The 116,779-nt window shown below is 46.7% G+C and overlaps 4 protein-coding genes and 1 long non-coding RNA gene across 14 annotated transcripts; 1 reads left to right on the top strand and 4 right to left on the bottom strand.

Annotated features, from left to right (window-relative positions):
* Positions 1 to 32,612: 32,612 nt before the first annotated feature.
* Positions 32,613 to 39,037, bottom strand: LOC137217513 (G antigen 10-like). The gene is made up of 4 exons (XM_067724446.1): positions 38,950 to 39,037; positions 38,301 to 38,409; positions 35,483 to 35,608; positions 32,613 to 32,823 (listed from the first exon to the last, which is right to left on the bottom strand). The coding sequence occupies exons 1-4, from the start codon at positions 39,031 to 39,033 to the stop codon at positions 32,801 to 32,803; spliced, it is 342 nt and encodes a 113-aa protein (XP_067580547.1). The 5' UTR covers positions 39,034 to 39,037; the 3' UTR covers positions 32,613 to 32,800.
* Positions 39,038 to 40,531: 1,494 nt separating this feature from the next.
* LOC137216347 (uncharacterized) lies at positions 40,532 to 43,378 on the bottom strand. The gene is made up of 5 exons (XR_010939709.1): positions 43,213 to 43,378; positions 42,900 to 42,991; positions 42,250 to 42,358; positions 41,167 to 41,258; positions 40,532 to 40,627 (listed from the first exon to the last, which is right to left on the bottom strand). It is a non-coding gene; the product is annotated as an uncharacterized lncRNA (long non-coding RNA).
* Positions 43,379 to 65,254: 21,876 nt separating this feature from the next.
* PPP1R3F (protein phosphatase 1 regulatory subunit 3F) lies at positions 65,255 to 80,814 on the bottom strand. 6 transcript variants are annotated; one of them, XM_067723663.1, is made up of 4 exons: positions 79,778 to 80,814; positions 70,215 to 70,270; positions 69,914 to 69,993; positions 65,255 to 67,022 (listed from the first exon to the last, which is right to left on the bottom strand). In XM_067723663.1, exons 1-4 carry the CDS (start codon positions 80,776 to 80,778, stop codon positions 65,727 to 65,729), a joined length of 2,433 nt encoding a protein of 810 aa, XP_067579764.1. In that variant the 5' UTR covers positions 80,779 to 80,814; the 3' UTR covers positions 65,255 to 65,726. The 6 variants fall into 6 exon arrangements, with proteins under 6 accessions (XP_067579764.1, XP_067579763.1, XP_067579766.1 ...); XM_067723662.1 differs by having other exon boundaries at positions 69,914 to 69,996; XM_067723665.1 differs by lacking the exon at positions 79,778 to 80,814 and adding an exon at positions 71,036 to 79,755.
* Positions 80,307 to 99,725, top strand: FOXP3 (forkhead box P3). 4 transcript variants are annotated; one of them, XM_067723674.1, is made up of 13 exons: positions 80,307 to 80,439; positions 84,260 to 85,879; positions 92,430 to 92,661; positions 93,183 to 93,287; positions 93,375 to 93,513; positions 93,906 to 93,993; positions 94,063 to 94,167; positions 95,082 to 95,169; positions 95,369 to 95,449; positions 96,226 to 96,376; positions 97,063 to 97,139; positions 98,329 to 98,430; positions 98,651 to 99,725. In XM_067723674.1, exons 3-13 carry the CDS (start codon positions 92,452 to 92,454, stop codon positions 98,798 to 98,800), a joined length of 1,296 nt encoding a protein of 431 aa, XP_067579775.1. In that variant the 5' UTR covers positions 80,307 to 80,439; positions 84,260 to 85,879; positions 92,430 to 92,451; the 3' UTR covers positions 98,801 to 99,725. The 4 variants fall into 4 exon arrangements, with proteins under 4 accessions (XP_067579775.1, XP_067579774.1, XP_067579772.1 ...); XM_067723673.1 differs by having other exon boundaries at positions 93,906 to 94,167; XM_067723671.1 differs by having other exon boundaries at positions 93,906 to 94,167; positions 98,329 to 99,725.
* CCDC22 (coiled-coil domain containing 22) lies at positions 99,644 to 113,040 on the bottom strand. Of its 2 annotated transcripts, none has more exons than XM_067723668.1 (17): positions 112,806 to 113,040; positions 111,592 to 111,769; positions 106,757 to 106,889; positions 105,897 to 106,003; positions 105,686 to 105,752; positions 105,407 to 105,585; positions 103,299 to 103,493; positions 102,705 to 102,767; positions 102,491 to 102,610; positions 101,829 to 101,948; positions 101,623 to 101,739; positions 101,416 to 101,517; positions 101,227 to 101,334; positions 100,873 to 100,968; positions 100,591 to 100,650; positions 100,436 to 100,510; positions 99,644 to 100,020 (listed from the first exon to the last, which is right to left on the bottom strand). In XM_067723668.1, the coding sequence occupies exons 1-17, from the start codon at positions 112,853 to 112,855 to the stop codon at positions 99,907 to 99,909; spliced, it is 1,884 nt and encodes a 627-aa protein (XP_067579769.1). In that variant the 5' UTR covers positions 112,856 to 113,040; the 3' UTR covers positions 99,644 to 99,906. The 2 variants fall into 2 exon arrangements, with proteins under 2 accessions (XP_067579769.1, XP_067579771.1); XM_067723670.1 differs by lacking the exon at positions 112,806 to 113,040 and adding an exon at positions 112,153 to 112,791.
* Positions 113,041 to 116,779: the final 3,739 nt, after the last annotated feature.

The following is a 116,779-nucleotide window of genomic DNA, read 5'->3' on the forward strand; positions in this document are numbered from 1 at the left end:
GCAAATATGCAATACAGCCCCTTTACTCACCTGATCCCTAAAATGGATATCTGACTGTGATTGTTCTAGCTCAGACTCTCTTTGTCCTGCTCTGGTATGGGAACACCTTTATTCTGCAGAGAACCCATCATCCTTGCAGTTTGGTTGGAGCTGAAACCATCTGCCCCTCCTGACCACAGGGCTGGGCCTCCTGTGACCTAAACTGGCCAACCGGCATCCACCTCCCTCTTAGGCATAGTGCTTGAATGAAGGGAGGGCACAACAGAGAGCAAGACTTCGGGTACTAAACTAGCTACAGAAGCCAAAACTTGACCTCATGGGCAATCAGATTGGGAAAAGATGTTAGGACATACTGGAAAGAGACAAACACAGAGTTCTAATCTGAGAGCATCCAGGGGAGAAGACATATCGTCATGGTAGATATTCAGGCTGAAGAAGCGAGACAAAAGTCTAGTTCTGTGAAATGGACTAGAAAGATCCAGAACCAATTTAGAAGCAAGCAGAGCCCAACGCTGAGTCCAGAATAATAAAGTGGGGCTCCAGAAGTTTTCACTGTGAACAGACAGTGTTTGTTATAGAGAATGAGGCAAGATTTAGCCTTAAGGTGGGAATTGAGGGGTCCTTTTAGGAGAAAATGATAATAGTGACTAGAAAGCCAGCTGGAAATGTCACTGCAACCATCCTGACACCTCCTTCAGTTCTATGTATGCCACTATTAGAACTGGATTTTGTTTTTAGCAAAGGGTTATTTCATTCCTTATAAGAAAAATTCCTATTAGTATATGGGCCATCATTTAAATGGTTATCAGCCATTTATACCTTAGTATGAATTTGCTTACATATTTCCTTCTTGAGAGTGGATTTTGATGGAGGCTGGAAGAAATTATTCATATAGCAGAGTCTTACTGAGACGCTAAGGGCCAGGCACTGTGCTATACCCTAGGGGTACGAAGATGAAGCAAAGCACATGTGCTTCATCCCTGAAGAATTTTACAGCCTTGTAGATTGAAGGTGGAAAGGAAGCCACTAAAAAGAAAAAGATGTGCAACAGGGAACCTGGATATAGTATAGAGAAATGTTTTATTTTCTAGTGTTTCCAAAGGACTCATTTCTCCATGGAAATCCCACAGATGATCCTCACCATCTTCCCACAGCCGTTAGCCTCAACTCTTCAAGTAGCATCAGGGCTTCTTGGTCCATGCTTACTGTCAGAAGTAGAGATGCCGGGAAGATCATTTTGTCCAATAGCCTTTGACTTATTAACAAGGAAAACCAGGACCAAAGAGATAAAGGAACTGTAAGAAATTATGATGGGAGTTCATGACAAAAGTTCATGGGTTCCTCCAAACTTCTCGTCAACACCCTCTCACTGAACCTGCTGTATAAAAATAAATAAATAAATTAAATTTTTTAAAAAAGAGGGTGGTGATGGTGGGATGAATTGGGAGATTGGGATTGACATACATACACTGATATGTATAGAGTAGATAACTGATAAGAACCTGTTGTATAAAATAAATAAATAAATAAAATTTAAGATTGGAACCAAGATGGCGGAGTAGAAGGACGTGCTCTCACTCCCTCTGGCAAGAACACCAGAATCACAACTAGCTGCTGGATAGTCATTGACAGGAAGACACTGGAACTCACCAAAAAGATACCCACATCCAAAGACAAAGGAGAAGTCACAATGAGACGGTAGGAGGGGTGCAATCACAGTAAAATCAAATCCCATAACTGCTGGGTAGGTGACTCACAGACTGGAGAACACTTATACCACAGAAGTCCACCCACTGGAGTGAAGGTTCTGAGCCCCACGTCAGGCTTCCCAACCTGGGGGTCCGGCAATGGGAGGAGGAATTCCTAGAGAATCAGACTTTGAAGGCTACTGGGATTTCATTGCAGGACTTCGACAGAACTGGGAAAAACAGCCTCCACTCTTGGATGGCACACACAAAGTAGTGTGCACGTCAGGACCCACAGGAAGGAGCAGTGACCCCAGGGGAGACTGAACCAGACCTACCTGCTAGTGCTGGGGGGGTTCCTACAGAGGCAGGGTGTGGCTATCGCTCACCGTGGTGACAAGGACACTGACAGCAGAAGTTCTGGGAAGTACTCCTTGGCGTGAGCTCTCCCAGAGTCCTCCATTAGCCCCACCAAAGAGCCCAGGTAGGCTCCAGTGTTGGGTTGCCTCAGGCCAAACAACCAACAGGGATGGAAGCCAGCCTCACCCATCAGCAGTCAAGGGGATTAAAGCTTTACTGAGCTCTGCCCACCAGAGCAACAGTCAGCTCTACCCATCACCAGTCCTTCCCATCAGGAAACTTGTATAAGCCTCTTAGATAGCCTCATCCACCAGAGGGTAGACAGCAGAAGCAAGAAGAACTACAGTCCTGCAGCCTGTGGAACAAAAACCACATTCACAGAAAGAGAGACAAGATGAAAAGGCAGAGGGCTATATACCAGATGAAGGAACAAGATAAAACCCCAGAAAAACAACTAAATGAAGTGCAGATTGGCAACCTTCCAGAAAAAGAATTCAGAATAATGATAGTGAAGATGATCCAGGACCTCGGAAAAAGAATGCAGGCAAAGATAGAGAAGATGCAACAAATGTTTAACAAAGACCAAGAAGGATTAAAGAACAAACAAACAAACAGAGATGAACAATATAATAACTGAAATGAAAACTACACTACAAGGAATCAATAGCAGAATAACTGAGGCAGAAGAATGGATAAATGACCTGGAAGACAGAATGGTAGAATTCACTGCTGCGGAACAGAATAAAGAAAAAAGAATGAAAAGAAATGAAGACAGCCTAAGAGACCTCTGGGACAACATTAAATGCAACAACATGTGCATTATAGGGATCCCAGAAGGAGGAGAGAGAGAGAAAGGACCCGAGAAAATATTTGAAGAGATTATAGTCGAAAACTTCCCTAACATGAGAAAGGAAATAGCCACCCAAGTCCAGGAAGCGCAGAGAGTCCCATAGGATAACCCAAGGAGAAACACGCTGAGACATATAGTAATCAAACTGGCAAAAATTAAAGACAAAGAAAAGTTATTAAAAGCAGCAAGGGAAAAATGAGAAATAACATACAAGGGAACTCCCATAAGGTTAACAGCTGATTTCTCAGCAGAAACTCTACAAGCCAGAAGGGAGTGGCAGGATATACTTAAAGTGATGAAAGGGAAGAACCTACAACCAAGATTACTCTACCTGGAAAGGATCTCATTCAGATTCGATGGAGAAAGCAAAAGCTTTACAGACAAGCAAAAGCTGAGAGAATTCGGCACCACCAAACCAGCTCTGCAACAAATGCTAAAGGAACTTCCCTAAGTGGGAAACACAAGGGAAGAAAAGGACCTACAAAAACAAACCCAAAACAGTAAGAAAATGGTCATAGGAACATACATATCGATAATTACCTTAAACGTGAATGGGTTAAATGCTCCAACCAAAAGACACAGGCTTGCTGAATGGATACAAAAACAAGACCCATATATATGCTGTCTACAAAAGACACACCTCAGATCTAGGGACACATTCAGACTGAAAGTGAGGGGATGGAAAAAGATATTCCATGCAAATGGAAATCAAAAGAAAGCTGGAGTAGCAATACTCATATCAGATAAAATAGACTTTAAAATAAAGAATGTTACAAGAGACAAGGAAGGAAACTACATAATGATTAAGGGGTCAATCCAAGAAGAAGATATAACAATTATAAATATATATACATTCAACATAGGAGCACCTCAATACATAAGGCAATTGCTAACAGCTACAAAAGAGGAAATCAACAGTAACACAATATTAGTGGGGGACTTTTAACACCTCACTTACACCAATGAACAGATCATCCAAAATGAAACTAAATAAGGAAACAGAAGCTTTAAATGACACAAAAGACCAGACAGATTTAATTGATATTTATAGGACATTCCATCCAAAAACAGTAGATTACACTTTCTTCTCAAGTGCACATAGAACATTTTCCAGGATAGATCACATCTTGAGTCACAAATCAAGCCTCAGTAAATTTAAGAAAATTGAAATCATATCAAGCATCTTTTCTGACCACAAGGCTATGAGATTACAAATCAACTACATGGAAAAAAACATAAAAAACACAAACACATGGAGGCTACATAATAGTTTACCAAATAACCAAAAGATCACTGAAGAAATCAAAGAGGAAATCAAAAAATACCTAGAGACAAATGACAATGAAAACACGACGATCCAAAACCTATGGGACACAGCAAAAGCAGTTCTAAGAGGGAAGTTTATAGCTATACAAGCCTACCTCAAGAAACAAGAAAAATCTCAAATAAACAGTCTAACTTTATGCCTAAAGGAACTAGAGAAAGAAGAACAAACAAAACCCAAAGTTAGCAGAAGGAAAGAAATCATAAAGATCAGAGCAGAAATAAATGAAATAGAAACAAAGAAAACAATAGCAAAGATCAATAAAACTAAAAGCTGGTTCTTTAACAAGATAAGCAAAATTGATAAACCATTAGCCAGACTCATCAAGAAAAAGAGGGAGAGGACTCCAAACAATAAAATTAGAAATGAAAAAGAAGTTACAACAGACAATGCAGAAATACAAAGCATCCTAAGAGACTACTACAAGCAACTCTATGCCAATAAAATGGACAACCTGGAAGAAATGGAAAAATTCTTAGAAAGGTATAATCTTCTAAGACTGAACCAGGAAGAAATAGAAAATATGAACAGACCAATCACAAGTAATGAAATTGAAACTGTGATTAAAATCTTCCAACCAACAAAAGTCCAGGACCCGTTGGCTTCACAGGCGAATTCTATCAAACATTTAGAGAAGATCTAACACCCATCCTTCTCAAACTCTTCCAAAAAATTGCAGAGGAAGGAACACTCCCAAACTCATTCTATGAGGCCACCATCACCCTGATACCAAAACCAGACAAAGATACTACAAAAAAAGAAAATTACAGACCAATATCACTGATGAATACAGATGCAAAAATCGTGAACAAAATACTAGCAAACAGAATCCAACAACACATTAAAAGGATCATACACCATAATCAAGTGGGATTTATCCCAAGGATGCAAGGATTCTTCAATGTACGCAAATCAATCAAGGTGATATACTGTATTAACAAACTGAAGAATAAAAACCATAGAATCATCTCAAGAGAGGCCAAAAAAGCTTCTGGAAAATTTCAACACCCATTTATGAACAACTCTCCAGAAAGCGGGCATAGAGGGAACCTACCTCAACATAATAAAGGCCATATACAACAAACCCACAGCAAACATCATTCTCAATGGTGAAAAATGGAAAGCATTTCCTCTACGATCAGGAAAAAGACAAGGATATCCACTGTCGCCACTACTATTCAACATAGTCTTGGAAGTCCTAGTCATGGCAATCAGAGAAGAAAAAGAAATAAAAGGAATACAAATTGGAAAATAAGAAGTAAAACTGTCACTGTTTGCAGATGACATGATAGTATACATACAGAACGCGATAGAGGCCACCAGCAAACTACTAGAGCTAATCAATGAATTTGGTAAAGTTGCAGGATACAAAATTAATGCACAGAAATCTCTTGCATTCCTATACACTAATGATGAACAATCTGAAAGAGAAATTAAGGAAAAACTCCCATTTACCATTGCAACAAAAAGAATAAAATACCTAGGAATAAACCTACCTAGGGAGACAAAAGACCTGTATGCAGAAAACTATAAGACACTGATGAAAAAAATTAAAGATGATACTAACAGATGGAGAGATATACCACATTCTTGGATTGGAAGAATCAATATTGTGAAAATGACTATATTACCAAAAGCAATCTACAGATTCAATGTAATCCCTATCAAATTACCAATGGCATTTTTTATTCAACTAGAACAAAATATCTTAAAATTTGTATGGAGACACAAAAGACCCCGAATAGCCAAAGCAGTCTTGAGGGAAAAAAACAGAGCTGGAGGAATCAGACTCCCTGACTTCAGACTATACTATAAAGTTACAGTAATCAAGACAAATGGTATTGGCACAAAAACAGAAACATAGATCAATGGAACAAGACAGAAAGCCCAGAGATAAACCCACGCACCTATGGTCAACTAATCTATGACAAAGGAGACAAGGATATACAATGGAGAAAAGACAGTCTCTTCAATAAGTGGTGCTGGGAAAACTGGACAGCTACATGTAAAAGAATGAAATTAGAACACTCCTTAACACCATACACAAAAATAAACTCAAAATGGATTAGAGACCTAAATGGAAGACCAGACACTATAAAACTCTTAGAGGAAAACATAGGAAGAACACTCTGACATAAATCACAGCAAGGTCTTTTTTGATCCACCTCCTAGAGTAATGGAAATAAAAACAAAAATCAACAAATGGGACCTAATGAAACTTCAAAGCTTTGCACAGCAAAGGAAACTATAAACTAGATGAAAAGACAACCCTCAGAATGGGAGAAAATATTTGCAAACAAATCAATGGACAAAGGATTAATCTCCAAAATATATAAACAGCTCATGCAGCTCAATATTAAAAAAACAAACAACCCAATCCAAAATTGGGCAGAAGACCTAAATAGACATTTCTCCAAAGAAGACATACAGATGGCCAAGGAGCACATGAAAAGCTGTCAACATCACTAATTATTAGAGAAATGCAAATCAAAACTACCATGAGGTATCACCTCACACCAGTTAGAATGGGCATCAACAGAAAATCTACAAACAACAAATGCTGGAGAGGGTGTGGAGAAAAGGGAACCCTCTTGCACTGTTGGTCGGAATGTAACTTGATACAGCCACTATGGAGAACAGTATGGAAGTTTTTTAAAAAACTAAAAATAGAATTACCATATGATCCAGCAATCCCACTACTGGGCATATACCCAGAGAAAACCATAATTCAAAAAGACACATGCCCCCCAATGTTCATTGCAGCACTATTTACAATAGCCAGGTTATGGAAGCAACCTAAATGTCCATCGACAGACGAATGGATAAAGAAGAAGTGGTACATATATAAAATGGAATATTACTCAGCCATAAAAAGGGATGAAATTGGGTCATTTGTTGAGACATGGATGGATCTAGAGACTGTCATACAGAGTGAAGTAAATCAGAAAGAGAAAAACAAATATCATGTATTAAAGCATATATGTGGAACCTAGAAAAATGGTACAGATGAACCAGTTTGCAGTGCAGAAATTGAGACACAGATATGGAGAAGAAACGTATGGACACCAAGGGGGGAAAGCGGCGGGGTGGTGGTTGTGGTGGTGTGATGAATTGGGCGATTGTGATTGACATATATACAGTGATGTGTATAAAATTGATGACTAATAAGAACCTGCTATATAAAAAATAAATAAATGAAATTAAATTTTAAAAAAAAAGATTCTCTTACTAGGTGCCAAGGCCATACTGATTAGTTATGTATGTGCTGGTATGTTTGTTTTTTTGAAACCTTGAAGAAATGTGTCCCTGACTTGTTTAATGTTCTTTCTTCTGACAAGATATAAAACTGTGCTGAAAACCATGCTTCTTCAGAGCAGTTTCTCAAGGTAATCTGGAAGCTGGCTTCTGGGCTACAGTCCTCTGTTTGGCTCAAATAAAACTTTTTCCTACTCTTAAAAAATAAAAAAATAAAATTTAATTTAAAAAAAGAAAAGAAAAGAAAAAACCCTTTCACTGCATCACAGCATCTCCTAACAATAGGCTTGGGGGTGGGGCTATAATAACGGAGAAACCCCAGGTCACTTGTTCTCCAGTGTCCACTACATAAAATTCAAACCCCTCAGCCTGGCTTTCAAAGCCTTCCATTCTCTTTGTTCTACATAACTGTACTACTTGATCTTTCATTACTCATCTACTTTAATTATCTGACTCATGATTCCCAGAATAGAATCTGTGCTTTCCTATTTCTATGCCCTTGCTCATGCCATCCTCTCCACCAGATGTCCCACTGCTACCATTTCTATATAAAGAATTTCTACCAATTCTTCAGTGCCTTCCTAGTCACTAAATCATCCCCAATCTCACCCACCAGAAAAGATCGCTAACTATATTTGTGCTTGTACCATTCCAATGGCTATTACCACGTACCACCTCAGATGGGTATTTTTTAACTGTCTTATCTATCCTACTGAAAGACAGGGACTCTAATGCATATCCAGAACTCCTCTAGCACTCCTAGCACAGTAAATTCTGGGCATCATAAATATCTGATGAATGAATGAATTGAATTGAATTCATGTCATTGGCAGAAAGGTAAAGACCAAATCAAAGCAATGTTGTTCCAAAGCTTAGCCTGGCTGAGGCAGGCAAATGGGCCAGAGAAGGGGAAACCAGGGGAGCCAAACAAGGGACCTGTGATTATCACAGAGTGAGGAGACAAAGGTAGAGATCCAGACAGTAGAACTGGGCCTGGACAGGAAAGAGCAAACTGGAAAGGCATTTCAAGCCAAGACTTGTGGCCTGTAGGAGATGAAGGGTAAGGTTTCATCTTGGGTAACTAAACATGGAGGTGCCCTAGACACAAATAAGCAGAGAGCAATTGCCAAACTGTTTTGTGCTTTTGTTCCTTCTTGATTCAAGGTCTGAGCTTAGTTGATAATCACTCATTTTAAAAAAAATTTTGTTGAGGGTTTCCCTGGTGGCGCAGTGGTTAAGAATCCACCTGCCAATGCAGGGGACACAGGTTCGAGCCCTGGTCCAGGAAGATCCCACGTGCCGTGCAGCAACTAGGCCCGTGTGCCACAACTACTGAGCCTGCGCTCTAGAGTACATGAGCCACAACTGCTGAGCCTGTGTGCCACAACTACTGAAGCCCGTGTGCCCTAGAGCCCGTGCTCTGCAACAACAGAAGCCACCATGATGAGAAGCCAGCACACCACAGTGAAGAGTGGCCCCCGCTCGCCACAACTAGAGAAAGCCTGCACAGCAACAAAGACCCAATGCAGCCAAAAATTAATTAATTAATTAAAAAATATTTTGTTGAAAGGTCTTGGAAGTCTTTAAGGCGCAGATGTGGAGGTTGTGTTCCTGGGAACCCTGTCCCCCACCTCCTCTCTCCCCATTCATGCTCTGGGTAGACATCTCAAGGCCACCAGGGCTGTCAAGTGGCAGTACAGGCAGGGTTCTGGAACTCCAACTAACCTCACTTCAAGTACTCGACTTCAATTTATCTTGTATTTTGGGGTTTCCCATAAAATGTATCTTGAAAAGAAGATTTTGCTGTTTGAAAAGTGTTTTAGATGACACATCAATTCCATTTCTTTTATTCAAGAGAAATGAAAATATATGTCCATGCAAAAACTTGTACATGAATGTTCATAGCAGCACTATTAATAATAGCCAAAATGTAGATGCAAGCCCAATGTCCATCAAATGATGAAGAGTTAAATGTGGTTTATCCATAAAATGGAATATTATTCAGCCTTAAAAAGGAATGAAATACTAGGTATTCCCTGGCGGTCCAGTGGTTAGGACTCGGCACTTTCACTGCGGTGGCCAGGGGTTCAATCACTGGTTGGGGAACTAAGATCCGGAAAGCTGTGTGGTGCGGCCAAAAAAAAAAAAAAACAAAAAGAAAGGAATGAACAACTGATACATTGTAAAAGTGAGTGAACCTTGAAAACATTATGCTATGTGAGAGAAGTCAGTCACAAAAGGTACACATTGCATGATTCCATTCATATGAAATGTCCAGAATAGGCAAATCCATAGAAATAGTTGATTAGTGGTTACCTTGGGGAGGGGGGGAATAGAGACTGACTTCTAACGGGCATGAAGTTTCTTTGAGGGGGAGGACAAAATTGTTCTAAACTTAGATTGTGATTATGGTTGCTTGACCTTATAAATACATTTTTAAAACCACTTTTTTTTTTTTTTTTTTTTTTGCGGTACGCGGGCCTCTCACTGTCGTGGCCTCTCCCGTTGCGGAGCACAGGCTCCGGACGCACAGGCTCAGCGGCCATGGCTCACGGGCCCAGCCGCTCCGTGGCATGTGGGATCTTCCCGGACCGGGGCATGAACCCGTGTCCCCTGTATCGGCAGGCGGACTCTCAACCACTGTGCCACCAGGGAAGCCCTAAAACCACTTTTAAATGGTGAACTGTAAAAGACAGTCTCTTCAATAAGTGGTGCTGAGAAAACTGGACAGCCACATGTAAAAGAATGAAATTAGAACACTCCCTAACACCATACACAAAAGTAAACTCAAAATGGATTAAAGACCTAAATGTGGGCTTCCCTGGTGGCGCAGTGGTTGAGAGTCCGCCTGCCGATGCAGGGGACACGGGTTCGTGCCCCGGTCCGGGAAGATCCCACATGCCACGGAGCGGCTGGGCCCGTAAGCCATGGCCGCTGGGCCTGTGCGTCCAGAACCTGTGCTCTGCAACGGGAAGAGGCCACAACAGTGAGAGGCCCGCGTACCGCAAAAAAAAAAAAAAAAAAAAAAAGACCTAAATGTAAGACCAGACACTATAAAACTCTTAGAGGAAAACATAGGAAGAACACTCTTTGACATAAATCACAGTAAGATCTTTCCTGACCCACCTCCTAGAGTAATGGAAATAAAAAAATAAACAAATGGGACCTAATGAAACTTCAAAGCTTTTGCACAGCAAAGGAAACTATAAACTAGATGAAAAGACAACCCTCAGAATGGGAGAAAATATTTGCAAACAAATCAATGGACAAAGGATTAATCTCCAAAATATATAAACAGCTCATGCAGCTCAATATTAAAAAAACAAACAACCCAATCCAAAATTGGGCAGAAGACCTAAATAGACATTTCTCCAAAGAAGACATACACATGGCCAAGAAGCACATGAAAAGCTGCTCAACATCACTAATTATTAGAGAAATGCAAATCAGAACTACAATGAAGTATCACCCCACACCAGTTAGAATGGGCATCATCAGAAAATCTACAAACAACAAATGCTGGAGAGGGTGTGGAGAAAAGGAAACCCTCTTGCACTGTTGGTGGGAATGTAACTTGATACAGCCACTATGGCGAACAGTATGGAGGTTCCTTAAAAAACTAAAAATAGAATTACCATATGACCCAGCAATACCACTACTGGGCATATACCCAGAGAAAACCATAATTCAAAAAGACACATGCACCCCAATGTTCATTGCAGCACTATTTACACTAGCCAGGTCATGGAAGCAACCTAAATGCCCATCGACAGACGAATGGATAAAGAAGAAGTGGTACATATATACAATGGAATATTACTCAGCCATAAAAAGGAACGAAATTGGGCCATTTGTAGAGACATGGATGGACCTAGAGACTGTCATACAGAGTGAAGTAAGTCAGAAAGAGAAAAACAAATATCGTAGATTAACGCATATACATGGAATCTAGAAAAATGGTACAGATGAACTGGTTTGCAAGGCAGAAATAGAGACACAGATGCAGAGAACAAACATATGGACACCAAGGGGGGAAACTGGGGTGGGGGGGTGGGGAGGGATGAATTGGGAGATTGGGATTGACATATATGCACTAATATGTATAAAATAACTAGTAAGAACCAGCTATATAAAAAACTAATAAAATTAAATTAAAAAAGTAAGTGAATTGTATAGTATGTGAATTGTATCTCAATAAAGCATTTTTTTAAAAATTTAAACATTTTAGAACATTTTACTCTAGGGCACTGGTTCTCAATGGGCAACAAGGAGGTGATTTTGTCCCCCAGGAGACATTTGGCAATATCTAGAGACAAGTTTGATTGTCATAAGCAGGTAAGTGCCACTGGTGTCTAGTGTGTAGAGGCCAGGCATGCTGCTAAACATCCTACAATGCATAGGACAACCCCCACAACAAAGAATTATCTGGCCCAAAATGTCAGTAGAGCTGAGGCTGAGAGACCCTGATCTAGGGTGTGAGGTGCTTTAGAGGGGTGGGATAGGGAGGGTGGGAGGGAGGGAGACGCAAGAGGGAGGAGATATGAGGACATATGCATATGTATAGCTGATTCACTTTGTTATACAGAAGCAACTAACACACCATTGTAAAGCAATTATACTCCAGTAAAGATGTTAAAAAACAAAACAAAAAAAAAACTAAATAAATAAATAAAAATAATAAAGATGATTGTTCCTAATACTCTTATCAGAGTTTGTTGTTGCTGCTTTTTCATGACATTTGCACCTGCACCCCCTATACAGCCGTTGGACTCTGGAGTTGTTTTGCAACTTTTGCAACCAGCCTCTCAGGCTAAAGTAGCCACTAGGATGCATGAATTCCTGTGTTTATAGCAGTGATCAGCTCCTCTCCTGTCACAATGGTTAGAAACCACTTTAGGATTACAGTCAGAGTTATTGAAAATATTTATGCAACAAACAATTTTTCAAGATAGTTACGGCTCTATAAAATGGGCACAGGATATCTTAAAATTCTAAATAAAGTATTGTATTTTAGAAAGTAAAGAAACATCCATATTTTATAGTCTATAACATGTAAATCTATGCTTTAAAAAGAGACCTTCCGGGCTTCCCTGGTGGCGCAGTTGTTGGGAATCTGCCTGCCAATGCAAGGGACACAGGTTCAATCCCTGGTCCGAGAAGATCCCACATGCCGTGGAGCAACTAAGCTTGTGCACCCCAACTGCTGAGCCTGCTCTCTGGAGCCCGTGAGCCACAACTACTGAGCCTGCGTGCCACAACTACTGAAGCCCACACGACTAGAGCCTGTGCTCCTCAACAAGAGAAGCCACTGCAATGGGAAGCCCGCACACTGCAACAAAGAGTAGCCCCCACTTGCTGCAACTAGAGAAAGCCCGCGCACAGCAAAGACCCAATGCAGCCAAAAATAAATTAATTAATTAATTAAAAAAATAATAAAAGAGAGACTTTACATGAGAGACTTTACATGAAACGCATACACAAGTCAGCAAGTTTATCAATATACAGTTTGACAGGGACTTCCCTGGTGGCACAGTGGTTAAGAATCCAGCTGCCAGTGCAGGGGACACGGGTTCGAGCCCTGATCCAGGAAGATGCCACATGCCACGGAGCAACTAAGCCCGTGTGCCACAACTACTGAGCCTGTGCTCTAGAGTCCATGAGCCACAACTACTGAAGCCCACAAGCCACAACTACTGAAGCCCGCGAGCCACAACTACTGAAGCCCGCGCACCTAGAGCCGGTGCTCCTCAACAAGAGAAGCCACCACAATGAGAAGCCCACGCACCACAACAGAGTAGTCCCTGCTTGCTGCAACTACAGAAAGCCCATGCGCAGCAATGAAGACCCAATGCCGCCAAAAATAAATAATAAAATAAATAAATAAATTTTTAAAAAATGAAAAAATATATACAGTTGACCCTTGAAGAACGTGGAGGGTTAGAGGCTCTGACCACCCCAAGCACACTTGAAAATCTGCATAGTCCCGCATCCGCGGCCCCTGTAGTAGTGTAATACTTATTTGTCCAAAAAATTGCATTTAGATGGACTCAAGCAGTTCAAACTCCTGTTGTTCAAGGGTCAACTGACTATACAGAAGGTGCATTATGAAGCTAGTGAATCTGGTGAGACTGGGTATCTATAGACCAGATCCCAATGAGGGCAAATGCCTATGGAAAAATTTTGTGACAGGCAAGTTGAAGTTCAAGGAGATAAACTCTGTATAGGGGCAACTCTACAACGTTGGAAAACCAGAAACGTGTGTCTTTATGTGTCAGAGCCTCCCTTGCCTGCTTTATTGGTTTCCCTCAGGAACACCTCTCAGACGTTAGAAGCCATATTCTTTCCACCTTACCCCCATCACACTTCTAACAAAACCAATTCTCAGAAAAAAATTCTGCCAAGGTCTTCACCTGGAAATGTACATCCTATTGTGAGTATGGGCTTGGGGATGCAGATTTCAGTGGGATTTGTTAGCAACAGCAACACTTGGACAGGAGTCTGCAACACTGTAGGTCCTGTTCTACGTAATATACGCAGAATCATGCAGTATTTGTCTTTTTGTGACTCTCTTATTTCACTTAGCATAATGTCCTCAAGGTTCATCCATGTTGTAGCATGTGTCAGGATTTCCAGGGCCATATTTTTAATGTATAAGTCTCCACTGAAGATGTCACGGACTTGCTCCAGATCCCCAGGAGTCTGAGTTGGGATTCTCCCACTGAGGCTTGCTATAAATTCTCCGCCATCTTTTCCCACCACTGATATTTTCAACAGCCTAATGTCTGCCAAATCATACGTCCCAAGCACTAGAGCTGCTTGAACTGCACCTTGAACCTGATACAGGGCCCTTTCCTGCTCTGGGTTCCAATCAAATGCAGCAGCCTTCTATGTCACCTGGCATGTGGGCCAAAGCAATAACCCAGGTGTCAAATACCCTGCCTGCAAAATCTGAAGAGGCCCACCAGGCACTATCCTTCCTCTGTGGCGGGAGATGCAAGATGCAATAATTCATCTTTTATTTCGGAAGGGATGTTCTGGAACTGAACTCTGGACCACTGAACTCCTAACATTTTTAAGCATGTGACAGATTCCAGAATTTTCACAGTGTTCATCTCCCACCCTCTGGAGCACATGTTTTCCGGTTGTCCAGTGTGCTGGCCGTCTCTTACATGATAACTGATGTAATGAATCAATATGATGTTCTGTGAAGTGGCCAGACAGTCCTGATTATTTTGTACTAATTACGACAGAAGGCAGGAGAGTTAAAAGAGTTTGGGGACAAAACTGTAAATTAATATTATTGCCCATTCTATGTGATTGTAAACTGTTTTTTATCTTATTTTCTGATAGGGATAGAAAAGGATGCATTCAACAAATCGAGGGCCATGTACCTGAGGCCATGTTAATCTTCTCTAGCAATGATATCGTATCTGGCTGCCACTGGAACTGCTGTTATTAGGTTGAGCTTGGAGCAGTCCACTGTCAACCTTCAGAATCCAGTCAGTTTCTGCAGGAGCCAGACTGGCATATTAGATGGATAAACAATGAGGATCACCATTCCTACATCCTTTAGATCCTTAAAGGTGGCACTAATCTCAGCCATACCCGCAAGGATGTAATATTGCTTTGGATTTACTACCTTTGATGAGTGAAGGGTAGTGTTATGGGTTGAACTGTGTCCACCTAAAATTCATATGTTGAGGTCCTAACCCCCAGTACCTCAGAATGTGGCCTTATGTGGAAATAGGATTGTTGCAGATGTAATTAGTTAAGATGAGGTCATACCAGAGCAGGGTGGGCCCCTAATCCAATATGACCTGTGACCTTATGAAAAGGGGAAATTTAGACACACACACACACACACACACACAAAGGGAGAATGCCATGTGAAGATGAAAGAAGAGATCAGGGTGATGCAGCAGAAGCCAAAGGATGCCAAAGAGGGCTTCCCTGGTGGCGCAGTGGTTGAGAGTCCACCTGCCAATGCAGGGGACACGGGTTCGTGCCCCGGTCCGGGAAGATCCCACATGCCTCAAAGCAGCTGGCCCGTGAGCCATGGCCACTGAGCCTGCGCGTCCGGAGCCTGTGCCCTGCAACGGGAGAGGTCACAACAGCGAGAGGCCCGCGTATCGCAAAAAAAAAAAACAAAAACAAAAACAAACAAACAAAAATAGAATGCCAAAGATTTCCAGCAAACCACCAGAAGCTAGGAAGATGCACAAAGAGATTCTCTCTCAGCCTCAGAAGGAACCTGTCCTGCCAACACCTTGATTTCGGACTTCTAGATTTCAGAACCGTGAGATGATAAATTCCTATTATTTAAGCCACGCAGTTTGTGGTACTTTGTTACAGCAGCCCCAGGAAATGAATAAAGGCCGTTCCAGAGGTTTCCACTTAGCCTTCCCCACTATCATAGCTCTTATCCTACAGGCCAAGGAACCAATATAGGAGTTGCACAAACTGCCCATCATGTCAATCCCGATCATACGTTCAAAGTCTGGCAAAATGACCACGGGTTGGGACCATGGACTCAGTGCCCCCACCGTAAACTAAAGCAAGTGTCACTGTGACCTGGTCTTGGGACAGGACTCCATTTATTACCTGGTCCTTAAACACCCCCACTCTAACAGTGAGGCCATGATGACACAAAGTTTCCAGATATCAATGTCAACTCAGACCCTATGTCCAACAGTCCTTAAGACATCTGGATATTTCCCTTCCTAGTATAGTTGTCCACGACCAGCTGCAATGGCAGGGGCTATGGTTCATCCCACTAATCTCCCTCTTCTAAGTTACCCCTCAGGAAAAGAGGCCCACCAGAACTTTGGAAGAGGAGCACCTGATCATATGTGGAGAAGTAGATCCATGTGATACAGGGGGTGGGCTGTGCAGACACAAACGTGAGCCCCCCAGGCCCGCTTCAAGCTCCTTTGGCATCTGCCTCAGCTTCAGAGAACCACCTGGGTTATAGCCTCCCCAAGACAGCACACAAGCAGTGACTGAGGGAGACAGGAGGCATGAAGCCCCAGCCAGCTCCACCCAACACAAGACACTCTGATGAGCATTACTTACTGCAATGGATTGAATGTTTGTGTCCCCCCACCCATATTCATGTATTGAAACCCTAATCTCAATGTGATGGTATTTGGAAGTGAGCCTGTGGGAGGTAAATGGGTCATGAAAGTGGAACCCTCAAGTGGAATTAGTGCTCTTGTAAAAGAGGCCAGACACCTAGCTGGTTCTCTTTCTGCCAGGTGAGGATACAATGAGAAGTCGCCAGCCTGCGACCCAGAAGAAGGCTTTCACCAGAACCCAGTCGTTCTGGCACCCTGATCTCAGACTTCCAGCCTCCAGAACTGTGAGAAATAAATATTGTTGCTGAAGCCCCCTGGTCTATGGTAATTTGTTGTAGCAGTCCAAGCAGACTAAGACACTCCAGGGTTCCCTCCTGGATTGGCTGGCCGAGGCTTTGTCAGGCTCTCAATCACAGTTTGACTTCTCCCTCTGCCCACTTCCACTTCTGTATCCTTCTGTCACAGGTGTTGGTCCTTAATAAATGTCTTGCCCCCAACTGTCTTGGGAGAATACAACATGTGACATATGTGTTCATTCTATACTTGTATCAGCGTCATGTTTGAAAATTGTACTTTAATAGAGATTTCACAGACAGTATAGGAGTGTTACAAGCACAAACTCCTGGATGGAATAAAGAATCAGCTCTTTATTAAGAGCTGTGTGAGGTCAATTGATGTTCTTACTTATTTCATCTCAAGCAAAACTGTTATTTTCTGAGTTCCTTTCCTTGGAAACACATGGAGGCCCATGTAGAGAGGGAGCTACACTAAAGAATATAAATGGAAGGGAACACTTCTCAGTAACGTTGTAAAACATGTTATGTTCCTTCGAGGTCTTCACCTTTCCCTTTGGGCATCCTCCTTCTCCTCCATTTACCATGTGAACTCTCACTGTGACCTGGGTCCCCAGCAAACCTCCAGGACCTTCTCCCCCATTAAACTCCCCTGCCCACCAAAAGTGACCCATTCTTCATTATCCCTGTGGGTCACATCCCCATAGACAAGTGCTAAATGACTCATTAATCTGGATCAGCCAGACTATTCATAGCTGCTAATAGCAAAGTAAACAGTCCTATTTCTATGCTTTTTCCAGAAGAGAAGTATAATGCAGGGATTTCAGAGCTATGTTGGGGCCAGCGGGGCAGACTGTCATAAGTAGAGGCAGCCACAAATCGTGGCTTCTCAGCAGCCACTTTGACATGGAAAGGCAGAGAAAGATCAGAGTAGTATTCTAAGAAAGGGTTAATGACAAGCACCACACTGGGTTATGGCCCTCAGCAGCTGGAGTGATCTGGGCTACTCCAGGGGCTGGAGAAATGGTGAAGGGACCTGGGAGGATAGTGAGACTACTCCAGCCACCTGCTTACCCAGTTCTGAATCCTGTATTTTGAGGAAATTCCAGACCAGTAACTGATTTAAACAGGCTGTTTATCCAGTCTGCCTTTGTCTTGGAGAAATTGGCTTCAGATAAATGACAGCATCCTGATTAAAACAAACAGGAACCATTCAGGAATCCTGACAAAAAGAAAAGAAGATCAAATTGAATACTGAAGACTGTATTGAATTGAATACTGGAGCCCTACTGACACAGCCAGAGACAGTTATCTGGAAGAACACTTTTCTCTGTGGGTTTTCAATTTGATCAAGGGTGAGGTTCATTTACCCTCCTTCAGTGTTGGTGGGAATGTAAATTGGTGCAGCCACTATGGAAAACAGTATGGAGGTTCCTCAGAAAACTAAAAATAGAATTATCCTATGATCTAGCAATCCCACTCTTGGGCATATATCCAGACAAAACTATAATTCGAAAAGATACATGCACCCCTATGTTCATAGCAGCACCATTCACAATAGCCAAGACATGGAAACAACATAAATGTCCATCAACAGATGAATGGATAAAGAAGATGTGGTATATATATACACAATGGAATACTACTCAGCCATAAAAGAGAACAAAATAATGCCATTTGCAGCAACATGGATGCAGCTAGAGATTATCATAGTAAGTGAAGTAAGTCGGAAAGAGAAAGACAAATACCATATGGTATCACTTATATGTGGAATCTAAAATATGACACAAATGAACCTATCTACAAAACAGAAACAGACTCACGGACATAGAGAACACACTTGTGGTTGCCAAGAGGGAGGAGGTTGGGGGAGGGATGGAATGGGAGGTTGGGGTTAGCAGATGTAAGCTATTATATATAGAATAGATCAACAACAAGGTCCTACTGCATAGCACAGGGAACCATATTCAGTACCCTATGATAAACCATAATGGAAAAGAATATTTTTAAAAAGAATGTATATATATGTATAACTGAATCACTTTCTTGTACAGCAGAAATTCACACAACATTGTAAACCAACTATACTTCAATTTAAAAAAAAAAGAGGTTCATTTGTGTATGCTTGTATTCACTTTTAGGGTTTGCTTTTCCTCCCATACTTTCACATTTTTACTTTTTGACTACGTAGCTTTCCCCACTTTTCTATGCATCACAAGAGAAAATGTTGGAAATATATGCTGCAAACACAGGTGTTTGTTGTTGCCTTTAGATAAACATTTCTGCTGTGTTTTAAAACTAGATTGCAGTACAGTTTCAAGATAAACCTGGTTCCAGGCTTAAAGTATTTCTGGAATTAACAGCAAAAAGAAAACCCACATGGGAAAATATTTCATCACAAAAGCACCAACTTCTGGAAACTGGGTTTGTCTAAGGAGCCCTGCTCTGTGGTCCAGGGATCATGGGCATTCCACCAGGGCAGGATTTCTGCTTAATAAAGTAACTTTTGTGAAATTTCCCTAAATCTCAAATCTGACGATGCAATTTTAGCAATGGAGAGAATGAATGAATGAATGAATGCAAGGAGGTAGAAGCGCTTGCTGGGCCTGTGACTGAGTTTAGGGGCAAATGGGGAACAAGAGACTACAGCTGCTCACGCAAGGTCGGCCCCCATCACCACTGCACTAAGAGGTATAGTTTTCAATTCTGCTACAGGAGAATCTTCAGCACCTTTGACAAGTGAACCAACTGAGTCACGGACACAGGATTCGAACGGATTCTCCATCCCAAAAGCCCTGCCTCCACATCCCGAAACTCTGGCCAAGCTGCCATCGCGCCTGCGCCAAATTACCGGCCAATTGGAGTTCGGCACGCGCCTGGGGGCGGGGCTAATGCCCCTGTGCGCACAGAAAAAGCTCAGGATTGGTAAAAACTCGTGTTGACCAATCAGATCCCAAAACGCACCTTGAGACCCGCTCACCTCTGCGTGGATCCAATCGCTTGCTCCTGCATGCTCAAGCCACCGATTCAAAGGTAAAGAAATTGTAGGGTGGAGGCCGAGAAGCTGCGAAGGAAGCCTGGGCAATGTGGAGGCCTCAGTCCAATAAAAGGTGCCTGCCTGGGACTCGGATAGGAATCAGGAGGATGCAAACGGTCAAGGTTCTGACATTCTTGCTTCCATCGGGAGCTTGTGCGGAAACACTTAAGCGGCCCTTAGTGTCCCCTCCAACCCACGCAGTGGTTTGTTCCAAAAAAGATGCCACCTACCCAGTGGTACCTCCCAGAACGGACTGTTCCATCTGTGCCTCACGCAGGGGTATAACCTGAGAGGACGGTTCTATTACCGACTCCTTATCCCTACCTCCCGTAGGCCCCCTAGTGGTGTGATCAAGGAGGCTTCTATGCAAATGCCCTGTGAACCGTTCCTTCCTCAGCCTCCTGCCACTCCCTGGACCCTTCCATCCCTGTCTCCCCCCACTCCACACCCACGTCTGCAAATGGACCATCCCAGGCCCTGACCCGGAAGGTCTTGCAGAGAGCAAAGGCAAAAGAGTACACCCACCTGCCTTAAAGTTCCCGCCCCAGAAGTAGGCCGAGGATGTCAGTAATTGGACAAGTGTGGCAGCATCTATCAAAATAAAAACTAGAACTATCCTCCACTGGAATGTCAGCTCCACCAAAGCAGGAACATGTGGCTTTCTAGTTCCTTGAGTCTCCCCAACGCCTGGAGCAGTGTCTGGCACAGAGTAGGCACTCAGGTTGTTGACTGACCCCTTTGACTCAGCAGTTCCACTTCTAAGATTGTGTGCTAAAGAAACACTCACACATGTGCACATAGCTGTGTGCACAAGGATGATACGAGCAAACTATTGGAGAGGGCGGGGGGGTGGTCTAAATGACCATTTATAGCCAGTAGCTTGCAGAGTAAAATTAATGACTGGGATTCATGTTATACACACAGCATCCACTGGATATGATACAAAATGAGTGGGACCTGTGTGTACCTGCAGGGGCAAGGGGGAGTGCTTTCTACAGGACATGCTATTAACAGAGAACAGCAGGTGGAACAAGTGTGTTGCAGAGAAAAGTGTCCGACCCCAAGAGGCTAGTGCCCGATTCCTGCGGAAGGAATGGGGACTGGGTTTTGTTCACCGCAGGTCTGTCTCCACATCACTCACAGGGCAATCTCAGAGGAGGGGCTTGGGGAGGGCTGGCTCAGGAGCCTGGGAGGGGGTGAGCCATTCCTTTGAGTGTCATTCATTTATTCACAAATGCAGTGGGCTGCCAGTTACCTTTAGGACTTGGATGAAGATACAATGAGAAGCTTATCCAGACTGACAGTGGGAGGACAGGAATCCCCAGATCCTAACTGTCTCCAGGAAGTCAGGCCTCCTGGAGTGACCTTCATGGGGCCCAGAATGAGGCACTGACACCCAGCTAGGCCCTTTCATGGCAGGGAAAGGGGGTCCCATGTCACTTTAGGAAGGTACCCTTGGGAGCCACAGGGAAATCTTGGAGGCGCAATAACAGGAGTGCCATCCAGAGTGGAGGAGACAGGCCCCCTGCTAAGGGATGGAGGCTTAGCCCTAGGACTAAGGCTAGGGCTTTCTCGAAGTGAACACATTAAGAAAGTTGTAACAAAATAGGCACAATAAACTTTGGAGGGTAGTGCTGATATCACCTCCACTTTACATGTGAGGTGACCTTTATGTCTTCTTCCCCTGTGTCCCTTCTTGAACTTCTGTGGGCTGCACTCCTAATTCAATGCTTTAAAATTGTTTCATTAGCAAGCACTTATTAAATGTTTATTATATTCCAGGAACTGTTCAAAATTCTTTACAAATATTAACTTACGTAATACTCTCACAACAACCTATTGAGTTAGGTAGTTTTGTTTTCTCCATTTTACAAATGAGGCACCTGGGAAACAGAGAGGTTTAGAAACCTACCAGAGGTCACACAGCTGGGAAATCATGGAGCCAGGATTTGAACCAAGGCCATGTGGATCCAGAGTTCCATCCTCATAACCACATACTGCAGTGCCTTATTGTTTTCTTTTAGTGCTTTTGTGTGTGTGTGTGTGTGTGTGTACACTAGATCCCCAGGGCTTATTTACATTATGACTGGAATTTTGTACCTTTTGAGCCCCTTCACCCATTCCCCAACCCCCACCCTCTGCCCTGCCTCTGGCAACCACCAATCTGTGCTCTGTTTCTATGAGTTTCGTTTTTTAGATTCCACCTATAAGTGAGATTATTCAGTCTTTGCCTTTCCCTGACTTATTTCATTTAGCATAATGCACTCCAGGGCCATCCATTTTGTTGCAAATGGCAGGATTTCCTTCTTTTTGTTTTTTTGTTTTTTTGCGATACTTGGGCCTCTCACTGCTGTGGCCTCTCCTGTTGTGGAGCACAGGCTCCGGACGTGCAGGCTCAGTGGCCATGGCTCACGGGCCCAGCCGCTCCACGGCATGTGGGATCTTCCCAGACCGGGGCACGAACCCGTGTCCCCTGCATCGGCAGGTGGACTCTCAACCACTGTGCCACCAGGGAAGCCCAGGATTTCCTTCTCTTTTATGGCTGATCCCAAGCACCTCTTAAGTGCCATCCTACTTAATCCTCACTAAGCCCCTTGGAAGAAAACACTGTCACCCCTGTCAGCGATGAGGACACTCAGGCCCAGAGAAGGCACTTAACTGGCTCTGTCATCCAGCTAGGGCAGGTGCCAAAGCCCACGAGGACAGCAGCTGGGGCAGTCCTGGCACTTATGCTGCCCCAGCCCCTCCCAGGGTCCCTTCCCTGTCCTCACAGACCCAGCCCTGCACTCTGTCATCCTACCTCCTGCGGGACACCCAGCCCACTCCTGCTCTCAGAGACCCTCTCCCTTTCCACCCAGCCCTGCGGGAACTGCCCTGGACTCCTGGTCTGGGTCTGGATTTCATCTGGATCCTGGAGAGATTTTCAGTTCCGCCCTCACAGGGACTTTTTGAGAGACCCCTGTTTGTGGGCAGGAGCGAGGTGTCCTGAAGACACCTCTGCCCTTGCAGGGAGCTGGCAGGGTCCTGAAGGGATCCTCTGAGGCAGCACTGGGTGCTGGGTGAGAGGACACAAATGGGGTGAGGGTGTAACTGAGGCCCTGTGAATAGGGCTGGGGGAGGGGGCTAAAGAGGCCCCTGGGTGGAAGGGGAGGCCTGGTGGCAGGCGAGGGGAGGTTTGGGAACACACGTGTTGGGGTGTCCAGAAGTCCTTGTCCAGACACCTGCACCATTCATGGTCTGCTGCCCACCTCCCCCCAGATGCCCACAGGAGACTTTCACTCTCCCGGGCTGCCTCCCGCTCGCTCTCAACAACTAGGCCACTTTAATGGCCTAGAATCTTGAGCTGAGGAGATTATCCTGGACAGGAATGTGGAGCTTTGGGTAAGGCATGCCCCACGTGTACTGAGGGTCATCATCCCCTGAGTTATGTAGATACATAACCCCTAAATTATGTAGATTAAGCCACAAGTATAAGATACCATGCTCTGTGTGTATGTGTAAGAGAGAGACAGAGAAAGAGAGGGAGGGAAGGAGAAGAGACAGAATCAGAGAGTCAGACACAGAGAGAGGTGGAGTCAAACAGCCTCTCTGTAGGTTCATAAAAGGTAGTGATCTGGCCACTAGCAAACCCTAAAATCCATCCTACAATTCTAGGTCCATAAACGATCCATTCTAAGGAGGTCTCCCCTGACCTCTGGGGGTCATGGTCATAACTGGAGGCAGTGGCTTAGGGGCACAGGCTGTGGAGAAAGCTGGAGTTCTAACCCTAGCTCCTCCACTACTTCCCATCTGCGTGACACTGCACAAATCATAGAATCTTGCTGGGCCTCAGACTCTCACTTGTAAAATGGAGACAGTGGCAAGTATAACTCATGCAAAGCACTGGCACATGGCAAGCCCAGTGCAAACAGTACCTGTTATGATCAACATTGTCGCTATTATTATTCTTTTTTTTTTAGGTAAGAAGTAGATTTATTTAGAGAGAAACACACTCCACAGACAGAGTGTGGGCCATCTCAGAAGGTGACAAAGGCCACTATTATTCTTAAGGCCATCGACTGTTGCTGGATTTTTCTCCCTTGTGGGATGGGGACCTTGCTACTCTTAGAGGTAAGCCCCATCTGTCCACCTCTATGGACCCATCTGGGGACAGTGACAGTCACAAGGGCTTGCGGGCGGGAAAGGAGGTGTGATACACAGAATAATGACCCCCGCAAAGATGTCCACATTCTAATCCCCAGAACCTATGAATGTGTCACCTTACATGGCAAAAGGGACTTGGAGGACGTGATTAAGTTAAGAACCTTGAGCTGGGGAGATTATCCTGGATTATCTGGATGGCCCCTGTGTAATCACAAAGATCCTTATAAGTGGAAGAAGGAAAACCAATGTCCATATGACCAAATTCTGAGTCATAGCAAAATCTTAACAAATTTAAAAGAATTGAAATAATGCACAGTATGTTCTCTGGCTGTAATGCAACTAAACTAGAAATCAATGACAGAAAAATACCTGGAAAATTTCCAAACATCTGAAAATGAAAGACACTTGTAAATAACCCATGGGTGCATCAAAGAGTAAGTCACAAAGCAAATTAGAAAATATTTTTAATTAAATGACACTGAAAACACAATGTAACAGAGTGTGTGGTATGCACCTAAAGCAGTGCTTAGAGGAAAAATTATGACATTAAATACTTATGTTAGAAAAGAAGGTTATAGGAAAGGAAAAATTTTCCCTTGACCCTCTTAGGGTCCTTGGTTGGGTCTGAAAAGTAAAATGACAGATTAACAGGAGAAAAGTATGCAAATTCATTTAATATAAATTTTACATGACACGGGAACCTTCATAAGGAAATGAAGACCTGAGGAAACAGACCTGAGTAGTTTTATTCTAGGTTTGATGAAGCCTAGACAGTCATAGAGAAATATGATAGGGTCAGAGAGCATGTGGTAAGTGTAGTAAACTGGGGGAAAGTTAGCAAGGCCTGTTTGTTCAGATTCTTATTAGGGTTCCTTTGTCTTCAGAGATAAGAATGCTCCTTTCCTCTGGGTATGCGGAGGGCACCTCTCACATGAGGGTGTATGAACTGTTTCAGGGGAGAGGGCAGGAGGAAGGTCAGAGTGACCTCCCTGCTTCTGCTGTTTTCTCCACTTCCTTCAGCTTAAAGTTTTCAATATGCCAAGGTGCCATATTTGGGAGAAGCATGTCCTGAACTCCATCAAGTCCTCCTATCAATGATCTAAGCTTCCACCTCATGAAATTAGAAAAAGACAAACAAAATTAAGCCAAGCTGAAGGAAGGAAATAATACAGAAAAGAAATCAAGAAAACAGAATAACAAGAGGGAAAAAAAATCAATGAAACTAAAAACTAGTTCCTTGGAAAGATCAATGAAACTGATAAAACTCTAGCCAGACGGACCAAAAACACAAACAAACAAAAATCAAAGAGGAGACAAATTACCAATATCAGGAGTGAAAGAGAGACAGAGGGGGAAATGGGGAGGTCATGTGTAATGCGTACAGGGTTTCAGTTTTGCAAAATGAAGAGTTTTGGAGATGGATGATAGTGATCATTCACAGAAATGTAAATGTACTTAATGCCACAGAACTGTACACTTAAAAATGGTTTAAAAGGTAAAATTTGTGTTATGTATCTTTAACCGCAATTTTAAAGTAAATAAATAATTGTTTAAATGAAGCAGTGGTTGTTACCAGGACCCCAGAGCAAAATGTTTCGTGCAGGAGGGGGAGGCTGCTTACCCGCAACTGCTGCAAATGCTTGTCCTGCAATTCCAGGTGCCCAAGACCCTGACCGACCTGAGCTGAGCAGCCTGGAGGGGCTGGTGCCTCTTTGGGGAATTCATCACCGGATTCTCAGCCTCATGATTCCCAGCAGACACATCTGGTGGTCTCTGGTCATCCTGAGGCCTTTGTCCCTATGACATAGACCAATTTGTGCAACTATAAGCCTTACCTGGGGCCTAGATAAGTATCTTTTCTCTAAGGAGCCCTGGCTGAGGGGGGCTGACACCAGTCTTCAGCATGACTTCTGACCCAGCCACACAGTTCCTGACAAAGGTCTATGATCCAAAGCCTGAGCAATAAAAAGATTTCCAAACACCTTTAATGCGTAAACTTGAGTGTAAACTGACCAGATGTCAGGGATTTATCTTCTTCCATAAGAAAACAAAAACCAAAAAACAACTCCCTACATTCCCTCATTCCCTGCATTTTCTGTCATCCTTTGAGTGCCTCTTCACCTATATTTCTGAATCAAAGACAGTCATCAGGTGACTTGGGGGAAAGAGCAAACATCAGCCAGTTTTCCCTGGCTTTCAACTCACTGAAAACACTCCAAAGTTGATACAACCTAAGAACTTCTGCTCCCATGGGCCATCTTTTGTCCTTTACAAAAGGTTATTGTCAAGGCTAGGGGACTCCAGGGTTTGTAAGTCTATGGGCAACACACAACTTCAGTGCTCTGTAAACTCTTCCATTGGGAAGGGAAAAAAATGAATTTCCAAGATTTTGTTGGAATTTGCCATAATATTGGTTTCAGAACTCAATAAAGAGACCTTAATTGGATTAAGTGTATGTTTATATTTTAATCATCCATTAATTAAGAAAAAGTAGAAAAGTACACTTTTTTTTGGCCGCACTGTGAGGCTTGCAGGATCTTAGTTCCCCAACCAGGGATAGAACCTATGCCCCCTGCAGCGGAAGCGTGGAGTCCTAACCACTGTACCAGCAGGGAATTCCCAAAAAGTAGATGTTTTTTGTTTTTTAATTTTTTATTGAAGTGAAAAAATACAGATTTCCAAAAAACTTCCTGGAAATCAGGTAGCTAATATGAAACGTTCAATGGAAGGCTTGAAAAAAAAAGTTGAGCAAATCTTCCAGAAAGTTGAATAAACAGACAAAAGGAGTGAAACAATTTTTTTAAGTCTTAATAAAGGTGATCTAGAATTAGAGTTTAAAACTTTCCAGATACTGAGAACAGAGGAAAAGGCAGAGAAAATTATCGAAGAAATAATCCAAGAATGTGCCTTAGAAATGAAGGCCATGTGTATCCAACACAAATGAATAACGACTTAGACAAAGGGATATTACTGTAAAATTTCAGAATACCAAGTAAAAATAAAAATAAATAGTAGATCCTAAAAAAAAAAAGAAGACAACCCAGGGACTTCCCTGGTAGCACAGTGGTTAAGAATCCACCTGCTTTGTGACAGCCTGGAGGGGTGGGATAGGGAGGGTGGGAGGGAGGAAGACGCAAGAGGGAAGAGATATGGGAACATATGTATATGTATAACTGATTCACTTTGTTATAAAGCAGAAACTAACACACCATTGTAAAGCAATTATACCCCAATAAAGATGTTAAAAAAAAAAAAAAAGAATCCACCTGCCAATGCAGGGGACACGGGTTTGATCCCTGGTTCAGGAAGATCCCACGTGCTGCAGAGCAACTAAGCCCGTGTGCCCACAACTACTGAGCCTGAGCTCTAGAGCCCATGTGCCACAACTATTGAAGCCCGTGCACCTAAACTACTGAGCTCACATGCTGCAACTACTGAAGCCCACGCACCTAGAACCCATGCTCCGTGATAAGAGAAGCCACCACAATGAGAAGCCCACGCACCGCAACGAAGAGTAGCCCCCGCTTACCGCAACTAGAGAAAGCCTGCACACAGCAACGAAGACCAATGCAGCCAAAAAAAAGACAACCCAATAAAACAAGAAATGTGAACAGACAAGAATAAATGTGAATGAAAAATTAGCACATGAAAATAGGCTCAACATGTTGAAATGCAAATTCAAACCCCAAGAAGATGCCACACACTCCTTTTAGAATAGCTAAAATTAAAAAGACTGACCATCCCAAGAGTTAATGAGGATGTGAAGCAACCCTCATACACCGCTGGTGACAATGCAAAATTGTACAGCCAGTTTGAAAAATATTTTGGTGGTTTGGCACTAAAGCTGTAAAAATAAATAAATAAACAAACTCCTGATGAATTAAAGAGAAAGAATTTATGGGACAAGCAGAGCAAAGAAACATATGTATGGTGAATGTGAATTAAGACAGAAGACAATATTAAAAGCAAATAGATGGTTATAATGAGAAGTACATAGGGGTTCTAAGAGTCCTGGGTTGAAAACTAGCTGCACTGGGGACTAGTGATTTGACCTTGAACAAGATACTTATCTTCTCTTATCTTCCATTACTTGACCTATAAAATGAGGATAATAGAACAGTGAGTTTTTTTTTTAATAAGGGTAGTAACAGAGAGATTGAAATGTACTTACAGTGAAGCAGTACCTAGAGCACTCACATCATCCCCTGGGAGAAGCCATTCCTGACCACCTGGGTTACAGGGCTCTCCTCTGTATTCTGATCATCCCCTGGCTCTCCCCTGCCATGGCTCTCATCATAGTTGTTCTATCATTATGTTCTGGATGGTTCTCTACTCATTAACTCTGAGCTCTTTGAGAACTTATATCCTGCCTGAATCAATCATTCCTATGTCCTCAGAGCCTGCCTAGCCCAGAGCAAGGAGCTTGATTCCCGGCAGGGGCTCAGACAAGATTGTTTTTTGTCTTTGGTTTTGGGTTTGGTTTGGTTTGGCTTGGTTGATTGGGGGGTTTTGTCTGAGTGATGATGACACTAGATAATCAAGTTTAGAGGATGATGAAGTTCAGGAAGCACTACTCCAAAATATGGCACCTTGACATGTTGAATACTTCCAGCTGAAGGAATTTAAGAAACGGCAAGTACAGGCAGGATTTTCTGACCTTTCTCTGAAACAGGTCATAAGACCCTCATGTGAGAGGTGCCCTCCCTCTACCCAGAGGAAAGGAGCATCCTTATCTCCAAAGACACAGGGACACTGACAAGAATCTGAACAGACAGGCCTTGATGTTTCCCCTAGTTTATTACACTCGGCTCACATTCTTTTTTATCTTATCACATTTTTCCAGGACTTCCCACTCTTCATCAAATCTAGCATAAAACGCTCAGGTTTAACCACTTCTTCGGGTCTTGTAAAACTTATATTAAACAAATTAATATGCTTTTCTCTTGTTATCTTTCTTTTGTTACAGCAGCCCCAGCCAAGAACTTCAAAGGATAGAGAAAAAAGATATTTTTCCTCCCTACACCATTATGAAACTAGCATTTGGTTATTGGAAATAATACATTATAAACAAGAGATCATAGGAAATCTCTCTTTGCAAACTTCTGTTCTCTTAGAGGGGGATGTGCAGGAAAGGGTTACCTCAGTGGGCCTGGGTTGCTCAAATCCTGCACATACCAAAGAAAAGCCTGCCTCCGGGATTGGCCCTTGGATGGCTCCTGAGAGATAACTTCTGAGCCCTTCGAATATTTTGCCTGATAAGAGTTTTTGCATGTTTGAGACCTTGGGCCATGCTGTACCAGCAGGATCAAATAAGTTTATCCTAACAATGTGATTTATGATGACTGTCTGGTTTTGCTCTGGGGAGATATGGTCTGAGTAACTGAGATCAGTCACATGAACTCTGCATGCCTATGTGACTGACTCCCCCAAAAAAAAACATGGACACCAAGGCTCAGATGACCGTCCCTGGTTGGCAACATTTCACATGTATTGTCCCACACCATTGCTGGGAGAATATACAAACATGTCCCCATGCAACTCTACTGGGAAGGGACCCCTGGGAAAGGAATCTTGCACCTGGTTTCTCCTGGACTCCATCCCATACACCTTTTCCCTTTACTGATTCTAATCTGTATCCTTTCACTGTAATAAACCAAACCATGAGTATAACAGCTTCTGAGTCCTGTGAGTCCTTCTAACAGATCATCAAGCCTGAGGGTGATCTTGGGAATCTCTGGCACAGGGAGCTTGTGCCCTTTACCCACACTCTTGCCAGAATCATCTAGTACCAGTGTACTGCCCACATTTATATTTATAATGAACCTTAGTCACTGCTGCTTTCTCAGATCAGCCTCCAGGGGCTGCATTGGCTAATTCGCTAAAGCCTTCCCATATACAAAGGGGCTAAGGAACAGACTAGGCTCTCAATAAATACTTCTTGAATAAACACAACACTGCCAATCTGGTTATTTTAGTTTTAAGTGTAAGGCATAGATGTCACTCAGCCTTATATCAACAGAACCAAGTATGTGAACCCAGAGATCAGTGGGTGTGGGAAGTCCAGTTGGCCTCTTTCACCCTCACGAGTCTCCTCTCCTTGTTTTCCTCCTGCTTTGTGGCCACCCCACTCATCACTTTTTTTCTAGGTTCCATCCCTGTGTTCCTCCTTTGCACTTCAACTGCTCTTTTGTTTATGTGTCTTCTCTGCCCCACCAGTGTAATATCCCCCATGACAAACACCATATGTATCCATATGCTACCTCACTTATTTCACCACAGCAATCCTTTAGTGTAAATATTTTAATCCCTATTTTGGAAATGGAGAAACACAACCAAAGGATATAGATACCTTTCCCACCATCACACAGTGCGTGTCAGAGGCAGGATCGAAACCAATGGCTATTTCATGCCATGGCCTATAAGCAGACAGAATAGGTAGGACCCAAGTCGTTTGGCCTCAGCCAATTTCCCTGCTCCCTTTCCCTCTTCTACCTACATTCTAATCCTTTCATCCAACTCTACAGCCTAGGAACTTCTCACATATTTTGTAGCAAACTGGGATACCCTACGTTTAGTCTTTTTATTTGAACCATAGATTTTCAGTCCTTTTGGGTGAGGAAATATCTTTAAACCTGTATTAAGAGGGAGAAATAATTGCATTTATTATTCCTTAAGCAGGATGGATTCGGAGCAAGGTCTTTTCTTCAGAACCTTTTTTTGGAGTGTTAAAATAAAAATGGGAGCTCAGAGATGTAGCTTGCTCTCATTGTATACAGTAATAGGGGTATAAGGCTGGAATCAGGCAGTTGGGGGCTTCTGAGTGTGATCTGTGACTGTCAGGCCAGTGGAGGATTTTGCAGAGGAAAGAGAGATTTGTGGCTGCTCCCTCCCCACCTCTGAATAACTTGGAAGGATAGGGGTGTTTGCAGGGGATGTTGTGGCATTTTGCCATGAGGCCTGTGGCATAAGTTTTTTTCTCTGTCTCTCCACAAACTGTCCCCAAAAGGTTTAGTGTTCTAGTTATATTTTTCTGTAGCACTATAAGATAAGCATGTTATTATTTTTAAATGTTTGTTTTTAATATCAATGATTTCGTCTGGAATACCATCTGGGGCAACGCTTCATCTGCAGTATGTGGTCTGTGTTTCACATATTGGGAAACCCTTCCTTCAAGAGAAGAACAAAGCCTTTTAAGTCAAACAATTTTATATATTTTTAAAATTTAAATTAAATCTTATAAAAACATCACATTATAACTGAAGTCATCATATACAGCATCAGTTCTGTACTCAACACTTCAGGAGCTTTTACTCTGAGAAAAGAGCAAGGGTTTTGAACTTCGAACTCGAACCCCCAATCTGCTTTTTACTGGGGTCAGAGATTCTCAATTTTGTGAAAACTCTGACTTTCTTTGTGAGGATCTGATGAGGTCATACATGTACAGAATCTAGCACACAAAAATGGCTAACAGTACATACTCTATAAATGTGAGTTTTTATAGTAAATCAACTATAGATTGATTTATAGATCTATAGAACTATAGAACTATAGATCTATAGATCTATAGAACTCAATAGATGAAGCTATGGTCATAACTGTACACAGCTCCAGGGTTGGTCAGCCATTCGTGACCATACAGGACAGATCAAAATCATCTAGGCAAGTTAACAGAGCCGTGACTTTTAACTTTCTGTGTACAGGAGATTGGTATCAGCATAGAAACAGGAGCAGGTAGCTTTCAGAGTGACAGCATCATTAGAGGTATCTTGCAGGGAAGATGGGCACCTCACAAAGTTTGAAGGGATGGCAACCTGGAGCTGCCCCTTCTGTCTCTACCTTTTAAGTAAAGTCCAATCTTCAAAGAGAAAGGCAATTCAGAAACAGCTGATCACAGGAAAGCCTGGCCCCACATTACTCACAGCCTTGAAGCTCTAGAGAATAGAAGAGGTTTTACATCCCAGCTCATTGTATGAAGCTAGCATAACCTTGATACCAAAGTCAAAGAGAGTACATGAAATAAAAGTATAGGCTAGTGTCACTCATGGGGACACACATAATCCTAAACAAATTATTAGGACATAGATTACTCATGACCAAACTGTTTATTTTAGGAATATAAAGTTGGCTTAAACATAGAAACTTATCCATTTAATTCAACCCATTAACATATTAATAGAGGGGAAAATCTTATGATCATCTCAATAAATGCACTTTAAGTGTTTGGTGAAATTCAACATGTAATCAACACGAATACTCTAAGCAAATTAATAATAAAATAGAATGACTTTGATAAAGTGTATCTACCAAAAGAAAAGCACAGTAAACACCATGGTGAAATATTGAAAATTTTCCATTTCTCATCAGGGAAAAACAAGGATATCCACTATCTACTATCTACTTTAAAATGAGAAAAGGAAATAAAAGCTGTAATGTTTAAAATGGCAGGAACAAAACATTATTATTCAAAGATGATATGATTATGTATGTTGAACACTGAAAAGGATCTAAAGATAAACTTTAGGACTTAATAAGCATATTTTAGCAAGGTTGCTGGGTAGAAAAAACAACACATAAAAATTAGGTCTCTATATACCAGATCAAACAAAATATAAAGTTTCCAAAAAAAGGTACAATTTTCAATAGCATCAAATACCTAGGAATAAATTTAACAGAAGACATGCAAGACTTCTTTGGACAAAACTGCAAAACTTTACTGAGTGAATTTTACAGTCACATTTGCAACACAAGAACAGCCTGCATGGTTACAGTTTGTCTTCATTTAAACCTGTGGTTGCCCTTCACCTGTAAGATAACATAACATTTGGGAATATTAGTTAGAACTTTATTCAGATGACGCTAAAGGGATACAGAGGACACTACAGTCTTAATTTTATAAAATGGACTAAAACCAGAACCCTAAGGGTGACCCTTGGCTTATATACAGTTAAACTTCTGTAGAGACTTTGAAGGTAGACTTTCAGGCACTTCAACAATATTTGCTAAACACATCACTCTTTCTAGTGGTACAGAGAAACAAAGAGACTGTTCAAGTTCAGAACTGATTAAGCCCAATGCTTCCATTCAGAAGTAGTTTTAAGTAGAAAGCAACATTTTTTTATACTTTTAGTAAAAATCCAACCAAACAACAAATAAAAAACCTAAGAAACAAAAGAAACTTTTAAAAAGTTCATTTAAATGTTTTGACTTGAAAAAAAATTCTTAATATAGGATATCTAAAACAGTAATGTCACACTTAGAATTGCTTAAATGGAAAACAGAAAGGCTAGTATTGCATTTGTTTTGGCTCTACTGTGGAAAAGTACAAAACTTTCTATGAGCCAGTTTAGCCCTTACATAGTAGTAGGTTAACCATTTGTCCCTGTTTTCATCCATACTCCTATGAGTAGTGACTCTCTACACACCTAAAAGCATTCCAGTTTGTATAATAAATTATATGGTTACACTAGTTTTAAGTCATTACCATCAAAAGTAACATCACATTGTGAAGGAAAATAGTACCATGTCTCACAGTCCGGAAGAAAAAAAAGGACAGAAGTGGGGTGGAGAGAAAGGAAAAAAACCTGGAGAGCCAAATATCTAGATAGACAGAAAGATAATATAGTCAATATCTGTTAGTGTCTTTTTCATAATCCTTATTGTGTACACTTAGCCTTTTGTCTGTTTTCTGCAAGATTATTTAAACTAGTGGATCTTCTATTCACAAATATTTTCTAAAAGAGCAATCTCATTGATTTATTAGTTGTATTATTTTTCCTTTTCCTAATGATTCATACCTGTCTTTTATTAAGAATCCCCTTCCTCTTCCCCTTAGATTTATTTTGTTGCCTTGTTATTATTTTCTTATATTGGATGCTCATGTAATTTTATTATCTTTTTTAACAGCCTATGTATTTAAGGCTATGATCTTCCTATGAGTACATTTTAGCCATGTTCAGTAGGTTCCTGAAAGTAGCCTGAAAACTATCTTTTAACGTAAAGAGTCTGGAATGGACCAGGAATGTAAAGTGAAAATATTTAGAAGACTAATGCAGGGTAATTTCTTCTCTAAACATCAAGTGCTTCCTTTAAATTCAGAAGCTGTGTGATTAATGGTCAGTAATTTGGAAAACACACATGTAAAACACACTTAAATTGATTACTCAGGAAGTACTTCAGTTACGGTCTTTGAAATTCAATCTTAACAATTTGATGCCTCAAGGAGCAAAATTTTCACACATTTGACATGGTTAGAGGTGATTATATCATACTATCCACATTTTATTAGGAACAGTAGCTCATTAAGACTGACAGTGGGGACAGGGAGCGTGCTCAGCACAGGTATCTTACTAACAGTCACCTTGACCATCACTGACTACATGCACTCTCTACTTGATCACCCACAGAGACCAGAGACTAGACTGTCTCTTGATATTTTATTATTCAGTCATCTGAGGCTTCATTCCGGGAAGGATTTAAAATGCAATTGTTGGGCTTCCCTGGTGGCGCAGTGGTTGAGAGTCTGCCTGCCGATGCAGGGGACACGGGTTCGTGTCCCGGTCCGGGAAAATCCCACATGCCGCGGAGCGGCTGGGCCCGTGAGCCATGGCTGCTGAGCCTGCGCGTCCAGAGCCTGTGCTCCGCAACAGGAAAGGCCACAACAGTGAGAGGCCCGCGTATCGCAAAAAAATAAAATAAAACGCAACTGTTCACATTTTTGTCAATTATACATCAATAAAACTGGAAGAAAAAATAAAATGCAATTGTTCTTTAAAAGCCAGATAATTCAGAATTCAACAGAATCCGAGGACAGGCATTCAGAACTCCAACAGAATAACAAATATCAAGCAAAGTGTTAGTTCATTTTCTTAGTAGTGATGAAACCTCAATTCAAATGTAATTTGACTCAGGTCAGGATTTGATGATTTATGATAAACAAAATCACATAAAGCAGCTTATCTTTGTATTCTATGCAACAGAACCAGAGTAAGTAAAAATGAGAATTGAAAATAATTTTTAAATATCTGATTTGAAGTCACTATTTTTATAAGAGCAAAGATGGGTTTAGAAATTAAGGGATTTGCCCAGAGTCACACAAATTATGTTGGAGCTGGTACTGGAACCTACTTCAGCGCTTCAGCATATTTCATACAAACTGATGTGTGTTACAAATGCATTACACGTTTGTTAAATGCAGATCTCTATAAAAGCATCTGAAAATTATTAACTGTTGGTTAAAGGGCTTATACTTAAAAGTAAGAAAATGCTTTCATTTTATAATTCAATATGGCTTTGACCCAATTTGTTTCTATACCTGATAGTTAAGGTCTGAACTACATTTCAAATCAGCTTTATATGTGAACTCTGCTATTAAACCAACAGTAATGTTATCTTTATATTATTAAAAATATAATATTGTGGAAAACAGACACCCTATAATTTGCATGCATAATAGATAACATACCTGCTTCTGGCTCTTTAATGGGCTCTGGATTTGGCAGTCTCTTCCTCTTGACATCAGAACCATCTCCACACCCACACCCAGTCTTTGGCTGAGCCAGTTCCTGCTGATTAGCTTCCAGGGCAGGACCTTGCAAATAAAAAGTTTATCAATTTAAGAAGTAAAACTTGAGATATAAATAAGGGAATGATAATATTCACTCCTTCAGTGTTATGAAGTAAAAGCCTTAGGCTAGTGTGGTAATAAATGTGATGCATGAGAATCCCAAGAGCATTATTTCAGGAGTCTGTTACAAGAAACAGGGTTTTATTACCCTCTTCCTTTCCCAAGACTGCCCTCAGACAAATTAGGTGCTCCCTTTGTACTTATCCATATTGTACCTGTGACTGTACTTATCAGTGATTCGTTTGGGTCTCTCCGACTAAATTGTGAGCTCAAGGTTGAAACCATGTCTCCTATTAGTACTTAGCATATTACATGGCATGAGCAGACAACGATAAATGTTGAGTGGGGGAAAAATTCTTAAAAAATACCTCAAACTGATTAACATTTTGCAAACCAACTGGTATGTCCTCTTCAAAAATGTCAAGTGTCATGAATGCCAGAAAACTAAACAGACATGACAACTAAATGCAATGCATGATCCTGGACTGAACTCTGGATAAAAAAAAATTCTATAAAGGAAGTTATTGGGACAACTGGGGAAATTTGAATATACACTGTGTATTTAATGATTGCATATTCTCATTGTCAAATTTCCTGATTCTGATAATTGTACAGTGATTAGAGCCAAGAGAATTACTTTTTCTTTGTTCTCAGGCTATACATACACTAATGTACTTAGGGTAAAGGGTCATGATAGTTGAACCTTTATCTAAATGACTCAGTAGTAATAAGAGCAAACATATCAGTAAGTGTGTATGTGTGTGTGTATACATATAGAGGGGAAGGGAAGCGGATATGAAACCAATGTGGTAAAAACTATTAACAATCGGTGAATCTAGGTGAAAAGTTTATGAGTTAATTGTACTATTCTTGCAAATTTTCTGTAAATTTTATGTTTTTAGAAATATAAAGTAAAAATTAAAGAGAATACATGACAACTACATTGTACTTCAGGAAGACAAGAGTGATCTTATTTTTAATTGTGGTTTAAAAACACATAACAGCGAATTCCCTGGTGGTCCAGTAGTTAGGACTCTGTGCTTTCACTGCTGAGAGCCCAGGTTCAATCCCTGGTCAGAGAACTAAGATCCCACAAGCCACATGGCCAAAAGAACAAAAAAATTTTTTTAAAAAGCACGTAACATAAAACTTACCATCTTAACCATTTTTAAGTGTACAGTTCAGTAAGGGGTTATTTTTGCATCATTAGCAGAAACTAGAAATGGACTTTACATATTTGTTTTCCTGTATTATGAAACCTTTATTTTAAATGGTCTAAGAATAAACCATAATAAACGTATAATTTCTGTATTTTGCTAAAGTGTACTAAAAGCAGTGAGCATCAGCTATTTACAAAGCCTGAAGTCTATACCACGTATAGGATTTCAATTACAATTAAAAGGTAATCATCTGAAGAGTTAGCTCAGTGCATTTGCAGGCCCATGACAAATCTTATAGTTGTGACAGCCACGCTCTACTGGGGTAGCCAGAAACTTACTTCGTTAAAATAAACAAAAGTTATATTTAGGTCCAAAGGTCCTATATGTAACTTTCCATAAATAAATCCCATGTAGAACAAAGTAAAATTATTTAACTTTTAAATTTAAAAAATAACCAAAATAGGGGTTTCCTGGTGGCACAGTGGTTGGGAGTCCGCCTGCCAATGCAGGGGACATGGGTTCATGCCCCGGTCTGGGAAGATCCCACATGCTGCGGAGCGGCTGAGCCCAGGAGCCATGGCCACTGGGCCTGCGCGTCCGGAGCCTGTGCTCCGAACAAGAGAGGCCACAACAGTGAGAGGCCTGCGTAAAGCAAAAAAAAAAAAAAAAAAAAAAAGTAAAATTATTTAAGAATAACAGTCAAATATACAATGAGAATAAAGGAAATGGGGTAGAAAGAAATGAAAGGGCATTGTTGCCAGTCATATTCTACAAACCTTTAACCGTGGCCTGAGTTATGTAAATGTTTTGCTTCAAAATACTATGCATATCCGGGGAAATAATGTCTGTCTCATGTTAATCTTAGAATAATTAATCTTTTGATTTTCCTAAGCATAGAAGGATTTAACCATCTTTTAAAAACCACTTTAAAACAATCATACTAAACCAGCTACCTGTATGACAGTATCCTGAACTATCCAGCTTTTATCAAACTTACCATGTAAAAATATCAATTACAGAAACAATGGCCATCATGCACGACTCATTTCTGGAGCCTCTATCCTACTACATTGAACTGGGGCAATACTGAGCTACATTACAGTACAGACATTTGAGTTTTGAGCAAAATCATTCACCTTTTTTACAGCAACATTCATGGTAGGAAGACACAAACTCTGGAGTGAAATACAGATTTTGTATTGAAAAGCCAAGTGCTCTTTGATAAACCCAATCCTTTAGCCTCAATTTTCTCATTCATAAATTGGGGAAAATTTATTATAGCGAGGGATTGCCCTAAGCTGCAAATTATACTCTCTTCACTTCTCCAGCCAATTTTCAGGCCATGTTTGAGATCCCTTTCTATTGTTTTCTTTCCTTCTCTGACCGGTATATCATAATGCATGAGACACCACATACATACACACACACACACACACACACACACACACACACACACACACACACCCAACAGGCATTCTTCTTCCCCTTCCCTTCACCTTGAACTGAAGATGCTCCTTCATCCTTTTCCTCTTGACCAAGTATAATGTCCTGACTTTTAGTTAGTGGCTTCTCTTGTTGAGGTTGCTTATCACCAGGCTGCTGGAACTATGGGTGTGTGTGTGTGCAAATGAAAAGTTTTGTTACTAATACGTTTCAACAATATAAATATACAAAATACAAAGATACATTTGATCATAAATAAATCTAAAGACATTTTTCAAATACTATTCAGTACACTTTTTTTTTTGGAGCAGAGAAAGTTGTATTACAAGTCCATGCTAGGAGACGAGGTGGCTCATGCCCTAAAAAGCCTCGAGCTCCCAGCATACTTATTCTTAACAAAGTTACTCTTCCCACAGAGAGGCTACTCCAAGAAAACAGTTACCCACAAGGACTTTGGAAGCTATTTTAATCTATGTCAGGATGGCTGTGTGCAATCTGTTAATAAGCATGAGAAGGAAGTCATCAGTCAAATTCCCCAGGAACGTAACAGCATTCATCCAGGCAACACCAGAGTGTAATCCTCCTGGATCAATGTTCCTTATCACATGGAAGACCTTTATCACTGTATCTATATTAGTTCAACAACATTTGCACACAAATTAATTTCTACTAATAAAAATCATCAAATGTTAAAACACTTACAAACACAGGCCAAACTGCCCTGGGATATCTTTGATCATCACGTCTTTCTTTAGGTCTGTATGTTGACTTTATTCTCCGACTCATATTTCCCACTGAAAACAGAACATTGTCATTTGGAAAATGCACTTAAGAGGATAAATATATTTGAACACTTCCGTGGCCAAATGATGATGTATACTATTTTTGTAATATTGAACACATTTTCAAAATAAGTCTCAAGGTAATTTAAATGTGTGTGCTTTCCAATCACACCAAATCTGGCAACTTGCAAAAGCAATTGTTATGTCATGGCCAAGCTGACAGAAAAATCACCTTAAAACACATAGTAGGGCTTCCCTAGTGGCGCAGTGGTTGAGGGTCCGCCTGCCGATGCAGGGGATGCGGGTTCGTGCCCCGGTCCGGGAGGATCCCACGTGCTGCGGAGCAGCTGGGCCCGTGAGCCATGGCCGCTGGGCCTGCGCGTCCAGAGCCTGTGCTCCGCAGCGGGTGAGGCCATGGAGGTAAGAGGCCCGCGTACCAAAAAAAAAAAAAAAAATAACCAAAATAACAGTAAAATTATTTATGAATAACAGTCAAATATACAATGAGAATAAAGAAAATGGGGTAGAAAGAAATGAAAGGGCATTGTTGCCAGTCATATTCTACAAACCTTTAATAGTGGCCTAAGTTATGTAAATGTTTTGCTTCAAAATACTATATATATCCAGGAGAAATAATGTCTGTCTCATGTTAGTCTTAGAATAATTAATCTTTTGATTTTCCTAACCATAGAAGGATTTAACCACCTTTTAAAAACCACTTTAGGGCTTCCCTGGTGGCGCAGTGGCTGAGAGTCCACCTGCTGATGCAGGGGACACGGATTTGTGCCCCAGTCCGAGAAGATCCCACATGCCGCGGAGCGGCTGGGCCCGTGAGCCATGGCCGCTGAGCCTGCGCATCCGGAGCCTGTGCTCCACAACAGGAGAGGCCACAACAGTGAGAGGCCCGTGTACCGCCAAAAAAAAAAAAAAAAAAAAAAAAAAAAACACTTATAAAAAGTCATACTAAACCAGTTGCCTGTATGCCAGTATCCTGAACTATCCAGCTTTTATCAAACTTACCATGTAAAAATATCAATTACAGAAACAATGGCCATCATGCATGATTCATTTCTGGAGCCTCTATCCTACTACATTGAACTGGGGCAATACCGAGCTACATTACAGTACAGACATTTGAGTTTTGAGCAAAATCATTCACCATTTTTACAGCAACATTCGTGGTAGGAAGACATAAACTCTGGAGTGAAATACAGATTCTGTATTCAAAAGCCAAGTGCTCTTTGATAAGCCCAATCCTTTAGCCTCAATTTTCTCATTCATAAATTGGGGAAAATTTATTATAGCGAGGGATTGCCCTAAGCTGCAAATTATACTCTCTTCACTTCTCCAGCCAATTTTCAGGCCATGTCTGAGATCCCTTTCTATTGTTTTCTTTCTTTCTCTGACCGGTATATCATAATGCATGAGACACCACATACACACACACACACACACCCCCAACAGGCATTCTTCTTCCCCTTCCCTTCACCTTGAACTGAAGATGCTCCTTCATCCTTTTTCTCTTGACCAAGTATAATGTCCTGACTTTTAGTTAGTGGCTTCTCTTGTTGAGGTTGCTTATCACCAGGCTGCTGGAACTATGGGTGTGTGTGTGCAAATGAAGAGTTTCGTTACTAATACACATCAACAATATAAATATACAAAATACAAAGATACATTTGATCATAAATAAATCTAAAGACATTTTTCAAATACTATTCAGTACACTTTTTTTTTTTGGAGCAGAGAAAGTTGTATTACAAGTCCATGCTAGGAGACGAGGTGGCTCATGCCCTAAAAAGCCTCGAGCTCCCAGCATACTTATTCTTAACAAAGTTACTCTTCCCACAGAGAGGCTACTCCAAGAAAACTGTTACCCACAAGGACTTTGGAAGCTATTTTAATCTATGTCAGGATGGCTGTGTGCAATCTGTTAATAAGCATGAGAAGGAAGTCACCAGTCAAATTCCCCAGGAACGTAACAGCATTCATCCAGGCAACACCAGAGTGTAATCCTCCTGGATCAATGTTCCTTATCACGTGGAAGACCTTTATCACTGTATCTATATTAGTTCAACAACATTTGCACACAAATTAATTTCTACTAATAAAAATCATCAAATGTTAAAACACTTACAAACACAGGCCAAACTGCCCTGGGATAGCCTTGATCATCACCTCTTTCTTTAGGTCTGTATGTTGACCTTATTCTCCGACACATATATCCCACTGAAAACAGAACACTGTCATTTGGAAAATGCACTTAAGAGGATAATTATATTTGAACACTTCTGTGGCCAAATAATGATGTATACTATTTTTGTAATATTGAACACATTTTCAAAATAAGTCTCAAGGTAATTTAAATGTGTGTGCTTTCCAATCACACCAAATCTGGCAACTTGCAAAAGCAATTGTTTATGTCATGGCCACGCTGACAGAAAAATCACTTTAAACCACATAGTAGGGCTTCCCTAGTGGCACAGTGTTTGAGGGTCCGCCTCCCGATGCAGGGTACGCGGGTTCGTGCCCCGGTCCGGGAAGATCCCACATGCCGTGGAGCGGCTGGGCTCGTGAGCCATGGCCGCTGAGCCTGCGCGTCCGGAGCCTGTGCTCCACAACAGGAGAGGCCACAACAGTGAGAGGCCCGTGTACCGCAAAAAAAAAAAAAAAACACTTATAAAAAATCATACTAAACCAGCTACTTGTATGCCAGTCTCCTGAACTATCCAGCTTTTATCAAACTTACCATGTAAAAATATCAATTACAGAAACAATGGCCATCATGCACGACTCATTTCTGGAGCCTCTATCCTACTACATTGAACTGGGGCAATACCGAGCTACATTACAGTACAGACATTTGAGTTTTGAGCAAAATCATTCACCTTTTTTACAGCAACACTCATGGTAGGAAAACACAAACTCTGGAGTGAAATACAGATTCTGTATTCAAAAGCCAAGTGCTCTTTGATAAGCCCAATCCTTTAGCCTCAATTTTCTCATTCATAAATTGGGGAAAATTTATTATAGCGAGGGATTGCCCTAAGCTGCAACTTATACTCTCTTCACTTCTCCAGCCAATTTTCAGGCCATGTTTGAGATCCCTTTCTATTGTTTTCTTTCCTTCTCTGACCGGTATATCATAATGCATGAGACACCACATACACACACACACACACACACACCCAACAAGCATTCTTCTTCCCTTTCCCTTCACCTTGAAGTGAAGATGCTCCTTCATCCTTTTTCTCTTGACCAAGTATAATGTCCTGACTTTTAGTTAGTGGCTTCTCTTGTTGAGGCTGCTTATCACCGGGCTGCTGGAACTATGGGTGTGTGTGTGTGCAAATGAAAAGTTTTGTTACTAATACACGACAACAGTATAAATATACAAAATACAAAGATACATTTGATCATAAATAAATCTAAAGACATTTTTCAAATACTATTCAGTACACTTTTTTTTTTTGGAGCAGAGAAAGTTGTATTACAAGTCCATGCTAGGAGACGAGGTGGCTCATGCCCTAAAAAGCCTCGAGCTCCCAGCATACTTATTTTTAACAAAGTTCCTCTTCCCACAGAGAGGCTACTCCAAGAAAACTGTTACCCACAAGGACTTTGGAAGCTATTTTAATCTATGTCAGGATGGCTGTGTGCAATCTGTTAATAAGCATGAGAAGGAAGTCATCAGTCAAATTCCCCAGGAACGTAACAGCATTCATCCAGGCAACACCAGAGTGTAATCCTCCTGGATCAATGTTCCTTATCACATGGAAGACCTTTATCACTGTATCTATATTAGTTCAACAACATTTGCACACAAATTAATTTCTACTAGTAAAAATCATCAAATGTTAAAACACTTACATATACAGGCCCAACTGCCCTGGGATAGCCTTGATCATCACGTCTTTCTTTAGGTCTGTATGTTGACTTTATTCTCCGACTCATATTTCCCACTGAAAACAGAACATTGTCATTTGGAAAATGCACTTAAGAGAATAATTATATCTGAACACTTCTGTGGCCAAATGATGATGTATACTATTTTTGTAATATTGAACACATTTTCAAAATAAGTCTCAAGGTAATTTAAATGTGTGTGCTTTCCAATCACACCAAATCTGGCAACTTGCAAAAGCAATTGTTTATGTCATGGCCAAGCTGACAGAAGAATCACCTTAAAACACATGGTAGGGCTTCCCTGGTGGCGCAGTGGTTGAGGGTCCGCCTGCTGATGCAAGGGACGCGGGTTCGTGCCCCGGTCCGGGAGGATCCCACCTGCCGTGGAGCGGCTGGGCCCGTGAGCCATGGCCGGGGCCTGTGCTCCGCAGAGGGAGACACCACGGCAGTGAGAGGCCCACGTACAGCAAAAAAAAAAACAAAAAAAAAACATAGTAAAAGACAAGAACACATTTCTGATGAGTTTTGGATTCACAACTTCATACACCATTGTGGAGACATTTAGTAAAATACTACTGGAAATTTAAAACTTCAGGGACTATTGCTTTCGTCACACTCTTGTTTACCAAGCCCTTGCCCCCACCCTAATTAAATTCTTTTGGAACACAAAGCCACACTCACTCGTTCGCATATTGCCTACGGCTATTTTTGCACTTGCAGAGTTGAGCGGCTGCAGTAAAGACTCCTATGAGGCACTCTCCTTCCTTGGCACCCTGTTCGGGGCACTACAAATCTCAGGATGCCGTTACAACCCCACATTGGTCTAGTGTCTAGGCCTTTCCTTTACCTCCCGCCCCGCCCCCATGCCCCGGGCCCCACTGCTGACTCCGGATTCTGTGCTCTGTCTGCAGTTCCAGGGCCTCCAGGACCCAGATACTGCAAATAACGCCGCCATGACTCGCTCTACCTTCATCTGACCTCCCTAACCTCCACCGCCCACCGCCCACCGCCCTCCCTTTCCAGCCACCAGGACGAGAGCTATGGTGGCCATGACACCTGTGGTGAGAAGGACAACGACCTCGAGGGCTTTCCTCCTCAGAGGCCATAGATCGCACCGCCTGACCCGCCCGAAGCCCGCTGGCTCCCCCTCACACACACGCACACTTAAACTCCAAGCAGGACAGATCTGTGGACCTACCTGGTGAGTCTCAGCCAGGCAGAAAGAACGGAGAGGCTAAGACGCGATGCGCGCAGCTCCGCACCCAGACGACGTTGCACACGCCACACAAGGGCCGACGGGAAGGCGTGCAGCCCTGAGCATGCGCACTGCGTCTCGCACGTGCTGCGTGGGCTGGTTTCCCCGCCCCTCCACGGGACCCCACAGAGAACTCCCGGATCTGTACTCGTCTGCACTTCCGGTCCCTCCAGGGTTCAGATACCTCAAGTAACGCCCCCAAGCCCCTCCCAACTTTCAACTTCCCCCTCCCCTTTGTGGCCCGTTTTCCATTATCCCAGCCCCCACTATGACAAGGGCTGTGGTAGTTGCCTGTGAAATGAGTAGAATGCCTGCTAAAACCGAAATGACAATATACTCCATAGGATTTGCATAAGCCCAGGCCTCAGAACCTAATATTCAAAACGTCCAGCATATGATTCAAAATTACTCAGGGAAGATGGCAGAAGACTAAGACGCGGAGATCACCTTGCTCCCCACAGATACACCAGAAATACATCTACACGTGGAACAACTCGTACAGAACACCTACTGAATGCTCGCAGAAGACCTCAGACCTTCCAAAAGGTAAGAAACTCCCCACGTACCTGGGTAGGGCAAAAGAAAAAACAGAGACAAAAGAATAGGGACGGGACCTGCACCAGTGGGAGGGATCTGTGAAGGAGGAAAGGTTTCCACACACTAGGAAGCCCCTTCGCGGGCGGAGACTGCAGGTGGCGGAGGGGGAAAGCTTCAGAGCCGGGGAGGAGAGCGCAGCCACAGGGGTGCGGAGGGCAAAGCGGGGAGATTCCCGCACAGAGGATCGGTGCCGACCGGCACTCACCAGCCCGAGAGGCTTGTCTGCTCACCCACCGGGGCGGGTGGGGTTGCGAGCTGAGGCTAGGGCTTTGGTCTGAGCGCAGGGAGAGGACTGGGGTTGGCGGCGTGAACACAGCCTGAGGGGTTAGTGCACCACGGCTAGCCGGGAGGGAGTCCGGGAAAAGGTCTGGAGCTGCCGAAGAGGCAAGAGACGTTTTCTCGCCTCTGTTTCCTGGTGCACGAGGAGAGGGGATTAAGAGCGCTGCTCAAAGGAGCTCCAGAGACGGGCGCGAGCCGCGGCTAAAAGCGCGGACCCCAGAGACGGGCGGGAGACGCTAAGGCTGCTGCTGCCGCCGCCAAGAAGCCTGTGTGCGAGCACAGGTCACTCTCCACACCTCCCTTCTGGGGAGCCGGTGCAGCCGGTCACTGCCGGGTTCCCGGGATCCAGGGACAACTTTCCCGGGAGAACGCACGGCAGGCCTCAGGCTGGTGCAACGTTACAGTGGCCTCTGCCGCTGCAGGCTGGCCCCGCACTCCGCGCCCTTCCCTCCTCCCGGCCTGAGTGAGCCAGAGCCCCCGAATCAGCGGCTCCTTTAACCCCGTCATGTCTGAGCAAAAAACAGATGCCCTCCGGCGACCTACACGCAGAGGCGGGGCCGAATCCAAAGCTGAGCCCCGGGAGCTGTGGTAACAAAGAAGAGAAAGGGAAATCTCTCCCAGCAGCCTCAGAAGCAGCAGATTAAAGCTCCACAATCAACTTGATGTACCCTGAATCTGTGGAATACATGAATAGAAAACGAATCATCGCAAATGGAGGAGGTGGACTATGAGAGCAAGATTTATGATTTTTTCCCCTTTTCCTCTTTTTGTCAGTGTATATGTGTATGCTTCTGTGTGAGATTTTGTCTGTATAGCTTTGCTTCCACCATTTGTCCTAAGGTTCTATCCGTCCGTTTTTTTTTTTTTCATTTTTTTCTTAATAATTATTTTCTAATTTAATAACTTTATTATTTTTTACTTTATTTTCTTTCTTTTTTCTTTTTTCTTTCCTTCCCTCCTTCCTTCCTTCCTTCCTCCCTCCCACCGTCCCTCCCTCCCTCCCTCCCTCCTTCCTCTCTTTCTTTCCTTTTTTCCTTCTTTTCTTCTTTCTTTCTTTCTTTCTTCCTGCTTCTCCTAATTCTTTGTCTCTACTTTTTCTCCCTTTTATTCTGAGCCGTGTGGATGAATGCCTCTTGGTTCTACAGCCAGAAGTCAATGCTGTGCCTCTGAGGTGGGAGAGCCAACTTCAGGACACTGGCCAACAAGAGACCTCCCAACTCCACATAATATCAAATGGCGAAAGTCTCCCAGAGATCTCCAACTCAATGCCAGCACCCAGCTCCACTCAACGACTAGCAAGCTACAGTGCTGTACATGCCAAACAACTAGCAAGACAGGAACACAACCCCACCCATTAGCAGAGAGGCTGCCTAAAATCATAATAAGTCCACAGACACCCCAAAACACACCACCAGACGTGGACCTGCCCACCAGAGAGACAAGATCCATCCTCATCCACCAGAACACAGGCACTAGTCCCCTCCACCAGGAAGCCTACACAATCCACTGAACCAACCTTAGCCACTGGGGACAGACACCAAAAACAACGGGAACTACAAACCTGCAGCCTGCAAAAAGGAGACCCCAAACACAGTCAGATAAGCAAAATGAGAAGACAGAAAAACACACCACAGATGAAGGAGCAAGATAAAAACCCACCAGACCTAACAAATGAAGAGGAAATAGGCAGCCTACCTGAAAAAGAATTCAGAATAATGATAGTAAAGATGATCCAAACTCTTGGAAATAGAATAGAGGAAATGCAACAAACATTTAACAAGGACCTAGAAGAACTAAAGATGAAACAAACAAAGATGAACAACACAATAAATGAAATGAAAAATACTCTAGATGGGATCAATAGCAGAATAACTGAGGCAGAAGAATGGATAAGTGACCTGGAAGATAAAATAGTGGAAATAACTAATGCAGAGCAGAATAAAGAAAAAAGAATGAAAAGAACTGAGGACAGTCTCAGAGACCTCTGGGACAACATTAAACACACCAACATTCGAATTATAGGGGTACCAAAGAAGAAGAGAAAAAGAAAGGAACTCAGAAAATATTTGAAGAGATTATAGTTGAAAACTTCCCTAATATGGGAAAGGAAATAGTTAATCAAGTCCAGGAAGCACAGAGAGTCCCATACAGGATAAATCCAAGGAGAAATACGCCAAGACACATATTAATCAAACTGTCAAAAATTAAATAAAAAGAAAGCATATTAAAAGCAGCAAGGGAAAAACAACAAATAACACACAAGGGAATCCCCATAAGGTTTAACAGCTGATCTTTCAGCAGAAAATCTGCAAGCCAGAAGGGACTGGCAGGACATATTTAAAGTGATGAAGGAGAAAAACATGCAACCAAGATTACTCTACCCAGCAACGATCTCATTCAGATTTGATGGAGAAATTAAAACCTTTACAGACAAGCAAAAGCTGAGAGAGTTCAGCACCACCAAACCAGCTTTCCAACAAATGCTAAAGGGACTTCTCTAGGCAAGAAACACAAGAGAAGGAAAAGACCTACAATAACGAACCCAAAACAATTAAGAAAATGGGAATAGGAACATACATATCGATAATTACCTTAAATGTAAATGGACTAAATGCTCCCACCAAAAGACACAGATTGGCTGAATGGATACAAAAACAAGACCCATATATATGCTGTCAACAAGAGACCCACTTCAGACCTAGAGACACATACAGACTGAAAGTAAGGGGATGGGAAAAGATATTCCATGCAAATGGAAACCAAAAGAAAGCTGGCGTAGCAATTCTCATATCAGACAAAATAGACTTTAAAATAAGGACTATTAGAAGAGACAAAGAAGGATACTACATAATGATCAAGGGATCGATCCAAGAAGAAGATATAACAATTGTAAATATTTATGCACCCAACATAGGAGCACCTCAATACATAAGGCAAATACTAACAGCTGTAAAAGGGAAAATCGACAGTAACACATTCACAGCAGGGGACTTTACCACCCCACTTTCACCAATGGACAGATCATCCAGAATGAAAATAAATAAGGAAACAAGCTTTAAGTGATACATTAAACAAGATGGACTTAATTGATATTTATAGGACACTCCATCCATAAACAACAGAATACACATTTTTCTCAAGTGCTCATGGAACATTCTCCAGGATAGATCATATCTTGGGTCACAAATCAAGTCTTGGTAAATTTAAGAAAATTGAAATTGTATCAAGTGTCTTTTCCGACCACAACGCCATGAGACTAGATATCAATTACAGGAAAAGATCTGTAAAGAATACAAACACATGGAGGCTAAACAATACACTACTTAATAACGAAGTGATCACTGAAGAAATCAAAGAGGAAATTTAAAAATACCTAGAAACAAATGACAATGGAGACATGACAACCCAAAACCTATGGGATGCAGCAAAAGCAATTCTAAGAGGGAAGTTTATAGCAATACAAGCCCACCTTAAGAAACAGGAAACATCTCGAATAAATAACCTAACCTTGCACATAAAGCAATTAGAGAAAGAAGAACAAAAAAACCCCAAAGTTAGCAGAAGGAAAGAAATCATAAAAATCAGATCAGAGATAAATGAAAAAGAAATGAAGGAAACAATAGCAAAGATCAATAAAACTAAAAGCTGGTTCTTTGAGAAGATAAACAAAATAGATAAACCATTAGCCAGACTCATCAGGAAAAAAGGGAGAAGACTCAAATCAATAGAATTAGAAATGAAAAAGGAGAAGTGACAACTGACACTGCAGAAATACAAAAGATCATGAGAGATTACTACAAGCAACTCTATGCCAATAAAATGGACAACCTGGAAGAAATGGACAAATTCTTAGAAATGCACAACCTGCCAAGACTGAATCAGGAAGAAATAGAAAATGTGAACAGACCAACCACAAGCACTGAAATTGAAACTGTGATTAAAAATCTTCCAACAAAGAAAAGCCCAGGACCAGATGGCTTCACAGGAGAATTCTATCAAACATTTAGAGAAGAACTAACACCTATCCTTATCAAACTCTTCCAAAATATAGCAGAGGGAGGAACACTCCCAAATTCATTCTACAAGGCCACCATCACCTTGATACCAAAACCAGACAAGGATGTCACAAAGAAAGAAAACTACAGGCCAATATCCCTGATGAACAGAGATGCAAAAATCCTCAACAAAATACCAGGAAACAGAATCCAACAGCACATTTAAAGGATCCTACACCATGATCAAGTGGGGTTTATTCCAGGAATGCAAGGATTCTTCAATATACGCAAATCAAACAACGTGATTCACCATATTAACAAATTGAAGGAGAAAAACCATATGATCATCTCAGTAGATGCAGAGAAAGCTTTTGACAAAATTCAACACCCATTTATGATAGAAACCCTGCAGAAAGTAGGCATAGAGGGAACTTTCCTCAACATAATAAAAGCCTTATATGACAAACCCACAGCCAACATCATCCTCAATGGTGAAAAACGGAAAGCATTTCCACTAAGATCAGGAACAAGACAAGGTTGCCCACTCTCACCACTCTTATTCAACATAGTTTTGGAAGTTTTAGCCACAGCAATCAGAGAAGAAAAGGAAATAAAAGGAATCCAAATTGGAAAAGAAGAAGTAAAGCTGTCACTGTTTGCAGATGACATGATACTATACATAGAGAATCCTAAACATGCTACCAGAAAACTACTAGAGCTAATCAATGAATTTGGTAAAGTTGCAGGATACAAAATTAATGCACAGAAATCTCTGGCATTCCTATACACTAATGATGAAAAATCTGAAAGTGAAATCAAGAAAACACTCCCATTTACCATTGCAACAAAAAGAATAAAATATCTAGGAATAAACCTACCTAAGGAGACAAAAGACCTGTATGCAGAAAATTATAAGACACTGTGAAAGAAATTAAAGACGATACAAATAGATGGAGAGATATACCATGTTCTTGGATTGGAAGAATCGACATTGTGAAAATGACTCTACCACCCAAAGCAATCTACAGATTCAATGCAATCCCTATCAAACTACCACTGGCATTTTTCACAGAACTAGAACAAAAAATTTCACAATTTGTATGGAAACACAAAAGACCCCGAATAGCCAAAGCAATCTTGAGAACGAAAACGGAGCTGGAGAAATCAGGCTCCCTGACTTCAGACTATACTACAAAGCTACAGTAATCAAGAAAGTATGGTACTGGCACAAAAACAGAAAGATAGATCAATGGAACAGGATAGAAAGCCCAGAGATAAACCCATGCACATATGGTCCCCTTATCTTTGATAAAGGAGGCAGGAATGTACAGTGGAGAAAGGACAGCCTCTTCAATAAGTGGTGCTGGGAAAACTGGACAGGTACATTTAAAAGTATGAGATTAGATCACTCCCTAATACCACACACAAAAATAAGCTCAAAATGGATTAAAGACCTAAATATAAGGCCAGAAACTATCTAACTCTTAGAGGAAAACATAGGCAGAACACTCTATGACATAAATCACAGCAAGATCCTTTTTGACCCACCTCCTAGAGAAATGGAAATAAAAACAAAAATGGGGCCTAATGAAACTTCAAAGCTTTTGCACAGCAAAGGAAACCATAAACAAGACCAAAAGACAACCCTCAGAATGGGAGAAAATATTTGCAAATGAAGCAACTGACAAAGGATTAATCTCCAAAATTTACAAGCAGCTCCTGCAGCTCAATATCAAAAAAACAAACAACCCAATCCAAAACTGGGCAGAAGACCTAAATAGATATTTCTCCAAAGAAGATATCCAGATTGCCAACAAACACATGAAAGAATGCTCAACATCACAAATCATTAGAGAAATGCAAATCAAAACTACAATGAGATATCATCTCACACCAGTCAGAATGGCCATCATCAAAAAATCTAGAAACAATAAATGCTGAAGAGGGTGTGGAGAAAAGGCAACACTCTTGCACTGCTGGTGGGAATGTGAATTGGTACAGCCACTATGGAGAACAGTATGGAGGTTTGTTAAAAAACTACAAATAGAACTACCATATGACCCAGCAATCCCACTACTGGGCATATACCCTGAGAAAACCATAATTCAAAAAGAGTCATGTACCAAAACGTTCATTGCAGCTCTATTTACAATAGCGCAGAGATGGAAGCAACCTAAGTGCCCATCATTGGATGAATGGATAAAGAAGATGTGGCACATATATACGATGGAATATTACTCAGCCATAAAAAGAAACGAAATTGATCTATTTGTAATGAGGTGGAGAGACCTAGAGTCTGTCATACAGAGTGAAGTAAGTCAGAAAGAGAAAGACAAATACCGTATGCTAACACATATATATGGAATTTAAGGGAAAAAATGTCATGAAGAACCTAGGGGTAAGACAGGAATAAAGACACAGACCTACTAGAGAACGGACTTGAGGATATGGGGAGGGGGAAGGGTGAGCTGTGACAAAGCGAGAGAGAGGCATGGACATATATACACTACCAAATGTAAGGTAGATAGCTAGTGGGAAGCAGCTGCATAGCACAGGGAGATCAGCTCAGTGCTTTGTGACTGCCTGGAGGGGTCGGATATGGAGGGTGGGAGGGTGGGAGGGAGGGAGATGCAAGAGGAAAGAGATATGGGAACATATGTATATGTATAACTGATTCATTTTGTTATAAAGCAGAAACTAACACCATTGTAAAGCAATTATACCCCAATAAAGATGTTAAAAAAGATACGCAGAATACTCAAAACACTAAAAATAGAACTACTGTATGACCCAGCAATTCCACTCCTGGGTATATATCCAAAAGAAACAAAAACACTATTTGGAAAATATACATGCACACCAGTGTTCATAGCAGCATTGTGTGCAATTGCCAAGACATGGAAGCAACCAAAGTGTCCCCCAGTAGATGAATGGATAAAGAAGATGTGATCCATATATACAGTGGAATACTGCTTAGCCATAAAAAAGAATGCAGCAACATGGACGGACTTGGAGGGCATCATGCTAAGTGAAATAAGTCAGACAGAAAAATACTGTATGATATTGCTCATATGTGGAATCTAAAAATTGCAACGAACTAGTGAATACAACAAAAGAGCAGACTCACAGATACAGAGAACCAACTAGTGGTTACCAGTGGGGGGAGGGGGCAATATAAGGGTGGAGGGGTGGGAGGTACAAACTATAGGGTGCAAGATAGTCTCAAGAATGTATTGTAGGGGCTTCCCTGGTGGCGCAGTGGTTGAGAGTCCTCCTGCCAATGCAGGGGACACAGGTTCGTGCCCCGGTCCAGGAAGATCCCACATGCCGCGGAGCAGCTGGGCCCGTGAGCCATGGCCGCTGAGCCTGCGTGTCGGGAGCCTGTGCTCTGCAACGGGCGAGGCCACAACAGTGAGAGGCCCGCGTACCACACAAAAAAAAAAAAAGGAATGTATTGTATAGCACAGGGAATATGACCAATATTTTGTAATAACTGTAAATGGAAAATAACCTTTAAAATTGTATTAAAATTTTTAAGTGAAAAAATTGCTCAAAATATGAAAAAACAGGAAAATCTGAGCTCACATGGGAAAGACAACCAATAGACACCAATGCAGAAAAGACTAAGATGCCAGGATTATCTGACAATGTCTTTCAAGCAGCTATTGTTAAAAAAAAATACTTAAGCAAATGAGTCATGAACACTTCTGAAATAAACGTAAAGACAGGAAGTCTTGGCAAAGAGAGAGAGAGAGAGAGGGAATATTTCAAGAAACAAATGGAAATTTTAGAAGTGAAAAATATGATAACCAAATAAAAATCTCACTGCATGGATTCAGTAGCAGAATGGGGATGAGAAAATAGTGAACTTGAAGATAGATCAATAGAAATTAGTCAATCTGAACAACCCAGAAAAAAAGAGATCGAAAGAAACAAACAGACCTGTGGGAAAATACTAAAACATCTATAATTTTTATACAAAACATATATAATTTTTCCTTCAGAAAACCAGAAGTGAAAGAGTTATAGAGATTAAAAATAAGAAGAAGAGGGCTTCCCTGGTGGCACAATGGTTAAGAATCCTCCTGCCAATGCAGGGGACACGGGTTCGAGCCCTGGCCCAGGAAGATCCCACATGCCGCAGAGCAACTAAGCCTGTGCGCCACAACTATTGAGCCTGCACGCCTAGAGCCCGTGAGCCACAACTACTGAAGCCGGTGACCCCAGAGCCCGTGCTCTGCAACAAGAGAAGCCACCGCAATCAGAGGCCTGCACACCGCAACGAAGAGTAGCCCCCACTCGGTGCAACTAGAGAAAGCCCGCACGCAGCAACAAAGACCCAACGCAGCCAACAATAAATTAATTAATTAATTAAAAATAAGAAGATGGTTCAAGTGACTCTATTAATATCTGGCAAAGTAAACCACAGAACAAAGAAAATTACCAGGGATAATGAGATGTTACAAACTGATAAAAATTAACCAAAAATACTTAATGATCTATAACGTATATGCAATTGTGTTGGGAGCCCCCAAGACCACCCCAGGTTTATTATTCGCAAAGAGGATCCATAGAATTCAGCATATAGGTGTGCTCATCGCTAAGATTTGTTACAACTTAAGGGTACTAAGCAAAATCAGCAAAGGGAAAATGCATAGGGTGACGTCCAGAGGAAAGCAGCAGAAGCTTCTAAGAGTCCTTTCCCAGTGGAGTCACACAATTCATTCCTCCAGCAACGAATTGTGACAACATGTGTGCAGTGTTGTCTACCAGGGCATCTCGTTAGATACTCAATGCTTTCTCCCTAAGATAGGGAATGAGGCAAGAATGTCCATTCTCCCGCTTGTTATTTAACATTGTATTGTAAGTCCTAGCCAGTTCAGTAAAGCAGGAAAAGGATATAAATGGCTTACAGTTTGGGAAGGAAGAACTAAAACCATCCCAATTCTCAGGTGACATGATTATCTGCATAGAAAATCCCATGGAATTTAATTTTTAAATATTAGAGCTAGGACTTCCCTGGTGACACAGTGGTTAAGAATCCACCTGCCAATTCAGGGGACACGGGTTCGAGCCCTGGTCCGGGAAGATCCTACATGCTGAGAAGCAACTAAGCCCATGCACCACAACTACCGAGCCTGCGCTCTAGAGCCCACATGCCACAACTACTGAGCCCATGGGCCACAACTACTGAAGCCCGCGCACCTAGAGCCCGTGCTCCGCAACAAGAGAAGCCACCGCAGTGAGAAACCTGCGCACCGCAATGAAGAGTAGCCCCCGCTCGCCACAACTAGAGAAAGCTCGCATGCAGCAACAAAGACCCAACGCAGCCATAAATAAATAAATTTAAAACATATTAGAGCTAATAAGTAAATTTAGCAACATTGTAGAATATAAGTTCAGCACACAAAAATCAGGCTTATTTCTTTACACTAGCAATGGACAATCAAAACCAAAATTTAAAAACACACATGCAATACTATTTTACAACAGCTCCTCAAAAAATCTAACAAAACATGTACAGGATCTGTGGATGTTGAAAACTACAAGAAGCTGATGAAAGAAATAAAAGAAGACCTAAATAAATGAATATAGTGTTCATGGGTTGACAGATTCAATGTAGTTAAGACATCAATTGTCTCCTAATTGATCTTTAGATTTAATGCAATTCCAATCAAAATCCCAGTAGGAATTTTTTTGTAAATACAGAATAATTGATTCTAAAATGTATGTGGAGGACATTCCCTGGCGGTCCAGTGGTTAGGGTTCTGCTCTTTCACTGCTGAGGGCCCAGGTTCAATCCTTGATTGGGGAACTAAGATACTGCAAGCCGAGCAGGGCAGCCAAAAACATTTTTTTTAATTGAAAAAAATTAAAAATAAAGAATAAAATGTATGTGAAAGAACAAAGGAACTACAACTGTCAAAATAATTTTGAAAGGAGGAACAAAATTGGAGGACTAACATGGATTTTAAGAATTACTATAAAGCTACGATAATCAAGACAGTGTAGTATTGGCAAAGGGATAGATACACCTTTGTAAAATATCAATTGGTCATATTTGTGTGCGAAGGTGTGACTATGAAGGGATGGCACAAGGGAGTTCTGTAGGGTGATGGGACAGTCATGTATCCTTAGTGTGGTGGTGGTTACATGAATACACACATGGGTTAAAACTCACAGAATCCCCAAGGTCAATTTTACTGTATGAGTGATTGATTGATGGCTGCGTTGGGTCTTCATTGCTGTGCGCAGGCTTTCTCTAGTTGCCGCAAGCGGGGGCTACTCTTTGTTGCAGTGTGCGGGCTTCTCACTGCAGTGGCTCCTCTTTTTGTGGAGCATGGGCTCTAGAGCGCAGGCTCAGCAGTTGTGGCGCACAGGCTTAGTTGCTCCGTGGCATGTGGGATCTTCCTGGACCAGGGCTCGAACCCATGTCCCCTGCGTTGGCAGGCGGATTCTTAACCACTGTGCCACCAGGGAAGTCCCTGTATGATTATTTTTTAAATAAATTTTTAAATCTTTGTCAATCGAACAGGTGAGAATCTTTGCTTTCTGTAAGACTGTTTTAACACAGGTGTACGTATGCCTAAACAGTAGTTCTGTTTTCTTTTGCTCTACATATAAAGGGAATCCTAAGTTACGTCCTCTCGTATCTGACTTCTTTCACTTAACATTTTGTCTGTGTGATTTAGTTCATTCCATCTCATAATTGTGTAGTATTCCATGGTATCCATATAACACAATTTATTTATGCACTTCCTATTGATGTATAATTGGCTTGTTTCCGGGTTTTTTACTATTAAAAATAGTTTTACTACATGAACATTCCTGTATCTCTCCCAGGTTTACATGTATGCGTGAGAACGCGCACCACAGCTAGTATAAGATGGCAGAAAGGTAAATCGAACACTACCTAACCACCCAATAGAGAATGACTGAATACACCCTGGCTATGATAGATGATGGCACATCATCAGAATCACTTCAAAACCTGTGAGCCACTGTTTGGATGAGTTACACAAGTGCTCACCAGGGGCTGTTGTGGTGATGACTCATGTCCCTGTAGACTGCAGATGGGTCCCAGTAACGTTTGGGGCAGGGAGCTCACTGAGCTCATCTTGGGGCTCCCGAGGGCAGAGATGAGGACAAACAGGAAGGAGCCTGTGACACAGGCTGCTGGCCGCCCCAGAGCACTCCGGAGAGGGCCTCAATGGGTCCTGGCCCAGGGTTCTGATCTCAGAGCTTCTGCACCTGCCTGCCTGCCGTGAGCACTTCCAGGAAGGCATCCCTGGGCCAGGCCTGAGGCGGCCACTTCAGTCCTGCCCCACCAGCTCTGACCCCCTCCTCCTCCTCCTCTTGGGCAAATCTTCTCTCTCATCTCTACAGGTCACCCTCCATTCATGAGCACCCCCTGCATTAAACTGGGAATGTAATAGTACCTGCTGTGTAGGTGAGGAAACAGGCCCAGAGAGGGCAGGGGCTGGGCCTGCAGCCCCACAGCAGGTCAGCAGGCAGGTTGTGGGTTGTGGTCCTCGTCCTGCAGCAGCGCATCCCCTCAAGCCAAATGGAGCTTTTCTGCTGCTTCTCCCTCCAGGCCTGTGTCTCCCCAGACAAGCAGCCCTGGTGCTCCACTCACCCCAGCCAGGGGTTCTAGACCAGCATTCAGTCTCAGGGAGGGGACTGGGTGGAAGCAGAGCTGGCAGCTGGCCAGGATCTGAATGGGGACTTGGGGGGGGTCTTTTCCTAAACCCCAGGCTCTGTTGGGGCTTCCCCCAGTGCCTTCAGCATCTGTGGCTGTGCCTTCCGGCTATAGCCAAACCTGCCCCAGGATCCAGGCTGCAGACTTCTGAACTCCAGGCTTGGTGGAAAGAAGCATATGATGCAACCTTTCAGTGAGAAAAAGAAGATTAAAACTATGACAACAACTTCCCTTTAACCCTGGAAATGAGCTTCTGGTAGGAGGCAGTAGAGCAGGAGGGAGAGGAAGGCATCTACAGAAGACCCTGAACTTAGACCAGGGTTCTCCAGGAGGAACAGGCAGAGCTGACCCTAGGTACCCCCAGCTGTCCACAGACAGAGAGGGAGCCTCCGAGGGACACCCAGGCCTGGGGCTCACACACCCAGAGGCCTGTGACCCTCTCAGGTGTGAATGTTAAAGCCTCTGTCGTTCCTCTGTCTTTTTTGAAGCCTTCCCAGACTTGGAGATGAGACATCCCTGCTGGCGAAGGCAGGTATAGCTGTGATGTGGACAGTGCGTGGCTGAGCTGTGCCTGGTGACACCAAGACCTCCCATGGGGCCAAGGCTTCAGTCAGGCTTCCATGAATGAAAGGAAAAGGCTGCTTTAACTTAGCAGGCTGCTCAGGTTTGGACCTGGGCTCACCCTGCACCACAGACATCCAGAACGGGAAGTGGGGAGGTTGTAGGATGTGGTCCAGTAACAGCCAGGCTGAGAGCTCAGGACAGAGAGCAGAGGCCACTGTGAGATCAAGATACTGGGCCTAGTAATGAGGAGGAGGGAGAGGAAGATCAGGAAGGCCTCTGCAAAGGACTGGGCTCAGGGCTGATGAAAACATGGACACTCAGGGCCTCAGTTTGCCCACTTGTACACTGGTGATAAAAGTTGAATTTACATGGTGCAGTTGGTGTGAGAAAAGCACGGTTCATGTAAAATGATCAGCCAGTGTCTGGCACAGAGTAACTGCGAGGTTAATGCTGATGGTATTGTTATTTTTATTATTACAAGAATCACTCAGTCTTAATTGTTGACATGCTCTTCTCCCCCGTGGGGTGGGCACCTTGCTCCCTTCAAAGGTAAGCCCCATCTGTCCACCTCTGTGGCTCCAGTGTGGGGACACTGGCAGTCACCATAGAGGCCTGGTGAAGGAGGGAGTGTTTGATAGGGAGAATAATGGCCCCCGAATGATAGCCATGTCCTAAACCACAGGACCTGGAATATGCCACCTTACATGGTAACAGGGACTTTGCAAATATGATTAAATTTAAGCATTTTGAGATGGGGAGATTGTCCTGGATTGGGCCCAGTGTAATCACGAGGGTCCTTGTAAGTGAAAGACGAAGGCAGGAAAGAAAGAGAGTGATTCGATGTGAGAAAAGACTCCACTGGCTATTGCTGGGCTTTAAAGATGGAAAAAAGGGGCCAAGGACTGCAGGCCACCTCTAGACACTGGAAAAGGCAAGGGAATGATTTCTCCCCGAGAGCCTCCAGAAGGCCCAGAAGGAACACAGCCCTGAGGACACCTTGTGAGACTTCTGAACTCCAGAACTGAAAGATAATACATTTGTGTTGTTTTAAGCCACTGAGTTTGGTGTAAATTTGTTACATCATTAATAGGAAACTACTAGATAGGGAAACACATGTCCTCCCCACTCCCTTCCTTCCTTCTCAGGCGCCCATTTCCGTCAGAAATGCCCAGTCCTGTGGCCCCTACGAGGTGGTGGCCCTGTCCCCTCTGTCAACCTCAGAAACAGGGGGAGACTGAGGAGGGTACAGGTCCCCTGGGGAGGGTATATTAGGACCCAGTGCTTCTCAAGGGGGCAGGCAGGGAAGGGGCCTGGGGTACAAAGGAGGCCCCCACATTGCCCATTATTCCACCTACTACAATAATACACATACTTGAGGGTGGGGACAAGGTGACGTGAGTGACAGTAATTGTGAGATCTAGAGGGGGGCTGATAACAACTGATGTTTACTTGCTGTACCAAGCACTTCCCTAGGTGAATGATGTATTATCTCATTTAACCTTCACCATGACCCTGTGAGGAGGGAAAGTTATTACCCCTGATGACAGAAAAGCAAAGGGAGGCACAGAGAGCTTGAGTAACTTGCCCATCACGTGACATCATGGAAATTTAGTCCTGGACTGTGTCATTCCAGAGCCCCTCCTCTTGCTCACCCTACTCCACTGACTGGATTACTAGATTAATCAAATGTTGTCATGGGGAATTCCCTGGCCATCCAGTGGTTAGGAGTCGGCTCTTTCACTGCTGTGGCCCAGGTTCAATCCCTGGTCAGGGAACTAAGATCTCACAAGCGTGGTGCAGCCTGAAAAAAAAAATGTGGTCATGAGTGAGGGCCATTACACATGTTTTCTCCAAAGCCCAGTGGGCATTAGCCCCCTTTTATGAATGAGGAACTGAAGCTAGGAGAGAATAGATGACTTGCCTAAGGTCACACAACCAGGACTTGGGGTTCTGGCCTTTAAATGAGATTTGCCAGGCTCTGAAACCACATTTCCTCAGTTATTATGAGTGTGAATGAGGTCCAAGGGGAGATGGACTCCAACATCTGAGGACAAAATGGGCAGACCCTCTCCATCCCCTCAGAGACAGCTGTCTCCACACCACGGCTGATGTCAGGAGATAAAGAATAAACAATTCCCCCAAATATGACTTCCACAGACAGGGCTGAGGGAACCTCAGTAACTTCCAGGGCTGAAGGCAAGAGGACCCTGATCCCAGAGGAGGTTCTTTTTGGTTTTTTTTATGTTTTAATTTTACACATTTATTATTTTTTAACATCTTTATTGGAGTATAATTACTTTACAATGTTGTGTTAATTTCTGCTGTATAACAAAGTGAATCAGCTGTATGTATGCATATATCCCCATATCCTCTCCCTCTTGAGCCTCCCTCCCACCCTCCCTATCCCACCCCTCTAGGTGGTCACAAAGCACGGAGCTGATCTCCCTGTGCTATGCGGCTGCTTCCCACTAGCTAGCTATTTCACAGTTGGTAGTATATATAAGTCCATGCCACTCTCTCACTTCGTCCCAGCTTACCCTGCCCCCTCCCCGTGTCCTCAAGTGCATTCTTTACACCAGAGGAGGTTCTGAAGGAAGTAGTCTACACTTTGTGGTCTAGACAAGGAAATTGGGGTGGCTCAGACCCTGTGTGGAGGAGTCCCAGAGTGTCACATTGCTCCCCATTCTCACTGCATTTTTAGTTGTTTCTTTGGGTTTTTTTTAACCTGAGAAATGTACATCTTAATGAATATTAATGAATTTCACATCCATGAACAATCACCCAGATCAAGCAGTATACCATTATCCACATTCCAGAAGTCCCCTGGGTCCCTTCTCAATCATATTCCTCCGTCCACCAGAAGTAAACACTATTATGACTTGGTCATTATCATTCCCTTGATTTTCTTTATAATTTTACCACTAGCAATGGATTCGTTTTGGCTGTTTTTGAACTTCATGTAAATGGATCATACAGTGTGCAATCATTTATGTTTGGCCTCTTTTGCTCCATGTATTCGTGATCTTTCATTCTCATTGTACAATATTCCATTCTGTGAATACACAACTTATTTATATACTTCGTGGCACTTCTGGTTTTTCTATTTTTAGTTTTTAATATATTCTAGATTTGAGCCTTTCATCAGTTAAATGTGCTTCAATTATCTTCTCCCAATTTGTGTCCCAATTTGTGGTTTTCATTCTTTATGGTGTTTTTTGATCAATAGACATTCTTAATTTTAATGTAATTGAATGTTTTATAATTGTCATTTAGTGTTTTTCTGTCTTATTTAAGTAAAACTTTCCTATCTTCTATATTCTACTATTTTAAAGTCTTAAAGCTCTTTGGGGGACTTCCCTGGTGGTCCAGTGGTTAAGAACCCATCTTGCAATGCAGGGGACGCAGGGGATCCCTGGTCAGGGAGCTAAGATCCCACATGCTGCAGAGCAACTGAGCCCACGCACCACAACTAAGACCCGATGCAGCCCAAAAATAAATAAATAAATATTTTTTTAAAAAGCTCTTTAGTTTTGCCTTTCACATTTAGGTTTTCAATCCACCTAGTATTATTTTTATTTGTGTTGTGAGGTAAGGATCCAATTTCATTTTTTTTTCTATATGGATAACTGATTGTTCCATTTATCAGAAGTCCAACCATTCCCCACTGGTTTCACAGTACCTCCTTGGCCACCTATTCTCTGTCTACATTATGAATGGGTCTGTTTCTGAGACCACTCGTCTTTCACTCGTCTATTTGTCTACCCTTGCAGCAATATCACACCATCTTTTCTTTTTGCGGTACACTGGCCTCTCACTGTTGTGGCCTCTCCCGTTGTGGAGCACAGGCTCCGGACGCGCAGGCTCAGCGGCCATGGCTCATGGGCCCAGCCGCTCTGCAGCATGTGGGATCTTCCCGGACCGGGGCACGAACCCGTGTCCCCTGCATTGGCAGGCAGACTCTGAACCACTGCGCCACCAGGGAAGCCCAATATCACACCATCTTAATTGCTATACCTTTAAAATAAATATGGGTGCCCTGGCTAGTTGGCACTTCCACATAAATTTAAGAATTAACTTGTTAGGATACACACACACAAATCTATTGAAATCATGATTGTATTTGTATTGAACCTATAAAACAGTATAGAGGGAACTGACAGCTTTATGACATTGACTCTTCCATTCGATGAACATGTATATCTATTTATTTAGTCTTTTTAAATATAGATTGATCTATTTATTTATTTATGTATTTATTTATTTATGGCTGAGTTGGGTCTTCCATTGCTGTGCGCGGGCTTTTCTCTAGTTGCGGCGAGCGGGGGCTACTCTTCATGGCAGTGCGCAAGCTTCTCACTGCGGTGGCTTCTCTTGTTGCGGAGCACAGGCTCTAGGTATGCAGGCTTCAGTAGTTGTGGCTTGTGGGCTCTAGAGAGCAGGCTCAGTAGTTGTGGCACACGGGCTTAGTTGCTCCACAGTATGTGGGATCTTCCCAGACCAGGGCTCGAACCCGTGTCCCCTGAACTGGTGGGCAGATTCTTAACCACTGCACCACCAGGGAAGCCCCTATTTAGTCTTTTAAAATGTCTTTCGATAAGGTTTTATATTTTTCCCAAAAAAATCTTGGCCTCTTTTGTTACTTTCTAAGTAGTTCATACATGGTATCTTTATTAAAATTTTCTTAGTTTGTTGTTAGCATATAAAAGCAATAGATTTTTTTAAAGGCATTTTTTTTAATTTATTTATTTTTGGCTGCATTGGGTCTTCATTGCTGTGCACGGGCTTTCTCTAGTTGCGGTGAGCAGGGGCACCTCTTCATTGTGGTGCACGGGCTTCTCATTGCAGTGGCTTCTCTTGTTGTGGAGCACAGGCTTTAGGCACGCAGGCTTCAGTAGTTGTGGTGCATGGGCTCAGTAGTTGTGGCCCGCGGGCTTATTTGCTCTGCGGCATGTAGTATCTTCCTAGACCAGGGCTTGAACCCGTATCCCCTGCATTGGCAGGCGGATTCTTAACCACTGCGCAACCAGTGAAGTCCCTAAAAGCAATAGATTTTTAAATATGGATTTTGTATCAGAAATCTTCTTAAATTCTTAAAAATTCTAATAATTTATCCATGCACTATTTTGGATTTTCTAAATATACGGTGGTATCATCTACAAATAATGACAATTCTGTTCTTCATTTCCAATTTTTAAACATTTTATTTCTCTTCCTTGCCTTACTGTGCCTGCTAGACCCTCCAGTACAATGCTGAGCAGAAATGGTGATAGCAGGCATCTTTGCCACGTTCCAAATGTCAAAGCTCTTAACATTTCACTTCTGTCATTTACTGTAAATCTTTGTAGATACCCTTTAAGAAAATTTATTCAACTAATTTGCTAAGATTTTTAAAATCATGAATAGATGTCGAATTTTATCTAACCCTTTCTCTACATTTATTAAGATGATTGTGGTTTTTCTCCTTTAATCTGCTAATGAGGCAAATTATGCTGATTGAGTTCAAGTGCTAAACCACATCACAGGTTTACAATAAATCTAACTTGATCATATTATTCTTTTTTAATATATTGGATTTAGGCAGTGCTATAGAGTGAATGTTTGTGTCCCCTCAAAATTCATATGTTGAAACCTAATCCCCAGTGTGACGGTATTAGAAGGTAGGGTCTTTGGGAGGTGACTAGGTCATGAGAGTGGAGCCCTCATGAATGGCATTCGTGCCCTTATAAAAGAGACCCTAGAGAGCAACCTTGCCCCTTCACTATGTGAGGACACAGCGAGAAGACAGCCGTCTAGGAACCAGGAAGTTGGTCCTCACCAGACAGCAAATCTGCCGGCACCTTGATCTTAGACTTCCCAGCCTCCGTAACTGTGAGAAATAGATGTTTGTTGTTTATTAGCCACCTAGTCTACACTATTTTGTTATAGTAGCCTGAACAGACTAAGACAGGCAGTTATCATTTAGCTTAAAATAGTTACATCTATCTTCTGGAGATTGTTCTGTAATATTCTTTTCTTACTCATCAGGTTTTAGTATCAAGGTTATAGCAGCCCCATAAATTGAATTAGGAATGCTCCCTCTTTTTCTACACTCTGGAATTGGTTCTATAAAATTGGAATTATTATTATCATAAATAATTATTATAAATAATAATTCTTATTCCTGGAGTATTTCACCAGTGAAGCCATCTGGAGACAGTTTTGGCAAGTTATATGTCTGTAGTGAGTTGTCCATTTTACCTAATTTTCAACCCAATTGGCATAAAGTTGCTTTTTTGGACATTGAGCAAATTGTCACATCAGTGGAGGGCCACAGACACATGTCTGGACTTTGATATTTGACAAAGTCAGAATATGCTCATTGAAAGGTGAAATAATGGGTGTGTTGAATTTGTTTTCACTAGCTGTTTTCCACTTCCAGACCTCTGCAATGCTATTCCTTCTTACTGGACTGCCTTCTCTTCCCCTTCATCACCTAGTGGATTCCTTCTTGCTTTGTCTGGTGTTTTTGTTGTTGTGGGTGAGGGTGGGGGGAGTTGGTTTGCTTGTTTGTGCACCACGCGGCTTGCAGGATCTTAGTTCCCTGACCAGGGATCTAACCCGGTCCCTGGCAGTGAAAGCACCAGGTCCTAACCACTGGACCACCAGGGAATTCCCGCTTCTTGTTTTTTAAAATGCAGTTCAGGTACCACATCCTCCAAGAAGGCTTCCAGAGTTCCCACAGTGGACTAAGCATCTGTCCCAGGGTCCCCGCAGCTCACTGGATCCATCACTGCTAATGTACTAACCACACTGCACTGAAATTCTTTCTCTGCGTCTGTCTCCCCCACTAGACTGTGGGCTCCTTCCTCTGTGTCCTCAGAGCAGAGCAGACGTCAACACTTGTGGAACTAAAGTGAGCTGTAACCACTGAATGACTAACTAAGTTCTCTAGCCATGTCTCTATATTTTCCCACATACGTTTGTTTGTTCTTTTATTTCATTCAATAGGTATTTATTGAAAACTTACTATGTGCCAGGTAGTGTTCTAGAAGAGTGGCCAGTGAGGAAAGAGGAAAACTACGAGAGTATGGTATCCTGGAAACCAAGTGAAGAAAGGATTTCAAGGCTGAGGAGATGGTTAACTGTGTCAAAGGCTGCCAATAGGTCAAGTAAGACGAGGTCTGAGACTTGACTGTTGATAGAACAATGTGAATATCATCAGTGACTTCAGCACTTTTGCTGAAGTGGTTGGGCAAAAAATACAATTGTGGTTAAGGAAAAGCACTGGAGCCCTGGGGGAGAAGGACTGAAGAAAGCTGGTATAAAGTTTTGCTGTGAAAGGAAGCAAACAAATATATGGTGTTTTATTTTGCTATGCAGAGTTTTTTATTTGCATGCAGTATATACATCTAGCCTTTCTTTCAAAGCTTCTGGGTTTCCAGTTTTGAGTTAGAATGCAATGTCTGTGGACAGCAACTCTGAAATGAATTTTTCACAGCACATTAAGTCCTCTGTCCTTTCTGAGGCCTCCTCAATCTTGAGGGCAGAGGGCTCTCCCTGCTAGTGTCAAAGGCTGTGTTTGGGGGGTTTTTTTCCACTAACCTCAAAACCTTGTGGCTGATCCACAACAAATATCCCCTCAACCACAGCTGACCACATGTCATGCAGTCATGTATGTGACACCAAACACTCATGTGGCCACCATTCTTCCTCCCTCCCTGGCAGAATGTGAAAAAGACCAAAGGACCTGCCCCCCAAAGACCACCAGACCACATGGATTAGTACCATAAGATGAGGTGACACAGATCCTCAAGGACATATTGAAGCAGCAGCAGCAGGCAATGACCACATCCCACCCACCCCTACCCACTCCCCACCGTGGTCCTCCCACAGAACGTGACCACCCTGCACATTCAGACCCGAACAGGAGAACATTGCACAACAAGACACATCGTTTCTCATAGAGCTGTATTGTGGCATATAGTAATAGGTACTCTATATAAATTAAATTAAAAATAAAGCTCCAGCAGGTTGCACAGGTTGGCTGTTAATAAATATATCTCTGGGTAATTGTGCCCCAAGACCAGCTCATGACCACTCTCCCTCATCCAGAGAATTATACAAAAATAAATACAGGCTTGGGGGGGGGGCGGGATGGGAAGGGAGGACATGCCCAGTTCCATTCTGAAAGTTCTCACTCACACCATCCACCCATGCTGTTTCTCTCCACTGGTATCACCGCAGGGAGCCCCACGCTGACTGGAGAGCTAAGGGACAGGAAGGCCTCTCTCCAGTCAAGCATTCTCAGAAGCAAAGGACCCTTCGCTGTACAGGCCACACATCCCATCTGAACCCTCTGGGGGGAGGGGCTACCCCTCCCCAGAGAGGGGGAAGCCTGTTATTGCTGATCTCACAAGCAGCTCCTACGAGAACCAGGCCAGAGAGAGGCACAGCGCAAGCACCAGGAGGGACATACCACTGTTCAGAGCCACAGGGACCACCACCAGCCCAGCCAGGACCCCCAGAGTCTGGGTCAAGGGCCCCCAGAGCTGGGGAGGCAATACACACACACTCTCTGCAGGGGCTGCTAGGGTTGGAGACCTCTTTGGGGGCTCAAGGCTTGGGCCTGAACCCTCTTCATCCTGGGAGCTCACATGGGGCCTGGCCAGGCTGGAAGGACAGACTTCAGCCCCCAAGGAACCAAGGAGGGGGAGATCTTGCCCCTGCAGGACTGGAGCAGCTGGCTCCTTGCCGAATATAGAAACCGATCTGTCTGCCAACTCAGTGGTAAACTCCATCTGGACTTCTGTCCCCCCTGGTGACCCAGTCACCCCAGCTATCACCCTATTCACATGCAAAGAGTCAGAGTCCTTGCCCATCCCCTTCTCTGGAGCCCCAGTGAACTGACCCTCCATACTCAGAACCACAGGGCTGTTACATCCTGAGCCTTCTGCCCACGGGAGCCACACATCTCCCATAGTGGCTACCACAGGATGGGCCCCAGAGAGGATTTCCGGAGGCGATTCCTTGGGGGTGTCCCCTTCTGGGCTGGAGGGTATGATGGGGAGCCCCTCTTCCCCCTCTCCCTCCTCATCAGGGTCCTCGGTGTCCTTGATGAGCTCCACACCACGCCCCAGCCTGGCATAGTGCAGCGTGATCTCCTCAGCCAGGGCACTGTTCAGGGCCCGCTCGGGGCCAGGCCACTTCAAGATCAGGTCGCGGTCCGTGAGTACGCCCAGGGGATGGCTGGGAGATACCCCCCCATCTGTGGGGCCCTCCCCACTACCTCCTGTCCCACCAGCAGCCACGGCAGCCCGCAGGCGGCTCAGGTGGGACAGGTAGAGCTGCTCCAGCTCCTGGTCAATGGTGTCCTCGCCAAGCAGCTCCTCCAACCCACTCACGACCTCCAGACCCCCAGGGGTCTCATCCATGATAGCTCCCACTATGGGGTCCTTTCGGCCCCTTCCATTCTCTCTGGATACTTCCCACGTAGCCTCCACCTGTCGCTGGCTGGGTTCCAGGAAAGGCCCAGCTGCCCCCTCACTTGCATCGGGCCCCGAGGCCTGGTCCCTGGGAGAGCCACCCAGGCCACAGAGGGAGGAAGAGAGGGGAATCCTGATGGCCGGTGCCTGGGGGACCTCTGTGAAAGCCACAGGTGGACTGCTTCTGGGAACATCACCTTCCTCTGGGGGTTTGCCAGTCACTGTAACTTCAGAAACCTGGAGCCATAGGGGAGGGGGGAGGGAGGGGAGAGAAAGGGAAGGGAATGAAGAAGAGGAAGGGATGGGACAAGCAGAGACAGTGAGAACTGGTGACAGCGCACATCCAGCCCCACAGGTGTTTCCAAGTGAAAACTCCATAAAGAACTATAATTTTCTTAACTCCAAAGACTACGTCTACATTAAAATAACAAAATTAGGTGGAATAAAAGGGGGCTTCCTGTAGATCATAAAGCTGAGAAATTCAGTGGGCACCAATATCTGGTGAATGACTATCAGTAACTACTGTTGGTTGACCTCCAAAACATATCCAGAATATCCATATGAATTCATGTATTTTCTCTTTTAAACAAAATGTATTTCCTAGCTCTGTCTTTTGACAAGGCCTAGAAACAATGACCAATCTAGTAGCAACAAGCACATCTAGCACCCAGATCTTGGTTTCTAAATACCATTCTCCACTGAAAGGAATCAGGGCTTCTGAAATAACTGACTGTTCCCAGGTTCGGGGCAGGGAAAGTACAAGATGAGTCTGGGACATATTGACATACAAGAATGTGAGAAAGTGCTCAAAGAATGTTGGGGATGTATCAAAAGAACTCTAGAGGGCTTCCCTGGTGGCGCAGTGGTTGAGAGTCCGCCTGCCGATGCAGGGGACACGGGTTCGTGCCCCGGTCCGGGAAGATCCCACATGCCGCGGAGCAGCTGGGCCCGTGAGCCATGGCCGCTGAGCCTGCGCGTCCGGAGCCTGTGCTCCGCAACGGGAGAGGCCACAACAGTGAGAGGTCCGCGTACCGCAAAAAAAAAAAAAAAGAACTCTAGAGCCAATGAAAATAAGCTCCCACTGGCCAGAGACAATTCAATTTAAGTGTCAAAATAAATAAATAGGTGCAATGGGTTGAAACTCATCAAATATGTTTAAAATTTATGAGTTATTAATGCCACCCCAAAACTTAAAACCCTTAATTGGTCACCTTTGGAGAAGTTCATTTCTTCTGAAAACTGGTAAATAAAAGGGAAGTTTTTAAGTATTTATCCAGCTTTTTCTATACAAACTATATACCCTCAGGGCATATATGTTCAAGGTAGCCAAATAGTTGATGTGAGAAAGTTTTTCTTTAGAGAAGAATTCCAGCTAATAAATAGAATTAAGTAGAATCAATTCTATTTAAATTAATTTAATAATAACGTTATATTTAATAAAAGTAATAGTAATTAAATTTAATACTAGATGAAATTAATTAAATAGAATAAATTAATAAAAGTGGAGTAGAAATGTGTTTCCACGTGGATGCAATCAGCCAAATCCAGACTGTGGGAAACTCTATAGGACAAACAAGGCTTCTTCAACAAACAAATTGCAAGAAAAGTGAGACAGATTTAAAAATCTAAAAAGACCCATCAACCAAATACAATGTATTGACCTTGTTTGGACCCTAAAACACCTATGAGACAAGGAAATTTGAACACTGACCAAATATTTGATGATCCTAAGGAATTATTGTTAATTTTCTGAGGGGTAACGTGGCATTGTGGGGTTTTTGTAAAGAGTGCTTAATTTTCTGAAATACAAACCAAAGTATTCAAGGATGACATAAAGTCTGGATTTTTTCCAAAATAATTCCATAGGGAAGGTGAGAGGAGGGGCTGGGGTATAGAGAAATGTAGGAATGGACGTGTTGAAATTTGTTGAAGCTGGGTGATGAGTATATGTGGATTCATTATACTGGTTTCTTTACTTTTATTATTTATTATTATTTTTTTTTGGCCACTCGCATGGCATGTGGGATCTTAGTTCCCCGACCAGGGATCAAACCCATGCCCTGTACAGTGGAAGCACGGAGTCTTAACCACTGGACTGACAGGGAATTCCCAGTTTCTTTACTGTTATATGTTTGAAAATCTTTGTAATAAAAAGTTAACACACACACACACACACACACACACACACACACTTACATCTCTAGAATCTCTCTATCTCCCTGCCAGCACCAGCATCGCTCACCTGGACCACTGCAGTGGCCTCCTCCTCAGGGTCCCCCAGCTTCCACCCTCAACCCTGCAGTCCATTTTCCTCACAGCAGCCAGAGGAAGCCTGTTAAATCCTAAGTCAGATCATGGACCTCCTCTGCTCAAGACCCTCCTGCGGCTCCCCTGTCATTCAGAGTAAAACCCAGAGTCCTCTCCATGGCCCGTGAGGCCCCATGTGATCTGTGCCTCCACTTCTCCCACCTCACCTCCTGCCGCTCCCCCTCACTCACTCTGCTCTGCTGCACGGCCTCCTCCTCACTGTTCCTCACACATACTAGCCACGGCCCCACCTTGAGGACTTTGCACTTGCCTGAGATGTTCTTCCCTTACCTTAGTTATCCACATGCCTCACTATTCCACTTTCTTCAGATCTTCTCTCAAATCTCACTGACCACCAAGGCCTTCCCTGGCCACCCAATCTGAAGTTGCAAACGTCTTCCCTCCCCCAACACCCCCCCACACACACACATACACTCTCTCTCTCTCCTTATCCCTTTATTTCCTTTTTCCTTAGCACTCATCATCATCTAAAATACCATATATTTTAACTGCTATTTTGTTTTATTATGTCTCACTCCACTAAAATGTAAGTGAGCCCCATGAAGAGACAGTGTTTGGGTCATTACTGTATTACCAGTGTCCCTAACAGTCTTTGGCACAGAGCAAGCACTCAATAAATATTTGCTAAACTAACAAATGACATTTCTATAAGGCCAGGCAAATAACTGCATTCTACCCTTCTGCCACCAAGTTCTGATTTGGGGGGCCACCCCCCAACCTAGGGGAGACCCAGAGCAAGTCAGCCCCACCACCCAGCCTCCCATCGGGCTGTCCATCCAGAGGCTGCCAGGCCTGCTTACCTGAAGTGTCATCTGGGGCCACGGACGGAGAGGCGTGGGGGCCACCAAGGGACCCACTGACTCCTGGACATCAGGACGCTCTGCTGGAAAGAAGAGGACAGCGTCGGGGCCAGGCAAGGGTATAAACAAGCCTGGTTTGGTTAAGAAAATATACTCTTCTAGCCAACTGGCAGATTTGCCTCTGAAGCTTTCTGTGACAGTCTAAGGCAGAAGATGCCTCTTAATTTGTGGAGAAAGAAAAGGGGAGGAAGAAAGAAATGGTAAATATAAGCTAAAAGTCCCCAGCCTGCCAATTGCTTACCCACAGCAGGGGTATTATCGTCTGCACTCTTCATCCTCAGCTCCTCCTCGTTAGGCCTGTGGGGCGGAGGAGAGAATGCATGGATCTGATGCCCTGAAAGGCCGGTTCTGCCACCTACCGGCACCTTCTGAGCCTCTCTGCTGGCCCACCCTCACCTGACAGCTGCTGTTTTCTCTTCTGCTGCCTCTTTCTATCCTCTGGTCATAAAGTCCTACACACTCACTGTAGAAAATTGACGAAATACAGGAAAGCGTAAGGAAGCAGGAGAAAAGTCACACATCAGCCAGAGGCAACCATCGTTACCATTTTGGAAAATTTCATTCCACACATTCTGTGAATCGTTTAGATTCTGCGGGCATAATTTTGCAGCTGGCTTTGTCCATTTAACAGTAAGAAGCAGCATTACATACTTTTGTAAACATTTGAAATGGCTGCTACTACCCCCATCACATGGGTTGACCTTAATGTACGTAGCCATTCCCTTCCTACTAGGCAGCTAGGTTGTTTCCTTCATCTTGCTCCCACAAAGCAGACTTTGGCAGACATCATTGGGCATAGCTTAATGAACATTTTGGATCATTTCTTTAGAGTATACTTCTGGCTGTGGAGGAAACCATCTTTTCCAAGAAAGGGCAAGCAAGGACTGTGGGGCACAGGAAACAGCAAAGGGAAGGAAGGAAGCAACTGGAGAATGGGAAGGAGGTCAGCAGAAAAGGCAGTAACCTGAGATCACAGAGGCCTAGGTCCCTCCGCCAACCCTCCACCCATCGCCATATCAGCCTGGCAGGGCACTTAACCTCCCTGAACCTCACCCTCCTCACCTTAAAACGGAGCACAGGGGAGCCAGCATGTGTACACCAAGCACAGGGCAGTCGAGGGAAATGAGGACATCAAGCCAGACACCAGGGCCTGGCACAGAGCAGGGGCTGAATCAAGCATAGATATTTGTTGGTCTTTTTCCTCATTTGCCAGGCAAGTCAGACCCAAGGTCTGAGTGGTGGAAACCAAGGGTATTTCAGTCAGTCCCTGCCAGGGGTGAGGGTATGAGGATCATGGAGAAATCGCTGTTCTCATTCTCACCAATGAGTATCAACTGCTTACAAATTAAGGCAAATGAGGGAACCATTAACTAAAACACATGCGGAGACCTGAAAAGAGCTGAGGTAATAACTCAAACCTTTTTTCTTCCTCAGAAGTAACAGGATGATGTTGACATTTCGGTAAGTGGTTGCAACTTTTTTGAAAACACATAATCAGTTCCCTTCACAATTACCTACAGAAACAGAATATCACTAGCTGACCTGAATATAGTGCTTACTATGGTACTTCATAACATAGCTTCACATATATTCATTTAATTCTCATGAGAACCCTATGAGATAGGTACTTTTACATTTTTGAAGTAGGCAGTTTTATTATCCTCATCTTACAGATGGTGAAACAGAAGCCAAGTAAATGGCTCAAGGTCATGCAGCAAAGATCGAAACCCAGGTCATTCAGCTTCTAAGTCTGTGCTCTCAACCAACAAACTGCTGCTTCTTGGATGAGGGAGGCTGGGGTCTTACCACAGCCTCATCTCCAATCCTTTCCAGGGCAGATAGAAAGAGGCAGCAATAATAGACAAGATCCCTCCCTCCACCTTCATTCAAGCTTTGCTTTTGATCTGCCTTTTGCCCACACTCTCATTCCCAGTTTCCCTGCCTTCAGGGGACATGTGGCTAGGAGACCACCAGACACAGAAATAGCTGCAAGAACTGGTTTTTATTAGCACCCTTGGGGAGGAAGCTTGAACCATGTACATGGATCTAGAGTCTGGAAGATCTGGAAGGGACCATCTGGTTTTCTCCACAGACTAGGGCTCACACATCACACCAGAGGTATTTGAGTCAGAAGACTACAGGGCATGAAGTAGGTGACTCCAGGAGCCCAGCCATCAATTCCTGCACTTCACGGATGAGAAAGGGGGATTCGGAGCAAATTGGCTTGGCTCTGCACCACTCCCCTTAGTAGGTCAAAAATCCAGGTCTTTGGATTTGTGGCCCAACACAATTTCTGCTGACTTCTTTTGCTGGTGTAGTCCTTCATTAGAGAAAATGTCATCTTCCTAGGGTCTTCTAAAGCAAGCATCCTCAAGACCCGCAAACAAACAGAGAGGCAGCCCTCCTCCCAGGGCAGGGCTAGGCAAGCCTTCCCCTGCCATCTGGCCCAGTGCAGGTGCATGATAACCAGGCTTCTAAAAGCCACTCCAGAGTCCTAGATGTACATGAGAGCGAAGAGAGGGGAACTCAGGATGCAGCCAACCAGCAGGAAAAGAACTTCATGGTCCATTTGAAGGAAAAAGAGAGAGAAGAAAAACAAATACAAAACAAATCCTTCAGCCCCCAGAACATCTCTTCCAAAGCCGGGGAGGGTGAGAAGAGGGGGAACATCCAAAAATCACGTCAAGTAATTCAGCCAATCCCCAAATCCACGAAGTCAGCAGAAGTACACAGGTCACTCTCCCTACTTCCAAAGTCAGAGAGATGAAAGCAGGAGGCACAGCATCTATTGTTCACCTCCTCCACCGTGGGCCCTTTTCATTGATACACCAAGTCATTTGAAAACCCTCACATCTCTCCTTCAAAGCAACACCCTTCCCTTTGCAGAAACTGTTCCCAAATGCAGAAACTGAGGCTCAAGGAACAGTATCTACACCTACTAACTACTAACTACACACCACACTGATAACATCCAAAGAGGGTTCCATTTTGAAGACAGTGTGTGAAACTGTGGGCTTAAAAAAAAACACTAAATATCCTTGAACTGTCTTTCACAGTAAATATTCGGAGGCAGCTATGACTTTAATCAAAAGGAGGATAGTGATAGAAATGGAGTACAAATGTATACTGACTCACTAATCAGTAACAGAGAAGAGGGGTTCTTAGAAAAATGGGGAGGGAGATTAAGAACAAAACTGTACCTCCCGTATGCTTGCTAATTTTCGAGAAGGAAACTTGCTCTTTTGGCACCAACCCCACACACACCACGTGGTATTGCCTCAAGGGCAGTGGGCAGTCACGAACTGGAGCACAGACCAGGGGGCATCTTGGGCACTCATCCTCTGGGTGCTCTCGCGAGAACTAGTCAAGACAGTGTAGTCTAGGATGGGCCGTGTCAGGCCTGCATGCCTGTCTCCTGGGTGTGAAAAGTCTTCCTGCCATCAGGAGACTCAATGGCCTGACCTCAGAAGGCACCCAGGGAGACCAGGGTGTGAGATTTCAGAAAGAGGTGCTGTGGGCCCCAGCCTAGGCCAGCCAAGACAGAACAAAAAAGTCAATCGCCACAGTCAGAGAGTGAGTGAGCAAATGAGGGCTGACAACCTCTGTGGAGAAGAGCAAAGCAGACTTTCAGAGCAGTCACATCACTGCCACCACCACCCAAGTCCTCTGAGAGCACCCCCAACACTCGTGTTTTCAAAGAACCTGGCCAGCCCAAAGTGGGTCATGCACTGAAACCCAAAGGGAAACTCAGTAGACCCCAGCTCCCATGCAGTCAGCCTGAAGATAACGCTGACTCTCCGAGGGGACAGGTGGCTTCGGAAATCTGCCCGAGATACTTGGAATCCCAGTTACCCTGAGCCATCTGCTTTCTAAAAACAACAGGGTTTGAAGGAGGCTGTGAAAGCCACCAAGTTATGTGGGGTACTGCTCTGTCTTCCCCAGCTAGTCTGTGTCAGTGTCAGTTCTGGGACTTATGGACAATCCAGTAGGGCAGAGGGAGGAAGCTGAGCAGTTTGTTGTGCTATGAGCTTCTGCTACAGCAATGACTTCATTCATTTGGCCGTGACCCACAGTAAGAAATACGTTTTACATCATAACCCAGCACACACCCATATATACATATCTCTGAAAACCAGTTGTTCTTTGAATGAGATAACTTACCTTTACTACATGTAGTGATGCACTCATTATTTTCTATGCTATTTTTTTAATGTTTGTTGGAATCCAGTAAATTTATTTCACATCTTAATAAAGGGTCATGACATGTAGTTTTGAATAACCCCAGCTCTGCCACCTACCAGCTGTGTGACCTGGAGCAAGTTACTTAACCTCTCTGTGCCTCCGTTTCCTCATCTGTGAAGAGGGTATAATAGTAATACTTACCTCAGAGAGCTGTTAGGCAGATTGAGGAAATATTTGAAAGTCTCCTTTAAAGTGCTTAACAAACAGTACTCCACTCCAAATTCCCACTGAGAGAAACTGAGGCTCTGAAGAGGAAAGCAACTTGCCCAGCATTGCCCAGCTGGTAAGACACATCACCCAGCCCGGCACAGCAGTTGAGAACTGGGGCACCAGAGCAGGAGCACCCAGCTCAGATTCTGGCTGTGCTGCTTTCATAACACGTGGCCTCAGGCCCACATCCTCGACCATGATGCCCTATCAGTTTTCTGTGGAATAAAAGAGGATCACTTTCACACTAAAATCCTCACTCCAGACAACTAAGATGACCCCTGGCCCATCCTGTTTCGACTTTGATTGTTCTGATTTCCCAAATGCCAACTCAGATAGCAAGTTGGGTCCCCATCCATTCAGCTACAGGCACACCTGAAAATCATTGAGGGCTTACTGTGCATCAGCCCAGGGCCAGACTCTGGAGACACAATGGTGAGCAAACCCGACTAGGAAGCTTACAATTTAGCGTGCAGGAAGACATCAAAAAAAGATACTCACACTCATTCTTTCAACAAACATTTATTGAGCACCTGTTAAGTGCCAGGCACCGTGGCAGGCCCTGTGGGAATACAGTGGTGAACAAAAGCAGACCATGTCCCTACCCCTCACGGAGCTTACAGTCTAGCAGGGCAGAGAGGGTCATCCGATAATCCCCTAATGAAGGTCTAACTACAAACTGAGGTCAGGGCCTTCAGAAAAGGAAAGAATGCCCTAGAACAAGGGGCCTTGGCCCAGACTACAGGGTCAGGGAGGGCTTAAGATGCTTAGAAGGAAAATGAGCAATGGAGGGGTCAGGGAGCGAGGGGCTGCTGAGGACTCTATGGAGGAGGTGATGGAGTCAATCTCGAACAAGGGGAGTTTGAGGCATCTTTGAGACATCAGCCAAGTAGAGATACTGAGTTTGTATGTATGAGGCTGAAGGAAAGAGTAGGGAGAAAGAGAAGAACCAGAGAGTTCAGAGGAAAAGCAGCAGAGGATGGTCCCAAGGCAAGGTAAGAAAGTGTTTTAAATAGGAGTGCTCAACCACTTCAAGAACTCCAAAAAACCACCTATGGAATCTGGCAGATGCAGGGGCAGAAGTGAGTGGAGAAGACAAGTATAGGCAACTCTTTAGAGGGGGGTCGACAGTGAAGGGGAGAAGGGTGATTGGGTGCTGGCCAGGAGCAGTGGGGACAGAGGTGGGGTCAAAGCACAGATTTCTAAGACAGCAGAGACACTGGCATGTATAAAGGCCAATAGAGAGGCTCAAGCGAGGAGGGCAGTGAAAAGCTGCCAGGAGAGAAAGGGTAACTGATTATGTCAGGTTCTGGAGCAAGTGGCAGAAAAATGGAACCCAGGGCACAAATGGGGAGACTGGCCTGAGGGAGGAAAAGGACCTCCCTCCTCCCCTGTAACACAAAGGAGGGAAATCAGTTTGCAGGCTTGGGGGCTACAAGTTGTGGGGAGTTCCATTCTTATAGTTTCTACTTGTTTTTTTGAAGCAGGAAGTCTGAAGGTAAAGAACATTTGAAAGAGTCACCTCAGGGACGAGACAAGAGTGGATCAGAATAAAACAGTAGGACTGCCAGGCAGGGTGGAAAATGACCCTGGATTTGTGGCAATGCTCATCTCCTCTGCTCTATGACATTCTCTAACAGGGCTTGCCTGCTTGGCTGGTCAGTTGCTATAAAAAGACCCGGGCCTGAGGTGGTTGGGATGGACAGGCTTCCAGGAGGAAGCACTCTTAGAACTGAAGGATCAAAATGAGACTGCAGTGGGAACCGCACCAACATTCCTGATGAGGGAAACAGCATGGACAAAGTCCCTGAGGCAGGAAGGGGGAAAGCACCTTGGAAAGACCACAGTGACAGAAGCTCAGAAGGCAGAGGATGGCATGAAGTGAGACTAGATGCCCTGGAGGCCAGACTGGGGGAGAGGTCATGGGGTGCTCAAAAGCCATGCTGCAACTTTCTTGGTCTTTATTTTTAAAAGGAATAGGACACCTCCCAAGGGTGTTAAGCCAAGGCAGACCTGGAGGGCTCTCCTCCCCACACCAGCCCTGGGATTTTGGACTCTGGGAGCCTCGGTTTGCTCATCCAGAAAAGAGGGATCGAAACCATCTATCTCACAGGGAATGTTGAAAGGATTAGATGAGACTGTACACGCAAATACTCCGCAGGGTCTCTGCCAGGTCTTGTACAACAAACCCTCCATCCCTGCCCCTCCCACCCGGTTCCACCACCGGCCCTTTGACATGTTAGCGCCAGTCTGCAGCTTTGGCCCTGTTTGAACCTAGCACTGTGCCCAGCACATGGTAGGCCCTCAATAAATGCTTGTTGATGGATCAGCTCTAAGCCTAAGGGTTATCAAAAGCCTGGGCCAGCAACTCGAGGAATGCAGCCATTTCAGTTTCTGAGCTGTATCCCGAGGGCTAGCACAGACTTCTCCCGTGTCCCCACGTGACGTGGCTGTGCTGGTGCACAGTGGACCTGCAGGCAACACTTCCTGAATGGGAAGCCCTCTACAACAGGGCTCCCGCAGGCTGAGGCTATCCCCTAAGATCCTCTACCACCTCCCAGAAGGGCTGGGTCGCAGGCAGCGGCTGTTCTCCAACAGCACTCCAAGTCACCGGCAGCACGCAGGTTTTAAAACAATAATAAGTTGAAATGTACTCGCCAAGAAAGCCACCGACCTACAAAGAAAATCTTATCGCTGATCTTGCAATGAGCACCGACCTCCCCTTTGCAAGAGCTGAGATCAAGATAAAGAAGCTATCGAAAAGCCATCTGCCCACTTAAAATAATATCATAAGTCATGTTAGGAACCACAGACCTGGGGCCAGATACCAAAACAATTGTCTGAACGGGCTGCTTCAATTTCTCCTTAAAACCACCCATGTATGTTAAAAGAAAAACACCCTCCCACCCACCTTGGCCCTGCAAGCTTTTGATTTCTCTGTTCCCTTCCTTTCACACTCTAAAATGACCAAACTCTGTTACCCAAACTGACACGTCTTACAGACAAGGCTCCCACGACAGCCAGCTGGAATGACGACTCAGGCAAAGTGACAGAAATTAAGGCGAGGGGCACTGGAATGGCTGGATATCTTGATCTGGGTGATGGTTTCACAAGGGCATACATATGTAAAAATCTATTGAGCTTCACACTTAAGATCAATAAAGGAAAAAAAAAAGCTAGAAGGAAAGCAAGACATGCTAGGAACATGGGAACACCTGGAGCGAAATGCAGAATTTGCCCTGAATCCTATCAGGCCTTCAAGAGGAACAGTAGTTTTTAAAAAACGTCCCTACCGTCTCCTCCCTGGTCCTATCACTCACTAGCTGAGTGTACTTGAACAAGCTGGCTCACTTCTCTGAGCTACCTCAGTTTCCCCCTCTATTAAATGGGCATAACCATAGCACCTACACCACACAGCATGCACAGTGGGACTCAGGAGAGAACAAACTTGAAGCTCTCAACACAGAGATCAGTAAATGTTGGCCACTGTTAATCTTTCAAAGCTAACACCATGCTTCAGTTACCTTGCCCATGCTTGCTGCGTCCAATCCAAGCACACAAATTGACTGTCGTTCCCCTTTAGCAGATGAGAAAACGGAGGCTCACAGATGAAGAAACTGAGGCAAGGCTACACAGCTGGTGATGGACAGAGCAGAGTTTGGGAGGGGAATCCAAGGAACTATCTGTGATTCCCTAAGCATTAATACTGACACCTATACGGCACTACTAAGAGCCAGGCTTGGTTCTGAGTGCTCTTACTCATCTCCTGTGAAGTAGCTGCAATAATTCTCTCTGCTTTACAGATGAGGGTACTGAGGCACAGTGCGGTTAAATGAGTTGGCCAAGATCATAAGGCTAACAGATGACAGGACTGGGATTTGAACCCAGGCACTGATGTCAGAATCCACACTCTTACGCCTGTAAGGAAAGCCATGCTGCCTACCCTGCTCAGATAGTCTCAGGTTACTGTTACCAACACAGGTTGGTAAGTAGGTACTTGTCTGCTTGCTCACTTACCCAGGCACATCTGCCCACAAGCCCCAAGCTAGACCCTTCTGAACCACTCACAGCCTAAGGCCCTTCCAGGATCACAAACATCTTGCTGCAGCCAGAGGCTTCTGATCAAGCATATACAAGGTCCAAACAGCATTTTCCCATTCCCATTTCCAGTCCTCCCAGGAGCAGGGAAATGTATGCATTTCCCACATGTGCTTGGAGAATCTACTTATCCCAGGTTAGACTTAGGTGATTCCCCCCAAAATCAGGCCTAGCTGCTACTCTTGAAGAACTCATGGCTTGATAGGGAAAACCCAGGAGGATCTTGTATCAGGGGCTTCTGGGGTTAAGTGGTTCCTTCTCCCAAGCCCTGAATGGTCACAGGTGGTACAGCAAAAACAAAGGTAAAGAGCTTCCAGTCCAGGCCCATCTGGTTCTGCCTCTGCCAGAGCCACTGCTTCTTGTGAGAGCAGGGGCTCAGCCCCTCAACTCCACAGGAGATATCAGACCAAATTAGAGCAAAACAGTAAAGAGACTGCACAGGCTTCAAGGTCAGACATGGCCAAACTGGAAAAGCCAGGAGCCATCACTTCCTCAACCAGTTTCTCCCTCTAGAACTCTGGCTTCCTGCTCCATCAAATGGGGATCAGATTCCCTGCCTCCCACTGGTAAGGACCTTGGTCCACACTACCATATCACTGCAGTTCTCTCCGCTCCAGCACACTACCCTTCGTTCACACCAGATTCAGTCCCACCTCAGGACCTTTGCACTTGCTGTTCTCTCTCCCTAGAACACCTCTGCTCCCATTATGTGTGCAAAACTATTCCTCTTTATCATTCAAGGCTCAGTTTACACAGTACCTCCTCAGAAAGTCCTCCTTGTTCCCTTTTCTACAAACTCTCTCCCTCCCCATATCTGTGCATAACTCTTATCAGCATCCAGGACTCACTTTCTCAAAGGCCTTCCCCAAACACCCTACCTAAAGCAGCTATTCCCTCCCAAACTGTCCCCTTACTCTATTTTACTTTCCTCTCAGCAGCTAAACTTATTCGTCTGTATCTTATCCACCTGCTGGTTTTTTCAAACTGTCTCTCATAAAAGCCTGTATGCTCCCTGAGGGCAGGTAAGATGTCTGTCTTGTTCAGGGCTTTACAGTGCAATTCAATAAATGAATGAAACCCCAGTAATTAAAACACAGCCTAGCACATGTTCGGTCTCCATTACTCTTTGACCAACTGACTGAACGCGCCCTCCTCCCTGTCCTGGAGAGCAGGCCTCAGGGGCTCCTGGGTCGGAATGCTTGTCCTCCATCCTAAACACAGCACTGCGTTGGCGGAGGTGGCGCTGGCAGACATTACCTGCGCCTCACCGGCTTCATGCAGCTCTTCAGCTGCCTGGCCTCAGCCTCCACGGGACCCTGGCACTCGGGCTGTGGCTCCAGCTGCTGCAGCTGCTGCTGCTGGGGCAGCCCTTCGGCATCAGTGGGTGTGGGAGCGGGTGCAATCCGGAGCAGGACTGTGTAGTTGCGGCCGTGGTTGTTGGCCCAGAAAGTGCCCTCGGGGGTCTCATAGCGCACCACGAAGTCCAGGCGCGCCCCATCGCCCGCACCCTCAGCAAAGGGCAGCTGGAAGGCAAAGCGGTCGGTGCGGCCGCCGTCGTCGGGCGAGGAGGCGGGCGCCTGGCCGGGGCCCAAGCCAAGGCCCAGATCCAGGATGGGATCTCCTGCTCCTGGTCCTCCCGCTCCTGCCCCCGGCGGGCTGCGCGGGACGTAGCGCGCTGGGTGGTCGCAGAAGGAAGCCCAGCCGTCGTGTGAGGCCCGCACGTGCACCGCCTTCTCAAAGGAGCGGTTCAGCACGCGGACCAACCCGCGCAGCACCGGCGGGCGCCCCCCAGGCACCCACACCCCGGCACCCCCGGGGACCGCTCCGGGAGGCGGCAGCAGTGCCTCCAGCTCCACCATGACGCGCCCCAAGCGCTCCAGACGGCCCGGCGCGGGCGGCAGCGAAAATGTGGGCACCAGGTAAAACCCCCCGCCAGCGGGAACGGGGCACAGCGGCGAGGGCTCGGGGCAAGACTCCTCTTCCTCCTCCCCTTCATCCCCATCCTCGCCATCGTCGTCCTCGTCAGCCCCGCCGCCGACGCCATCTTGCCCGGCCGCCACCGCCATCTTGCCCGCCCCGGGCCCGCCCCACGGCCGGTAGCGGCGCAGCTGCGCCAGCGGCAGCCCCAGGGCCTCGTCGGCGAACAGCACCCTCCGCGGGGCCACCGCTGCCTCGACTGAGGTACGGGGCTCGCCCGCGGCCGGCGAGGGGGGCGCGGGATGCCGCAGCGGGGGCTCCACAGGGGCCGTGCGCGCCATACCGGCGGCGGCGGCGGCGGCGGCGGCGGCGGCACCGACGGCACCGGCAGCGGGACCGGCGGGGGCAGGGCCTGAAGGGGCGGGCAGCCAATGGGAAGGCCAGCGCCGGGGGGAGGGGGATACGACTCACGGGGGGGGGGGGTCGTAGGCGGCGAGACGACAGGTATAGCGGAGAGCCAATGGGGAGCCGCGCACGCGTGACGTAGACGGTGAAGCGAGTGCAGGGGAAGCACGCAGCCAATGGGGATACCCGAGAGTGGGCGGTGTAGGAGGCGGGATGATCGGGGATCAATGGGGATGCGTGAATGGTGGGGTGCGGGGTCCGGGATGAAGAGAGCAGAAGTAGGACAGCTAATGGGGAAGTGTGAGCGGGAGCGGCGTGGGAGCGGCAGGGAAAACGGAATGGCTACAGGCGATGGGGGCAGCAGGGAGCGAACGGAGAGGCCGGAACAGTAGGAGATCCATGGGTTGCGTAGGTAGTGGGACGGAAGGTAGAGACAGCGAACAGCCAATGGGGAGCCGTGCAGCGGTGACGTAGAGGAGGGATGACGATAATGGCTGCAGCGAGCCAATGGAGAGTCTTGTGAGTGTGCACTACGCCTTCAAGGGGCGGTGCCAGGGCGGAACTAGCCAATACGGAGACCAAAAGGTGACCAAGAGGCGGTATGTGAGCGGCCTCGGAGGCGGGACTGGAGGGGAATAGCCAATGGGGTGGGTGATGAAGGCGAGAGCGAGGAAGAGAGGTAGCAGATAGCCAATGGAGGAGTCAGAGTGAAGGCAGTTGAGACCTCAAGGGGCAGTGCAAGAACGGGATGAACCAATGCTGAAGCTAGAAAGTGTATCGGGACAGAAAGACCCGGAGGTGGGACGGGAAAGAGCAGAGCCAACGGGGATGTTGTAGCTGGTGTGAAGGAGGGGATGAACAGCCAATAAGGAGGCTAGAGGAGAGGAAGGTTCGTAGGCCGTCTGAGCTGTAGAGTGGTCGGGCCTCTGAACCGTAGAGTGCAGGCAGCCCTTAGAAAGAGTATGCCTCTCATGGATGGATTTACCTTCTCCTTAACCCTCCGTGACTCCCTATTGCCCCAGGGCTATGAATGCCCAGAGCCCCTGAAGACCTAGACTGCATCCTAGTGTGAGATCTGAGAAAGCAAAACGGACTCTCCTGTTGCAGTTAGTGGGTCTGCCCAACCCAGCTCCGAGCCTTTGCTTGAGCGGTGCCACCAGCCGAGAATGCCCCTGATTATCACCCTCAGTGTTCTCCAGGACTTGGCACCATTGTTGAATGAATGGCCAAATGAAAGGTTGAGTTTTCGGGGAAGATTAGCTTTTTCTAACTCCAGCTCAGAAAACACTGACCGTGACTATGCAGCCAGGAGTTGGTCGGGCATGTTGGCAGATATTGACTAACGTAATCACAAATCAAAGCCCTGTCTTTCTTGCGGGACTGAAGCTCCACACCCCACAGTGGCCTCACCTCCCTTCTTTCTGTCCCCGGTCTCTGCTCCTACTGTTCCCTCTACCAGGAGTGCTGCTCCTTCTTCCTCATCTAGTGGACTCCTTTCATTCCCCTTTCACTCTTCCTTTGAGATCCCGCCTTCCGTGGGAACAGAATTGTAGCTTGTGTCCACTGAACATGGCCATTCATACATTCCCCCTTCATCCTGGGAGGATTTTCTGAACACCTACTGTATGCAGGGTTCTGACTCACAGCATCCCTAGGAGGGAGGCAGTTCCACCGGCGGGCTCCCCTCCTCAGGTCTCAGTGTCCAGGGTGGGGTTATGGGCCAGGAACCAATCAGTATGTTTAGTTGCAAATAACAGGGAAAACCCCACAAAATAATATGGGCTTAAACAAGATAGAACTTTTTTTTCCTCACCTAAAAGTTCAAGCTGTTAAGTAGTCCAGGGACTCCTTCCTGCCCACAGAGTTAGGGTGTTGTCTGTGTCCCGGTGTGGCCCCAAGACTCTCATCCTTCAACAAATCCTGTCAGCTCTCCATTCGATATATTTCCCGAATATACCCTCTCCCCACCCCCTCCACTGCCAACGCCATCATCAGTCGCTGATGATGTAGCGACTGCAGTAGCCTCCCTCATCATTGCAGTAGCCTCCCTCTCACTGATCCCTCTGCTTCCATCCTCACTCCTAAAGTCCATTCTACACTCAGCAATCAGAGGGATCCTGTTAAGTCCTAAGACAGTTCACATCTCTCCTCTACTCACAACCCTCCCATGGCCTCCTACTCACTCAGAGTAAAAGCCAAAGTCCTGACCATGGGCTACAAGGTCCTGCATGGTTTAACGGCCCCCCTAGTCCCCTCTCTTACCTCACCTCCTACTCCTCTTCCTCTCACTCACACCATTCTAACCATACTCTTACCTCCTTAGTAGACCTTGAGCAAATCGGACACACTCCCACCTCAGGACCTTTGCGCTGGCTGTTTCCTCTGGAATTACTCAGATATCTACATGGCTCCCTTCCTCACCTCCTTCAAGTCTTTGTCAAAGGCCCACTTCTCTGGGGACTTTCACCAACCTCTCTATTTAATCCTGTCCACTCTCCCCCGGAAGCCTCCCATGTGAGAGGATATAGTCCAGTGCAGAGAGGAGATGGGGACCTCTGCCCACCTGACCCCTCGGCCCTCATTCTGCAAGGGTCCTGGCTCTCAGCAGCAGCAGCATCACCCGTCACTCAGCTTTCCTCCTTCTTTTCTGGCACTCCTCTCATGGAGCAAGTGACAGTAAGGGAGAGATGGTTTGGGGAGGATGTAGCCCACACCTCGGACCCTGAAAGAGAAAACCAGCCCCCTCTCTCAGGAGGGAACAGGTCCTGAGGCAGGGAATGGGGCCTCGGCTTCTAGAACTGACCTGGTTTATAGTTACATGGGACATGTAGGGAATGTTCAGAACCAAGTCGACAGGGAGCAAGGGGTCATTAATTTACCTTAGGGACATCCCTAAAGTTGGACTCCCTCCTGATGAGCACGCGCCTCACCCCCTCTCTTGCTCCCAACCACATGCCATATCTTTTAAGCCCCTGCTGTATGCAGGGTCCCTGCAGGCCTTCAACCTGAGACCTCACCCCACTTGGTGCCTCCCCTGCCTGCCTGGCACACACAGGCCATCTTTGGGTCTCAGACATGTCCCACCAACTCAGAAGCCTCAACCAGTGAAAGTTTTGTTTTGAACTAATGGTAGGGAGGGTTGGGTTCTTTTTTTTTTTATTGCTGTTGGCTGATTTTTTTTAGGTTTTTTTTTTTTCTATTCACCTATTTTTTTTTCTCTTGTCTTCACAAAGCCAGGCCACCAGCCCCCTCTGGGCTTTTCCAGAAAGGTGAGTCTGAGTTGAGGAAAGAGGCTCTCCTTCTTTTGAGGATTTGGGAGATGGTGGGAGGAAAAGAAGCAAAGGGGTAAAGGGGGGGTCTTGGCCAGTAGGTTTATACCATGTGAATAAAAATCTGTTTCCAATTTCTCTTTCCCAGGCCTGAAGCCAGTCTTGCAGACGGGTTGGAGTGGACATTGGATGACAGAACTCTGGGTCATGCAGGGCACTGGAGAGCCAAGGGCAGGGAGTCTCAGCCACAGCCTGTCAGGAGAAGCCCCTGGGGGCTGGTCTCCCCTGTTGACCATTGGTTGGAGGGGGTGCCTGCGGAGGTGAGGAAATGCAGCCGCCAAGTCTTGGACAACCTGAAACCTTCAAGCCCCCAGAAGAATCTCCAAATCTCAGAACCTCCCTATCATTGCAGCCTAGAATTTAAAACCTGAGACCGTTGTGCTCAAGGAAACCTGGCGGTTTCAAAGCCCAGCACCAATGGAACGCAGGGCCCCTATCCTCCAGCTCTGTGATATTGGGCAAGTTGCCCGACTACTTCGTGCCTCCGTTTTCCCCATCTGTATAACGGCCATGACGACAAGATGGAAATCCAAGGGCTGTGGTGAGGATTGAACACGATAATTGTGAAAAGTGTTCGGCGGTGCATCTGGCACATGGAAAATCTGAGAAATTGTCGGCTACGGGGATGATGGTGGATATTTAGAATCCTAAATCCTTGGAAACTGGGACTTTTCGAAGTAGAAAATCGCAAAGGCTGAGGGCCTCAGAAGCATCGGGCCATGGTGTCCCTGACCATGAGAAGGTTGGGGTCCCAACGAGCCTCTCTAGGCTTTGTGAGGATGGATTCATTAATACTGGGGCCTGGTTGGGACCTTCCCCTCTGGGTCAGAGCTCTCAGGCCCTAAGATGTAATGAGGCAAGACTTTTCTCCCTTTCCTCACTCAGTGATGTTCAGTGGATTCTGGGAGCCAATGATTCTCAGACTCTTGGATTCTGTGAATTGTCGGGGGTAAGGAGGGACTCCCTGATTTTTTCTCCATGAAGTAATTTCCATGCCTCTCACCCTCTGTGAGAAGATGGGTTGCAAGAGTATCCGGAGCTCCCACCCCTGGGCAGTAAGACCGTGATGACCGTATCAATTCCACTTAAGGGGAAACTGAGGCCTGGACCAGAGCAAGGCCTCTGGAAACGCAGCCCTATTCCATTTCTTTCCCTGGTGTTTCCCATCCACATGTAGCATCTCAGTTCCTTTCTTCCTTTCCCCAGAGACCCTCAAATATCCCCTCACTCACAGAGTGGCATCTCTCCCTGCCTGGGATGTCCCTGTGATTTGAGTTCTTTTCCCTTTTTTTCTAACCCTACACACTTTTGTTTTAAAAACTGTAGTTTCTCATGAGCCCTGTTATCTCATTGATACCTCTCACCTCTGTAGTGAGGGGAAGAAATCATATTTTCAGATGACTCGTAAAGGGCAAACAAAAAACCCAAAATTTCAAAATTTCCGTTTAAGTCTCATAATCAAGAAGAGGAGAAACAGAGCGAGCAAGTGAGAGAGAGAGCGAGAGAGAAAAAACTATGAGAACCCCCCCCACCCCGTGATTATCAGCGTACACACTCATCGAAAAAAAAAATTGGATTATTAGAAGAGAGAGGTCTGTGGCTTCCACACCGTGGTTTTTCTTCTCGGTATAAAAGCAAAGTTGTTTTTGATATGTGACAGTTTCCCACAAGCCAGGCTGATCCTTTTCTGTCAGTCCACTTCACCAAGGTGAGTGTCCCCGCTCTCCCCCACCAGATGCGGGTCCAGCGGAAGAGACGACAGTGAGGTAGGCACTGGGTTGGAGGGTAGTCAGGGGCCCTCGGGGACCAGCAAGACACACGCAGCAGCTCCTGTGATCCTGGTCAGGTAAGGTATTTTTTACAGTAATAATACTAATAACAAACGCCAGAGGACTGATAGATCAAGTACTTAATCAGTGCTGAGGCAGAGGCAAAGATAAATAAATGGATCGATGTGTGGACGGGTAGGATTTTTTAAATATATCAGCTGCCAGTCTTTATGAACCTCAGAGCTTTGAACAACTTGAAACACTGTCCAGGTGTAACTGGAAATATCAGCGACGTCTCTGACATACCTTTGGCTCTTCTCTCTCGATATCTCCCGTCCCTCTCTGTCTCACTCTTTTCGTGATTCTCTGCCCCTCTCTTTCTGTTTCCCTGGCACGCAGACTCTCCACCCCTCTGTCTTTCTCTGGCTCTGACCATCTCCCCTGTCGCTGTCTCCTCCAACTTGACCACACTCCATTTATCTCCTTTCCTCCGTCTCTCCCGCCGCCTTTCCTGCTCACTCGTCTTGCCTTCCCCCTGCCTGCCTCTCCCCCTCTACCCCCAGCCTCCAGCACAGAGCTTTGTACAGTTGGCGCTTAATAACAGTGTATTGAGTAATGTCGAGGAGGACATTTACATTTTACAAGAATGAGCATCAATTCTGTTTGCCCCAATCGAAAGAGGATTGTGGGCTGTCGGGTTGGGCTGAGCACTTAACTTGAACTTGCGCTTGCACCGCATGAGGAGACCCTCCAGGGGGGCACTTCACGCAATTGTCAACCATGGTTTAGCTGTGGGATTCTACCCTCAGGACCTCGTGTTGTGGGGGGAGGGCCAGGATCCATGTCCAGGAACAGAGCAGGCCATTCAGGTCTGGGGTGACCTCATCTCTGCAGGCTTAGCAAGTGCTCACTGAGTGTTAACTGTTAGTATTTTTTAACCAAATTAGAATCATGCTATCTAGCTATCTATTGCTTTTGTTTCTGCTTTATTCAATGAATAGGAGCATTTTTGTAGGTCACTGAAAAATGTTTCAACGTATGATCTTTCATAACTGTTCAGACTGTCCTCACATTGGTATGAACCACAACTGGTTCGACCAAGTGCTGATTTTTGGACATTCGGGTTGTTTCTAGTTTTTTCGCATAATCATCCCGTATTAGTTCCTCGGATTCCTACAAATCGAGTGGCTAGGGCAAAGCATTTGTGCATTTTTAAGGTTTCTGACCCTCTCTGCAAATTGTTCTTCCAAAAGGTTGTCCTGTTTTATGTTCCCTCTACTCAAGCTAACCGTGGGTGGGTATTGTCATTTTTTAATCCTTTCTCAACATAACAGGTAAGAAAAATATTACCATGTTGTTGAAATTTGCATCTTTCGATAACTTACACTGTTTGTTGACCATATGTGCTTTTTTTTTTTTTTTTCAGTTGTCTGGTCAAGTCCTTAGTCCTAATAGGGTGTTCATCGTTTTTATTTATTGATTTGTCACAGCTCTTTATATAAAAGGATATTAGCCTTCCATCAGCCGTACATATATAGCAAATATTTTCTCTCAATTCATCATTTACTGAAGTTGTTTTGCTATTTGTTCATGCTGTTTTGTGATGCTTATGATGTTTTTATATTGTCAACAAGGTTAGTCTTTTCTTCTGCGGTTACTGTCTCTGGTTTTGTGCTTAGAAAGTCCTTTCCCACTTGAAAATGAGATAAATGTTCACCTGTGTTGGCTTTTATTCTCTTTTATGGCTTCATTTTTTCCACTTACTGTAGAGGTTACGAGTGTGGGTACTGGAGCCAGACTGTCTGGGACAAACCCAGCCTCAGCTCAAGCAATTCATGTGATTTTTAGCCAGGCATTTAACTTCTCGATACCTCCATTTCCTCATAGGTACTGTGATGGTTATAATAGTACTGACCTCAAAGGTTGGTTGTAAGGATTAAATCTCTCAACCTTGTTAGATGCTTAGCCTAGGGCCTGGCATACAATAAACCCAAGATCCATATAAGATTATTATTTATCTCTTTAATGGATCTGGAATTTATTTTAGGGTACATGATGAGGATGACATTTCAAACTGGGCAGGAAGGGGTTGGTGGAAAAATGGACTGGTTAGTCATTAGCTTTATTTTCCCCTTAATTATCCCAGAACCATTTGTTAAACAATCTATTCTCCAGCGTCCCCTGGTTTGAAATGCCGTGTTCATCACAGACTCCATTCCCTCTAGACATTGGTCTGTATTTGAGCTTTTCCATTCTGTTCTGTTCCTCGGTGTCTGTTCTGGTGCCAGGGGCACAGCGCTTTGCTGATTGTTGCTCTGCAATACAATATAGCACCCGGCCGAAGGCCCTGGCATCTTGCCCTTTGTTATTCCTCATTATTTTGAAATAACGAAGGATCAGCTCCTCCAGCCAGAGACCAACAACTGTTCTTATTTGGAGCATCTCTCTCTCTCTCTCCCTCTCTCTCTCTCTCTCTCTCTCTCTCTCTCTCTCTCTCTTTGTCTCTCCCCATCTCCCTGTGTTGTTTCTGTCTCTCTTGTTCTCTCTTTGACTTTCTGCTCCTATGGGTTCCTTCCCCCTCCTCACTGTCTCTCCTTCTCTCGGTGTCTCTCACTATCTCTCCTGTTCTCTTTGTTTCTCTCTCTGTGTGTCTATCTCTGTCCCACCTCATGTCTCTCCCATCTCTCTCTGTAGCTCTTCTTCTCTGTGTCTCTCTGTTTGCCTATGTCTGTTTGTCTATCTCTGTTTCTGTCTCTCAGCCAGTCCCCTGGGTAGAACGGCAGTTATCGAATCAAAGCCCTACAGACACCTAACGGCTCACTCAGACACAGAGCACAAGGCCCCTGGCCCTCATCCGCTCCACACCTCTCCCCTTCCCAGAGTACAGAGGGGCAAATTGAGGCTGGGAGATGGGCGGGAGGGCCTCTCTGAAGGCCTCACAGAGATGCAGTGGTAGAGTTGAGACCCAAGCTCAGATCTCAGGACTCTCAGTGGGGCCCTGGCTCTGTGTCTCTCCCCCACAATGGGCCTCAGTTTACCCCTCAGCACCCATGACAGGGGCAGGGGGACCCTGGGCTGTCTCCCAGCTGCTGCCGTTCCCCCTTCTACCCTCTCACAAGTTGGACCCTCATGGTCACAGTGTGGGGCTAGCCTCACAAGAGCTAGGCTGGGTGGGGTCCCAGGGCCCCATGGGTCAGGAGGCCTCATGGCCAGAGGGTGGTGATACTAGAGGGACATAAGTCAGTCGGTATATCTGTGGGTCTGGCTGTGGACAGAGCTCAGCCGTGTCCCCAGAGTTGGCACAGGTCCCTGGGATCCTCTATCCCACGGCTCCTCCAGAGAGCCTGGTGGTAGACTCTACCGGCAAAGGCCAGGGCTCTGACTGCTCCCACCATGAGGTCCTAGCTGAAGGTCTGCCAGCCTCAATGTCCCCTTCCTTCCCTCCCCATCTCTGGCAGAATGGCTGTGAGTCTGGGAGCGCTGTCCCAGAATGGACAGGGAGATGGAGGCCCTGCAGGGGTCCATCTACTGATCACCAACATTTTGTTAAGCATTTCATGTGCGTTAACTTTGGAAGATGGGTACAATTATTGTCCTGTTTTACATATGAGCCCAAGGAGAGTTACAGCTAGTTAGTTTCAGAGCCTGGCCCCAGGCTGGGGGAAGCAGAGGGGACGATTCTGACCCTCCTGCCTTCACAGAACTTAGGAGGGAGGCTTGCTGCAATTCCAGGCCTGGCAGGCGGGAGGCACTAGGAACTTCGGGAAGTTCCAGTGATTTTGGACACCAGGGACATAGGCCTTCACCTACTGAGAAGTTGGACCCGTGGACCCCACAGAGTCTGTGGGTTTGAGATTCTGGGATCATTTGAATCTAAGAAATGATGTTCTACGATTCTGAGGTTCTAGAATAGTACCATTTGAAGACCCTGAGGGTCCCAGTCTCTGTGGGGTCTGCATGGCGCTCCCCAAGCATCAAACCTTGGGCCTCTCCATGGCCCAAAAAGGGCCGGGTCTACAGGGCCCAGGGCTTGTCATGGTGGCCAGACGGACGTCACTCACCACATCCGCCAGCACCCACATCACCCCACCTGGGCCTGGCCGGCTGCAGGACGGGACGGCCAATTCTCGGAACGAAACCCGTGGGGTAGGGTACCTGCCCCCTTCTCTTCCTCCTTGGTGCCGATGAAGCCCAGCGCATCCGGCCGCCATGACGTCAATGGCGGAAATATCTGGGGAAGTCGGGGGCTGTGACAACAAGGCCCAGATGCAGACCCCGATACGAAAACACAAACTATGTCCCAGAAACATCCTCCATGTGGCTTCTAAGAAATAGTCAGAAAAGGATGCCCCAACAGACAGTGCAGGAAGCCGGCTGCCCAATCTGGCCCTCCAGGTACCCCACCACGAGACAGACCATATCCACGGCCCCCTTCTGAGAATGTATCTATGCTGCCCTGAGTCAGGTTGTTGCAGATGTGTCTGAGGAGGCGATTTCTTATAGGCTCTGGCCAAGGGTCCAGGCAGCTTGAGAAGTGACCACAGGCTAGCCGTGTAGGCCAGGCCAGAGCGGTGGAAAACATCCACTCATTCACCAAAATCAGTATTGGTTCGCTCAGGTCTTCTGTGACAAAGTACCACAAACTAGGTGGCTTAAATAACAGAAATGTTTTGTCTCACAGTTCTGGAGGCCAGAAGTCCAAGATCAAGGTGTCAGCAGTGTTGGTTCCTTGTAGGGCTACGAGGGAGAAATCTGTTCTCTCTCCTAGCTTTGGATGGTTTGCTGGCGCTCTGACATTCCTTGGCTTATACAAGCAACACCCTGATCTCCGCCTTCATGCACTCATTCAGGCCCTTGTTCTGAGCCTCCGTAGACCCAGGCTCCTGATTCTCACGCAGTAATGTTCTAAGGCCCCGAGAGAGTAAGGGTTTAAATACCTGGATTCACACCCCCACCTCCGTCAGCACCATAACTCTGGCGACCCCCATGAGCTGAAAGCAAAGAAAGAAAGGAGCAACTGCCCCCTCAGAGCCCTTCTTCTGCTCCCCAGGGCTGCTCTCGGCAGCTGTGTGCCCAACCCAGTGCTATGGGGCGGGGTGGGGAGACACACACATACACACACACACTTTCCGGAGAAAGAAGTAGAGATCTCAAGTCACCATGGGGCTGTGGGACACTGTACCTGGTTGTCCCCTTCAGTAAAATGGAAGTTGGGCTTGGCAGTCCCTTCCAGCTCTGGCTTCCTCTCGGATTGGTACTCTAGCATTCCGAGAAACCAAGGCCCTGCCCATCGGGGAGTGTAAGGTTCTGGAGCCATTCTGGAGGATTTTCTGGATAGGGCTTGGATAGGGGAAGAGAGGAAGAGCGGGCATTCCAGGCAGGTCGAATAGCATGAACAAAGGCTTGGAGGCAGGCCTGAAGAGCAGAGATTGGGATGAACTCCGGTGGGAGCCGAGTCGAGGAGCTCGCACAGGCCCCGGCTCAAGAGAGCCTGTCTCTCCTCCTCTCTGGCACCTGCCCTGCCAGCTCCATGAGGGGCGGGAGCCCAGAGATGATCTCAGATGGAGAGCTCCAGACTCCTGTACTCAGCTTCCACACGGCCTTGCCACTTGCATGTCTAACACCAGAGTCGTCATGTCCCTCCACACCTGGATCACCACCCCCAACCCTGCTCCCCCATCTCCCCCATCTCAGGTCATGTCAGCTCTGTCCTTCCAGCTGCTCAGCTAATACCCAGAAGTCACCTTGACCCTCCCTCTCTCACCCTCCGCATCCAAGCTGCCAGCAAATTCTCCTGACTCCACCTTCGAAACATTAACTCCGAACCCACCCACTTCTCACCATCTCCACTGTCATCATCCTGGTCTGGACTGTTGCTTGCCTGGACTATTATAGTAGCCTCCTCACTAGTCCCCCTACTTCTGCTCTCACCTTCCTAGAGTCTGCCCCCCTCACAGCAGCCAGAGGGATCTCTGGAGTCCATGCCCACCTTGCACTCCCAGATATACCCGTCACTGGGGTAACATAATGCTCCCAGGAGAAAATCAGAAAGCAGCCCCCGTGGGATCAGCAAAGGTCGTGTGGCCTATACTGGGTTCAGGGAGGACAGGAGGGCTGAGGCTTGAAGAGCACCACTCAAGTGCTGAGACCTATCCTGGCTGAGGCCCCACAAACCACCCCAAATTCCCCACCACCCTCAGGGAGGACACCTCCCCAACAGGCCTGTGCCAGCGTGTACAGGCACGCTGTGTGCTGGCTCCGTGTATGTCTGCACGTGGCGTGTGCTTGGAGACACAGGCACACCCGTGCTCCTGACACCGAGTATGTGTGTGCACACGCGCACACACGTGACCAGAGCTGGGGCCCCTTTGGGACACACCCCAGCCAATGCCTGCTCTGACCAGAGGGGGTGTCCACATGGTTCAGATGGTTGAGCATTTCACACACACCCCAGCACGTTTGTAACTCCTTCCCCTTGTGTCCCCGCAGCCTGCCCTCGGACAAGGACCCAATGCCCAACCCCAGGCCAGCCAAGCCCTTGGCCCCTTCCTTGGTACTCAGCCCATCCCCAGGAGCCTTGCCCAGCTGGAGGGCTGCACCCAAGGCCTCAGACCAGCTGGGAGCCAAGGGCCCAGGGACAACCTTCCAGGGCCGGGACCTCCGAGGTGGGGCTCACGCCTCCTCTTCCTCCTTGAACCCCATGCCACCATCGCAGCTGCAGGTGAGGCCTAGGGCCCAGGATGGGGCAGGCAGGGTGGGGTACCTGGGCCTATAGGTGCCGACCTTTACTGTGGCACTGGGCGGGGGGCCCAGCTGGGGCACAGGAAGTGGTTTTCTGGGTCCCAGGCACGTCTGTGACTTATGCAGATGTCACGGGGCCAAGAAAGTCCCCACTTAGCAGGTCTCAGAGATTCGAGGCTCTCCGCAACCTCCCAATCCCTGTCTCAGGATAGGATACCCTATCATGGTCCCACAGGCATAGCCATGTGTGTCTCCATCCCCCTGTGACAGAGGGCTTGGGGCCCAGGGAGGTGAGGTGACAGGATGGAGGCCAACTCTGCCACTTATTAGCTGTTTGATCTTGAAAAAGTCACCCAATCTCCGTGAGCCTCAGTTTCCACATATGTAAAATGGGGTTGGTCATTCTGCCTAGTACGTGGGGTCGTTGGTGAGGAGTATACGGGTTAGACATGTAGAACAGTGAACATGAGGATGGCATCTCACCCGCCTGCCTTCCCCCAGCTGCCCACAGTGCCCCTCGTCATGGTGGCACCCTCTGGAGCACGGCTGGGTCCCTCGCCCCACTTGCAGGCACTCCTCCAGGACAGGCCACACTTTGTGCACCAGGTACCAACCCAGAACAGGCAGGGAGGAGGGAGCAGGCGGGAGAACTGGGGAGAGGACCTGGCTGAAATGGACCCCATGTGCCCCTAGCTCTCAACGGTGGATGCCCATGCCCGGACCCCTGTGCTGCAGGTGCGCCCACTGGACAGCCCAGCTATGATCAGCCTCCCGCCACCCACTGCTGCTACGGGGGTCTTCTCCCTCAAGGCCCGGCCCGGCCTGCCACCTGGTAACACTGTACCCCACAGCTCCACAGAAGCCCAGAGCCCCCAATCCTTGAACATAAGTGGTGTGGGCTGCTGACTTGCGGCCCTCAGGAGGCCAGAGGTGTCAGGTCTTATCATCTTGGAAACTCCAACCTCTAAAAATGTCAGGCTCAGAAACTTAAAGACACAGAGTGTCAAAATCACGGAACCACAGATCTTTGCAAAGTTAGTCGAAATGTCAGCGCAGTCTTTGAGCTGCTCCACCAGTAGCCTTGGAGATTAGGGACCACAGAGCCCCCTGGGAGTCTGGGCCTGCAAAGCTCAGGAGGGTGGGAAGCTCAAAATGAGAGGCTTTGTGGGCCGAGCTCCAGAGCCTGGCCCCCAGCCCCCAGAGGTGCCCTGTCCCCACCTGCAGGGATCAACGTGGCCAGCCTGGAATGGGTGTCCAGGGAGCCAGCACTGCTCTGCACCTTCCCAAGCCCCGGTGTGCCCAGGAAGGACAGGTCAGTGTGCAGGGCTGGGAAGGACCCTTGCCCTGCCATCCCCTCCTCTGACACACTTTGTCCCCCCAGCACCCTTTCAACCATGCCCCAGGGCTCCTACTCACTGCTAGCAAATGGTGTCTGCAAGTGGCCCGGATGTGAGAAGGTCTTCGAGGAGCCAGAGGACTTCCTCAAGTGAGTGGGTCAGGCCTGTTCCGGTCCAGGGGGGCCCCAGTTTGTGGGAGGAGGTCTGGGGTGCAGGTCTCAGCTCAGGCCTCATCCCGATAAGGGGTAACATGAAAGAGGCAAAAGCTGAGACTGCGGGTTCAGATCCTGGTTCCATCACTCACTGGCTCTGTGACCTTGGGCAAGTTACTTAGTTTCTTGGAGCCTCGGTTTCCTCATCTGTATAATGGGGGCATCATAACAGAGGTGTGTGCTATGATTTACCTCCATTTTACAGACAAAGAAACTGAGGCCAAAGAGGTTAAGTGTCTTGATCAAGATCACCCAGTTCCTGAGTAACAGCCAGCCTCCGGAATCCACACTCCTAACTGCTTTGCCCTGCTACCCCCCCCTCATGCCAACACACCAGCCTTTTATTGATTTTATTGACCCCCAAAGTCCCAGATCCTCACAATGGCTATTGCTGCCTCCTCTCAGCCCCATCTCTCTCTCTTTCTCACTCTCTCTCTCTCTCTCTCTCTCTCTCTCTCTCTCTCTCTCTCTCACACACACACACACACACACACACACACACCCCTTTTCCAACCATACCCAACTATCAGTGGCAATTCAGTGCATCCCGTCCTCTTCACAACCAGGCCTTCGCACAAGCTGTACTCTCCACCGGGAATGCCTTTCCCACTCTCAGCTCACTACCCTTCCATCATCATCTCCAGCACCCTGGACATACAGTAGATGCCAAGTAGCATATGTTGAAGGAATGACAGGTGTGAAAGGAAGACTGAGGTAGAAAGAGGGGAGGGAGGCTGAGGCTCTGAGGAGAGACCTTCCTCCCAGAGGGTCTGAGCCCTCCCCACTAGGAATGTTGAGCCGAGAAGCCAGGCTCGCCATGGTCACCCGCATGGACTCTTTCCGCTACCCAGGCACTGCCAAGCAGACCATCTCCTGGATGAGAAGGGCAGGGCACAGTGTCTCCTCCAGAGGGAGGTGGTGCAGTCTCTGGAGCAACAGGTGACATGGGGGGGGCGGGGGCAGGGGGGCGGTGGGTGAACCGTACGTCCACCCTGTGCCAGGATACAAGCTCACCCAGGATGGGGGCTGGCATGAAGGAAGGAAGGGGGCAGGGCACTCCCAGGGAAGACCACAGCCTACACAAAGACGTGGTGGAGAAAGATCAGGTTGAGGCCTCACTCTGTGCCTGTCCTCACAGCTGGTGCTGGAGAAGGAGAAGCTGGGTGCTATGCAAGCCCACCTGGCTGGGAAGATGGCCCCAACCAAGGCTCCATCCACGGTGAGCCACCCCAGGCCTACAGGTTGCACAGACTGCTGGGGAGCAGGGGAGAGAGAGGCCCTGCAGGGGGCGGGGGACCTATCCTTGCACCCAGGCCCTGGGATCTCTGGGCCCCTGTCCCCAGCTCCAAACATGCCCAGACCTAGGAATCTGTCCCTTTCTACCTACAAACCCTCTGACCTTAAGATCCCAAATCATGATCTTGAGTTTGCAAAGCAACAGCAAATCGCCAAACACTGAATGCAGACTGTGTGCCGCTGGCAAGACCAGCTATATAACTCACAGGGCCCAGTGCAAAATGAAATCACGGGGCTCAGATTTCAAAATGACGACCGCAGAGCATTAAACAAAGTGCAGGGCCCCAAGACCTTCAGAGATCACATAGAAGCTGGCCCTGGGTGTCAGGCACTGTTTGTGAGCACTTTGGTGATGTTAACTTATTTAATCCCCATGATGCATGGCAAGGTAGGTATTACTATCATCCCCAATTCACAGATAAGGAAAATTGAGGCCAGGGAGGCTTAGGTGACTTTCCCAAGGTCGCAGTTGGGTAGCAGAGGAGCCCAATTCAACCCTAGCTCGTGGCCCTGGCACTGGTGTGCTACACACACTAGTGTCCGTACCCGCACTTTAATAAATATGGCTCGTGCTGCTTTGTGGGATTCTACATCAGAGTGGAATTGAGAAGAGGGTGCCCTTACTTTTAAAAACACTTATTTAAAACTAAAGTGGCAAGTTTAAGCCTCTGGGTCACCAGCCTCTCCCTCTTCCCCCAGGCATCATCCGACAAGGGCTCCTGCTGTATCGTAGCCACTGGCACCCCGGGCACCACTGTCCCAGCCTGGCCGGGTCCCCAAGAGGCCCCTGAAGGCCTGTTTGCTGTGCGGAGGCACCTCTGGGGCAGCCATGCAAACAGCACGATCCCAGGTAAGGATGGTACGTGCCCTACGTGGTGCCCTCTGAGCCCCTCATCTCCCTGCCTGGTACTGGGCGGGGGACTGCTCTTCCCCACCACTGCCACCCAGCCTTTGGAAACTGGCAACTGCTCGTAAAAGCTTCCTCTCTGGATTTCCATGGCCTCCAAGCCCCCATTGTGGTCTCAGATGTCTAGTCCTAGCCCTGTCTCCCCTGAGGATTAGGGCTCACTCACTCTGTGCTTCAGCTACTCCATTTGGTCATCAGAAGGAAGAGAGCTAGCTTAGTAATTCCCAGGGACTCTCCCTCTCCCCACCAAGGAAAAGCAGGGTGACTCGCCCAAGCTCACCAATCCCCTACTGCCCGCAAAGTCTGGGCTGTGGGCTTAATAGCGATTAGGGCCTTCGAGTGCCATCCTGACTCCGCCATTTAACCAGTTACATGCATTTCATGGGGAAGTTACTTCATTTCTTTTAAGCCTTGGGGAGAATAAGCCCCATTTTGGTGGAAGCGGTGCAAAGGGGAAATGATATCATTTATGTCAAGTGCTTAGCAAACAGTGACTGGGATCCTGGAAAGCGGTATTCACGGTGGGATTTCAGGCATGCAGACTCGACAGCCGGTCGGTCGAGAGCAGAGGGTGGGAGAGGGAGCGAGGAGTTCCCTGACGGGGCCTGATCCCACCGTACCTCTGCCAGAGTTCTTCCACAACATGGACTACTTCAAGTTTCACAACATGCGGCCCCCTTTCACCTATGCCACCCTCATCCGCTGGGTAAGCAGAGTGCCGGGCTGAGGAGAAGGAAGAGAGGGCGGGGTGGAGGATCTGCCTCTCTCTGAGCACCCCCAGGCGGGCTCCTGCCTGAACAAACCCACGCCTCAGATGTGATCCCCCATCTTCACCCCAGACCTGCCCCCAAACCCACAACTAGACTGCCATCCAAGCCAGTGCAAGCTAAAAGCTGGCCTTCAACACACCCCCTTCCTGATGGCCACATCAACTCCAAACCTAACTGCCTCCTGGGCCTATAAATAGCCCCCAAACTAGCCCCCAAACTCCTTCACCAGCCCAGACGTACCCCAGTCTGCCGACACATTCCCCCCTAGACCCTATCCCTAACCCCTTCCTGTAACACCTGACCCGTCCCAACCCCTTCATCCTCATCCCCCTAGTGCCTTCCCAGAGGCTTCACCAGAGCCCACCCGGACCTTTATCCTAGGCCCACACCTAACCCTACACAATGCCCCCCACTCACCTACCTAGCCCCATCCCAACCCGGAGCCTCACCGCAGCCATGGTCACTGACCCTTGACGCAATTCCATTCCTAAATCCAAGCAGATCAAATTCCCGGACCCTTAGCCTCACTCCACGCCTAATCCCAGCCCTGACCCTTAACGACCACACACAGTCAACCTCATTCTTGACCCTGAAACTAACCACATCCCTGACACATAAAATAACTACGTAACTAGGCCCACCTCTGACTCCTGACCTAATGTCACGCGTCATCCCACCCCTCGCCCCTTGACTCACCCCAGTTCATCCCCAGCCTGACCTTTAACCAGCCACTTCCCTGACCTTTAACTCTGCCTGGTCCTTTACCCCTTCCAAATCCTTAACTGGACCCCACTCTCTGGCCCTTACCCTTCCCAAACCCTGAAACCTCACTCTCACAGAGAACTCCAACTCCAACTCTACCCCAGAAATTTAACTTAACTCTAGCCCTAACCCTGAAGCAGACCCCACTCCAACCTCAAACCTGATCCTCTACCTAACCCCATCCCAGCCCTACCCTCACCCCGCTTCTAACCCTGTCTCTGACCCGTCACCCCACACCATCTCCCTTCCTTCCCCCGTCCCCACAGTTCCACCCAGGTCAGAAGGCCCAAGGTGGGCCAGTGCCCCTCTCAGTCCGAATTTGGGGGAGCGGCTCCCCTTACCCCCACACCCCCTAACCTCCAGGCCATCCTGGAGGCTCCCGAGAAGCAGCGGACACTCAACGAGATCTATCACTGGTTCACACACATGTTCGCCTTCTTCAGAAACCACCCTGCCACCTGGAAGGTGAGCACCTCCGGAGGTGGCAGTGGCTGGGAGGGCCTCAAATGCCACTGCGGTGCTGGGTCAAGTTCAGGAATGGGCGGGCCTGGGACTGGGCTTGTAGGCATGTTGAGAAAGGGCAGGAGGTCGATTTTTGGTGGGGACTGCTGGCCTCAGAGGATGACTGCCTGCCTGCTCCCCTCCCCAACGTCCCCGGCCCGGCTGGCTGGTCCTCCTTCCACAGAACGCCATCCGCCACAACCTGAGCCTGCATAAGTGCTTCGTGCGCGTGGAGAGTGAGAAGGGGGCCGTGTGGACCGTGGATGAGTTTGAGTTCCGCAAGAAGAGGAGCCAGAGGCCCAGCAGGTGTTCCAACCCCACACCCGGCTCCTGACCTCAAAGCCAAGGAAAGAAGGAAGGACAGGGGCCAAAACGGGGGAGTAGAAGTGGCTGGAGGCAGGGGTGACCGGCCCTGAACGTCCCTGCAGGGACCAAGAAGTAAGGTGTGCACCATCTTGCTGGCCAGGGACCCTGCTCCCCAGCTGACTGCCCTCCTGGATCACATGCTCTGCACCAAGGCTGCTCAGAGGGACCTTGGCCCCAACCCCACACCCCCGCCCCAGCCCCCTGCGACCGGCTCTCCAGCCAAACTGAGCCTTCACAACCGACCACACACACAGCCTGCCTCAGTCGCTCTCACAGATGACCTTAGGGCTGGAAAGGACACAGAGAGTCGCAATCCTGTCCCTTGGACTCAATACAAACCCTAAAACACGAAGAGCCTGCCTCAGTACACTCACACCACCTCAAATCCGCAGTCACACAAACAGTCACACCCGAGCACAGTCCTGTCAACCCACATGCCCCAAAGCACACACCCGTAGCCAGCTTCCAGGCCCACAGGTGCAGCGTCACACGGGGCATGCCCAGACACCCGCACAGAAGCAGCCTCGGTACCTTCAGGATCTCAGGTCCCAGAAAGCCACACAGACACATGCTGGTCACACACGGTATCACACAGCTCCCGACACAGACGCTCGGTCGCACAGACTTTCTGAACTCACCTGCATATCTCACACACCCACAAAGCACCCCAGTGGGCGTCCTGAGTCCCACGCAGACACCCAGGGCCATGCACACCGACTAACCAAATGTACCCAGTGTCTCACCTGCCACCCGCCCCCTCCCCCATCCTGAGCCCTGTGCCCTGTGCCCCCATCCATGCCTCAGCTTAGACTGCAGACAGAGCCCCTCATTTATTTGAGATCCAAGGCCCCAACCCCCAGCACCCTCCGCAATAAACTGCAGCTGAGCTTCCACACTCTGGATGGTCGCCCCAGATAAGGGTTGGGGTCAGGTGGGCAAGGGTCTGGGGCCAAGACTACAGCAGGAGGAACTGGACCACAAGCAGAGGGCATGGCCCAGGCCAGTGCTTGGCCAGTGCCCCCAGCACCCCAAATCCCTGCCTGAGGCCTGGGGGAGACCTCTGCTGGGGGCTGCTCAGGCCTCACGGACCCGGCCCAGGAGGCCAGCATTCTCCTGGCGAAGGGCTCGGTAGTCCTCACGGATCTTCTCCAGGTTGCTGAGGGTCTTCTTGCCCATCTCCGTCTCAATCTAAGGCAATGCGAACCGCAGCCCTTCAGCGTGCAGGGCCGCTTTCCCAGCTCCTGCTCACCAGCCCCACCCCATCACAGCCACCCAGGGCCCCTCCCATGCTCCTTCCACCCCCTCCAACAGCAGCCTGCTCTGTCCCACCGCCAGGCCTCTGCACATGTCATCCGTCCACCTAAAGCATCCTTTGCTATGTGGCAGGACTGCCCACCACATACTCGAGCTGAAGCCTCTGCCAACGGCCCTGGGAGGCAGGTGTGAGGACCCTCAGGGGGAAGGAGGGGGCCAGAGCAGGCCACTGGGCTGCTCCAGGTCACACACACAGCGCCTAAGGGGCAGGGCTGTGTCTGGTTCCACAGCCTCTCTTGGCATAAACCGAGGAGCTGCCTTGGTTAGCCTTCCCAGCCCCAGGCCTCACCTGCTCCTCAAGGTCTCGAACCTCCCGCATGATTGTGCCCGTGTCCTCGATGGTCTGGATGAGCTGGCTGCAGTTCTGGGGACAGCAGGAGCAGAAGGCTTGCACCCCAACTTGGCCCCACCCCAGCCAGCCCCCAGGCACGCTTCTCCCCTCACCTCATGCAAGGCAGCTAGATACTTGTAGGCCTTCCGAACAGCATCGTCCTTTTTGGCATCCTGACCAGACAGAGGAGACCCTGAAGGTGTCGGTGGGCTGTCCCCGCCTCACCCCGCCCCTACCCCACCCCCACCTCCAGGCCCCCACAAGGCCACCCTCTCCCACTCCCTGACTTCATCTTCCCCAGGGCAAAGCCAGGCCCGAGCATCAGTGTACCTACGAGGCTCACACAGGGCCCAAGGCCCACCCCACCCCCGCACCCAGCCCGGCCTGCCCCACACCTTGAACACAAGCTCATCAGTCACCGCAAACGTCCGGTCCAGCTTCCCAGACAGGGAGTTGATTTCCTTCTGAAGCTCCTTCGTGTCAGACAAGATCTGGCAGAGACCAGGGTAGCCGTGAGCCCGTCTGGGGCGGGCAGCCGGCCAGCTGAGGGCATTCACGTTTATGCTGTCCCATCCAGACAGGGTCAGGGGTGGCTGGAGTGGACTGTGTGGGGCTCTTCTGTGTCTGGGTATGGCCAGATAGCTCTGACTTTCAGAGGGTGTGAGGTCCCCGTGTAGCCCTGCAACACACATCTGCCCCTTCGGCATATCTACCCGTATGACCCACCCTCCCTGGCCACGATGGCGTACCTTAGTGATCTCTTCCTTCTGCTTCCGGATGTTGCCCACAATCTCCAGGATGCGCTGGGTATAGGCCAGCCGAGACACGTCTCTGGGCAGGGTCTCGAGCTCTGACATCTAGGCAGAGACAGCAGGTGCTCCCTTAGCACCCACACCTCCCCGGCTCTGAGTGGCCCAGGGCCCCCACACGGGCCTTACCAGCTGCTTATAGACGTCCTCCTTCCGGCGGGCCTCTTCAGCAGCTGCCCGAACACTCTGGTGCAGCTCCTGGATCTCTGCCAGCCGTCGAGAAGATTCCAGCTGCCAGGACCCCACGGGTAGAGGGCAGTGAGGCAGAGCGCAGGGCTAGCCCCCTAGGGAGGAACCGAACCCGCCCCACCCATGGCCCCGGACCCCACCACCTACCTCTCTGCAGTCCTGGAGCTTTCGGAGGTGGCGGTACTCAGCAAGGAGCGGAACACGATGCTTTTCCCACTGACCTGCCAAGTGGATGACCCGCTGGGCACTGCTCTCTACCACGAGCTAGGGGTGGTGGCAGGGGGGCTACATGTCACACTGGCTGGGCCCATCCAACTCCGACCCTCCCAGCCCAGCCTCAGCGCCAGCCCCACCTGCAGCTTGGCAAGGTTGGCAGCCCCGTCGGGCAGCAGCTCCACCGCCCGGCTCTTCAGGCGCAGGGCCTGCTCATGCTCCGCTGTGCTGAGCTTGCTCTGCCGACACTCGGTCTCCACCTGGCACCCAGGATCCCCACTCCCAGTCAGTGGGGAAGCCCCATGCACACCACAACCTCCCAGCCCCCGCTAAGCCTGGAGAGCCCTGACCTAGCCCAAGGCCCTCAGATGACAACACATCCCTCTAGGGGCCCTATGGGCCCCTCGGACCCCTCCTGATAGTAACAGAGACCTATAAGCAGTGACAGGCACCCACAGGCCCCTCTGACCCCTCCACCTCCACACTGACTCCCCAGGACCCCTGATGAGCCCCACAAGCCCCTACAGAGGCCCACAGACACTTACACCCCTCCCGATTCTCACAGACACCAAGGCACCGCTAACCCCTGCAGGTCCAACACCACCCCCACCCCCAACCCTACATCGCCCTCTCATTCCCACTGATTCTCCTGAACCCTCAAGAGGCCCACAGGTCCCCAGTGTCTCCCATGAACCCTTCTGACAAGTGCAGACCTCTACAGAGTACCCCCTCAAGTCCCTCTAAGCCGTCTAGGCCGGACTTGTGACCTGACCCCGGTGGACAACCCCTCTCCCACACCCACCTGCACGAGGCTGATTCCCAGGGTCTTCATGTTGGCTTCAACCTCTTCAATGTTGCGATTCACTCCCTCCAGCTGCTCCCGAAGAGACTCCAGCTCCTGCTCCTGAGCTGCCCATGTGTCCTGGGAGGCACAGGCAGTCGGGGTGGGGGTGTCAGGCCCAGTAGACAGCCAAGGGCCCAAGACACCTCCCCCGCCCCACCATTGCTCTGCTCACCTGTTCAGGCCGCCGGGAGGTGGCCGGCACATCTGACACCTGGGCTGCCTGGGCCTCGGGCTCCTGGGGAGCGAGAAAGGAGCATCCTGGCTGTCGGGGAAAGCCCTGCCCCTCACAGCCCAGCCTCAACACCCACCAAAAGCACCTTCCCAGCACCATACCCGGGTACAGTACCACTGACGGCTGTCAGAATGTGTGTGAGGATCAATGCACTCTCTGACCTTAGACTGGAGTGTTTGCTCATAAAGAAACCTCCCTGACCCTGACACAGCTCTTGCCCATCTGCCCATGAGAAGGACGAGGGCCCCTCTGGATGACCATCCAAGGAGAGAAGATATGTCCAGAGGAAACTGCCCAGGAAAAGCTGGGGTCTGCACAAAGAGCAGCCCTACACGCTTACATAGTTCCCACCCCTCTACCCTTTCTCCACGGAAGTCCCCAAGAAGCCAGGGGACCGTTCTGGGTGCCCATCCACCATGGGGAGAGGGCAGGTGGGAACACGGGCCCCTGTATGGATAAAATGTGGTGTGTGTACATCAAGCAATACTGCCTTGGCCCCATCAGCATGCCCCAGGGCCACTCAGGCCCACCCACCAGATGGAAGGTGAACTTCTCTGAATGTGTGAAGCGGGAGCCCTTGGGAGCACCAGTCCTGGCGCCAGCACCCCAGGCCTGCAGCAGCTCTCCCAGGTCTCGGGCTTGTTGGGGGGGCCCTGGCCGGCCCCAGGTCTGGCGCAGATGCTCGGCCAAGTGCTTCTGCAGCCGCTGCCGCTGAGCCCGAGTATCCTCCTAGAAACAGTGGAAGAGTGTGGAGGCCTGCGGGGTACCCAAGGCCCTGCCTCCACCAGGGAGCTGCTTGACAAGGTGCTAGTCACACCAGCCATCCAGCCTCTCCCACAAGGGGGCCTGGACCCACTCTCCTGGTCCACAGGCCTGGGAGCTCCCTGAGGACGGGGCCTCCTCTTCTTCAGCCCTGCTTCTCTCTACCCACTGGCTCCCTGCACTGGAGGAGGCTGTGGGAAGGGAGAGAAGTAAGCCTGCAGCCCCCAAATTAGAGACCGACACTCAAAAGATATGTGGGGACAGAGCGGAAACCGAGTCAGAGGTGCTGGGCAAAGAAGGGGGCAGAGGCAGAGTGGAATTGAGAGAGAGAGCGAGAGACATGAGAACAGAGGCAGTTTTGAGACAACTGGAGAAATCTGATTACGAACTCAGTGTTGGATGGTATTAAGAGGTCACTGTTACCAATAGAGGGGACACGGGTTTGAGCCCTGGTCCAGGAAGATCCCACATGCCGCAGAGCAACTAAGCCCATGCACCACAACTACTGAGCCTGTGCTCTAGAGCCCGCGAGCCACAACTACTGAGCCTGCGTGCCACAACTACTGAAGCCCACGTGCCTAGAGCCCATGCTCCACAACAAGAGAAGCCACCGCAATGAGAAGCCTGCGCACTGCAATGAAGAGTAGCCCCCGCTCACCACAACTAGAGAAAGCCCACACGCAACAACGAAGACCCAATGCAGCCAAAAGTAAATAAATAAATAAATTTAGGGGAAAAAAAGATGTAATAGGTTCTGGTTCAAAAGATAAAATGCATATACAAAGCTTTAAAAAAAAACAAAAGAAAAAGAGGTCACTGTTAATTCTGTTAGGTGTGAAAATGGCCCAGGGGTTGTGTTAAAAAGTGCCCTTATGAGTTAAGAGATGTCTGCTTAAGTATTTAGAGTTAAAATGATATGATGTCTGGGACTTGCTTTAAAATATTACAGAAAAAAATGTTAGAGAAGGGATGAGGAAAGATTGGCAAAATGCTTATATCTTTTTTTTTTTTTCTCTTTTTGGTTGTGCCTCGCGGCTTGTGGGATCTTAGTTCCCCGACCAGGGATTGAACCTGGACCCTCAGCAGCGAAAGCGCTGAGTCCTAACCACTGGACCGCCAGGGAATTCCCACAAAAGGCTTATAATTGAAGGTGGATGGCAGGGACATAGAGTTTATGAGACTATTCTCTCTACTTCTGTGTCTGAAATGCCTGTAAGTTTAAAAAAGAGAGAAAAAGATAAAGACAGAACAAATGGCAGCGGAGGAGGCGGAAGGAGACAGTTCCAGAGGCAGACAAAGTGGGGAGAGGATGGGGACAGATACTGAGGTGGACAGAGGGGAGATGGAGGCGGATATAGAGGTAGATGAGGCAGAGACACAGAAACGAGGAGACAGCAGTGGGGAGAGAGAAAGAGGGGCAGCAAAACCACAGAAGGAGAAAGCCAGTGATGAGAAGAGACGGTGCAGAGATCTGGAAGCCACACGTCGGTGATGACGGCAGAGACAGAGAAAGAGGGAGCGAATCAGGGGCAGGAAGAAGGTAGTAGAAACAGGGAGGAAGGGAGCAGATCCTGACAGCTCTGGCTGCCTGTGCACGTCCTTCGGTGGAACATCGCCCTCAGAAGAGAGCAGTATCACCACCCTTGTCTCACAGCAGGAAGCGGACACTCCGAGGGGCCATACTGACTTGTGCGAGGGCCACAATCTTTCTGACTCCAATGTTCTTTCAGGCAGGGAGCCAGGTAGTTGCACACAGGGAGGAGACGATGGAAGAGAGGGACAAAGTGGGGAAAGGAGAGGGGCAGAGGACTAACGGGAAACGAAATGGGAGCCACAGTGAGCAGGGACCTCGTCAGCAGGGACCAAGCACTGGGCAGTACCTGGACGGGGAGGCGGGATGCCCGGTGGACCCAGTCCTCATCCCTGGGGCGGTCCCGGCCCGTGTGCTGGCAGAGTTGGATGGCGTGGCATTCAAGAAGCGAGGCCACCCTCGCAGCAGGCTGCGGCACCTGGGCGGGGGCTGGTAGCAGCAGGGGACTAGCCTGGAACTCCCGGGGCTCTGGAGGCAGCAACAGAGTCAGCCAGCCCTCCTGCCTCACCATGCAGTTAGGCCCACCTCTACCCCTCCCCCCAGCCCCTCTCCAAAGCCTCATCCTCACCTCCTCTGGAGAGCAAATCAGGCATGAACAGCCTGCTGGCATGGAAAGGCTTCTGGTGGGCCGAACCCTGGTGAGAGAGCAGAATCAGACCTCTAGGATGAATCGTGACGGGGGGCACCAGGGAGAGGGGGCCAAAAACCTGAGCACCCAAATGGGGACAAGGCAGGCAAGGCAGCAACAAGCAACACTGACATGAGTTGAGGGGTCCCACCTGGAGGTGCTGCAGCTTAGGAGTGCGAAGGAGGGGTGGGACCCAGGGCAGGGCTAGCTGGTCCCGGATTTGGCTCCCGATGGCCCGGAGGAGGATAGCTGAGTCACCTAGGGAAGTGGGGAGGGAGTGTCAATCAGGTGACAGTGCCACAACTCCAAAAATGCATACCCTGGGAAAGCAGCCTGACTGCCCCCCCCAGAGATACATATCTATGTAGCTATCATTCTCACACTCAGACATTCAACAAACACTTATTAAGCACCTACTTAGAATGGTACCAGTCACCATTCTAGACCCTTGGGCTACTTCAGTGAACAAACTGATAAATATCCTCCTGCCCTCCGGCAGAGGCAGGTAGAGGAGAGCGTGACCAAGGCCGTAAGTACAATACAGAAGACTGTCAGGTGGTCATCAGGAAAGGAAGATAAGGACCATTGAGAGGAAGATATAATTTTAAACAAGGCAATCCAAGGAAGGCCTCCCTGAGGTGACATGTGAACAGGAACCTCCAAGAGATAAGGGAGTGAACCATGAGGCTATCTGGGTGAGTAAGCCAGCAGATGCAAAGGCCCTGAGGCCGGAGTGGCCTGGTGTGGTTAGAGTAGAGTGGACGAGGCGGGGGCAAGGCAGGAGGTGAGGCAGAGAGGCCCCTTCCAGCACCAACTCCCCACCTGGGTCAGCCCAAGCCCCAGTTCCCTTCCCCCTGCTCTGCATCCCCTCTCCCAGCCCCAGTCCTCCCACCTAGTTCTCCTGAAGACATATACCCCACACCCACCAGTCAACCTTTTCACCACTTCCACCTCTCTCAGCCCCCACAGCACCCTCTCCCTCACCCCCACCACGCCCCAGGCACCCCATACCAGCAGGCTGGTCTGCGTCCTCAGAGGCATCAGTGGGCAGACGTTCAGCCAGGAAGAGAAGCAGGTCCCGGAGGTCAGGCTCACTGGGGTAGAGGAAGTTCTGATAGCCAAGCTCCAAGGGATATCCCAGGTCCTGGGGGTGGGGAAGGGTGGCCGCTATCAGTCAGGCAGGCAGGATCCTCCTGTTCTGGGAGCCCAGGGCTGAGACCACAAATGATCCCACTCTCTCACCAACCACCACCCTCTGAACTTCCCCTTGGCTCACCAAGGCCTTCAGAGCTTTAAAAATTAAAGCTCCGGGGACTTCCCTGGTGGTCCAGTGGGTGTGACTCCACGCTCCCAATTGCAGGGGGCCCAGGTTCGATCCCTGGATGGGGAACTAGTTGTGGCATGCGTGCCACAACTGAGAGTCCGCATGCCTCAGCGAAGATCTTACGTGCCACAACTGAGACCGGCGCAACCAAAATAAATAAATATTTTTTAAAAAAATAAAATTAAAGCTCTGGCCTCTCTAAATACGACTCAAAATCCAGAGGCCATGAAAGAGAAGATGGGTATTTCTGAATACATGAAAAAATTTTTCAAGAAAAATTACAGTGAGCAAAGTCAAAAGCATAATGACAAGCTGGGAAAAAATGCTTGGAGTTCATATCATAGGCAAAGAGTGAATCTTTTTCACTAGTATATAAAGAGTGCCTAAAACTACACAAGCAGAAAGACCAACAGTGCAACAGTAACAGAGGCAAAAGATAGGAGCAGACAATTCCCAGAAAGAGAATGAAAAACGGCCCTTAAACATATGCAAATATGTCCAACTTTGCTTACAAGAGCGACTTGAATTGAAAGCACACGGAGAGACGCCACACGAGCATCACTGATCCGGGACAACCTGACGTTACGTTCTCCTGAGGTCCACTCGGGCAGGGAGATACTATCACTTGCACAGAGTTCCTGCCCCAGACCTGAATCTAGTCATGAGCAAACGATCAGACCAATTCAGATTATGGGGCATTCCAGGAAACAACCAGCCTGCATTCTTCAAAAACATGTATCATTGCAAAAAGAAACAAAGAAACAAAAACTAAGTAGGACTGTTGGATACAGAAGATTAGAAATGTAACAGTGATATGAAATATATGATCCTAGATTGGACTCTGTAGTTGGAAACAAAAAGAGCTAAAAAGGATATTTTTGTAACGACTGAGGAAGTTTGACCATGCACTAAATATTAGATACTATTACTCTATCAATATTCAGTTCATGGGTGGGATCATGATATTGTGGTTATACTGGCAAATGCCCTTTTACTTGGGAGAGATGCACTGAAAGTTTTAGGTATGAAGTGTCATGATGTCTGCTGCTTTCAAAAGGTTCAGAAAAAAATGTGTGTGTGTGTGTGTGTGTGTGTGTGTGTGTGTGTGTGTACCCAGATAGAGAGAAAAGAGTGGAGGAAAATGTTAACAACACAGAAAGCTAGGAGAATGGTGTTATTTTTCTGTTTTCATTTTTCCTTAAATTTGAAAGTTTTTCAAAGTACAAAGCTAGGAAGAAAACTATACAGAGAGACTATTCCTCACCTATTGAATGGGCAAAACTCTGACAATACACTCAGTGGGTGAGGCTGTGGGTAAACAGGCACCCTCTCATACACTGCTGTTGGGAAGGCAGAAATTAAACAATCCCAGTGAAGGCGACTGGGGAAAATCTAACAAAATGGCGTATGCGTTTACCCTTCCACCTAGCAATCCTACTTCTAGGAGTTGACCCTGAAGACAGGCCTCCAACAATTCAAGAATATATATGCACAAGATTATTCATTACAGCATTATTTGCAAAATATTGGGAACTCCCTAAATGTCCAAGCACAGGAGAGGGGTTGAATAAACTACAGTGCATACATACAATGAACTACTCTGCAGCTGCAAAAAGGAAAAAAAAAATGATTGCCTGATATGAAATGATTTCCAGGATATGTGGCAAGGGGAAAAAATAAGGTAAGAAACTAGATATATGCTCTCTTTTGTGTAAGAAAGGGGGGAAATAAGAATATATATTTATATTTGCTTATATCTTCATTTTTTAAAAACTGGAAAGACACACAAGAAACTAATCAAGGTAATCCCCTTACAGCAGACGGGTAAGGGTAACGAGGTGAACGGTCTGGAGTGCCAGTGGGACTTTTCAAGGTATTGTGTTACTTCTGTCACACCTTGGAGATTTCTTTGACTCTTTCAGTAGTTAACCATCTTTTACCCAGTTAACAATTCTTTATATTGAAATTTCCCTATTCAAATTACTGCTGGGGTTTGTGTCTCTGGACTGGACCCTGACTGATAAAAATGACCCACACAAAATAGTAAATAATGTTTTTAAAAGAGGCTATGGGCTTTGGAGTCAAAAAGATTGGGGCTGAAATCCAGCCTGTGCTACTTAACTGGCTATAAGGCCTTGGACCGGTTATTCAACCACCAAGAAGCTCAGTTTCTAGCTGTAAAATGGGGCTGACAGTACTTTTCCGATGTGGATGCTTTAAGGGATAAAAGGGCCCATCAAGGTTCTGGGCCAGAGTTGCATGGATTCTGAAAGCATACTTCGTGGATGCAAATCCAAGCTTTGCTTCTTACCAACTGGGTAACCGCAGGCAAATCACTTAACCTCTCTGAGCTTCACTTTTCTCACCTGAGAAAAGGGATACCAACAGTGCCTACTTCAGAAAGTTGTCACCAGAGTTCAGTGAGTTAACACCAGGTTACCACAATGCCCAGCACAGAGCACACACTCAAAAAACATCATTATTATACACACATATGTGTACTTGGTCACAACGTAAGATATATTTATTTCAGAGGATCACAGTCAAAACAGTGTGAAAACCACTGTCTTTTAAGCTACTTTACTTTGGGATTTTTCCGACACCTGCAATCAAAGGGCTGTGACTGATACAGAAACTCATTCCAGGAGTGGGGTGTGTGAAATGACAGACACCAAAGTATGGAAGTGGCTGAGTCGCAAAAAGTGCTGCCAGGAGTAGGGCACATGAAGAGGCAGGCACCAGAAGGCGGCAGTGCTGAGCCAAGGTGGGCTACATGAGCAGCACCCAGCTGGGTTAAGAGAGACCTTTTCTACCTGCTCAGGGCAAACCGAGGCTCTGGGGCCAGACAATCACGTGAACCTCTCAATCACGGAAAAAGCCATACTCACACTAAAGTTAGTGTGAGGAAAAGTAGGTCACCACCAAATCCAGTGGGAAACAGCACTGAGAGAAGGGAGGAAGAGAAAACTGGGGGAAGCCTGATCCCCGGCCCCTCCTCAACACGCCCCACTGTGCACCCTCCTAGCCAAACAGGACACAAGTTCCCCTTTATAAAGTGCCGTCCTCGAGAAGACAGCCCCAGGCCAGGGGACAGACTGCCTGCCTGGAGGGCCACCGAGAGCCCCAGACAAAAGAACCTGAGAACTCCTGAGAACTAGGTGAACCAGAGAGCCAAGGGAAGGGTAGAGCTCTGAGGCCTATTTCTAAGATACAGAAACTGCACAAGCAAGGAACAAATTCAAGAAACCTGACCACCCAGTCCCTTGGGGCTAAGTGGAAGGTTTCACTGTAGTTACTCTATTGTCCCTCTGCCACCATATACTGAGTACGCTGGGCATGTTGACATTCATTACGTAGCCACAAGTTGCTGGAACACAAGCAGCCAGATCAAGCCTATCCAATAATAGTGATACCACTTGCACAAAGCTTACTATATCCAGCTTTTCACGTATGAACTCTTTTTTTTTTTTTTTTTTGCGGTACGCGGGCCTCTCACTGTTGTGGCCTCTCCCGTTGCGGAGCACAGGCTCCGGATGCGCAGGCTCAGTGGCCATGGCTCACGGGCCCAGCCACTCCGCGGCATGTGGGATCTTCCCGGACCAGGGCACGAGCCCGTGTCCCCTGCATCGGCAAGCGGACTCTCAACCACTGCGCCACCAGGGAAGCCCTGAACTCATTTTTAATCCTCATAGCAACCCTATGTGGTAGGTACAATTCTTACCCTTTTTACACATGAGAAAACTTAAGCCCAAAGAGGTTAAGAGACTAGCCTAAAATCCCAGAACTAATGAGCCAGGAGAAATGACATTTACTTGGAGCCCTTGGATATAGTAACTGGACACAGGTCTGTACTGGGGAGGCATGAGTGCTTCACCAGAAGGCACTTTATTTACAATAGAGACAGTATGTAAATTATTCTTACGAGAGGTAAGCTGCAACAGAGCAGAGTAAAGTTTTAGTGCAGACACTGTTTTAGTTAAGCAGCATATCTTCCTTCGGGTAACCCTCCCTCCTCCAACTCCAAGTGATCTTGAAGGAGCAGCCAATCACAGTGCCCTATAGGGATGACCAGGTGATCCAAGCTGGCCCAACCAGAGAACGTGGTGGTTAATTTCAGCCTGAGCATGTGACTCAAAACAGGGCCTTTTCAGGAACTGGTAAATGGATACTATAGGGGGAAAAGTTCTTGGTGCTAAGCTCAAAATATGAGAGCCAGGGGCAACTCAGGCACAAACTCATTTAATCCTCAGGACAACCCTACTTTTATCATCTCGATTTCACAGATAAGGAAACTGATGCCCACTGGGCCATCAGTTAGCAAGGTCACACAGTTAACAAGTGCTGTAGCCAGGGTCTGAACTACTCAGGCAGTTTGACCACAGAGCCGGCAGCCTTAACCACTAATGAACGCTAAGCCACAACGGGAGGTGGCAGAGAGGAAAGTCAAGAGTCTCAAAGGAGCTTGGTGACTTTGTGAAGGAGGAAGGAAGAGGCTGTGCGTAATTGGGAGGAAGACACTCACCATACAGGCCTGAGCCAGGCTCATGGCCAGACGGAACCGGGCAGACATAGCAAGAGGCAGCAGGGGGCTAAGGCCGGAGCCCACAGCAGGGTTGATCACACGCAGGCAACGGACCACAGCTTCTACAACCAGCTCAGTGGTGAAGGCTCGCAGGGTCTGCACATCTGGAGGAACTGCCCTGAAGAAGAAGGAGGCAGGCTCGATGGGGGGTGGGGGGAAGCAGTCAGGAAACAGGGATGAGGCTGGGCCGTGCTGCCTTCTGGAAGCCCTAGTACTGGGATGGGGTAGGGAGGGTGGCCACAGTTCAGACAGGTCCTGGGTGTTGCTGGCTGACTTCCATTTGGAAAACTGAGAATGGGGGGAGTCCTCAGGTCCTAAGATCTTGGTGTAGAACGGTGGATGGAAGGGATCCGAGTTCAAAAAATCTCAAATTTCCCTATGCCTAAAAGCCCCAAATTTCTGGGGTCTGGGAACGCCTAGGAGCCCAGGTGGAATAGCCTCTGGGTTTCTGCATCCCCAGATATCATGTTTGCTGCATGTCAGAGGCCCCTAGATACTGACCTGCTAGAATTTTGAGACTAGATGTTGGGAGGCTGGAGTTTTCAGGAGTTCCAAATGTCAGAGTCCCTGGGTATCAGGACCACCCAGTCTCAAGCAATCCAGAAATCAAGCTCCCTAGATGTTGTCATCTTGGGTTTTTAGGACCCTCGAATGCAGGAGTCCTTGTGCGTCGGGGTCACCAAGCATTAAGGCCACCAGATTTTATAGAGTCCTGGGGTTTTAAAAGGCTCAGGTATTGGGAAACCAGGTTTGAAGGTTCCCAAGTATCCAATCCCAGGGGATTTTGGAGTCCCTGAGTGCCAGGATCCCAGAGTTTTAAGTTCCCTGGTTCACAGGATAAAGGTGGCTTAGAATCTCCAGATGTCAGAGTCCCAGGGTATTGATGTCAAGATCCACAGATTTCAGGATCCCGGGTCTTGAGGTTCCAAGGTTTTAAGGTCTCGAGGTGTCTAGGTCCTGGAGTTTGGGGTTTACCAAGTGTAGAGGTCAAAGGGTTTGGGAGGCCCCGTGTGTGTGTGTGCGTGCGTGTGTGTGTGTGTGTAAGGAGGAGGGAGGGTCTTAGGGTCCTGAAGTTGCAGCCCTAGATGTCAAGGTCCAGAGTTTTGGAGTCCCGGATGTGGGCATTCCGGGGTGGGCGGGGGCTGTGTCCTTACGTGCCGGCCTGTCGCAGGGAATGGATGAGGATTCGGTCCGCCTCCTCCATGGTAGAGCCGTGTTGGAGTCCGAGGTTGGGTCCAGGGCCGGGTCCGAGCAAGAGAGGCGCAGCTGTGGAAAGCCCGCTCCCTGCTCGCGGTCCAAGGAGTGTCACGGGCTGCGCGAGGAGAGCCGGGAAGTGTAGTTCCGAGACCCAGTTCGGCGCAAGCCGGATGCCTGTCGTTCTGGTGTGAATGGGCGCGCGCAAGCTTGAGCGTGCAATGGCTGCTGGGAGTTGTAGGTCTGGTTTTGTTTGTTTTCTCTTTCCTGCAGCCCAGTGCGCTCTTCCAAGTGAGCAAAGGATTATACTGCACGCGCAAGTGTGTGTGTGTGTGTGTGTATGTCAGGAAGGAAGGGGGAAGGAGCGGGACGGAGAGAGGCTTCTATACTCATTCATTTAAGGCAGCATTCATCTTCTAGATTGTAAAAGCGTACAAGTTAAGGCAGGGGCTTTCGCACAAAGCGACTAGGTTTGAGTCTCAGCTCTGCAACTTGCTAAATGTGCAACCGTGGGCAGGTTACATAGCTTCCCTGTGTCTTAGTTTCCTCTTCTGTAAAATGGAACTGTTAATGTACCTGCTTCCTAGGATTAAACAGAATTAACTCACGTAAAGCAGCGTTGAAATGTGTGCCTGATACATAATACAGTAAAAAACAAAAACAAACAAAAACCACTATGTAAGTTACAGTCACTAGTATTCATGCATTCAATAAATGCTTTATTTTAATGTTTTATATATATATATATATACACTCCAGAGAATAATTACATAGTAAACATCCATATAACCACCATTCATGAAAAAGACCACCCTGTCTCCACTGCTCAGTAGTGCCACGTTTGTCATAAATCACGTGTACCTATATGTGGGACTCAGTTTCTGAACTCTATGCTGTTCGTAATTTCTCTTGCTTTATAACAAGCTTTGATACCTGATATAGCAAGTCCTCCCATCTTGTTATTTTTCAAAGCATTTTGGCTTTTCTAGGTCTTTTGTATATCAATATACATTTTAGAATCAGTTTGTCAAATTTCAAGGAAAAATCTCTTGAGATTTTTTTTTAAATTAATTTATTTATTTTTGGCTGTGTTGGGTCTTTGTTGCTGCGCGTGGTCTTTGTTGCGGCAAGCGGGGGCTACTCTTTGTTGCGGTGCGCAGGCTTCTCACTGCAGTGGCTTTTCTTGTTGCGGAACACGGGCTCCAGGCGCTGTGGCTAGAGCCACAGTAGCTGTGGCTCGCGGGCTGTAGAGCGCAGGCTCAGTAGTTGTGGCACACGAGCTTAGTTGCTCCGCGGCATGTGGACTCTTCCCGGACCAGGGCTTGTGTCCCCCGCATTGGCGGGCGGATTCTTAACCACTGCACCACCAGGGAAGTCCCTTCTGAGATTTGTGTTTGGGACGGCATTGAATCTCTGGATCACTCTGGGAAGAATTGACATCTTCACAATATTGACTATTTCAATTAGTAAATTTAATGTATCTCTCCATTTATTTGGGTCCCCTTTAATCACTTGAAAATATATGATAATTTTTTTCCATGGAGATCTTGCACATATGTTATGTTAGGTCTATTCCTACATACTTCGAATTTCAGATACTGTTGGGAAACAATTATCATTTTTCTTATTTTAGTTTCTGACTCTGGTGCTAGTATATATTTTGTAAAAATATTTTTTTAAAAATCAGTGCCTTTTCTGTTGCCAGACTCTGGCCCACAAGTGTCCCATCTTCACCCCTCCTCACCTTCCCATCCGACCCTATTATGGCCCCGCCCTGTGACCTTAATCCCTCCAAAGCTGGGGGAAGAGAGGGGGGCTGTGTGCAGATGGCTCTTCAACCTGGAAAGGAGGATGGCGGCATCTGAAGGCGGGAAAGGTGAGAGCAGGCTTCCACCCCTGCAGACCCTTGGAGCAAGCCTGGGCTCTGCTCCATCCTCAGCCCCTCTGACCCACCCACTGCCCACGAGGACCCCACCCCTGGAGAGCCTTTAGGGGACCAGAATCACATCATCCTGTTCCCATCCCAGCCAGCCCCAAACACAGCCTTAGATCCCAACTGAAACCCAACCGAATCCTGGCCCTGATCCCTATCCTAGCGCCCACCCCAACTTCAACTCCAGTGCCAGCCCCAAGCTTAATCCTAACACAAACTTTACCAACCAGAGGGCAAACCCCCGTTAGAATCCAAACCCCAACATGAATACAGACCTTACCATGAGCTCTAAAGTTACCGAAACTCAACCCCAACCCCTGGATATAAGCACTGTTAGTGAGTGGGTCTCTGACTTTCCAGAAAGAGTGCAGACCCATTTTTTTGTGTGTGTGGTACTCGGGCCTCTCACCGCTGTGGCCTCTCCCGTTGCGGAGCACAGGCTCCGGACGCACAGGCCCAGCGGCCATGGCTCACGGGCGCAGCTGCTCCGTGGCATGTGGGATCTTCCTGGACCGGGTCACAAACCCGTGTCCCCTGCATCGGCAGGCGGACTCTCAACCACTGCCCCACCAGGGAAGCCCCAGACCCATTTTTAAGTACCAGAGAGAGAGAGAGAGAGAGAGAGAGAAAGAGAATACACACTTGATGGTGGTAGTAAGTTGTGAAGGCTTAGAGTCAGAGACTGCCTGGATTTGGCTCCCAATTCAGCTACTTCATCAAATCACTTAACCTCTCTTTTTGCATCAATTTCTCCGCCTGCAAAATGGGGATAATACTATGTGCCAGACACTCTTCTGAATGCTGAACTCATTTAATCCTCACAGCGACCCTATATTGTAGGTACTCTTACTGTCATCTCATTATACAGATAAGGAAATTGAGGCTCAGAGAGGTTACATAATTTGCTCAAGGCCACACACAGCTACCAAGTGGTAGAGTCAGGATTTAAACACAGATAGCTTGTTTCCTCCAAAGCTGGGTGTCTTAACCAGGCCAACCCACTGCCCCTTGGAGACTGAAACAAGGCCATGGGACTTGGGAATGGCTTTAGCTGAAAACCCCAGTGCAAAACTCAGATCCCACCCAAACTCAAGTTAAACCCTAACCTTGATCCTAATTCAAATTCCAACTCATTCAAATATCCAGTCCTAACCCTAAATCATATCTCAAGAACACTTTACTCCCACCGGTATTTAAACCCAACCCAAACTCTACTACTCAAATTTAATCCTAAACTTGCTTCCAGCTATAAACTTAATCCTACCCCATGCCAATTCAAGTTCTACCCCCCAAATCTAACACCAAACCCTACTTCAATTAGAAACATAATCTCACCCTCACTCCCCTATAAACTCTCACTCTATCGTCAATCAATCAACTCCAATTCCAACTCTTATCCCCCAATCTTTAACTTGGGTACCCTCAACTTTCCCTAATTTTACATGCTCTTCTCTCCTTCCCTCAGACAGAGGGATAGGATCATGTAGGAGGCAGCCATGATTGCCCCAATACCCTGTCCCCCCCCCCCACTCGGTCTCTCCACACAGACACCACCCCAGAGCCCAGTCCAGCCAACGGGACAGGCCCTGGGCCCGAATGGGGGCTGTGCCCTGGGCCCCCAGCATCAGGTGGTGAAATCGGCGGGGCATCCAGCCTGGGGACCCCTAAGCGAAGGACTCAGCACAGTAAGCACAAGACAGTGGCAGTGGCCAGTGCCCAGCGCTCACCCCGGGCACTCTTCTGCCTCACCCTGGCAAACCCCCTGCGGCGGTCCTGCATCAGCATCGTGGAATGGAAGCATCCTGGAAGGCCAAGGGCAGGGCTCAGGGGTGAAGGTCACCAGGGTACCAAGAGTCAAGGATTAAGCCAGGGCTGGAATGGAAGAGGGCTGAGGTCACCAGGGATCAAGGATTAAGAACTGGATTCAAGGGGGAGTTGAGAAAGGTGAAGGTCACCAGGGGGATCAAGAGTCAAAGACTAAATCTCAACAAGAGTTGAGGA

Source organism: Pseudorca crassidens, chromosome X, assembly GCF_039906515.1.
Source record: "Pseudorca crassidens isolate mPseCra1 chromosome X, mPseCra1.hap1, whole genome shotgun sequence".
Classification (NCBI taxonomy): Eukaryota; Metazoa; Chordata; class Mammalia; order Artiodactyla; family Delphinidae; genus Pseudorca; species Pseudorca crassidens.

Excerpts from the sequence above, each read along its gene's own strand:
- LOC137217513 (XM_067724446.1), bottom strand. The coding sequence starts at position 39,033 with ATGAGTCGGAGAATAAAGTCAACATACAGACCTAAAGAAAGACGTGAT. Across the intron at positions 38,410-38,949 it reads GGGCAGTTTGGCCTGTGTTT|TTCCAGCAGCCTGGTGATAA; the intron begins GTAAGTGTTTTA and ends ACACACCCATAG. Across the intron at positions 35,609-38,300 it reads AGGAGCATCTTCAGTTCAAG|GTCCTGCCCTGGAAGCTAAT; the intron begins GTGAAGGGAAGG and ends TTTATTTGCAAG.
- PPP1R3F (XM_067723662.1), bottom strand. The coding sequence starts at position 80,778 with ATGGCGCGCACGGCCCCTGTGGAGCCCCCGCTGCGGCATCCCGCGCCC. Across the intron at positions 69,997-70,214 it reads CGATAATACCCCTGCTGTGG|CAGAGCGTCCTGATGTCCAG; the intron begins GTAAGCAATTGG and ends TCTTCTTTCCAG. Across the intron at positions 67,023-69,913 it reads GGCCCCAGATGACACTTCAG|GTTTCTGAAGTTACAGTGAC; the intron begins GTAAGCAGGCCT and ends CTATGGCTCCAG.
- FOXP3 (XM_067723671.1), top strand. The coding sequence starts at position 92,452 with ATGCCCAACCCCAGGCCAGCCAAGCCCTTGGCCCCTTCCTTGGTACTC. Across the intron at positions 93,514-93,905 it reads CCGGCCCGGCCTGCCACCTG|GGATCAACGTGGCCAGCCTG; the intron begins GTAACACTGTAC and ends CCCCACCTGCAG. Across the intron at positions 95,450-96,225 it reads CAACCAAGGCTCCATCCACG|GCATCATCCGACAAGGGCTC; the intron begins GTGAGCCACCCC and ends CTCTTCCCCCAG.
- CCDC22 (XM_067723668.1), bottom strand. The coding sequence starts at position 112,855 with ATGGAGGAGGCGGACCGAATCCTCATCCATTCCCTGCGACAGGCCGGC. Across the intron at positions 106,004-106,756 it reads GGACGCAGACCAGCCTGCTG|GTGACTCAGCTATCCTCCTC; the intron begins GTATGGGGTGCC and ends CCACTTCCCTAG. Across the intron at positions 105,586-105,685 it reads TGATTTGCTCTCCAGAGGAG|AGCCCCGGGAGTTCCAGGCT; the intron begins GTGAGGATGAGG and ends TGCTGCCTCCAG.